Raw genomic sequence first — 143466 nt, 5'->3', positions numbered from 1 at the left:
GGTAACGTCAGCTTACTTAACTTGCTCCAACAGGCTATCAAGCAGCTTAGGGGCCTAAAATTAGGCCAAAGTCGAGTGATGAGGACTACCTTTCAGTGGTGAAGATCTCATTAAATCAACAACAACAAAAGAGCTGGGATAGAAAAGCGGCCAAGACCATTATAGTGTCATGGCCACAAGCTTCCTGTTCTAAAAGTCCTATCAGTATCTGATCAGCCGCTCTGGCCTCCAGCTACTGTTCGGATCTCGTCTCTTTGTTCTCGTCTTGTTCGCACCGATGTGAACTTTATTTGCAAGAGGGCATCCAAGCATCTCAGAAACAATGCGGGCAGTCGTTGCAAAGAAACGTTCACCTCCTTTATCTCAGGAGGTGTGATCATTGCGGTGTGCGTTTGAGAACGATAACACATTCAGAGCGTTTCGAAGAATAAAGTTGACAAGGTTAAAATGCAAAGATGCACTCTAAGCATGAAATGCATGATTAAAGATCAGTAAAATTAACTTTAACAGGCAGAATAGCCATTAGTCCAATGTTACTATGCATCAGGTTCTTAGGTTTGCCATTGTAACATAAGAAGGAAACACTTGTGAAAAGCACATCAGAACAAGAGCACAGTAATTTTTTTAATGAGCTTTCCATGTTTTCTTTGGCAGCAGGACACTTCCAGAGGGATGATCCCTCTCGGACAGCGATTTGGAAGCCCAACAACTGAACCAACAGTTGAAAGGTGGAGCAAGAGGAGGAAGAGGAAGACAATCTGTCCCCTCCTTCGACCAGCAGCACTTCCTCTTCCATTTTAATCCCCAGCCAAAGCTGCAAGCTCGCTGGGCTTTTGTGCCCCAGGTGGCCTGTTGTGAACCCCGGAGTGCAACAACAAGCCACTCCCTGATTAAGACGCGTAGGAACAAGTAAAAATGGCCCTCACTCGAATTGAGCCAGCCAGGCAGGAGGAGTACACGCTGTACGGTGTGTGCCATTACAACCGAGTGCTGACGAACCAGCCCCGCAGATGTGTGCTGGGTCGTGGGCGGAGGGTTGTGTGTTCCTCCAACCTGGCCATTGTGTGGACAGTAAGTCTCAGTGATGATGATGATGATGATTCACTGGTCTTATTCAGAGGCTCTTCACACACAAACGAAAGCCTTAGGGGGGGTGAAAAAAAAAGAAAAATCAGAATTGCCTCTAGGTAGGAACGTCTGACTGTTTAGTCCAGCAGCTGAAGTGTTGAGTGCGCTTTATGAATCACCAATCTCTGAGAGAATTTTATGATGCTGCTAGAAAAAAAAACAAAACAAAAGAAAGCACAGCAGATCTGCAGTCACGCTGAACAGCTCAAGAGTTTCCCCAAAATGAGAGGATGATGATAGGATACAGACTAATCAAAGTTTACACAAGGGGACGATGCTCCGAAGAACAAACCACATAACCATAGTGACCAGAGACCTGTCTTTTTGGTTTTTTACTGTGCAGCTTGACACCAGTTTCAGCTAAATTGAAGAAAACAAGCACGTTTCCTTGGGGAGATTCCATCCCTCAGCATCTTATAACAACATAAACACCACCACAATGACTACTTCTCAGGAAAGAGAAGGGGGAAACCATCTCTCTGGGGGGGGGGGGTGTAAAGCAGAGCAGCGAGAACTGCACTCTGTTAAACGTGTGATAGCACCTAGCAGTCTATCACAAGGCTGCTTGGATCGTGTGAGCACGACCTGCTCTGGCTGTCTCCTGTCGCTCATTCACTTGGGCTCTTCTGTCTGTGCTGCATGACTTATTCAAAGAAGAAAAAGGCATGAAGTCAGGCAGCACTAACAGCAGACCAAAATAAACTGTGGAATTCGCCTGCTCTGTGGTCCAAGGGCAAGGGACTAAGTTCAGCCAAAGATGAGGGGAGTGGGGGAGTGGAGGGTGGGGTGGGAAGGGGAGGTTTCCCTAAAAACAAGTCCACACAAACCGGAGCACAACAGTTTACTGTACAAACAAGAATCTGCCACAGTGACACAGATCCATAAAACCCCAGACGTGATCTTTCTCAGCTCAAATCCGTCCCTCTGTTTGGAGAAGAGAGTCAAGAGGCCGACAGAACAAGGCGCAACACCCACTAAAGTCCTCACAGATGGCCCCCTTAATCTGGGGGAGCTGATTTCATCATCATTATCATCATCATCATCATGTAATGCAAAAGAGGCCCCTGCTGTCTTTGTCACAGTTGTGCCGATAAATAAATGTCAGCCTTAACAAAGCTCTGGATACACGCGTCAGTCCTGGGAAAAAAAACAAACATAAAAGCAGAAACATGCCGCAGTAGTTTCTGAATGAACCGTGACATAACGAGGGGGGGGGCATCACGCGAGTCTGACTTCACACATGATTAAGATCCCCTTCTCCACACACACACACACACACACACACACACACACACACACACACATACACACACTGAACAATAAACTCATCAGGCTCCAGGTCTGGGTTTAAAACGCCTCTTTCAGCGGGCTGTAAGTTTCTGCCTGCGCCCGTCACCGTCGACCAGTTAATTCAGCACACATTCAACAGCTGTCAGTCAGCGCTCATTTCCGCCAAAACCGCTACACTGTGGCATTGTCTTGACACCAATTTGCACAAGTGGACACAAAGTTGTTGGTTTTCTGTTGTTGTTTTTATCCGTCGCCCGCAAAGCCTGCGTGTATCGCGTTACTCACGTCCCAAGGACTTCCTTGAAGTCAAAGATTTTCTTGATGTCATCGACATGCTTTTTCCAAGATCCATCGCTGGACTCGCCGTTTTCTTTCGCCATTTCGCACAGGGGTGGGGGGAGGAGAAGAAGAAGAAGAGAGAGAGAGAAAGAGGCTGCCGGAGGATCACCAGTCGTCTCACCCAACCCAGGAAAAAAAGAAAAGAAAAGCAATGCACTTCTCTATTTCGCCAAGGGCTTCCTGGCTTTCTGTCAGCACAGTCTATCTTGCCTCCTGAGCCCTTGCATGCAGTCAGGCAAACCCAAAGGGGGTGTGGGGGGAGGTATGTCCTACTCCGAGAGGTTATTTCACTAATCTGTTTGACGTAGCGGATCCCAAGCCTGAGCTTCCCCAGTGCTCAGATCACTGTGACGGGGGAAACACAGGCTCTCCCCCTCCTCCTACCCCGGGCGGGATTCAGTCAGTGTTCATGCGGCGATGCTTTGAGCAGAGGACGGGCTACTTGCAGGAGGATGACACTTGGCAGTCGCATCCGAGCTGCTGTGCCATCGAGTCACACCGACCGCCCTGTGGTTGTTATAGCAATAGGAGGAGTGGGAGGTTGCTGCTCCCGCCTATCTATCTGACAGCGCAGGCAGCGATTTAAGTGTTCGCATTGCAGCAAATCACCGGCCCGCTGGAAAGTCCTGGAGTCATCGGTGTCAGCGTCCGTCTGTGCGGCAAAAATAGATTGTCACAGTTAACACAAGTCTGTGTTTCTGCGTCTGGGTGTTGCACATGTGCGTTGGATTTAGAGGCAGGTGCGTAGCTAGGAGCAATAAGGGTTCATGAGCAGCAGGGGATCCTTGTTTCCACCCCCACCCCCATTTCGATTTTCTGCAGTTTTTTTTTTTTTGTCTTAACTTTTTAAAAAACTCTTTTATAATGTCCATTGTTGGTGTCTCTACTGAAAGTAATTTACAACTTTGTTTGTATTCTTAATTGTCGAGGAAAAGTTGAAATAGTCGTCTGCGAGCAGAACTGCACCATGAAAAGATAAATATTTATGCTGTTTCCAAGTACAATAGCAGTCCAATCAGATCGTCTTTTACAAAGCAGGAAATGTCCTTTCTGTGTGGACTTTGAATGTTCTCCCTGTGTTTGTATGGGTATTCCAGCTTCTTCCCAAAGTCCAAAGACATGCATTTAGTGGAGTTATGTTAATTAATGATTCTAAATTACCCATAGCTGTGAATGTGAGTGTGAAAGGCTGTCTCTCTGTGTTGGCCCCGTGACAAGCTGGTGACCTGTCCAAGGTGTACCCTGCCTCTTGTCTTATGGTGACTGGGATAGGCTCCAAACAGCCACAAGACCTTTTTAAACCATTTAACTTTTATCTACGTGTAAATTCTATTACAGTTGTTGCCTCTTTGCCCCCGACATAAGCTTTATAACCTGCAATGCAATGGGCTCAGTGGCTGGATTAGTTGGCTCAGAAGGATAAGAATTAAACTTCAGAGCAAGAGGTCAGGAGTCTGAGAAGTGTCTCCTTCTTTGGGCCAGTATGATTTCTGTTTACAAATCAACAATTTTACAAACACAAAAGTAGTAGTTAACTAGGGCTGAGCTAAGACCAAAATAACAAACACCTCGAAAACAGAGCTAGCCTAGCCGAAAGCCTAACACCCCCCCAAAAAAAAAATATAAACAGTGTTCCAAAGCAAAAAGGCATCTCAGCTCTACTTACTCCTTCAACCATTTACACAATTATAATTGATGTTACAAAAAATACTGGATTTGGAAAGCAAACAAGTGAATGATCCTCTCTACAGAGCGTGGCTATCTTGACTCCTTATGTAAGGTGTGGTCACCGGCCTCGAGCCAATCGTGTTTGAGCTGCACCTCCACATTTCAGCATATTCTACCTCTTCATAGAGGAAAGAACACAGCAGTTGCACACAATGACACAAAAATAACACAGCAGTCATAACAGTTCTAATCAATAAGACCATAATATAGATGAATTCTTGAAATTCAAGAAAGTCCAATAAGGATGGCCGGGCAACAGTGAGGTTACGTCTCTGATATCGGCACAGCTTTAATGTTGGAACTATTGGCACAACTTTTGGAACTATTGAACCAAGACATGAAGAAAAGAAGGTCAGCTGACGGTTAATCAATGTCTAAATGTTCGCCAGGTGGCCTGACATTGGCCTGTTGTTGTACATTTCCTGTTGTCAAGACAACAGTTCTCATTTGGCTCAACATAAAGCACCATCTAACGCCATCCCTCAACTCAGACAAAGAAAAATATTTTTTAAAAATAGCACTGACCTTTTTTTAAGTAAAGTAAAGCTTGGATCTTCAGTCATTAATTAATGATTTAGGAAAAAAATAAATACAAAAATTTTCTGGCTTTTGAAGTAGAGCATGCTCCACATCAGCAATCATTGTGGCCTTTTTTTCATCTTCACTAAACACAGAAACAGAGTTTCAAAATGACAGTTCACAACAACAGTCATCTTTGGACTCTCTACATTGTAGGGTGGGGATCTTAAAGTGTTATAGAGAGAAACTGGAGAATCCTCTGTGAACAAGAAAACAAAAAAAGGGGAAATCTTCCAGCAGAACCAGGCTCATACAGGGTCAGCTTTCTCCCATGACCAGCTGGGGGTGAGAGGAAAAAGAAGAAAGAAAAATGAAGCATAGAGAAAGAAGACAAAAAACAAAACTACAGGAGGAAAAAAGTTAATCACATGCAAAAGTTGCATATAAAGACATCAGAACTGAAAGAGAGGACAGTGGGGGAAACACCTCAGGTCATTGTAGGAAGTCCCCCAGCAGTCTGACCCTATGCTAAGTGATGTTTCATGCTCGACTGATCCTGCCCTAACTATAAGCATGAAATCACAAGCTTAAAAAAACCTTCCTTTAATGATGTCACGCCTTCTATCACATTGCATCATATCCTGTCTATCTGGTAGTGTGTGTTAGTGTGTGCCACCCTTCTGGCCTGGAAGGCCTGTTACCTCTGTGTGACAAAACCATTTAATCTTTCACTTACTGTATGTGATCAAGATTTCTTGTAAAGAAACGTTTCATGATCATCTGAATGTGTATTAATTGTGTTAGATTCTTGCATCCTTTCACCTTGAACACAATAAAAAAAACACCAAATTATGTCATCCTGGTTTATTTAATCCCTTCAGTTAGCTTGTTAGTGCCGTGTTTTTCCTTTGATCAGTATTTATTTTACTTTATTTTTATCTCTCATGTTGAAAAAAATACATCCTGTGATTTTAAGCTGAAAATTAGAGAGGGTGTCTGTGTCCTGAACCCAAAATGAGAGATTGGTGGCCAGGACAGGGTACTGATAATTGAAGGCTCCGCCTCCCATTCTAGTTTTGAAACCCCAAAAGGCCTTTTGTTAGGACGTTGTACTATGAGGTCTTTAAGATCGATGGGGCATTGATGGAGTTTGTGTGTAGAGAGAAGGATTTTGATTCTGGATTTGACAGGAAGCTAATAAGAAGTTGAAGTGGGAGAAATATGATTTTATGGCTCCTATTAATGCTCTTGCTGTTGTATTTTGGATCAAATGAAGGTTTTTCAGGAAGTTATTCGGACAACATGATGACATGGATTTACAATAATCCAGCCTAGAATTTATTTTGGAATAGCCAGAGCTAATAAACTGCCATTATGAGGTTTTTCAGATATGCTGGAGCTTAGTCACTGAGAACTTTGTATGGGAAGAAAAGCACTTTAAATTGTGCCCTGTTTTCAGTTGAACTGTTGAATACTGTAATTTTTTTTGAAGGATTCTTCCTCTGATCGATTGTGTAACTTGTTTGGGAGGACACTGCCGTTTTATTTAACTGAATGAACAATCAAGCAGAATAAACACTACTAATTAAATCAAGGTCATGACTTCAAGCTAATTTTCCTCATTGCTTTACACAGAGGTGTTGTTCCTTCAGTCTGCAGAAAAATCATCCACCCACTTTGTTTTTGGATTTTTGAATCCAGCCTCCAAAAGTATCGATCATCTCATGTCTTTAACTGGAAAACAGCCATTTAAGAGTGCGTCAGCCTTTATTGAAATCTCATGTAAAAAAAATATGAGAAAAATATGAATGCAGGACCCAACAACTCTGGGTCCACTCTAACAATATCCTGTCTTAAGCTGAAGTATGGTTACGCAACTGTAAAAGGGTAAAGGGATCTATTATACTCATTTACAACTGTGCATTTTTACTGTTGCTGAGCATTATCATGCTGAGCCTTGGTGATGCCCCTCAGTTGAACCTCTGTCTGAAAAAATCTGCTTCACTTCTTTTCCCTTTAAGCCAGCTTTCATCTAATTTGCTCTCCTTCACATAATGGTTTGAACCTCTGTGCCCGATATGACCACATAAGTAATATTCACTCTCAATGACATCATACAGAAATAAGAGTAGGGAAAAAAATGGACATTTCTGAAGCCTAAAGTTACTGGCTCACAGTAATTCCCTGTACATATGTTAATTTATTTGAAACTAAGATAAGATAAGATAAGATAAGATAACCTTTATTAGTCCCACACGTGGGAAATTTGTTTTGTCACAGCAGGAAGTGGACAGTGCAAAAGTTATGAAGGACAATTAGAATAAAATAAAATAAGAATAAATACAGTACACAACTGTACAGAATAGAATAAAAATAGAATACTATATACAGTAGAATAAAATAGAATAAAATATACAATAGGATAAAAATAGAATACAAATGCTATATACAACAGAGTGAAAAATACAACGGTGCCAGAAAGTATGCCTGCAGATGAAGTTCATCAGACCAAAGATATGTTTGAGTTATCTGGCTTCACTCACCAGAACATCATCAGTCAGGCTACGTGGTCACAGGAAGGTGGTTATAAACTTGGTAAGTCAATCACGGGATTTCCCCAATCTTATTACAAGCCATTCTCATTAGAGGGGTAACACTGACCAATCACAAACAGCAGTATTTGAATCAAGGAAGGACAGGGTGTTTACACTGTGAGGATTATTTGACATCACCGTCACAGCTCTATCAGTAAGAAACTGGAGAACCACATAGATTACAAGTGTTATCCCTTTAATGTTTAGTTAATGTGCATAAAGACAGTTCATCCTTCCATCCGTTTGCTTGCACTTATCCACTTCAGGGTCGCAGGGGAGCTGTGGTCCCTGCGAGGAAGCGGGATTACCTGGTGAGAACCCATGCAGATTCAGGACTTTGTTGCTGCGAGGTAACAGCGTTAACCAGCATGCCCCCCTACATAAGGACAGTTTTAGTTTTTATTCCTTCCAGCTGCAGTCTTGGTGGTGTTTGCAACCAAGAGGGAAAAATATATCCAGAAATAGGGTTGAATGAAAGAATCTGTATTTCTCACAGATGGTGAGGGAAAAATAAACCCTGTAGACCAGGGGTGAGCAACACCAGGCCTCGAGGGCCGGTGTCCTGCAAGTTTGAGATGTGTCCTTGATCCAACACAGCTGATTCAAATGGCTAAATGACCTCCTCAACATGTCCTGAAGTTCTCTTGGTAAAGAATTCATCATGTGATTCAGGTGTGTTGACCCAGGGTGATATCTAAAACCTGCAGGACACTGGCCCTCGAGGCCTGGAGCTACCCACCCCTGCTGTAGACCCTCCTTCTACCTGTTCACAGAGATCAGCGGTATCTTCCACAAATGTGTGGCTGTAGCTCAGGAGGTGCAGCAGGTCATTGACACGCTAAAGTATCCTTGGGCAAGATATTTACCCCTAGATGCTCACCAGTGCATCCACCAGAGTGCGAATGTTAGACAGAAAGCACCTAAGCATAGAAAGTGCTTGTATGAATGGGTGAATGAGGCAAGTTGTATAAAGCACTTTGAGTAGAAAAGCACTAAGTAAGATTCAGTTCAGTCCAAATGGTGACACCATTTCGCAGAGAACTGATTGGTCAGTAGGTGGTGATTTCATACCCGTTGATCTCTAATCTAAGACTAATCTCACCTGCTGTAATCTGGAGCAGGTTATGTCTGCTGCATAGCCCAGTAACAAGCGAACCTGCCTTTTTAAAAAGAAAAAATTAAAATCCAGGGTTAAACTGGAAGTTAGTGGAATAAGCATGGATCCTGCTTCGTGCTACAAACTTCAAGAGCGACTACTCTTATAGAACGAAGCACGTTATTGGTCAAAAAGAAATAGACACACAAACATGAAAAGAGATTTATTTTAAAATATACTCTTTAATGCCATTATTCTGATTTGAAGCTTCAGTTTGGTAAAATGGTAAAAAAAAAAATTAACTTTAGTTCATATTTGTAAGATAAGAAATGAAACTGGTCTGATAAACATTCAGCAGTTTCAATGGTAACTTCCTCCTGGTGATCACGACAGACTTTCAAATCTTCAAGTGTAATGCTAGTTTAGCACTCACATTCTTACATGTTTCAAGGTTAATGCACAAATATACTCCCACTACTTTATGATGTAAACAGTAACTCATGCAGCCTGTATGCACAAGACAAATAAGCAGTTCCGATTCCTGAAACATGAAATCTGTAGATTTCCCCCTGACAGGCATCCATCACAGTCACCTTGTAAACGCCGTCTGTAAGGCTTCGATTAAAGTGCCTCCATCCTTAAATACAGGCATGCTGAATGACAGAAAGGAGGGAACAGAAGTAGACTTTTCATTAAAAACAAACACTTAAGAACTACAAGAGAACAAATAAAATCATTAACACTATTTGCTTTCACACATTTCTCTGATTTGATCTTCATTACTGAACAATTTGTTTAAAAACAGCCCATCCACGCCACGTAAGGGTCCCGCGTATCTGTAGTGCAGCAGATGCAGCATGTAGTGTTGTACCGATGCCTGCAAACTTGATATGTTTTGGTTTGCAGCCTTGTTTAAGTCTTAGGAGAAAGTAGCAGTGAGGATGGCCTCTTGCTGCTGGTGATGAAGGGTCCCGATGCCGACAGCAGGGGCGGGCAGAGCGGGCCGGCTCACTAACCGGAGCTGACAAGGACAGAGGAGGGAGTCAATTCGAGTAATATAATTCACTGAGGTTCACAGTGTAGACAGAATTATTTCAAACTGTGCTCACCTTGCAGGCCAGCTGCTTCTCAAACCTGGGAGCTACAAAAGACCAGGCCCCCATGTTCTGAGGCTCCTCCTGGCTCCAAATGAACTCTGCGAGAGGATTTTTAAAGTGTGATTATAATCTACAGCAATACAGGACACTGTTCAGTGCTTTTAAAAGGCAAGTTCCCACTAAAGATTTATGTAGGTTAACACTTTGGTTGAAGTTCCTCTCTTGCAGTTTAGTGAAATTTCAGCTCAGTGTGAAACCAGTTTGCTATAGAGTATTTGGCGAGAACAATAGTACAGAAAACTGAAGTGAAACCTGAGCTTTGTTTCTCATCCACACACACAGATGTGAGAAATCCTCATTCTGAATTCACAGTATATTTGTTTAGATAACTGCTGTAAACAAAAATGACCATTCAGAACAACTGCCAATCTAAATTATGTCTCAGTTTTAATAAAAAACCCCAACATAATTCACTGGGTCTTGCTTCCAACTTTAAAAATGCACAAACATACGTGCAAAAAATAAATAAAATAAACATATAGTCATTCGCTAAAGAAAATGTGCCATCTTTCAGTTCTAATAGGATTGAATGAAATGTCATGTGGTCTTTATCGGGTCTTGAAATTATTTAAATACAACTTCGGCTGGGTGGTAGTAATAATTTGATTTCTTTTCTTTTTCAGTCTTTTTTCTTGTAGGTCTGTTGCTCTGCTTGGGATTGTTGTCTTGTTGCTCGACCCAATTTCAGTCAAACTTTAGCTGTCACACAGACGGCCTCACATTTGACTCTAGAATACTTTGGTATACAGAGAAGTTCACGGTTGACTCGATGACCTTAAACTACCCAGCTGCTGTGGCTGCAAAGCAAAGCCAAATCATCACTCCTCCACCACTGTGCTCGACACATGGTATGAGATGTGTGTGCTGATATCTAATTGTGGTGCTGTGCATTAAGGTCACACATCTCATCTGTCTCATCTGTCTAAAGGACACTGTTGCTAAAGTCTGGTGGTTTTCTCAGACGCAGCTTTGCAAACGTGCCATGTTTTTTTTGTTTCTGGTTTTTCGAGAGAAGACACTTTCTCCTGGTCACACTCCAAATAAGCCATAAGTCTTTTTTCTACTGTCATGAACTTTAACATTTAACATACTGAGGCCTGCAGAATCTGATATGTAGCTCTTGGTTTTTTGCAGTTTCTTTGAGCATTGCACAGTCTGACCTCGGGGCGAATTTGTTGGGATGTCCAACCCTAGAAAGACTGGTTACCGTCTTGAATGTCGCTCACTTGTAAATAATAATAGTGAAAAACATTAGATGTAGAATGATAGGCTTCAAATAGTTTGGAAATGGTCTTCTAACGCTTCCTGGATTGATGGGCAGCAGCAATTCTTTCTTTAAGGTCACTGCTGATGTCGTTCTTCCTTGCCGTTGTTTTAACACACACCTGAACCAGCAAACTCACAGAACTCCTGCTTTTATGGACACGATGCCTTTGATTGTCAGCTATCAGCTCCTGGCTACTACTTATACTCACAATTCTTGTAGAAGCAGGAAGGGTATAGTTAGTTTAAGGGCACGGCACACAGACATAATGTGCCATGTGTCATAATTTGAGCAGTTTGGTCAAAAAGCTCCTCGTCATATCCCTCAGTTACCGTCTGAAGACCATTATCTGAATCACCAATTTTTCTTTAAAAAAAACAGAACAAATATTTCTGACTATCCTTTGCTGTATTACTGTTAAATAATAATCAGGATCTTTGTAAGACCAGAACTTATCATTTATACCCCCAAAAATGTGAAGATATTTTCAGCCCTTAGCTGTGTTTGAAGTCTTCTTATCCTCACAAGCTGCATTTAGCACAACAACCTTTAAAACAAAAGCTGTCTGTGCCTAAAAAGTAAAAAGAGGAACCTAAAAAAAGTATGCAAATCACTTACCGCTTTGAAGGTTCAAATGCTGTGGGCACAGGGTAATAACAGAGGCCAGCTCAGAAAAGCAATTCAAGATTTTGATCTACTCTGAGTCCTCAGCTAAACTTTGCCAGTTGAACACACACGCAGTATTTGTACTGCTGTTTAAGAAAATGCGTTTTTGTGAAGCTAAAAGTGTAAGGATGGAGTGAAGAAGCAAAAAAAGACAATGTTGGCAAGGAAATTTTCTCGTGTATGGAAAGCATGTCCATCACGCCTTGAATGACGCTCACGGGGACAGTGAGAGAAACCTGTGAGACAACAGCTGTGCAGTAGGTAAGAGTTTGTCAGAAACTTGATGATCTGGCATTTCAACTAAACGGTCGAATGTCGTTTCTGCTTTCAGCTGGATCACATTTAAATTACTCTGTCTCAGACTTCGGCAGCACGCTTTTGTAACCCTTTGTGTCCGACAAAAAGTCATCCCTCTAAAGTTTTTGACAGATTGCTAAATTGTATCTGTGTTTTCTTGATTTTATGACAGGTGGTCTGTTAAATGTAATAATTAAAAAAAAAAAAAAAAAAAACCCAGTAGTTTGTTAAATAGATTTTATAGACCAACCCTTAAAGGTTAACCCCAACACTAACGTTTATAACTTATACAGAAGACACTTCGTATGAGGTATGACCTCTTCTGGATGTGATGCAAGCCGTCACCTGTCTGGATCGGAATTACTGTCCATTCCTGAATGAGCGCAGCTGACAGCTGGCTATGCAATGGTCACTGGTTGTAGCTGCCTCTGATGAACGCATCCACCCGGGCATGTTCAGCAAGAAACACGTCAGGACTAAAGGAAAAGGCCAAGGAAGTGTCTGAGTACTCTCCTGATCCAGAAGGGCCTGCACTATTCTGGCGGTGTGGGAACCGGCACCATCCTGCTCAAGCAGCCACCACAGGCCTGGCACAATTACTCATCTCTGTTCCATGAGATTTCCACCAAGCTCAATCAGATGAGAGACTTTCTCTGATGGACATGCGAGGCTGCAGTAGCAGCAGCTCAGAACATCGGTCAGCCACATGGTGGCACTGATGAAAAAAATCATTCATACACCATTTTTGTGTATACTGAAACCTCTGGATTGCAAATGTAGTAAATTGAACTTATTCTGAGTTTTTTTTCTGCTCTGTCAACAAATAATCTGACTGAAACCAATCAACTACAACCAATATCTACTCACAGAACACGTTTGGATTTTCTAAAAGATTGATTTAAAATAATTTAGTGAGAAATGGATTTCAAGCAGAGACTGGAAAAAGATTTCACGACAGAAAACTTGTGATTCTTATTCTGACTCATTAATAAAGTACCGTTGTAATTAAGTGGAAAAAAAGACATTTAGATTTGAGAACATAAGTGTTTGTAATGTTTAAATGTATTATTGTACTGCTCTGAAAGGACAAACACCACCCGCACCACCCTAACCTAACACTAAAACTAATAAAACAAAACATTTTTAAACAACACAAACTAAAATGAAACAAACAAATCTACTCTGAAAAATGAAACAAAACTCATAAACTGATCTGATTAAACTTCAACTACGACTCAAAACAAACTGCTAGTGCACCTCCATCTATAAAGCCGGTGTGTTTGCTGAGAGTAAAGATGAAGTAGGCATGTAGGTGGGAAAACAGATTAGTGAGTGGTCACGCTACCTTTGGCTTTGGGGTATTTTTTGAGCTCCTGCTGCAGGGCATCCAGAGGGAACGGACACAGCTCCTCCACACGGATGAGCGCTGTGTTCTGGTTGGCTGCTGATGTCTCCCTCTGTTTCAGCAGAGCATAGTAGTGCTTCCCAGAGCACAGCACCACCTTCTGGACACTGTGTGGAAAGAAAAAACACTGGATTGGGCTCCTTACATATGTGTTTTTATGGTTCTTTCAAAAATCTGAACTCCTGCAGTTTCATTTAAACACACAGAAACAATCACACACCCACACTGCAGATTTAATATAACGTCTTCTCTACCTTTCAGCTGACACAGAAGTATCACCCAGCACTGGCCTAAAAGACGTTCCTGGTGCCATCTCAGTCAGACTGGACACGGCCCCCTGGGAAAACAGAATATGTCCTTCAAGCATCGAGATGGAAGCATCTCTGAGGAGCTGGATGTGTCAAATCTGTCCTAGAGACCGATTGGACTTCCTGGCAACCACTGGTCGCTAGGGAAAAAAAAATTATATTCCTGAACTGGTTGGCAAGTGGTTACTGGAGGCTGCTGGCTGTTGCTAGGTAAAATTTATTGCAAAGAGGGTGCTGCACAAAAACCCTCCTTGCGATTGCTTTGGTTGCTAGCAGACTGGTAGTTTCATGGAAGACTGCGAAGACTTAGCAAGTACTCGCCGAGCAATAGTGAAACTCTGCTGCAGCCAACACCATTCAAAAGGTCCAGCTTTTACTTTGAAAAGTGCACGCAGAGTTTTTGTTTTGTTTTGGGGGGTTTTTGGTGCAGCACCGTATATCTGTTTGTGACCAACTTCATTTTGCATCTTGGTGTGATTGGGCCTTTAATAGTCGATTTCACGGCAACGGCCAGCAACCTTCAAATACCACCCGCAAAACAGTCACAGAAATTGTCGCATTTTTCCCCTAGCGATGGCTGTTTTCGAGGCATTTAAGCCCGATCGAGCGCGGTCTAAAGTACTCACGGAAAATCTCAGCAGAGTCTTGGGTCCCACAACAATGAGAGGTTTGCGGAAGTTTCGAACCATCTGCCTCCGGAGCAGATGGAAGTACTGAGCGGAGGTGGTGGGGTTGACCACTGACATGTTCACAGTGTCGCCGTCCACACCCTCCTCCTTACTGTCGCACATCTGCGAGACAAAAAGAGGAAAAGTTAGCACTCATTTATATTTCAGGTAATGTATAACTAAACATTAGCTTGAGTAGCTTCCACTCTTGTAAAGCTGTGACATGAATATGAATGATTTTTTTTATACCTCACCTGCCAAAGATGACACAAAGTAAGTGTTAAGTATGCAAAATTTCAATTTGGTGTTCAATAAATTGCGTCTATTATCGGGGAAATGATTTTAGAAGCAGCCTCAATCCGATGCAATTTGTCTGCTGATTGCTTGCAGCCCATTAAGAAACATTATCTGTGATGATTTGCCATTGATCAAATCTGTACATAATGTGCTCCTGACTACACAGCCTTCCTCTGCACCATCTGAAACCATCTGTAACTTCACACAACAAGCTTTTCATTTAGATCAAAAGTCCTACGGGCTATAGTAATGTTTAAAATCTCACTTATAGAACCTTTAATTCTCATTATGTGGTTACCATTTTGTCTATTTAAATTATGGTATTATTCGTGGATAAAGCTCTCTGTGTGACACTGCATTTGTTATTACAGTTCAACTGTGAAAGGATAATCTCTTTCCTGGCAGAGGTAAAAGATTAAACCTCCATGGAAACTATTCAGGTGGTTTTTTTTAATGTGTTGTCAAGCAACTGATGAATCTGCAGGATCTGAAATGATAGTAATGTCATGACTGTTTCAGAAACAAAAGAGAAGTGGGATGTCTTTCTCCCATGTCTTTGACTTTAGCAGAGTTTAAGATTTTTTTATTACTGCAAAAGAAGTTGTGTAATGGTTAGAGAATACTATGTGGTGAAATCTTTGCCCTATATCCAACTAACTTTGCTTCTCTCTGCAGCTGTTCGTTTGATTCATTTCAAACTTGGTGGGGTAAGTACAGTGCTGAATTTGAGGTCCTTAGCCTGAGCGGCTGATCTTAATCCTCAAACAGAGCTGACCAGAAAGTTCCTACTTAAAAAAATAAATAGTTATTACTCTGATGAAACTCCCACAAAGATACCTGAACAACTACACACTACACTGAAGCACTTCTACCATTTTGGTGAATGAGTCATTCCACACACACACACACACACACACACACACACACACACACACACACACACACACACACACACACACACACACACACACACACGATATTATTATTGCCCTCGTTTCAAATCATCTTGCTTGCCTGTATACGACACATTTAAGGGATGTTTAAACTGTAGCTTTAACAAAATGGTTTCATAATCTCTGTGAACAGGCTCTGCACTAGTATGATACACTGACAGAGCACTTGTTTATCACAGTATAACACAAAGTCTGTTAAGCTTCAGGGATATCACTGTGTCCTGTTATGAATCATAAACCATTCTGAATCCATTTCAGCTGCTTTGGTGCAAACTGAAGTGATAACACTGTCCTCTCTTCATCCCTCCGGACTGATGCCTACAGGTAAAATGGATTCACGATAGTTAATGCTTGCTGACTTTGTTTTTACTGTTAGGATCAAGGTTTTCTTTGATTTTGTTGGTGCAGTGCATAAGGAATTGGTTGCACATCTGTGTTATTCCTGATAGGAATTGTCAGGAAAAATGGGTTCTGTGTGTAGACAAATGACAGAGTGGTTGGAATAATGTAATGAAGAGCACAGACATTCAGCCTGAATAAAAGGCTTCACCTGGGCCCTCATATGGCTAGTCCATCAAATCTGAGCTTAAGTAGCTTTAAGACTGTTATGTCTTTCTGTAATATTAAGTAGCATGTTAAATAAACAATAGTGAAATTAAGTGATTGACACTGTTATGACGCGATTCCAGATTAGAAATACCGACACAGTCCTGACTCACTGACCTGGAGGAAGCGCTCCATACGGCAGGAGGAGTGCTCAGGTCCAGCGCCATCGTATCCATGAGGCAGCAGGATCACCATCCCACACTGCAGCAGCCACTTGGCTTCACCTGGAAACACGACAGTTTCACCTCTGATGAAATAATCTCTCTCTTTTTTTTTTTTTTGACCAAGTTTATTAGAAAATGTGGCAGAGGGGTGAGAAGCTCACCTCCCGAGATGAAGGTGTCAAAGACAATCTGCGCTCCGTTAAAGAAATCTCCAAACTGAGCCTCCCAGATGGGCAGAAGCTTCGGCTGCGCGATGCTCATGCCGTATTCAAATCCGAGCACGGCCTCTTCAGACAGCGGGCTGTTACACACCTAAACACAAGACACCACAATTTGTTTTGTTTTGTTTTTCATGTTGACACTAATGGTTTTATCTGCTTTGCGAGGGCATTACCTCCAGGAAACTTGTCTGCTCAGGGCTGATGTGATTCAGAGGGATGTACATGTCGTTAGTGTCCTGGCACACAACCATGGCATGCCGCTGACTGAATGTACCTCTTCCAACGTCCTGTCCACTGATACGGATATTAAAACCTGCAGTGAGAATAGCTTGAGTTTAAAGGAAACCCCAGGAATTCCCAAACTGGAAATGAGTCATTTTTACTCACTGCTAAAAACACCAGACAAAACGTGACAGACCTTGGCAGAGGAGAGAGCCGAAAGCGAGGGCCTCTGCTGTCGACCAGTCTAGTTTGGTTCCCTCTTCCAGTTTCTGCAGCCGGGCCTGAGTTTACAAAAGCAAAATAATTTAACTGCTGTGATGTTTGGACAAGGCAACGCGGCAGAAGGGTTAGAAGCAAAAGATCCCGGTACCTGTACGTGGGTTTTTCCCAGGTGGCTGTGCAGCTGGATTTGCTCAGGGATATCCACAGATTTCACTCCCACAAACTGCAGCAGAGGAATGGGGACTCCAGTGTCCCAGGTGGTGACTCTAGCCTGGGGTTCAACAAGATCCCCCCAGCGGCCCTGCAGGTTGGTGGGTGGAGGGCTGTACAGGGTCATGTTGGACAGCTTGTCGTTGAGCATGCTGTAGTATTTGGTTTTGATCTCGTCACGCTCAACTTCTGTCATCAGACCCTCTGAAATCAGCTGGTCTGAGTAGGCGTCTGGGATGCTCTTTCGAGACCTGCAAGGAGCAAACAGGAGATGATCTGATTATTACCCTGTATTCTTTTAAATCAGACGCCCAAGATGGGACTGGGTGCAGACTCGAGCTTTAATTCAAGGGGTTCGACAAAAGCATTGCATTAACTGTTTGGGTATTACAGCCACCTTCAGATGCTCAAAACGAACTGTGCAGTTGACTAAGATGTTTTTTTGTCCAGGTTAGGCCTGTTTATTAGTTCATAACAAAGTAAATAAATAAAAATCTGAAAGTGATTCAAAGTATACAAATTGCATTTGTAATTTTTTCACTTAACTTATGATGTTAAAGGAGGTTCAAGGAGATGCTGATGTAAGTGAATTATTATTATCATTACGGGCTGAAAAATACAAATAAACCAATGAGAGAGATCGCAAAAACCTTTGGAGTGATCAAATCAAAATCCTGGTTTGTTCTTAACAAGGATGGCTATGGCAGCAAGACTAAAAGCTCTGAAGACAACAGAAGACAACTAAAGTGGATGGTGACATAATTTTTTCCTTGGTTAAGAAACAGCCTTCTGCAGCACAGAGCCGAGTCAAGAACACTCACACGGAGGTAGGCGTATAATTGTCAAGGTCTAGCCTTGATAAATGTAATTACAGAGGGTTTACAACAAGGTGAAAAAACACTTGTTACAAACACAACAAGGCCTGATTAGACTTTGCCAGAAAACATCTAAAAGAAAATCGCACAGATGTGGGAAAAAAAACTTTTTTTGGACCTTTAAAACCAAGGTCAACTTGTACCAGAGTGATGGGAAGAGGAAAGTATGAAGGAGGAGGGACAGATACAGAGATGATGTAATGGTATGGGCATGTATGATCGCCAGCGAACAGGACTGTTTTTGTGTATTAAGTAGCAGGATGAATTATGTACTGTACACAGCTGTACTGTCTGCTTTAACCACATGCTGCAAAACTAATGAGACAGAACGCTACAGTGCAAATAGATAATAACACAAAGAATACTGCAAAGGAAAGCAAGAGCTTCTCAAGACAAAAAAATGGGATATTCTTAAAAAGCCAAGTCGGTCACCTGATCTCAGCACAAACAGCATGTTTTCCAGTTACTGAAGACAAATCTGAAGGCAGAGACCCACAAACAACAGAGCATCTCAGTGACGGAAACACATCACCTCATGCCCAAGGATTTTAATCCCAGTAGTTCAATATGATGTTTATTTGTCCAATTAACTGTGAGCTTCTCAAAATTGGGACTTGTCTAATATAATGCAATTCCTAAACTGTTAAACCCCTTGAATTAAATCACATATCGACCGATTTAAAATCTATTGAGGTGGTGTACAGAGGTGGTGGCAGTTAATGATTTGTCCTCTTTGTTGTTCTTCATCCATCTTCTCTTCCCCCTCATCCTCCTAACCAGTCACAGTGTATTGCTTCCCACTCCCTGGTCATGCTGGAGGTCGCTTCCTATTAAGAGAGTTCTTTCTCGCCACGGTCGCCAATTGCTTGCTTTTAGAGGCTCGGCTAATTGTTGCAGTTCTCTCTTTAATGTTGCAGGGTCTTTAACATCCAAAGCAACATACTAAAATGACTGTTGTTGTGAAGCAACTGCATATTCTCTACTGTCCTGAAATTCAGAGTTTTTATATTTTCAAAGCACTGTAGTGGTTTAATAACTGAAACACTACAATTCAAGTTATGCTTGCCTTTCACACAGAAATAAAAATTCCACAATTACCCAAATACACCATTAAACATCAACCATTCCTACACAAGTAGACCCACCATGTAAATGCATCAGTGCACCTACAAGAATAATTCAAATCAAACTGCTAAGTAAAAGCGATAGCTTTAACTAACCGGATGATCTTGTACATTGCCGGATTGGTGAAAAAAGGCTCGTCCAGCTCATTGTGGCCCCACTGACGGTAACAGATCAGGTCCAGGATGACATCTTTCCTGAAGTGCCGCTGGTAGTCGACAGCCAGCCGAGCGGCTCGCAGCACCTCCTCGGCATCATCTCCGTTTACATGGATCACAGCACAGTTCACCATCTTACCTGTGGAAGAAATGTCGCCCATTACAACATGATGAAGGTACCACTTTACAAAGTAAAACTGCACTAACACTGGCTAATTTAAAAGACCTCTCAGATATCCTATTTCACCGTGTATCATATTAGACGCATACAGGAAATAATCCATATTCAAAACCCTTATGAAACTGTTTGACTTAGGCTTCAGGCTGCATGCTACACTCATTTTTAGCCCCATTACTTTGGATTTTTGCATAGAAACAAATGAAGCATCGTGTAATGTGAAGTGTTTTTTTAAACATTACTTTTTGGGCATTTTTGCCTTTATTGGATAGTGGAGCAGTGAAGATAGGCAGGTAGTTGCAAAGAGAGCAGAGGGCAGCAAAAGGCCACAGGTCACGCTCAAATACGGGCTGCTGAACTCTGTGGCCATACGGCATGTGGTCACCCACTCGCCCACTGAGCTAAAGCAACACCCCACTGATTCTTTTTCCTACTCACCACTCATCTTATATGAAAACGTCAGGAGAAAAAAGGCTTTACTGGAAAGATTGCCTGACTAAAGCCTGCTATTTGATTAAGTTGAAACACAGTAGACACAATGTCAGGTCACAGGACATTTTGACATTCGCTGTACCTCTAATTGACACTGATCTTGGAAACACTGGGTTTAAATACTTTAGAATGAGCTCCAAAAACTTTGAAGCTGTGACATTTTAAAAGTTTATATTTAGTTAATCTGCAACTCTCCTCACACTCTTTCTATTTCGTGTCTGCCTATTCTCAAAGTCTTTTTTATACACACAAAGCGCTTTCAAATAAATGACTTACTAATAACGTATTCTCTCTGTACACAGGAATACTGATGAGAAGCTTTCACTGACCAACATCACTGCAGTACAAAGACGATCGTCCTCTTTCCGACGGGGTGGTGTAGCCCACTTGGTTATTCACGATGAGGTGGATGCTCCCACCCACTCTGTAGTGAGGAAGATTTGAAAGGGTCAGAGTTTCAGGAACGATGCCTTGACCAGTGAACGAGCCATCGCCGTGAATCTGTGGAGAAGGAAGAAAGAAGAAGTTATCTCATCGTACAAACAAACATCATCTAACAAATCCTGCTTTTTTGACCTCATTAGCTATGATTCTTTCAAGTGTGGTGTGTGTAGTCAACATGCAGAAAGTACAATTATAAAGATTTAAAATATGTCATATTTGACCTCTGACCTCTCCTTCAAGGTCAACAGAATGATCTGAAGGTCAAATTGATAGCAATGCTATACAGAGCTATTTAAAACTATTATTCTTACCACCGGTGTTTGTATTGACAACATATAGGCATTTATGGAAAGGGAATATGGGGATTCTAAATATTGCATTATAGTTATAGCAACCAAATATCATGTCACATTTGACCTCTGACCTCACTTTTACATTTCACATCTGTCTTTCTTTCAAGTTGACCCCAAAAAGCATTTTACCTTTAAAGAAAATGTTTTGAAGAGGAAGAGAATGAGCTTCCTGGTTGGTTAGTTAGTGTAATATTATATAATAAGCACAAGTTATTAAAGTTGTGATGTCTGTAAGTCACCATATTAACATGAGGTAGAGCAAATAAATGTAAAATTGTCAAATTAAAAGTAATAATTGTTCTTCATTAATTCATTAAAGCATACAGTGATTTCTTAAGCATTTTGGAAGGGAGAGGGAATCTTTTTCAGCACACAGAAGTAAAACACTTTTTTATTTGTTCCAATAGAGCTATTTGTGTTAGTTTATGAGATTCCACACTAACAGACTCATCACTTTTTCTAGCAAGTTTTAAAATATGTCCTCACACGTGTGCGCAGCTGTGTTACCTGCAGACAGATGACTTGGTCCCCAGGTTGGGCGTCGTCTTCAGGCGAGTAGTCCCCTTCTTTCCGGAGCTGCTGCCTGGCTCTGGTTTTGCCCTGAGCCACGGGGTTGATGGCCTCAAGGTGAGATGGGTTGGGCAGCATGGTGACATGAAGGGGGTGTTTGGCTCCGAAATCTAACTCCACCGAAGAGGTGAGGTGGGAGAGGACGTCACCGATGGCCGGCGAGGTGTCAGGGAACTCGCTGAGGCCGCGCATCTTACGGAACATAAGCTGGAGAGAAAAATGAGGGAAGCACAGCGTTATCCGAGACCGTCTCGCTTTTGTTTGTCGTGCGGCAAAGGCGAACAAAAGCTGTTCAGTGATGTTAAAGAAAATAAAAGATAATCTTGAAGATCGTGACTAAAATGCAGTATACGGGTCAGATTAAATATCCAAACCTCAGGTGGGAACTTGAGCAGGCCTGTCAGGAGGTTGAGTCGGCCTCGGTGAGGCATGCCGATCACAATGTCAGTGACTCCACTGTGGGCAGACTGGTGGAAGAGCTCAAAGAAAAACCCCATCATGCTCTCTGCTCCCTCTCCTCCATAACGCTTCACAGTAGCAAACTTGGTGGCCAGAAAGTGGTCGAACTCCTGCAGGTTGAAAGAGGAATATTAAGAAGTGGATGTCATTGAGATCACGTGCTACAATTCTTTTTTATTACTCTTCTGAAACCTGCCTGAGACTCTAGCATGATCTTGGCCAGCTGCCTTCTCTCCTCTGGAGAGAAATTCTCTCTCTTAAGCTCCTCGAAGCGGTCAGCGAACCACTCCCTCTCATCCAGACTGCTCAGCTGGCCGGGCTCCACTGACAGGTGGCCACAGTAGGCTTCTTCCAGGTAGGCCTGAACCTCTTCCACAGAAGCCTGCGCTTTCCCAAAGTGCCGCAAACCTGCAGAATCACATGTAACGAGTAAAGCAAGCAACACCTACCTGTGAATTATAAGGGTGGGGGAGGGTCACAGAACAAAAACAGCCCTAATATGTACTTTTTAGTGTTCTGTATTCACAGATGAATAAACACTGTATATTTCACAAATGATATGAAGCTAGAAAACATGCTAGAAAGTAATGAGAACAAACTACATTTTAATAATAAAACTTGCATACTTTAAAATTTTACAGGGTTTTTTCCAGGACTTTAACCTGCAATCATTTTACTCTGACTTTACACTTTTAAACCAAGAATCGAAATTCTCAAATATTGCATAAAATGTAAATATAACAGAATGCAACTGTTTACAAATCGGATCCTAAGACTTAACGAGGTAACGACGAGCTGCTGTTACCGTGAAATACTGCGACTGGTCTGATCCATTGACACGCATCACTAGCACATAAGAACATGGGTGAAATAAATGAAAACACAGCATCTTAACAGGCATTTTTCTGCATGATTGAGTGCAGTGGGTCACATGGTCACGTTCCAGTCCTGTAAGCCTGTGATCAGATGGGGTCTATCCAGTCCAGAGCTTGTTGTTGTAACCAGTTCAGATCTAGACCTTTCAGCGTGTGGCTCTAATAATATGGTTATCCTGGATGAAGAGGACGGTCCTTCAAGTAAGCAACACAAGACAGATTAGGACGCTGAATGTGTAAGTAAAAGTGGAACTATGTCTGCTGTAACGGTTTCCTTTAGGGACTTGATTTTTTAACGGTTATATACACTCACACGCCGCTTTAACAGGTACAGCTGCTTGTTAATGAAAATATTAACAGGCCAGTGACATCACAGCAAGACGGCCAGCTGAAGTTCAGAAACTGCTGAGCTAAGGGAACAGTCAGAAAAGGATGAGGACTGAAGAGCATCTCTGAACGCACGACATCTGCAAATTTGAAGCACGTGGGCTACAGCAGCAGAAGATCTCACCGGGCACCACTCCTGGCACATAAGAACAGGAAACCGAGGCTTCAGTTCACACAGCTCAGGTGTAAACAGCCTGGAATAAAGAGCCATCCTGCCTTGCCCGAGTATTAGTGCTGACCATGTCCTTTTATGACCGCCGTGTAGTCGTCTTCTGATGGCTCGTTGTGACTGGACAGCACACCATGTCACAAAGTAAAAAAAAAAAAAAGCACAATTTTTTGTGTGAAATGGATCAAATTTTGCTGCTTTACATAAGCCTGTAGAGAACTTTTCATTTTTTAACCTCATAATTAGGCGTAATAATGGTGCAGTAACAGATGCAACCACTCAAAAACAACTTTATGTGCGTCTACCTTAAAGAGTTCATGCTTTAGCATTAAGTCATGGATAAAATGGTGTGTGTCGTTTTGTTTTCTCCCCTACAGCCATTTTTGGAAGAGAACTCACTTTCAGAGACAACTGATGATCAACCAAGTGTTGCGCAAGAATGGCACATGCTAACAAGTAAGTACAAGTTCTGTCGAACACAGAGTCCTCAGTTAAACATCAACACTGGAGTGCAGCAAATACTGGGATGGGCAGGATTTCATAATGAAAGACAAACGCCATATAAGTTTAACACTTTTTAAAGAGCAAAAAGTAGAGAGTTGGACATGATTAACACTTAAAAACTCCGAGTGAAATAACATTGTGGGTGTTATTTTTTCCCTCATAGTTTAAAAAAAAGAAAAAAGATTAACACTTCTCAGTGTAAAATATCAACTCTTGATTTAAGTTTGCTCCTGTCTTCTTCTTCATTCAGCTGCTTCCTTTATCTCAACCCATCCCTAGCTTCCTCCTGTCTCTATGCTGTTAGGTGCATATGTAAACCGCTTATTGTGGAGTCACTAAAAACCCTGCTTCTTCATATCAAGCAAAAAAAATCCCTGAGCAGGTATGTTTGGTTTTCAAGAGCTTCTTTAGTTAGCATTACATAAATATCAGACTCAGGTTGAAGACCACTTATATTCTTGGTCCCGCTGAACTATAAGAGGAATATAATTTTATTTCCTTTAGGTGGTTTGTGATCAGTTTGAACCCCTTACAAATATTATTATCTAACTATCAATCAGGGCGTTTTATGTATACTAATATAGCAAATTTGATTTTAATTCATTGCTTCTTGTAAAGTTACAATAAGATTTGGATGACTCACGTGACCACATTTGAGGCCCGACCAGCTAAAAGCAGCTGCATTTGTAAGATTAAGGTTAAAAAGGTAAACAAGTGTGAGTATGCTAACTTCAGGTGCATGCTTTCTGCAGGATTCCTTTACCTGAGGTGTTGAGTTGTCCACTCATGGTGCCAGTCAGCATGCTAATCTCCGGGACACTGTCAACAACAGGCTTTTGGGGTAGCAAAGGGTTAATTTTAGCAGCCTTGTGTCCGTGTGCTCTGTATGCCTCCACCAGTCTAGCGAGAGCATGATCTGAACACAAGAGAAGAGAGCAACGCGTGACAGCGAGCGCACATTAAATAAATGACGCGTTCACTGCACAGCAGTTAACAGCTACAACAGCTTCCAGAGTCAACAATAGGCCACCTAAACAGAATATCATTTAAACTCGTTAATTGGCAACTGTTAATGCAACTGTCTTTGCCGAGCCTCTATGTTAAACGACGGTAACTTAAGGGGACCGTACTGTAGTTTAACTCCATACTGACCTTGATTTAGTGCAGCCACCCGCTCGCTCTGCCACTTCTGGTCCCGCTCGGTCCTCTTGGGTCGGTACCCGTAAACACCTCTCTCGGTGTGATAACTGCAGCCGACAACCTGCCGAGCGACGCTCTGCGGCAGTCTGCTCAGCGAGCTTTTCAGCAAAATCAAGGCCGACATGTTTCCAGGTCTTTAGTCTCGCATGAGATAGCGGCACACATCGGAGCACAGGCTACAGGACGGCGGCCATACTGCCCGGAGGAGGGACACGTTAATGGGAGGAGATGTCGCATCGGTAGGCGATTGGCTGAAGCTTATCTGGTCGATATTTAAGTCGAGTAAATGGTATTTAATTTTACTTAAACACAAGGTTTGAATCTGTAGGACACGAGGTTACATTTTTACATTTCGGGCCAGCGCTATGTTGTCTTTCAGATGGCTAAAAATCTCAGAAGCAAGTGAAGTAGCGTAACAGGTGTCCAAGCGACGACGTATGTGCTGAGTTCAGGGACTCCTTAAAACATCGTAATTACCACTGGAGAGCAAGATTATTATAATTAACTGAAACTGAACTTAAAATTAAAAGCATGCATTTAAGGAATGAAAAACACTTTGAAATAACTAAAAAGAAAGAAAGAAAGAAAGAAAGAAAGAAAGAAAATAGGTGTGGGAAAAAAATTAACAAACATTTCAGTTAAAATTACGTTTTATTTTTTAAATTTATTTATTATTTTATTATTGATTTTATTTTATCTTTATCTTTTGCGGGAAAAAATACTTACAAAACGACTTAAAACAAAATATAGAAGACTTGCTGGGTTTTTTCAGTCGAATTTGTCACCACACCACGTGAAAAAAAAAAGTTATTGTTTCATATATTTACAGACTGGAAGGTCTATAATGTTCTAAGTCAGAAAAACTAAAAAGTACATTTTGAAATCGCTGTTCTAACCTTCTTAAATAGCCCATGACATATTTAACCATAAAATTATTTAAAAAAAAACCAACACTAAAACTAAAAATATTAACTAGTAAAATCAAACTGTTGCTACATTTTATTTATTTTATTTTTTTTAAATATGCTGAGGCTGTTCTGAGGTCAAATCAATGAAAATGGTGGTTTTGGGGAATTTTGAAACGGTGAGACAGTATGCCATGTCTGTGTGTATTTTTAAGGGCCAGTGGTGACAGAGATCAAGGTGAGCCTTGACACTGTAACAATAGATGCCTGTGCTCCCACCACATTTGCCCAGACTCCCACACCTGCTGGATCATGTAGGAATCTCCAAACAGTGAAACAGCACCCGAGCTCCCATTTCAGTGAGTGCATGAAACACATGCACAAGTCCCACACACAGGTTTCCTGCACCGAGTAGTTTGTAATAGGCAACTTTTGATGTTTTGTGTTAATTAATGTTAAATTAATAATGGCTAATAAGGACTAATCAACCATTCATTAGTCCAGGACACAAACTTCAGGATCTTCCACATAAACTGTGATCAGATTTAAAGATCCCAGAGCTCTGGAGTTTAATAACAGTCCATTTTATACACAGCCTAATTTTTTTCGCCAGCGGTATCAGATTATTCGAACAGCTCATAGACACTTTCTACAGAACAGTAAAGGCCTGGTTTACTTTACGACAGAAGAACCAACATTTTCTGATAGCTGAAGAGCAACCAAAGCATGATTGAAAATGTAAAGTTTAATTGCAAAGTGTTAAGCTTATTATATTTTCCCTTATGTTTTGTATTAATCCAAAATGCCAAAGCATCTTTATGTATCGTCTCACTGCCTGCCATTTTCTGCAGAAGGATCTCCACCACTGGGTGGCGTTATTGTACTACATTAAATTCCATTTTTAAAATCCTCAGAAGTTCATGGTTAAATAGAAAAGACCTTTGCTACACTGTACAGAAAGTGCTTTCCTAAGTCACATTACATCTCAGCACTGTGACGTGTTACATCCTACTTCCTTACATCCTGTGTGTTTGATGACTGAGAACATGGAAACGCCTGCACATGGGAAAATATGCCAGTTTCTCCTCTCACACCATTTTCGCAACACTGCAGAACAAGTTGGATCTTGAGGTTCTTTGTCCCTCTTCTCTTTGTATGCCTTTAGACTGCTAATGTAATGCTGCTAAATCCACTCCCTAACACTCTGGGAAATAAACGTGTCCTGTTACTGAAGGAGGATTTAAGATGTGAACTTTTACTGATTTGGGGGAAATCTTAGAGATGATGAGACTTTTTAAGAAACAATAGCCTTTGTCTGTGGTCAGTTGTTTTTTTTTTGTTTACATTTACTAAAAGGAGATACATTCTAGAAAAAAGTCAGTATGTTTGAACTTAGCCTCAAGTATTTGTCTTCTCAGCTACCAGAACATACCAGGAAACAGGAAAATTCCATGGTTTCATCTTCAAATTGGATATTTTGTCCAATAGAACACCAAATCACATACTATTGTTGGTCACTTTATTAGGTACACCTTGCCACTACCAGGCTGGACCCTCATTTGATTTCGGAGCAGTCTCAGTACAACAATAGACTTGACTTAAGTTGCTGAAACATTCCTCAGAGATTTTGGTCCATGTTAGCACCACATTGTGTAGCTGCTGAATCTGCAGTAACTTTCATGATGCCAAGCACCTGTTCCATGACATCAAAAAGGAGTCGTACCAGAATGAGATCTGGAATCTGTAGAGGCTATTTAAGCACAGTGAACATCAGCTCATCAGCAAAAAATAAATAAAAAGGTCTAAAGTGTGCCAAGAAAATATTCCCTACATAATTACACCAACAGCAGCCTGAATTGTTCATAAGAGGAGGGGAAGAAGACATCTATGCTTTTAAATGTTGTTTATGTTAAGCTCCGACCCTACCATCTGAATGTTGCAGCAGAAATTAAGACTCATCATACCAGGCAACATTTTTTCCCCAGTCTTTTATTGTCCAATTCTGGACAATCAGCTTCCTGTTCTTAGCTAACAGGAGTGGGCCTTGGTAGGGTCTTCTGTAGAAACCCCATCTGCTTTAAGGTTTGACGTGTTGTGCATTCAGAGATGCTCTTCTGCATACCTTTGTTCTAACAGGCGGGTGAACTACAGTTGCCTTCCCTTCATTGCAGTCTGGAAATTCTCCAATGCAGTTTCACCCAGGGAACTGCCTCTCAATGAATAGTCTATTTTGTGGACCACTCTTGGTAAACACTGGACATGTTTGTGTGGAGAGAAAGTATATTCATTTCAAATCAATGTAAAGCAGAGCAGCAAATAACCCTCTTTTGAGAAGCTGAAAAAGAGGGGACAAAACTAGATTTGCATTTATCTCAGGCAAACTGCTTCAGATCTTTGCTCTTAAGAACTGAGCTCATTGATGTACTGCAATTGTGCATTTTTAAAAATAATAATAAAATAATCAGTTTAACGGGACTTGCTCATTCTTTATACCACAACATCTGAGTTTGAACTGATGTTTCGTGCAAATGCAACTAAAGTGCCTGCATTTCTTTGGCTCTTGGGTGCAGGTTCACAGATGAGTAGTACTTTTACCGATAAAACCCAACACAATAAGATATGGCTCGTCCTGCCCACCCCACCTGTTACAGCTCAGGTAAAAGCAGAAAGAAGCACAACAAAGAGAACAAGTTAGCGAGACATGACACACTGGGGAAGGGGGGGGTGGAGGTTTGTACAATGCCTTTACAACACTGGACAAGCACAACACACAAAGACACACAGTCCATATTAGGGGAAATGGTTTAATTCGGAGACAGAGGCAAAGAAACACACCACACAAACAAACATCGACCCAAAAAAAGGAAAAAACAAAAACAAAAAACAGTCTTTCAGCTACGCACTCCACTATGGGAAAGAACAAAACTACACACAGGTAAAAAGCAAGGCTCAAACTAAACAGTTACCTTTTCAACTAAGACAATTATCCACACAAGTTGTCAAAAATCCTGATGACCATTAAAGTATGTGGACAGCACAAATATACTAACATGAAACTTACCACAATTTAGAGGATCCTAACCCCACCCCCTCCCCTGAAACTGATTCATGAAGTGAGGAACACAGAGATCCAAGGGGGATAAAGAAGATCAAAAATCAGGCATCATTTAGTGGCAAAAGCAAGAGGAAAAAAAAAATTGCTTGACACCAGCAAGAGGCCAGACTCAAGACCTGGTCAAGGCAAGGCCACATTGATAGGCCAGACAATTTTTTTTTCCCCCCAATATAGATTTTTTTTTCCTTTAATTTCCAATATAAAAAGCTTCACGGGTACAAAATACATATGAACCACCAGTTGTAGAAATTGGACAGCCTGTGTATGTCTTTTTTTGTCTTTTGTCTTTTTCAAATCCCACCCAGTTTCAAAAATTTGTAATTGAACAGAACGAAAAATATATATTTATATATAACTGTACTGTGTGTATAATACAGATTACATCAAGATGCACTCACTTTGGCTTTCATCAAGACAAGACAAAAAACATCTATTAAATTATTGGTGGAACATGAACAGAGTCCTACCGATTATCAGACAAGAAAAATAACACAGAAAAAGTTTTTTTTCTCTACTTTTTTTCTTATAGATCAAGACAATATCTATAGAGATGCAAAGCTACCACACTGTCAAAAAGAAAAAAGAAAAAAAGCACTTCAGAATATGAAAACCAACAGAAGAAACCGTGATTGTTAGAGCTTAATCAGGATTTGTGATGGAAGCCCCTGAAGTGAGTCGAGTTCCTGTTGGGACTGCTGTGGACTATACATTGTGCTTTATTCCCCCCTTTTTTAAGTTTTTTTTAAACTATATTCACTCACAGTAACACTTCACCATGCACTGCATCACCACAGACCTGCAGTCATTTCAGTGGCCGACACATGGCACCCACACTGACTCTTCTGCACTGTACCTGTTTTATTAAATTCAAAAATATTCCACCACCACCAAAACACGCGTGATCCCCCACGGTTTGTATCGCCAAGTGTCACACGTGCTCGCACTCACTAAGAAAGACGTTTAACCTTCAAATGTATAGGGAAGTTTATTGTTTATCTACAACGTTTTAAACCAACTGTTCAAATTGAGTACATCACAATACACATTTACCAATAACTCAACACAGTAAAGGCGAAGGAGAAGGGGAGACATTAGCAGGTGACAAGAGCTTTCATGACACTGGCATAAATAGACCCCCCCCAAAAAAAACCAAACCCAAAACAAAATAGAAAGGCGAACTGCAGCAATCTCTAAACCAAGGCCTAATAATGTGTAGGCAGTTTCTAGACGTATATATGGCACTTTGAATATTGTATTGCATTTGGATAGAAAAAACAAAACAAAACAAAAATACTGTAAAAAGCACATGCCCATATTAAAAGAGAAATCAGTGGTACCTTGGAAAAATTTGGGATCGTAACCACACATACACACACGACATTCTGCAAAAGTGATTAGCTCCCACAATTGTGCTTAACATTTCCTTACAAAACTAACACTCCCCCCCCCTCCAGCACCGGTTCAAATTTGGTACCTTCCTTTTTGTTTATTTATTTTTGTGTAGGAATATTTAAGTTTAGAGAAAAAAGGGGAAAAATCCCAACTGAAAAGAAAGTCAAATGGTGGTTAACGGTGCATTTTGTGTGGTAATCCTACGTCAGTGTCTAGTTTCCCACCCACACGCACAAAAAAAAAAAAAAAAAAAAAAAAAAAAAAAGAGCCCTGAGCTGACAACTCTTTAGCGCCATCAGGTACGCAGTTTTAGGGAACCCTTTCTTTGGGGGAAGGGGAGGGTGAAGTGGTTGTTTTATCAGGGTCGTCACACAAAAATGCCACCCTGATAAAAAAGTGTAAACTTTCGTGCTGAGAAAAATGGAATGTTATTTGTAAACCAACACTACTGTGGTGGATTAAGTCGATTTAATGTGCTGTGTGACTTCTTGAGCATCACACGAGTGCGTGTTTTTAAAAGAAAGAGGAAAGAAAAACAAAACGTGCAGAGACCCACAGGTTGCGTGTTGTGTCCGAGTAATCTCCTCTTCAGGGGCTCCCACATTTGCAACCACGAAAGAGTGTTTGTGTGTTTGCGTGTGTGTGCGTGTGTGTTTGCGTGTGTGTGTGTGTGCGTGTGTGTTTGCGTGTGTGTGTGTGTGCAGACAAACTAGGTAATATTACAGCAAACAAAGTGGTGAGTTTTTAAAAAAAGAGAGAAAGAAATATTTGACACATGGGCACTTCAACAACAAAATACAACAGAACAACATTGTCTGGCATCTGTATGATTAACAGACATTGTAAATCATCTCTCAACGAGGCATCCAAACAAAACCAAAGTGAAAAATTCATTAATTAAATTAGCAAAGAGAAATTCACAGAAAGTTGACAAGATGTACGTACCATGGAAGTTTAGCAGGGATATAAAAAAGAAAAAAAAAAAAAGAAAAAAAAATGGGGGGGGGGGAGAAGGCTCAAAATATGACCCTTAAAAGAAAAAAAAGAATTTAAACCAGAAAACGAAATTACAATTAAAGCAGAGGAATTTTGAACTTTTTAATTTACTAGAAATGACCCTCAAATGGTCATGCTGATCAAACAGATTTTTAGTCCTCTTTAAAAATGTAGTACACTGAAGACCCTCCCGCCCCTGCCCCCCCTCCCTGCCCAAACACAGATGACATTACAACGTAATCTACAAAAAACCCAACGTTTTTGCCTGGGTTCTGTTAGTTAAACTTCTATAGATTCAATGGTATAAAATATAGTTAATCTAAGTGTGCATTTAAACCACAGATTGTCTATTTGTGAATCAGTTCTAAAAAAGTTGACTCATGTAGGTAGTCATTTCTCTCAACAGAGCAATGTACCTTTTATTGTGCCATCAATAGTTCAAAAACAAAAAACCCAAAAAGAAATCAAAGAAAAAGAAAAACACTGGATATTTTTATAAATGAAATTTTTTTTTTTTTTTTTTAAATAGCCTTGGTGTAAATCGTCACACTGCCTGCAAAATGTAGAGATCATTACAGAGCACTGAGAGGGATTTTAATGGTCAGACTTTCAAAAGTGTTGGAAAGTGGTCTGTAGCATTTTTTTAAGAAGCCAACATATTGCTAATGGCACCAAATAGCACAGCTGTGTGCCAATCCCTGTATTCAACTTTCAAGTGAGCTTTACTGAGAGAGGTAAAAAGAAAAAAGGAAAAAAAAAAAACATTAAAAAAAAAAAAGTCCCACAAAGCTAAATTAAAAGTAAGAAATCCCACAGGTTTTTTTAAAACATTCGCAAAAACAAAAACAAAAAAAAAACAGGTCACTCAAATGAACTTAACCTAGGTAAAGTTTTCACATTGATTTGCTTGACCTCTCTCCCACCCGTCACATTTCTATACAGAAAAAGCAAACGAAAACAAAAATGAATATACATGCAGAAAAATCAGGTTGAGCTAAGGTCAAGGTCAGTGGGTGGCCAGGTATTGGTCAGGCGAGCTTAGAGAGACATCACAGACAATGGTGGGATGATGTGGGCCAGGAGTTTGGCTTGGCTTTCAACATCATGAAGACATGCTAGGCTAATGATGAGCAAACAGGCATGGAGATTTGTTCTAAAAAGGAACAAAAACACAAAAGGAAGAGAGGAGAGAGAGAGAAAGAGGACAAAAGAGGAGAGAAGAGAAAGTTAGGGGCACAGCACAAGAATCATTTAGCCATGAGGCACAAAAAACAAAAATAATGCCAGTCACCACATATAACAGTAAGGACAACAGGGGGGGGGGGCAAACACACACCCCCTCTCCCAACGCACAAAAAAACAAAAACAAAAAAAACAATACACAGATTTAAGGAAGTGACACCACCAGGACATATGGCAGAGACGCCAACATGCACAAACTGTATACTTGGCACCCAAAGAGATCCATCTAGAGCCAGTCCCTTGTGGGAGACTTGGAGGATGGATGGAATGACTGGAAGAGGTTGTTAATAAAGACGCAGAGAGGTAGCCTAGCTCAACATGGCTTAGATAATGAAAGATGACAGAGAGAGAAACAGAGGGGAGGGGGTAGAAGAGAGGTGTGGTGAAGACTGGAAAATCTAGCGTAGAAAAGAGTTTCACATTGACAATGATACGGATGAGACAAACTGCACGTAAACAGCCAAACACAGGCTGAAGCTCTGGGCTCGGGGGTCCTTGTGACCTAGCTTCAGAAACAACAACTGATCCTTAGTCAACCTGTCTAGCTTGACCTGAAGGCAATGAAATGGCATGGAAACATCTGATGCTCTCCACTAAATACAGTGACACAAAATACCTCCAGCGAACACCGACTCCAGTGATAGTCATAAATAATCATATACATTAAAATACTAAATCAGACTCAAATTACATGACAAAACCGCAGGAATGAAATACAGCAAAAATGTGGAAAGATCATTGCAAACTTTTTTTTTTCTTTTTTAAGGAATAGGCCGAGTCTCCCTCCTGTGATGGGCTTCTGTCCCCTTGCCCCACTGAGTCTCTGCTGTGGTGACCTTGGCTGGAGGGTGAACTTACCCTAGCAGTGCTAGCTTTAGAGCTGGGGAGGGGGAAGGCCCCGGGGCTAGGATCAGTAGGGTTTGCTGTCGTTCTTGGAGCGTTTCAGCTGAACCTTCAGCCTCTTCATGCCAATCTGGAAACCATTCATGGCCTGGATGGCAGCTTGTGCAGACACAGGATTGTCATAGCTGACGAACCCTGAGAAAAAAGAAAAACTAAACTGAATACATTACAAAACAGCAACTTAATGCCAACATTTCATTTCCATATCACCAGGCTGTCCATCACCCCCTCTCCTTGGCGTCTCCCTTCCTGTGGCCAGACAGACTCCATCTTTACCATCATGGATTGCACATGGTGAATGTAGCTCTTTTTCTGCTCTAGAAATCCACTAAAAGTTTAAGAGCTACCAACCAGAACCTCCAGCAGGTGGAGTACTGGTTCACGTGCCTCTATGTCAAACTGAGACAGCAGAGCAAAACAAGGACTGCAGTCACTACCTGCAGTTCACAACAGGAAAGCTGGAGTCCATCCACAGGATGAGGAAGTGACTGGAGAGGTTGCAATTAACCCTTTAAAAGCACAAACCATGAAGTAACTACCAATAAATTCTAATTTTAGGTAAATTGAGTGTTTAGTGAACCTTCTGACAAAATGTACAAAATAATTTCCATATCAGAGTTTAAATTTGTATCATATTTGCTGCATTGGGCGTTTTTGTAATTTATACCTTAAAAGTGTATTGTATAATTTATTTTGGTTTTAAGGGGAAATCAAACAAGATAACATCATTAGTTTTACACACATTTGGACACCATGTGGCTGGACAGGCTGCAGAGGAAAGCTGGCTCTTATTTTTCTCTCTGCCAGTTAATGTCAGAGAGAAGGGTCACAACTAAAAATACTGCCTTGTGAATCTGAGATGTAGAGGGCAGGAAGAGGAGCATGTCCAACAGACTGCTGTCTCAAACCTGCTCTGACAGAGAGACTGACGATCTTCTGTCCCCAAGGCCATAAAACTATTCAGCTCCCCTCAACTAGAGGGAGAGTTACCTTTGTTCTACCACTTGGCTAGTGAACTGCGACTTAGCCATGTTAACGTAATGCACAAAAGCATGTGCATTATTACATACTCATCTTCAATTTTTGCACCATTTTCACTCACTGCTTTAAATTTGCATTTGAGGTGGTGTTACATCACAATACTGGTGTACTGCTGATAGCCTCTATCCATCAACTTGCACTCAGTAAAACACTAATGCAAATGATATTTAATACCACCTCCGGTCATACATACATGCATCTAATCCATTTACATAGAAAATACAAGTATCAACATGTTTATCTTTAAATGGAGTCCAAGTGCTCTGTAAACTTTAAATCTGCAGTGAAACATTAAAGCAATTAAGGTCGTGCAAATGGAGGGAAAAAAATTAACCAAAAAAAAAAAAAAACTTAACATCTTAACTGATGTAACCAGGGAAACGCCAGCAGTGTCACCACACTTACCAAAGCACTTGCTCAGATTGGTCTGTTTGTCAATGAAAACTTTGGCAGAGACCACATTTCCAAAAGGCATGAACATCTGCAGAAGATCCTGGTCCCCACACTCCTGGGGCAGGTGATAGATGAACAGGTTGGCGCCCTCTGGCCCTACTCCATTTGGTAAGAAATTCAGATACTCTAGTTAGACGTGAATTCAAATGCACACAAAACATTTACTGTAAACGTAAAAGTTCATTGCATTTAGGAAGAAACTTCTGAAAAATCTTATTCAGTGATGTGTGCCAGGGATCTTCTCACCTTCCTTCTGACTGCCAGCCACGCTCTGCTGAAGGAGAGACTGGCTGTAGAGGGCGGGCAGGGCAGACGCTGTGTACTGCTGCATCCCTGAGTAGGCCTGGGTTAGGGCATCCATAGAGCTGGCTGCTGACCCGTTGGCCATGGAGGCTCCCAGACCCCCGTTCATGGCCCCCATACCTGTAAGAGGCAGAAGTTTAATAGTACCCATTGAGCGTGGGGACCCAACATCAATATGCATCATCCTTTTTTTGGCTTGTATCCAGTTTTTAAATAAGAAGATTCTCACCACTGACGCTGCTGGTGAGAGCGTTAAGGTTGTTGAGGCCCACAGAGGTCCCAGTGAGACCCTGCAGAGTCCCCAGAGATGCCAAGGGGTTCACAGCAGCGCCAGCACTGGACCCTGCTGTTGACCCAGCTGTTGACAAATGACAAAAAAGGAAGCAGAAGAAGAAGCAGAAGAAGAAGCAGAAGAAGAAGCAGAAGAAGAAGCAGAAGAAGAAGCAGAAGAAGAAGCAGAAGAAGAAGCAGAAGAAGAAGCAGAAGAAGAAGCAGAAGAAGAAGCAGAAGAAGAAGCAGAAGAAGAAGCAGAAGAAGAAGCAGAAGAAGAAGCAGAAGAAGAAGCAGAAGAAGAAGCAGAAGAAGAAGCAGAAGAAGAAGCAGAAGAAGAAGCAGAAGAAGAAGCAGAAGAAGAAGCAGAAGAAGAAGCAGAAGATCTTAAAATCTTACATCTGCCTCACATTGTTATGGTTATAGAGGAGGACATGGCAGAGATGAGGCAGTTAAAAATCTGTCTCATAAAGAGGAGCGGTCATTACCAAAGCAGCCATATGTTAAACTTAGACAGATGGAGCCAATGTATATTTACACAGATTAAAGGGAAATGGGGGCTCTCATAAAATATTTATATGTGGGTGATTAGCTCCCATAAAGTAAATGAGGAATGGCTGAGGGCTGTTAGGCAAATAGTAGATGAGGGAGATTTGCAGAGGAGAAGCGGCCCGACTGTGGACATGCACTGTACATCTCAATCAGCGAGAGAGTGAATCTTTATACTTTAGTTAATATATTATACATGAATTAGTACACAAAGAGCAGAGGTGGCGACTCAAGCAATTACAGCCATGCCATGCCAAAACACACCCCTAACAAAAGGAAACTAGTCATGATGCTGCCATAGGGCTCGACTCACAGAACTGTTGTATGTATTGAACAGGCAGCATTCAAAATTCAGCTCATGTTTGTGTTTAATTACCTGGACTGGCAAGAGCTCCCAGGGCACCGCTGCTTGTAGACAGAGCGCTGGTGGAAGTTGGGCTGGCAGAACTCTGAGCTGCAGCCGCAGCGGCAGCTAATGTGGCCAGGTTCTGCAGCTGAAGTGGATTCACACCCGCTGAGAGTACAAAGACACACGAATTATCAAAGACTTTGAATTTTTCTGCATACAGCATAAATTTGAAAGTAGTCATGGAAGAAATACAGATTTTAAAATCAAAAGAGCAAACAATGAATTTTTAAAGTTTAAAATAGGATGTGCTGCCATTCATTTAAAAGCTTTCCTCTATATTAAACTGCTTGGATACTGGGAAATTTACCATCACCAAATCACATTCTCAGATCTCAGTGATTCTCTTTATCCATGTTTTCCCTTCTGTATGCAAGATGGACATGGCTGTAAAACCTGATATTTTTCTTCCATTTACCATTTTGGAGATTTAAAACCAGGAAGGCTCTGACTTAGTGACAAATGTCATCCTCATACACTAGCTACTTTTCAATTACATTTAAAAAACAAACAAACAAAAAAAACAAAACACCTTGCTTTTTGAATGCTGGCACAATAAAATGACAAGAGAAGTCGCCCCCCGCTGGTCACGAGGGAGAGTGCAAATTCAAGCCACTTAAACCTGGATCAGGAAGCTATTTTAACATTTTAAATACAGTATATTACTTTAGCATGACCAACAAAAGAAGCAGACTTGATCTATCAAATCCATCTAATATGAATTCCAACTTGAAGATTTATCATTAGTTTTAGCACCCCATCTGTAGTTTTCAAGCTCTTCACATTGGCTTTTAATATGACCAAGGCAGAGGGATGAGCAGTTTGTCTCCAAGCAGCCGGAATAGGCCGAGAATAGCATTATTGGTAATTAGCATGCCACTGATCTGAAAAGAGTAATGTAATTTAAGGTACTTAAAAGCATGTGGGCGAAGGGCAGCAAGACAGAGGGCTGGTGACATGAGAAGCACAGCTTGTTCATTTGCATTCCTACGACTCGTAAACAGCAGACTGATCTTCTGAAACTCACCTCCTAGCCTTTGAATACCATTGAGACTGCCTTGGTTACTGAGAGAAGTGGCCTGCTGGAGCAGCTGTCAAGATATGAAAGAAAACAAAAGTCAAATCTAGAAAACAAAATTAGATCAGACATGATAATTAATATTATTTTTTTCCTAACATTATTAAATCCTCTTTAAATTGGGGACTAAAACTAAACTATTCACTGTTTGTCTAATCTGTGGAAAATTATCTGATGCACAGGAACAACTCGGGACCAAGATTTATACTCCATGTCATTATTTTGACAATGTTAGCAAGAGGCAACACATTTTGACCAGAAGGCAAAAGTTATGTGAGGTTTAAATTAAATAAACGGCACGACAGCTTTTACAGCTTCATGCAACAGGCTCAATGTCTCATTTTCTTCCCAGAAACATAAAACGCCTCAGCTGTTGCCATCTAAGTCACATGTTCTTTGGCTCTGAATTAGAGAAGGCATATGCAAGTCACATGTCAGTGTCCTTTAGCCAGAAAACAGTTCGAGGAGGAAGATTATTCTACTCTGAGCCAAGTTTCAGTTTGTACTTTTGGTCAAAGTATTGTGCAATATTCAGCTTACACAATGACCTTATACATTTTCAGCTTGCAACAGATTATTTTATTACTTAGAACAATATGGTTGGATACATCATACACAAAATGGCAGCTGTGTTTCCAGCTAGAACAGTCATTACCAAAACTTAAAACAAAAAAGGATCACCTGACCTCAATATCCTGACACAGGAACACATTCATAAAGCTTAGTGATAAAATTCCTACATGCGTGCTCACGCGCACACACCCACCCACGAGATAGATTGATAATTATCAGGTGGTTCAGTGCTCTCTACCAAGTGTATTCTGTACACTCAATATATTTAAATAGATAAACTATAAAGGTTTTAGTACATTAAGGCTAATCTGTGTTCTTTAATAAAACTCACAGCCAGGTACTGCGGTGAAAGAGTCCCCAGCCCAGCCAGGTTTCCCCAGGTGGAGGCGCTGTTGAGCTGCTGAATCTGCTGTACTAGCTGCTGCTGCAGGCGCCGCTGCTCCTTATCTCTCTGTGTGTCGGCAAACTTCACCACCAGAGGTGAGGAACAGCCCTGGAGCGGTGAAGAGTTAAGAGACGTTAGACCGGTTCAAAAGCACACCAAGTTTATTTACCCATGCAAGGACAGTCACTGCATAGGGATTTTTTGAATTTGTTTTCTTTGTTTGTTTTAAAGGGGGGAGTGGGGTGGGTTTGGTTCCTCTATGCCTCAAGATAGTTGTATGCCTGTTGCATTCATATCAAAGCAAAAAGAGAGGACATGTGCCATGCATAGCTGAGCCAGGCCACATTCCAAATAAATAAAAGCACAGGACAATGGTGCAGACGGTGAATCATTTAAGCACGTTAAAGAGTTTAATCGAGTCCACAAATAGGCAGACAACAGATGGACAACATTAACAATAAATAACATTCAAACAGGGATGTGTCAGACATTAAGAAAAATGCATTACAATACGCAGATTCTCGCAAACAGACAGTCACATGTTCAGACAGACGCATGGACAAGGCATGCGGTGCAAAAGTATTTTAAGAGTTGAGAGCCAGATGGGGACCAGGCTGGTTAGGGAAAATGGCTTCTGCACCAGCAGCACCTCCCACAGCAGCTGAGAATCGGGGAGTACGTGATTGTGGGGGCAAAATAGGTGGCGCCGCTACTGGGGCCCCCGAGTTTAATCTGGTAGGAGGAGTGTTATGTTTGGTTGGACTCCTAATTAGACTTGGTCTGATGCTTCACTGGGGAGCCTCTGACCTGCTAGCTGTCAAATTACCGCTGCTCTACTTCCACAAAGACTCCATTGGCTATATGAGTACACAGACCCACTTTTTGAAGAAGTCTAATAGGGGAGCTGTTTCAGTCTAATTTTTTTTCCTGATAACCTATATTTGATAGTGTGGATTCTTTTCCCCTGTAGTCCAAAATACAGACTAATATAATGGCACACTAATGGGTAGGCTCTGTTATCAGAATCAATAAGTGAAATGCATTTAGTTCAGCCCAAAATAAAAGATGACAGCACTTTTTGTGTCCTGTTAGTTCTGAACTCAGCAGCTATGTAAAAGGCAATGTTTCGAGTTTTATTCAATTATTTTGCAGATGACAATGTAATTTTGTAATTAGCAAGAGTGGTTTTGGAAATGACTCATGCTTTGTGATGAATGGATGCCATCTGCTTGGACAGGTTCCTCATCTTTCAACACAAGGGGGCAGCAAAATGTATGGGGAAGGGGGGGGAGAGGGAAATGAGAAATAGGTGCTAAGGGGTACAGTACCTCCATAGTTTGAGAGTGATGCATGGTTTTGATTGCATTCTGTGCCATTGCCCTGGTAGCAAATGTGACAAACGCACAGCCTGTAGGGGGGAAACAATAGGAGAGGGGGAGGGGGGGAGGGGAGGGACAAGAAGAAACAAAAACAAGACAAAAGGTTTGGACAACTCGTTATGAACCCCAAAAAAAGACATTACAGTACAGAGAATGGCAACTCCCAAGCACACAGAACCACCCTCACTGGTTAGCACATGAAGAAAGAACACAACAAGGAGAACAGTAACACGTGTCACATGAGCGGTGATCGACGGATTAAATTGCCACCCAGAGAGGCTCGACTACGTGATGTCATGGTGAGACAGTCAACGTGATTATATACACAGAAAATGCACACATAAATACACACTGAAAGGCTTTGATTTACTAAAATATGCAAGGCCTGCAAACATCAAAGGCTAATAGGGCCCGTTTCAAATTGTAGGAACACTGCATACGTATACTAGAAAAAGAGCAGAAATTCATGGCTAGCCGTGTCTTCTGTGGGACTTAATCGTATATAAGCATCGACACTAGAGCCTCGTGCTGCCTGCTATCTGAGGCTTTATTCAGCAGAGTGCTATGTAGGAGATGCGATGACAGGCTAATTCCAGCCTTTGTAGAGTGTGATGAAGGAGGCGGTAAAGGAGGAGCTGAGCTGAGCCGCCTGCCAGCTGAGCCTACGAACACCGGCAGCCAGCGGTTGCCTAGGCGACGGGCCATTGTGGCGGACAGCAAGTGCAGTGGCCCTTCACTGCGAGTTGTGGAGGCAGAGTGTCACAGTAATGGGAGGATACACTATGTGGATAGAAAAAGTGCCACTGGAGGTGAATAGCACTTGATCTGAGGGTGCAGGGGTTGCAATGAAGAATCAGGGAGGGGCCCTGTATAAATACTTGATGAGAATATGTACTCTGGTGTGCTGAACATGGCGGATGCGCGGTGCTGAACATCATGTCCACACCGAAGGCACGCTTACCTCTGCTCTGACCATCCGGTCCCCGAAGTATTCGGCACTCTTCGATCTGTCCGAAAGACGAGAACATCATTCTGACCTCGTTCTCACCGTATTTCTTTGAAACCATGCCGACAAAGAGTTTTCTGTCTTCTACCGCTGCAGGAAGACGAAAATAGGAAGGCTATTTAGTGAAACCCAAACAATTATGGCGCTGTGAAAGCAGCAGTTACATCAGGTGCGAAAATCTTGCACCTCTCTTTTTCTTGTTCAAGCAAGCGCTCTCTCTTTGTCATGCTGCCACATTTTCTGCCTCTCACTCAGAGTGCCAGCCTTTTGCACAAATCTCTGCAACTTGCCGCTTTGTTTTCCTTCTATGTCTACTTCTCTAGACACAGAAGTATATCATCCTGTACCAGCTCTGCTCTTAAACCACTGCACTATATAGATGCTGTGTACTGCTGTCAATTTTACCCTTTTCAAATCTCACACCCCATTTGCCTTTACCTAATCTTTCTCCTTAAAGGTTTTCCTCAACATCTCCATCTCATGGCTTACGTCATCCTGCATGAATCCACTTACCACTTGTTTTCTCACTGTCAGCGGGTTTCATCTGGATAGGATGATGCATCTAGGGGGGAAAAAAAAAAAAGAAAAGAAAGAAAATGTAGGGAAACCATTCACATCTGTCACCATTATAAACTCTGTTATCTCTCATCATAAAGGCCTCATGTCTTCACTCATCCTTCCATCTTCGAGCATTTCTCCCCATCTCTTGTTTTGTTCTTTTGCTCTAAGAGCATCATCCTTCACCGCCGCCAGATTCAGGAGGAAGTGTCTAAGAGTTGCTGGTAAGGGATCAAATTCTCCGGTATCCAATTTCACTTCTCGCTGTAATGTAGACTCGCGATTGAACTTATCGATTGCTACTGACAACATCCCTCATCTTCTATAGAAGAACTCTGTACATTTCGAAAGCAATACCAAAGAAGCTTGCTTGTCAACCAGTGAGCTTCAGGTTTGGTTTCTTTTTTCCTTCCTCCAGATACAAGTCTGTCAACACCCAATACACAATTGGATCACATACAAATAGAACAAGGTGTGGCAAATCTGAGCTGTGAAAAATCTCATTTCAGTCAGCATAACATCTCTGAACATGACGCTTGTTCTCAAGCTTGTTATGTGAGAAAGTGGAGGCAGAGCAAATGCTGTGGGATCTGTCATTTCATGCCGCTTAATGAACAATTTTCTCCATGAAGACTGAACTTCAAGTGACTACATCTATAGCACACTCCATGCCATGTGACGTGAAAGAAGAAATAAATCTAGCCATGAGATGTCTGAGCAGGTTGTACTTATGAAAAGTGGTGGGTTTGTTTTTGACAAGCACTAAGGAGAAGCAGACAGATGGCCTGCTCAGTATGGGGACTGGCTAGCGTCACTGACCAAGTAGAGAGAGGCACAGAAGGGAGAGAAAACAGAAACAGGGAAACAAGCTTTTCCTCTATCACGCAAATCAAAAATCAGTCAACTCCAGTCAGTGCCAGTAACAGTAGGACCCAGGAATGGGATTTGAGAGCTGAGCCGTTAGACCACACTTTGTTTGAAATGTCTGCCTGATTGATAGTCTTCCAGAGAAGAGAGCTAGGACATTATTCTCAGCCTGCTAGACTCATTTATCAGCTCGGTTCAATATTTACCTGCAAGCTCACTGACAGTAGCTCTTTTTACTGAAAGACTGGACTATTGGTTTAATCGACAGCTGGGGTTGTTGGGTATAGATTAAATTGATTGGAAAGCTGGCAATACAGAATGATGTATAGACAAGACAGTTTTGTGGATGTTTAACAAGCCACTGCACTTATTCCAGTTGGCTGGACTTTAATCTCACTAGAAGATTGGGTTAAGTATTAGGGGACCACACTCTGTCTCACCGGGCTGCATTGTTAAAAGGGGGGGAGACAAAAAAAAAAAAAAAAAAAAAAAAAAGGACGAAAAGAAAGACTTCAACTTGCCTTCAGCTCCTTTCCTGCTTCTAATTTTGGGGAATAAAAATGTAGATGTGCATCAATAATTCATGAATACAAGCATTAATAATTTGTTCCACTTTGTGGCGATCGGGTCCTGTGTCTCAGTGAATAACCTGCAGCCAGGTCAAGCAGGCTTTACCCGATACCTGCACGCTTAGCAATTCAGTGTGCCGAGGTTCAGGCCGGTCCTAAGTGTCACGTAAGTGATAGTGGGGGTTGAGACATTTCTCAGGCTAGACAGGCGTTCAGTGAACCGAGAGCTCATTATCGGCCAGCGTACAGCTCACAGCCTGCATCGGGGATGTAGAGGGGCTCAAGCAGCTAAAAGCAGCCCATGCTGTGCCTACTCACCCCACTTAAGGTCTTTATGTTGTGCAGTGCATTCTGGGCCTCCAGTGCAGCTTTTCTTGTATAAAAAGTTACAAAACAGCATCCTGCAGAGTGAAAAGAAAAAAGAAAAAAAAAATAGGGACAAACAATGGGTGGAGGGAGGGAGGAGACAAAACTGCATTAAAAACACAGCACAGACATTAAATGTAATACCATGACTGCTGCAGAACAGGAAAGATGCTAAATGGATGAAAGTACTTTCACCACATATCATATTTTAGAAGCACGTGACAGGATATTCTTAGCGCCAACTGTTAGATGGTGCACATACACCATGTAGGAGCTGGCAGCGAGGACAAAGGAGTAATGAGACAGCTGAAGGCTGTGACACAGCCAGAGAGAGTACCACAGGGTTAGACGGCTGTCAAGAGGCACTGATGTGCAGTCGGCAGGTCAACTCAGCCCAGGCCAACACATTACATTGAGTATTGCTGCATTACATAAGAATCCAGTCCCATACATGTGTGCATACATATAAACATGAGGCATGAAAACAGCACAAAGAAACAAGAGGGAGTGGGAGAGAGCAAGGAAGAGAAACCATGGGAGGAGAGAGGTTGTGGGGGAGGGGAATGAAGAAAAGAGCGTTAGGAGGGGAGGAGAGGAGGGGAAAAAAAAAAAAAAAAAAAAAAAAAAAAAAAAAAAAAAAAAAAAAAAGCCTCTCATCCTTCCGTCCCAGTAGACCGCCAGTGGCGTTCCAGCCTGTCAGTTTCACTGGGCTGGGGAAGTGGAGCACTGCAGCGTCTCTGACCTACATAGTGTGTATTATGCTGTTACTGGAGCTCCCAGGCCGCGGGGAGGGCTGTTGAACTCTAATATGCATCAAGCTGCACTCTCCTATCCCTCTCTCTATCTCTCTCTCTCTCTCTCACAACCAGCTGAGCTCTCCCTTTCTCTACTGCTAAGCCCGTTCTCTGATATACTGGAGCTAAATAAACCATCCGGAGAGGCGTGATAGTCATCAGATGATTTTTTTATGACCTGCAGTAGACATGACCTAAAAAAAATAAATAAAAAAATAAAAAATAAAAAAAAAAGAGAAAAAAAAAAAACTAGTGCAAATCTGGTGGCTTGTCAATTGATCTGCACAAAAGTAAACAAGCAAAAATGGAAGTGGGATTACAGCACTTTCAACAAATAAATCAAACAAAAGCAACATGATTATATAAGAGTTGGTTGGAGAGTGGCATTGTGTGGCATGCAAATAAACAACAGCCAGACTATCAGTAGGTCATTGATGAAACTGCAGTAGAAAACAAAACTACTGTGAAAGGAGGCCTACAGTGAAACTGAGTGTAGAGGTGTTGCTGCAAAACACATTCAACTTCACTTGGCTGGGTGAAAAACCTCCTGTGATCAGGCCTGATTATCTAATAGAATACATTAACATGTCCATAGGCCATCACAGCTGACACTGCATAGAGCAGGGGAGGGGTGTTGCTTAAACAATAAGGAGCTTTGAACTCTTCAGCCTCCCAAATGAACTGCACAGCGTTGTGTATATTTATACACACACACACAGCATTATAAGAACCCTGGGGACTTTCTGGTACACCTGTAAACACTCGTAGGATTATTTAGTGGTGTTACATGTGTGTACATCTGTTCCAAGGCCCTTATCATGGGAATTCAAATGCTCTCCTGGTGGCATGCTGTCCAGCAGTTTTGGCCTTGACACAATAAAGTCAGGGTTTGAAACTCGCTTTAGTCAATGGGCCATGTATAGCCCAATTTGATCTCAAGTGAGCCAGACCAATATAACCACCCTTTCTGCTCATTTAAATAGTATTTATATTTTAAGGTAAGACATCTATTCAAAAAAAAAAAAAAAAAAAAAATTAACACAAATAGATAAAGTGATAAGTGCAATTTCTAACATGTAGAAAGTTACACATTTCACTGCAGTTGTTGCCAGTCAAAAGATATCCAGTATGTCTTTAGGTCACATGTTTGATACTCAAGGCTCTTTCAGAACAAATAGTGAAATTGTGATATGTCTGAATTTAGTGCAGATCTAATAAATGCCATGCCAATGCCAAGTTTATTTTCATCTATTTAGCATCTTTCCTGCTCTGCAAGCTTATTTTGTTGCTATATTGCTCTAAACCCCCCCCCCCCCCCCCCCCCCAAAAAAAAAAAAAAAAAAAACCACGACAGGATAAGTTACACTCATTAATTAAAAAACCCACTTCTGCAACGAATTGAGACAGAATGTCTGCACATTACAAGATAATATAACCTTTTTCTTTTTAAATTACAATTGTGCAGCCGATGTTTACAAGAATACTAGAAAAGGAGATCCCAGAAAGACATTTATCTCTCCAGACGGTGCAACTGTTGTCAACCTGTCTTTGGCTTGTTAACAGCAACACACACACACGATCAGCCAGGTAGTGTCAGTGATTCATAACAGCCAAACACCTCACAACAACTACATCTGGCCTGGATTGCCAGGGCGGTGTCTGGTAGCACAAATATGGTTCCTTTTAGACTCAAGCTCAGCATCAAGTATAGTCCCACCACATTAAAAGCCAAGACTGGTTTAGCGCCTTTAGCTACAGTGAATCATCCAACCATCAAGGGAACTGAGATTTGGGTGACCCAGGACAGTTACATCAGGGAAACTGTCGTTACTTTATTCACCTGCAGTTAGTTACGGGAGACCGAGCACTTCCAGTGGCACTTTGCAGCTCTCTGCAGACAGCAGGCTTCCACTTCACCGTCTCCTCTAATTGCAGCCTAAACTGAATCGCTCAACTCGAGCACCATTTCTAAGGTGAGCGCATCGATGGATGTCTTAATGGAAAATTGCAGTCAAGTAACACTCCCTTTGTACAATGCTGCTTCTAAAGCTGCATTGTACAAAGAAGAGGAAATTTAGAATATATGAATATTAAAAAAAAGAAAGAAAAAAAAAGAAAGATATTATTTAACCCTGAAACAAAAGACTGCTTGCATATGAGGTGATCTAACACAAACACAGCTGCAGACAGGCAGTGCATTGCCTAAGTGCTAAAATCTGAAAGCAGATGAGGAGAGAAGGGGGTTTGCACCAACTACGAGACCAAGTTGTTTTTATCTATGAGCAATGAAGGTTTTCCAGCAAGTTTCACACCTAATTAGTGTCCATCTCTTATTATTTGGCCATAGAGAAAGTATATAGAGTGAAAGTGAACAATAGAGAAACTGAAAGTATCATCTGAGCTTTTCAGTTGTGTCACTTCATTTAAACAGATTGCAATGCACGCCTCAAATACCTGCAGACTGCTGTTAGCATGCTACATGCTATACTAGTTTTCCCCACTAGCAACTGCTGCACTCCTCCTCACATATGGCAAAACAAACAAAACAGGTTTTTAAGCTAATCTGGATGGATACATAATCCAATGTTTTCAATAAAAATATTATATGCCAGATCGTTTATATTGATATCTAAATCACTAAGGAGAAATTTTGCCTGCAAGGTAGTAGAACAAATTATTCCTGAAAGTGAACTTTCACCCAGACTGTACCTTTGCTCTGAGGAGGATTCTGAGTGCGATCACGAAGAATGTTTATCTGGTGCACGGCTCCAAAGGGCTCAAATAGCTCTTTAAGTTCTGTTTCTGACCAGGAGCGGGGGATCTGTCCAACAAACATCTTGATGGAGTCGGGGTCTGGCTGGTCCAAGTGCTCCAGCGACCCGTTCATCTTGCTGCTGCTGCCGTTGCTAAGAAAAAAAAAAAAGAAAAAGAAAAAAAAAAGAAAAACAATTTTTGTAATGTGTATGCCAGAGGTTAAACAAATTTAATATCATAATTCAAGTCATTGCAGGCAACCCATACTGCTTCAGTAAGTCACGAAAAGTAAAGGAACAATTACCATTATCTGGTTTAGAACCACTTGCACTCACATCTAAGGACTGTCCTGTTTGGCAGCTAACAATTTCATTTAATTTTCATGCTTAGCTTAGAGGAATGCATCACATAATGATAAATGGGGATGGGAATTGAGAACAGGTTCTTGCAGAAAACCGGTTCCTAGTAGTCCCATTTCTTGGAATTGTTTGTTCTACCCCATGGATCCCCCTTATCTGCTCTCACACTCACTACAACCAGCTGATTTCAGTTCGCAAGCGGGAAAATAGTGACACTGTCTAGAGCAGAGGTTCCCAAAGTGCGGGGCCCACCCCCTAGAGGGGGGGGGCAGAGCCATTGCAAGGGGGGAAAAAGAAAAAAAAAAACAAAAACAAAAAAGAACCCTTGGACACTGCTAGCGTCATTGACAGGTTTTTGACGGGGCTCCCACACAAACGCAAAGCTGGAGATGAAGCATCGCCAAATATGTTTCCAAACCAACTTCCTTCCAAGCCAAATGCTAGAAAATACGATGAAGCATGTCTTCCCTTTGGCTTCACCTGCACAAGTGCCGAGGTAGGTCTCTGCGACAGAATTAGTTTCTCTTGCGTCGGGAGCACTTGCTGGGCTCTTCAACACGAACATTCAATGGGGCACGAACATTTTTCTTGTAAAACAAAGGGGGGCCCAGCAAAAAAAGTTTGGGAACCACTGGTCTAGAGGATGGATATGCACTTTTTTTTTTTTTTTAAATAAATTGGACAAAAGGACAAGATAAATGGCGGAAAAATGTATGCAGGACAGAAATAACTGCATAATACTGCTAACACAACTTTGGTTCTTTGCAAGCATCTGCCAAAACAGCATGCTATTGCTAAGCTAGCCAAGAACCCAGAGTGAAAGCCAAGTGAATACCGACCCCAGCAGCCAGACCCTTAGCTTCAACAGGCAACAAGCACATGAGCAGCCTCCCTTTCTACCCGTTCACGTTTCTAAAGCAGAATCACTTTGTAGTCTATTAAGAGAAAAATCTTAGAGATGTGCCCTCATTACAGATTTGTATTGGTGTGTGGGGTTGTAGCCTCAGGTTTGTATTGTTAAATGGTGATTATGAGAGTGCGTTTCAGCTATTTTACTGAGTAACATGAAAGTAATGTAATCAGTAGTATAACAAATTACTCTTTCCCGGGAGTAATTAAGTAACGTACTGCATTACTTTTAAGAAAAGTGTTCTGTGTAATATGTGTAACAATGACATTTTTGAGTAAAGACTCAAACACTGATTACAACAAAGAGGAAATACCTCTTTGAACATTTGACCCACATCATGTAATTAAGTTGCATGAATGCAATTTCTTTATTGCTGCTTAAGCAACGGTTTTCACTCTCAAAACTGAGCCAAAGAGAACCTGATGACAATCGATAAGGAATCGAATTAATAAGCGATATCGATAGTGGAATTGCTAAATTCTTATTAATTCCCATCCCTACAATAAATATCTAATGCAAATTTTAGAGTGGCACAGAAAGGGCCTGGGCAAATGATCAGCTTCAATGAGTTATTCTTCCAGCAAAAAGGCAATGTCACAATAGTGCCAGTAGTTCAGGCAGCCATAATGCTGCTTTCTTCTAGAGGCTGAAATTTAGAATGTCACTAAGGTCATTCAATTTAGAAGCACGTGACAGAATATTCTTGGCGCCAACTGTTAGATGGCGCACATACACCATGTATGTATATCTGTTTATATTTAAAAAAAAAAAAAAAAAAAAAAAAAAAAAAAAAAAAAAAAAAGTGACACCACCTTTGTTTTTAAAAAAAAAAAAAAAAAAAAAAAAAAAAAAAAAAAAAAATTCACCTAAACATACTGAGACAAAACCAAGATTTAATAAAGAGGTTATACTGTGTTTTTAGTATTATAAAAAAAAGTGTGTATTGCATTTTCAGAATTCCTACCAACAAGTCAAATGATTTTGCAGTGTGACTGTTTAACACGCGTTTACTCAAGTGCAAGCTGAAACAATATATCATTTACAAGTTATTGCCAGCTTCCTCTGGGGAAAGCCTTAGGGACAGAGAATCAATACCCACCAGTGTACCTGTGACTACAGCATCTTTGTCTCACTCTCACACAGAATCAAAACACACAAACCGTTCCTGACAGGGGTAGAGGCGCTGAAAATTATGAATGAGGGTGAAGTAACAGCCCTTCACAGGAAAAGAAATAACTTGCAACAGGTTAAGACTTCCAACGCACACTACAGATATGTAATATTTCAAACAAAGGTCAAAATATAACTTTAAAAAAAAAGAAGAAAAAAAAAAGACAACACTGTGGCACTAGTCTCACACACAAAAAATAAAGTATACCAATGTTTGCACATTTAAAATAACTATTTTACACACAAACCTCTGAACACGAGTCATCCATCTCTTGCAAAATGAGCCCAGCCGTTCTGCAGAAACACCAAACTCCTTGAGGGACTTAAATGACATGCTAACAAATCACACTTCTGCTCTTGTTCCTCCCAAAATCCAACTCCACACCTCCAAATTAGCCCTTGCCCCTTCCCTCTGAAGGCTTTCAATACATTTGAAAGATGACAAACAAAATTTTCCCAAAAGGGAACTACTGTGAAACAAAAACCTCTCTTCTCCAAAAGAGGGGATTGTGGCCCCTCCCACTAGCATGTAACAGCTACTCAAAAACAGCACCGCAGAGCTCTAAACTTCCAGGCATCGGTGGTTAGCAGGCCGAGATTTTGCAGTGCATCTCCTCCTCAGGCGCTTTGGCGATGGTACAGAGAGTAACCTACAGCTTCTTTGCCACAGCAGGGGAACAATCACATATTGTTCCCCCATGCTGGAGAACACTATTCACCGTTCCTCTGCGGCACAATGGACCAAGTCATACAGACACACTGGAACACGTCGAAGGCTACGTCTGCTAAGGCCACAGTACTGGTGTGTGACACCATTTGTCCATTTCTGCCAGTGGCATTCCGACGCCATTTTGCCATAGGCACTTTGCTCAGATCTCACAGCACATAACAAGAAAACCTCACTTGAAAATACTGGATTTGTGTCAGAATTCAAAAACATGAAGGCTGCATATGACACCGTCTCCTTTACATTCATTAAACTCTCAAAGCCACTGCAGCTGTGCATAGCTCTTCTGCTATGCGACTGTGAGAATACATTCTTCGGGCATGATTCTGCTGCATTTTTAGTTACAGGAAAAAAAAAAAAAAAGAAAGAAAAAAAAAGTATACACATTAGGACATTATTCAAGGAAGTAAAATTCAAGTAAACAAAATCTATTATGAAACTGTCTGCTTCAAGATGATGTTGCATCATACAGCATAACTGAGCTGACAACTGTACAGACACCTTTGAATATTACAAAGGTGACTGCTGCAAACTAAGTATTTACATTTGCACGTATAAACCAGTTTAAAGTGATGTCATATGCTGCAGTGCTGTTTTGCAAAACAAAAACCTGTTGGCATAAACCCCAAATAAACATGTAGCTGAAATCCATTCACCGCGGGTCCAATAAGGTCAGAAGAACTGGGGCATTAAGTAAAGACATACCACTATTGGCTTTTTTTTTTTTTTTTTTTTTTAAAACAAATACATATTCAAATGCAATTTCATCAACTTTACTGGAGCAACACCAGAAATATCAAGACATTCAGACAGACTTGGTAACTTTAATTACTGCTATCGGTATGACAGGCACAGCAACATTGTTTATACCGTGCTAATTAAGGTTGCTCGATTATGGCAAAAATTAAAATCATGATTATTTAACACAATTATGCTATCAGAAAAAAAAAGTAGCATATTTTTTTCCATTTTAATAGTCATTCAGACAATTTGGGCCCTGGGAGCAGCAAAAAGTGGGGCACTTGAAGACCAAACAAGACCATCCTTGTTAAACCGAATGTGACAATAGGCATTTTATCCCAATTACCTTGTTTTAATACTGACTGAAAGCCAAACAAAACAGTAACTGGAGTTAAAATTTGATTCATTGGACAGCTACAGCGTCAAAAATAAAAACCCTTTTAAATGTAGATTTTACAAGGACGTGCCATTTTACAACTTACAAATGGTAAATAGCTCTGAATTTGTCAGAGCACCCAGAAGTAGATCATCTATCTTAAGCTGCTCTTTAACCATGTTGTGGACAGAGACAGGTGCAGACACAGATGAGTGGTTATTCCTGTTATTCTCCTTTGAAGTCCACAAGAAATATGGATGAAGGGTAAACGCAAAGTTGATGCAATGCCACGTACAAGGAGCAAGAGCCACGTGCTCACCTTATGATGACAAAATCTACAGCAAACACCATTATCTACAGCATAGCTACATAAGCAGCTATGTTTTCCCACTCACTGATCACATCGTCACATCATCCAGCCTGCTTTAGATTACAAAGTGTCAACCTGAACACTGACCACCCCAAGATCAAAAGTTTCTCAGGCTCATTGTACATTTTGATTTGTGTGAAGCGCCAAAACTCAAGTTTTTTCAAAGCTACTGCAATTTGGGTGGTGCAGCTGTCAGCCTGCTGCAAAGTTTACAAGAAATCTGACAGTTTTGAAGATCTTGGCAAATTAAACAACTTGTTTAACATGCACTGTTGCCACACAATTTTAAAACAAGTTGGTTGTTGATGGGAGAAGAAGAAAAACATTTTTTCCCACTTCTGATCGTGTTGCACAGGTTTAGATTGTGAAAACGGGAAACCATCTTTGTTTGCCGTCTCAAGGCTGCAGCTCAAGTGTAAATTGCACCTATGACGCCATCATCTTCGCTGTTATCTGTGTGTTTGTTGAGACAAGCAGAGGCTCTGAGCTGAATTTCACTAAAATTTATCAAGTTCAAAACATGCAATATAAGACAACGCTGTGGGTGTTGTTGACTGTCATGTAGTGATCCCAAGCCTCAGCAGGCGGACCACCTCAGGTATGTTGTGCGGACAAATTTAATCAAACTGGGACAAGACTAAAACCAAAGCGCTTTACTGTATATATTCATTTTATTTAATTTACCAAGTTTTATTTTTCTTCTCAGAGTCAAGTTTCTATTTTGATGCCTTTTCAGACATGGTTTCGGTTTTTGGCTGTAACTATAATAAGCTAGTTATGTCAGGCCCTTAAACATTGTATAAAACTATTAGACCTACACAAAATGTCGATACTTTACTCCAAGTGTACCGGTTAAAATAAATACTGCAATTGATTCTGTCAGTACCGCCCAGCTCCGCTCCCAGCACCACCTGCCAGAGTATTCCCAGACAGCAGTGATGAAGTCTTTTGCTGAGCTTCCACAAACAGCCCTGCGTTGTGGCAGCTCGTCGCGCTCCAAGACGCCCTGCAGCAGCTGACGAGCCATCCAGAGCCACGGCAGTTGCATGCCCACTGCTGCGCCACCCATAAAAACAGGTGATTTATCTGGACCATGTGTCTGTCCTGTTGGTGAGCTCTGACCGTGCAAGTATGCCAGCGACACCTTTTCCTGTGCCCATAATAGAAGGCCAGCCAATTTGCCTGGTTATACTCGTGATTGTGAAAGCTCAGCGTTGTGTATTTGGACATTACTCATTCCGAAACCCTCAGGGGGTCACAGCAACACCACATGTCACATGATGATGTAGAGTTTTTTTTTTTTCCCACCATTGCTGATGGAAACCAATCTCACTGCCTGCTATTATCAATCATTAAAAATAAATACCAGCTAACATTTTATCATTACTAGAAAATCACTAACGTGGTACATTCAATGTCAAACCATCACAATGTTGCTTTAATAAAAATATTGATCAAGTCTTACTAAAGACATGTTACAAATTGCCATGAGTCTCTTCCCGTTTGAGTGACAGACCAAACTCATTCCATCACCTGGTAATCAGCAGCATGCCACTTTATTTTATCCCCAATAAAGTATTAAAGTCAAGGTTCACACAGAGAACATGCTGCTTCAAAGAAAAGAGAGAAATCAGTCGACTGAAACAGCTGTTTGCTAGTAATACCCTTAAAGAAAAAAATAAATAAATCGTGAGCCGTTTTTTCCTTTTAGGAAACCAGTGGCCTTATAAGCTGATTCAATGAGACACAGAATGCCTCAGTAATATCTCTGACAGCTGTCAAGTACCTCTCTCTCTCATTTATTTTCCCTAAGACTACAAAAAAACAAAAAACAAACAAAAAAAAAGGCAGAATATTCTTTGACAGCTTCAATAAAGTTTAATGAGCCTGGGGAAAAAAAATAAAAACTCCTGACGGCTTGAAGATGCAACTTAAAAGACTGGCCACAGACGACAGGATTTACAGAATAACTGTTGTTATCAAAAATCAATACAACTCCTTGTTTTTTGTCCAAAACAAACAAAAAAATTGTTTTACAACTTCAAGGCAGAAACAGGAGGACTGTGTGTCATTTGATGTCCATACCAAGTGGCTGACCTAATCAGAACACTGTGGTTCTGATGAGAAAATTATTGAAATATTTTTTTCTCCTGGCATTAACTCCAATTCAGCTCAAAATGGCCTAATTTCATTGTTGCATTTGCCCTGATGAAGACGGACGTGTTCAATCAGCCTCTGAGTGGGCTGCGTGTTAACAGACGGCCAGCATCTGATGACAAGGCCCGCCCCATTAGCTACATAATCACACCAAGAGTCCCCAGCGGTTATAGATGGCGATGCTAAAGTAAAGCTTGCATGAACAGTCAAAACGTGCAACTACAAACTCTCCTCAGTTAGTGTCAGACGGAGCGTCAACAATTAGTCTCAAGTGAAGAGACCAACAGCCAACTAAATGCAGCAATCAAGCTCAATTTGCCTGAATGTGGTGACTTACTCTGACATTCATTACACTAACCTGTAACAGAAAACAGAACAGCTTTGATTAAGATAAAACTCGTTTTAATTATCTAACCATTATTATTATTATCATTATTATCATCATCATCATCATCATCAAAATAGAGCATAGAAGGTCGAACACAAATGCACTGCTACTACTGATGTTCCTGCTTATGTGGGATGGGGAAGTGCACAAGGTTAACTATTACCCGTTCAGGGTTCTTCCTTGTTCAAAATGGGCCTCTGAGGAGGAGCGTGTAAGCTCAACTGTTCCACATATAGATAAAGCATTGTTACCTTAGCTGGGACAAGACTATCTTCCTATTATTTCTAGCTATCTGATAAACTTCAGTTACCAAAAGCCCATTTTAAAATAATGGTTATTACATTATTTTAGACACAGACACCCACCCACCCCCCAGTTAAAAATGCAGGGAAACCCCCTGGTTACATGAATTTGCATGCATACCCAAGATATCTCAAGTCATTAATTCTGTTGTGTGATGGTGAAATGGTGCTCGACGTATAACTGAAATGTGTGTACATCAAAAGCACACGTCAGATTAGTTACAGAATGTAGTCACATCAATTTCAGTGGTTAGATCAGGTCACTGACAGTCCGAGTACAACTGCTCATTTTTTTAATTAAAATACTGCAGAAGCTTGGGAGAAAGGTGCCAGCGTCTGTCAGGGCTGTCCCGAGAGATGTCGGAACATGTTTGAACCAACAGATATTTGCCTTTGTACATAAATAAGCTAAAGCTGAGTTAAGCAGACTAGCATTTCTGGTACTAACTAGCCAGACGTCTTTTTGTACCACACTTTAACAAGTCCTCCTTTTGGTTTTAAGAAATTATTTAGTCAGTGTGATAATTTTCCACCAAAAATAGTGCTACACTAAAAGCTGATCAGATAAATCCATTATTTTTCAATGCTTTACTTTTTTTTTTTTTTTTTTTTTTTTTTTTTTTTTTTTAAACTGCAACAATAACTGGAGCAACTACTGTACCATTGTGGCCCATACCTTGGTTTGGGGATGGATGAATACGGCTTTTTTTGTGTGTTCTCATGAAAAAAGAAAAAAAAAAAAGCCGTAAAAAAACAAAACAAAAACAAAAACAAAAAAAAAAACCACACACACACACACACACACACACACACACACACACACACACACACACACACGCGCCATTAATGTAACATTTCCACTTCAGTAATTGTGGAAATGATCTTGAAACATCACAGCTTTCACTAGTATGGTTTAACTAATATTAATAGCACTACATGGCTATCATTGTACAATATTGCAGACGCATTTCAGTTTCAGTCTTAGTTTCACCCCTACAGGCTCCAATGGAGAGTTTTCAGAAAATACTGCACACTGAAGAAACAATACTTTAAAACAAGGCTTCCAATTATGCACAAAATTCAAACTTGCACTGTGATCACTGATAAATTATAAGCTAATGATTGATTTATCTAAAACACAGATACTCAATGCTATGCAAAAGATGAGGGTTGCACCAAATGAGGGTTGTAATTCTCAAATGCCTTTAATCTAATCCATTACTCTAACTAATCCCATAGTTTTCTGCTTAAACAGACCTCTTACCTCTTTGTTAATCACTTCAGAGCCAACTACTGATAGAGTCATGGACATAGTGGGTGACTGTGGTCTTATGCAACTCACTCTGTGCCTCAACGTCTTTTGTTTGCAAAGCTTGCAGAAGAATTTGCTCAACCTTCGATCACACCACCCCACAGTGGAGATAGAGGATCTCACTGAGTGTTTTGTGGCTCCAGGACAGACAGGCTTGCAGTTACTGTCATGCTAAGGCAAGCAGCAACAGCAGCAGCAAAAAAAGAAAAAAGTAACAATCCAGATCAGAGTGGTCCTCCTTTTGGCCTTTAACATCTGGCTACAAGGGCACTCATCCACCAGCACCCTGACAGCAAGGAGAGTGAACAATTGGCCCGAGCAGCCATCCAACTCAGCGCCAAGATCCGAGACTTCACACAGATCAACAACTCCCTGACCGCAACAAAAAGGGATCACTGTGACACTTAGCTAACTGACATAGCACTATGGCAGCGTCGGCTGCCAAAGGATCATGCTTAAGCCCCGAAAGCCATTCTCGCTGTCAACAATTAGACAAAAATCAATCAACTCAGTCAAGATGCAGTCAACATAGTCACAAAAGACAAAAAAAAAAAAAAAAAAAAAAAAAAAAAAAAAGGCTGAACTGGTTATTTCTTATATCCCTGGCCATTTTCCTTTGGCGTAAGCCCAGAATGGATGGAGGGAAATTTATTTAGAGGGGGAAAACCCCTTACAATATTCACACATTATTTTACACAAGAAAACAGGATATCAAAAAGGTGGAACTACAACGACCACTGTCACGTAAATGGCCATTGATCCTCAGTATATCAGTTTAGTTTATATAACACACAAAGCCACAAATGTAAATATTTGCAGTTTACTGGCACGTTTAAAAAGTTTCTAAAAGCTTAAAAGGCCACTTAATATGAAGCGTTTTACAACCCAATCAGTAAATCATTTAAAAATAGTGCAACATTTTAGACTAGAAGCAAAAATATTTTCTTGTTCAATCTTTTTAATTTATAGTTTACTCTAAAGCAAAAAACACAACAAGCAAAGGATAACGTGATTAAAACATTTAAAGAATCCTTGTTCTGCTGTTGAGTTTCCTCATTTGTGAGACCATGCAATAACAGCCATTTTGTTGCAAACTACAGAGAGCATTGCTGGAATTGCAAACATTTAAATGTTAAACAGTGTCGTAAAGCAGGCAGTGGTTTTGGAAATGTTTTTGTCAAACAGGATTAGCTGACTTTGTGTCGATACTTTCGGGGTGGGGAGTTATATATGGACCTCTGTACTTTATAAATACCATTCCTCCCACTTGTTTACATGCCCTGTCACAAGATTTCCATTAATGGCTCAATAATGTAGCAAACCACGTGTTTTCTATCGTTAAGTCAGCACTCTATAACCAACATGGACGGGAGGAGGGGGGTACAGATGCATGTGAGCTGCAGCTAACCATGTTAGCAGGCTCGGCTGCTAGCAAGAGACACAGGGAGGGACCGGGAGTAAGTGTGCCGTATCCTGCCTGCAAACAAGGCTCACGCACGCTGCTGGACTTTAGAAACTGAAGTCACATTAGTAACGGCTTGGCAACGACATATAGTGTTAAGGAACTTTAAAGCAACTTCTCACACTTCGTCTGCTAAAAGCGCTTGTTTTCAAAGCCCGACAATTGATCGTCTAAACATCCACCGTTTGTTTCGATCGACCGCACTTCAAATGAGAACTTGATCAGCTGTAACGAAGTAACCCGAAGCCAGAGCAAAAACAAACAACCAAAAAAAGATGTCTGTGCAATTAATGCAACGTAAAGGGCACAAAATGGGCATCATGTTTATTTATTTGCATATTTTTTTAAAGCTACGTTGTTTCTTTTTCTGGACTGATACTGAACGTGTGATCTCCGGAAGCACATGTCACTTGACTATTGTAGCGCGCCCAAGCGTCGGGTACCGCTGTTAGCAAACTGCGTTTCCACTCAAAGTGACGAGATAAGAGGTTAGCAGCAGGGCCACACTTTACTTAACTGCAATTTATTGTGGTCACATGCCTGTATTACCCAAGTTAGGCTAGCAACTTAAACTCCAGGTGAGCGTGTCCTCACCGCTTGCGTGATTAGCAACGTTAGCATCCCAGTTTGCTCGTTTAGCTAGCGTTAGCTAACTCTCAACTAGCCCTCAACTGTTTTGTTCGCCTCGCCTGCTTAAAAAAATAAAAATGCCAGTCGGTGTTTACGATGTGGAAGAGGCGAGGCGGGAACTCGGCACATGTCTTTAGCTGATTTACTTACATTGTGTCGCTCGAAGTCATTAACCGACTTTCGGTGAGAGGGAGGAAATCCAGGTTGTACGCCGAAGTCATGCTCCAAAAAAAAAAGAAAAACACACACAGCGTCTAAACAACGAAAAGCGACGTCCACTCAACTCCTGCGAGACGGCGAGAAGACGAAGCGGAGCAGGTGCTGGGAGGGGGCGTCTTCTTTAAAACTGCAGAGAGGGAGGGAGGGAGATATATAGAGAGAGCGCGAGGGCACCGGTATCCGCCTTATTCCTTCCTTCTTGTTTCTCTCTCTCTTTCTCTCTCTCTCTCGCGCTGTCTCCGAGCGAAATAAATTCAGGCGAGCCGCCGTCAACACTGCACACCGAGCTGCAGCAAAGCAGAGGCGTGGCCTCGTCAACAAAAGTCCGAAAGACACGCTGCGTGTTGCTCAACAATCTAAATGCCCCTATCTAAATGACTGCAATGTCCCTTTAGAGACCATACGTGGTGCCCTATGGAGAGTTTACTAACCTGTTTTCTAGTTTACGATCTTTTATCTGCTCCAGCATCGCCATTGCATTCCAATAATGACCCACATTCTGCAACCCTTTTACAAAAAAACGTATTAATCAGATCATGTCGAGCCTTATTGTGAAATGAGTCTATCTGAGAATGAATCAGTGATCTAATAATCACAATTGGTGAGCGATTTAAAATGTTTAAATATAGTATCCAGGCCATTACTATCAATCACACTAATGCCACTCCTGTTTCCATATCTTCCCAGCACTCTAAATTAGGCAACCGGGCCTTTTGTTTTTATTGGATTACTTAAATAAATAAGATTATTTCCAGGTTGTTTATTGCCTTGCACTGCAGATCGGTCCATAAATCAATTCCCAGTCAAAAAGTTAGATGGGCAAAAATGTAGCTGTTCTTGTCTGCCTTCATCCATTCTTCCCTTCAGGGTCATAGGTCATATTCCCCCTTTGTGCTGGACTGTTATCTCCTAGAAGGTGGGGGAGAGGGGGGAGGGGGAGCCTATCTTCCTTTGTTGTGCCGGACTTACAAGGTGAGGCCTCTACACGTGGAGGGAAAGGTAAACGGGCGAGGGGGGGCGAGAGGGAGTGGGGGTGGGTGGACTGTTGTCAAGTGCTGTTTGAGAGACGAGTTGGGGGGGCTAGCCTAATTATCAAACCACTCATTACTGCTTCAGCAGCTGCACAGTCCTAAAATATTATTCATAGTGAGCATTAAGAAACATCCTATTTATGAAATCCTACTTAATCCCTGTATCCATAGCAATTTCAAGGCAACCTGGCACCAGTGTCGGGTCTGCTCTATTAAACAGTGCCTGGAAGAGGCTTGTGTGCATAATGTGATAATGCAAACTCTTTTTCCATAAGTGCGGACGAGCCCACTGTGCAACATGCATCACCTTTAGCTTAAGGGGCTGCTATAAAAAGGTACGCTAAACCTCTCTGAAGATTCGGGTTTCATTAAGACAGAGGCATCTGCAGCATATCCATACATTTCAGCTGTGTTGGTATGTACTATTCGTTTTTTCTAATAAGATGTTTAATAGATTGGATTTTACATGCCTAGTGTCATGTCTAGTTGCTGGCACCTTCTAATACTAGACTGTCTTTCTTAATCTCAGATGATTACTACTCTAATCCTATCATAATCCTCCACATGTGCCATCCTTTTGTTGTTTACATCAAATGTTTTCTCCCTCATGCAGTGGGAGCTGAAGAGCCCACTCACCCAGCATTTAAATGTGCACCTTTTCGTGATAAAAAAAAGTGCAAGGTGTAAAAATAGGCCAGCTTCAACTAAAAACAAAAAGAGGCCACATCGTGTGTTTTTAAGCAGGATGCCTTTAACTTGAAAGTGCACTTATTCTTAGCTCTGCCTTTCATGAAATCATTTGTCGAATGGCCGACCAGCTGAAGTGCTCTCAAAATGGAGAGAGTGAACTTCATCTTATCTTTCCTTTGCTGAGGAAATCAACTGTTTCAAGATGTACTAAATAAATATAGCGCTGCCTTATCAGTGTAAAGTTCCACTGAATGTATGCAAATGCACATGTAAATGTTTCCTCTTCTTGCATTTAAAGATAATTGATATCTTCAGTTGTGTTTGACTCAGCACAGTGAGGCCTGGGCAGCTTTCAGCAGACATCCAGTCACTCGTACTGCTCTTCTTCAGTGGGCTGTGCAGTTCGAAGACAAACACCTACATCACTGACACCTCCACCTTTTTTTTAAACATTTATATTTCATGCAAATCTACAATTCCTTGAGGAAGTTTGAAAAAATAAAGAAGGGAGGTACATTTTTATTCCATTTTAGTGATACATCTTTCTTGGGAACTTGAGGAGACATAAAATATAAAATGTGTTCAATTTAAACATGGCTTCTAGATTCCTGTTTAAAAAGAAAACCATATAGGCGCACCAGAGGAACACTACCCTGCCCACAGGCACACTCTCACAGCATGGGAGACCGACTCAGCTGGAAACAATACATCCTATGACAATATCCAGCCCAGACAAAGAGGCAGTCCAAATACGGGCTGCTTCACAAAAGCTAGCCCAAATTTGAATGAGGGGCCAACCCAACGTACCTCATAGGCAGGTCCTCATTCCTGACTGAGATCCCGGTCGCAGAGGGGGGACAGCGCATGCTGTTGGCATACAGACTCTGCACCAGGGCCAGCTCAGAAGAGTGTTCCAACATCGGTGCTCTGGAAAAATCCACCCGGTGTAACGGACACTTTCTTCTCTTTCCCTCTTTCCTCGGTGTGTCTCTCTCCCTTTCTGTGTCTCCCGCCCACTCTTTCTCCTTGGTTTAGTGCAGCAGAGCGGCGCCCACCCCCTTCGCTGGCTGTGGTGGCTGAAATAATCCTCTCTGACAGCTCATCGTGCGCTAATGCATTGTGCTGCCTGCGGCAGCGCAGTTTGCAGGCTGTAAAGCTGTGTCCACAGCACTCTTCTACTAATTGACACCCATATTAGGGAAACTTCAGAAAATTGGACATGGATGATTTATTCCCATTGTCACACTAGAGGAAATTAGATGAAACATCAACACAGTTGCCACAGAATTTCATTCTGTTCCAGTCCTGATTTTGTAGCATGTTTTTTTCCCTTCTTTTTTTGGATGTTGCCATGTAGTTCAGTCAGTGAACTGCTCTAAATAAAAGCCAAAACAAGGCCAACTGGTTGATCAAGCCTAGCATCCTACACCTGTGCCCACCACAACTCATTTTATCAATAAATGCTCTGTCTGAGCACCTGCAGATACTATAGATAAACAGTATAACCACTCTCCAGGCAGTGAGAGCATGTGCATATCACACTATGCATGAGTTGGCTGGTTACCGACCTGTTTGTGACAGCGAGAGAGCTTTCTATGACAGCCTGGCATCATTACTATAATTGAGTAGATAGAGCTAAAGATAGGCTGCCAGAATATAAGCAAACACTTAAGTAAGTGTGGGTACTTGTGAAATAAGGACAGATAACATTACTCCCCTTATTGTCCACTCCAGGTACTGGAGTGTACCTCCAGTACCTGGAGTGTTCACTGAGCAGCCCGAAACTGTGGTCCTACTGTGTTCTAGATTATAACACAAACACCGATGCACAAATGACATGTGCCGGTATGTAATTCTACAAAACAAAGGTTCTCCACAGTCGATTTAAAAACCAGAAACCCCAACCATGAGAATTAAGAGCATGTCGAAAAGACCCAGCAGCTTTTTATCAAAAGTGTGTAGTTTTATCATTTGCATGGCACAAAGTTCACTCCACTCTGCTGGGAGCCATCTAGATAGGAAAATGAAGAAGTTGAGGCAGCTTTTTTTTAACCTCCTGCACACATTCTCTCATTCTCGTACTCTCGCAGCCAATGTTTGTGCTGCCATGGACCAATCAGGTGAAATATCTGAAACTAATTTACTGCAATATTCTTTTCACCAAAACCCAGGAGGAACTCAATCTAGGTCTTCCCCTCCCGTAGGTGTTGTGTCCCGCTTGGGTAATATGACATTAAGTAGGAAAGTCATCTGAAACAGGGTCATGCCAGTGTGTGCTGATATCACAGTCGAGTACAGCAGCATGAACGGGCTCTCTGCTTCTTCTGATCGTGGCACGAAATCCTCTTCATCTCAGCCCCGCTCCTTCTGCTGAATATTTTAAACACTTGTGTTGAAATCCAGGCCTTTATGATGCCATGCTGCTTAGCGTGACTAGTCAGAGCCGCCGAGCACGAGGATAACTGAAAGATTTTCTTGCTGCTCTGCTATGAACACCTACAGTAAGCGTACAGTACGATAGTGTCTGCGTGCTAATCGCTGACGACTGAAAAGAGGTGACAGACGTGTAGTAATATGGCATGGGAATGATATATGAAACAAGGAGTATTGCTGTGAAAGGGAGCGTTATTGGGTTTCAGTGTATTTTGCGGCTGAAAAACAAAACGCATTCATGCCTGACATGTACTAAGTTGAATAACAGCACATGGTGAAAGCACTGCAGGTGGCCTGAACAGTGAAAGCAACATCAACTTTCATTTTTTTCTTCTTCTTCTTTTGCCACTTTTGGCCTCCCTCGGGACCATTTGCACAGACAAATCCTGTCTGTGTTTTTGCAGGTTAAAACCGAAACTGTCACAGCTCGGTGAACACTGCTCGAGTGCAAACACCACACGCTGGCAGCATGACTTTAGTCACACTTGACACTCAAATTTTCAAACGGTTATAAGCGGGCACATCTTGTACCCCCCCCCCCCCCCCCCCCCACACACACACACACACACACACGGCATCATAACCTGTTTATGTTGCCTATGCACCTGGACACGGTGAAAAAATTAATATCTAATAATAAGAAATAGATATTTAGGCCTTTTTTTAATAGCAAAGTTCTGTGTTTGCAGGCACTGGGCAATAAAATTTATGATCCAACAGATGCTAGCAACAGGCACTGACAGCAAGAGACCTGACACCATCTCGATGAGGGAAAGAGACACCCAAAACCTGAGTGGAGTTGACGTTTTAGCACCAACAGGCTGAAGGCAGACACTGTTAATGAAATTCCTATTCATATACAGTCTGATCTTTTTATTTTTCCATCTCAACAATCACTTTTTATTTGTTTTTAGTTTGACTGCTTTGATTTTACAGATTTAGCACACATCAGTTCTCCTCCCACGACGACCTGCATGAGTGGACGCGCCTGGTGTGATTAAAAACGCTACACCACATTGAAATGTCAGCTTATTTTGCATGGACAGAAGTAATTTTACTTCCCTTTTCGTTTGTCACGCATCATTTTTTTCACTTCCTCTTTCATTCCATGTTATCGGAAGATGTTGAGTAGATTTCCAAATTTGGGAGTAAACAAGAAAGAGAAAGGAGTGGATAAGTAGGAGGAAATATCCGCACGTTTAAAGGTGAATGAGTCAGGTGTGCTTTCTATGTCCACAAAACATCAAGGATCTAGATCTAATTTAAAGATTTATACTCCACCACATCCTAATGGGGTTTGATTGGACTGAAATCTGGTGACTGTTTAGGCCATTTGAGCACAGTGTACAAAGCTTCATTTGCAGGAATGAGCAATCTGCAGATGGGTACATTTTGGTCATAAAGGGATGGATATGGTCAGCAACAGTTGTCAGGTAAGCATTTAAACTGGCATTTAAACAATGTTCAGTGGGAACTAAGGAGTGATGGGTGTACTACAAAAAACATTCCCCTCTCTATTACACCACCATCAGCCTCAACCATTGATACAAGGTGGGATGGATCCATAGTTTCATGTTTGCAGCAGAAGTTGAGAGTCATCAGACTAGATGACCAATGCTCATGGTCTGTGTGAATTGTAGCCTCAGTTTCCTGTTTTTAGCTGACAGGAGTGGGACCCAATGTGGTCTTGTGCTGCTGTAGATCATGTGCAAGTTTTTACTTGTCGTGTGTTCAGAGATGCTCTTCTAATGTGTGTAGCGCTTTCTTCTTCACTTAAATAAGGACTGAACTGAAATATTCAGTCTATGAATCAATCGCAGATGCTAAACAGAAACGCTGGGGTATCCACCTCAAAAACACAGCCTTCATTAGCCAATTGCCAGCACAAAGCTCAACAAAATTTTTAAAAAAACTCACTGAACTCAGACCTCAGAATTTCTCTACGCCCTTTCAATGGTTTTCATATACTATTACTTTTCTGTAAAATATGACCTGTGCCCCAAAACACCAAAGACAGCACTGGTATTGCTTGTTCCCGGAAATATCTGATGCAGAAGCACATTACAGCAGATACGTATGAAGATGTTTCACATCTCAGTATATAAAGTCATTGATGACTGGTAATCAGCTTCTGCTACATATGATTCCTCCTCCTTCAGAGGCTTCATTGCAACGTTTCATTTCAAAGAATGGAAAAAGTGACACAAGACAAGCAGAGCCCACATTCTAAAATTACCATCCAATGATAATTCTCCAAAGGATGTTTTACTACCTCCACCCCGCCCCCCCCCCCCCTTCCCAACAGAAACCCACCTTAATAGCTTCTGAATGGCTGTAAATTTTACTGTCATTTATAGGGTGTCTTACAAGGGACAGTGCTTTTAGAGACGATTTCCTTTCAAGGCATGTTTGAGAAGATCCCAAATGCATGACCTAAGAGAGCAGTTATAGCTTTTTTACATTTATGATGTGGTGAAACACGGTTTGCACGAGGCTGTCTCGTCGTCCACACCTTATGAGCAGAGCGCCGGTTTCTGTGCATGAAGATTGACACCATGTGGTCATTCGAGGAAAGGCAGCAAGTCTACAAATATCCCCATTTGTAGCAGACAAACTGAGAAGTCAGTTCCTCACAATCTACACAAAACTGCTCAGGTGACCTTCAGTGTTCAGCATTCAGAGTAACGGTAGCGGTAACAGTAACACAGCTGCAAGGCAGGATCCTGGATTAGTGAATTAACACGGACAAAATTCAACATACGAAACTGGGTTTGATAAAATATTTCCAATCTATTTTTTATAAAGCCAATGCAAAAAAACCCAAAACAATTGAAAGCGTGCACTTGTCGAACAAAAATATTTTTTTAAAAAATCAAGGATGCATGGATGGGTTGGACAGGTGAGTTGGGTAAAGTTTTGATGGTAATGAGATTGGCATGTTAAAGTCTGTGAGTACACAGACCATTCATCTTTAATATTCAAATCTCAGTGAAATTAATTACATTACAAGCACAGCTACAGTATAACTCCAGGACTACTCCATATGAAGGGAAAAAGGGGGAAAAAAATAAAATAAAAATACAAACTTTAAATTTAAAAAAAATGTACAGAAATTACAGAAAAATCAGTAGATTTAAAAAGCAATATCTGAAAATGGATTTTTGAGTCAATAATCCTAAGAACAAAATGCACTTGGCTTGGAAGTTGGTATTTACACATTTATACATGCCTGATGCAATCATTTATATACATGACATTTCAGTGATACTGCAGAAAATTGGGAGAAAGGCTTGACACAAAAGTTATGCCCTTTCTTGGCAACATGAAGGAAAACAGAAAAAAAGACGACAGTTGTTCTTCTTTCTTCCACTTTGTTGAGAAAATTTAACTCTGATTTGACAGAAACTGCCATGGTCTCCTTACACAGACAAGATCTCCAAGACTGGGCAACCAAAAGCAACAAATACACAATTTATAGGCAAAAAAAGGGGGGACCACATGAGAACTAAGGCTGATTATGTGCTGGTTAAATCCTTTTTTTAATCCTCTTATCAACTCACAATGAATCGTAGCTGACATCTTTAAAAAAATCCTCAGAAGTTTGCATCAGCCATAATTTTAGCTTTCTTTATCTTTTTTTTTTTATTTTACAGCAGTGCCATGAGTGTTCATTGATGGCTTTAGTCCAAAACAGTCCAAAATGTGCTTTTGCATAGTCTCAATGCGGTTTGTGTTTCCTTTTCTTGTGTTTTTTATCTTTCTTCTTGCTGGAACATTTAATGCAGAACCACTGCTGGTCCTCAGGGGGCGCTGTGACGACCCCGACACAAGGCCTGAGCACATAACAGAAGAAGAGAGTTGAGGTTAGTGAGGAAATGGTGAGAATGCAGTCATATTCCTATGAGGCTTTTAAAATTGATCTCGAATTATCAGGTGACATGAAAGATACAGTGCTTCTGTTATTTTGTATGATTACAAATGTACTGTTAGCATTTAGCACAATTTCCTGGATTTTCACAAATCAAAAATAGATGATACAAAAACAGAAACAACTTTTCCCCCCTACTGTAATGTGGACCTAGGCCCATTAATTACATACTCATTGGCCACTTTGTTAAGTACACCTATTCAACTACTCATTAACACAAATTTCTAATCGGCCAATTAGGTAGCTGCGACTCATTGCATTTAGGCATGTAGACATTGTTAAGATGACCTGCTGAAGTTCAAATGGAGCATCAGAATGCTGATTTTAGTGGCTGATGGGCAGGTCTGAGTATTTCAGAAAATGTAGATCTAGAGGGATTTTCCTAAACAAGCATCTCTAGGGTTTACAGAGAGTGGTCCAAAAAAAAGAAAAGAAAATATGAGTGGGAGTTCTCTGGTGCTAGAGATCTGAGGAGAATGGCCAGACGGCTTTTAGCTTCCAGCAGGATAACGTGCCATGTCACAAAGCTCAGATCATCTCAAACTGGTTTCTTGAACATGACAGTGAGTTCACTGTACTCAAATGACCTCCACAGTCACCAGATCTAAATCCAATAGAGCACCGTTGGGATGTGGTGGGGAGATAAATCTGTTGGGAGACAAATCTGAGGCAACTGTGTGATGCTATCGTGTCAACATGGATCATAACCTCTGAGGAATTTTAGCAGCAGGACAAAATGATTCAACAGCAGCAACAAATTTTTCTTTGGTTTTTACGATCCCAAACACACTAACTATGTCTCAGTCATACAGATACCTTTAATCAGCTGCTGTAAATCATACACAGTATTTGACAGATTTTTAATGGGGGTGTGCTGATATTTTTGATTAAAAGGTCCCATTACAGATGCCCAGAAACCACATTTCCCCAGATTAACCAAAGTGACAAGAGTGAATTACATATAAATGCATAAAAAAATGCAAATAAGAACCCAGAAGTGGAAGAGCAGATTAAGAATTAGTACAAGCACCCATCTTTGTCATGTAAAGCTGAAAAATACAGGGTTGTAAAGCTCTTACCAGTGATACCAGTCGTCACAGCCATCACACCCTATCATGGGACTGCCATCATCAGGTTTGTTACATCCAGGGCAAATCCAGATCTGGTTTCCCCATTCATCTCGAATCTTGATTGTTACACACAGGAGAAAACTTTAGTGACATGTCAAAGGCAATCAAATGAAAAAAAAAATAGCTATGACACAAACAGATAATGAAAAAAATCCCTTTTTGCATTTTGCAGCCTGATATTCAGGTATGTAATTTCAGACTGTTCTCGTTAATGTGCATTTCATGGACACTAAACAAAGACTGGTGAAGCTAAAGCTTTTAAATGCACAAATATTTTTATCCTGGGCACTTACCACGTAAGTACTGACGGTCTCAGTTACCACGCTGCGGACCGGTGTTTTGACGGAGGCGGCAGGAGGGAGTATAGAGGGCGGGGAAATTAAAGACGATGATGGGGGTGGAGCAGGTGGAAGGGGCGAAGGAGCTGGCGGCAGCGTGGGTATGACCGGCGGCAGCATTGGTGGTGGCGGCGGTGTCCGAGGGCGATTGCCAGGTCCTGACTTGGTAGCAGGGGTCTTGGGTGCTGGCGTGCTGGGCTCTGAATTTGGAACCACTTTGCTGATGACACTGTTGATAGAGAGTTACAAGTTAGAGATGTCTTCTGTTCATACTGTCTCTTTTTGTAAGAGTCTTCTTTAAGGTAGACCTAACTTAATTAACTTCATGTGATCATCAAAGGTAAACAGCTGCAGCTGCGCGCACAGCAGCCCACCCACCCAGCTGATAAAACTTCATCAAAGCAGAATTTATATAATCAAAAATAAGACAATGGACAATAAACATGAATAGATCTTTAACAGATACCTTTCAGACAGTACCAAAAAGCACTGAGGCCAGAAAAAGTAAGATTTCATAGGTCAAGAAGTACAGTCAACACACGCCTATCCGCGGTTCAGTTTGCACAGATTGTTTTGTGGAAAGTAACTCCCAAATATTCCCAGAGAATTTACCTATTCGTGGATTTTTTCCGTAGAGCATATCAAAAATATTTTTCATTTATTATTATTATTCAATTATTTTCATTTATTTTCGTGACTAAATACATTTTTTATGAATGAAAAAAAAGAGTATATTTCTCTGCATGGGGAAATCTGCATCGCCAGACATGGAAGCGGCTGCTAAATACCTGAGACCTTCATAAAAGACTTGTTGTAAGATGACTTTGAAATGATCTTAAAGTGTTTTAGGATGATAGTTTAAGGTATACTTGGTGTTTTAACTATTAAAATTGGCAGTTATAAGCGTTTTTAGAAAGGATTTCAAGTATTCATGGATTTCAGCTATTCACGGGCAGTTGTGGACCCTAACCCCCGTGAATACCGGGGGTCAACTGTAAAGACTCTTTGTGTAACATAAAAACACATTATCAGAAGTATCACTAGAAAGCTTTAATCAGTACTTACATTTTGTCTTGACCTGCTCCCACCCTGAGCGTCAGTCTGGGAATGACCGGAGACGGTAAAGGTGCTGGAGTGTCTATTTTGACCTAAAGAGACACAATGGATAATATAAATATTTGTGGCGCCAACATACAGAAAAAACAAACAAACCAATAAACAAAAGGTATGCTAGACGTAAATAAAAACTGACCTTTTCCAGTCGAATTCTCTCCTTTTCTTTCTCTTTTTCCTTTTCTCGTTTCTCCTTTTCCCTCTCCCTTTCCTTCCTCTTATCCTCTTTCTCCCTTTCTTTTTCTTTGGCCTTTTCCCGCTCCTTGTCTTTCTCCTTGTCCTTCTTTTTCTTCTTCTCTTTCTTGTCTTTCTTCTTGTCCTTCTCCTTGGTTTTTATTTCCTTCTCCTGGAGGATTGGGGCCAAAGGAGGCAGCATTGAGGGCACGCGCAGACAGGTAAGGGGGCTAAACAGTGGCGGGACATCACCCAGACCAAAGGGGGATAATGTAGATTGTTTCTGCTTGTCGTCCTTGCTCTTATCTTTCCCCTTGTCCTTCTTATCCTTGTCCTTTTTACTTTTTTCCTTATCCTTCTTTTTGTCTTTATGTTTCTCCTTCTCCTTTTTAGAGCCGTCACCATCTCTTGACTTCATCTTGATTGAGCCCTCAGCCAGGGGGAAGTCTCGTGGAACAAAAAGTTCCTCGTCCTTTACCCCAAACTCCTTCCAGGGCATCTTCCCATCTTTAGAAAACTCCTTGTTTTTATCCCTGTTCTTGTCCTTATTCTTCTCTTTTAGCTTACTCTTATCTTTTTCCCTGTCTTTATCTTTCGGCTTGTCTTTCTCCTTCTTCTTCATCTTAGTTTTCAGCTCCTTCTTTAGCTTCTTCTTGACATCTACTGATGACACAATCTTATTTTTCTCCTCAAACACCTTGAGGAGTGGTTCAGGGGTAGGTGGTGAAGCTGATCCGGATGACACGTAATCTGCTGCCGGTTGGGGTGCAGCGGGGGCAGATGGCCCCCCCTGGTTGGCCTTTCGGATCACCTCATTGATTGAATCATCCATCGTCCAATTCCCCAGGCCTATGTGTGGCGGAGGGTGAAGTGGTGTTGACGTGTCTTTTAACAAGATGCCGGCACCAATTGGGCCTTTAGGTGTAGACGGCTCCATAATAGTCAGTCTTCTGGGACTGGAGAATCCATTGCTATCCGACTCAGAGCCCGAGGAGAACGCGAATGGATCGGGTTTCCGTTCAGCACATGCTCTAGCTATCACAGCGTCAATAGAATCATCAATTGCTCTATTATCTGGCTCTAATTTCTTGAAAGGGCCTGCAATTAGCTCCCTTTCTTCTATGTTCTGACGCAAATGAATATTGTCTTTGCCCATGCTCTCACTCGGTGTGGACAACGGTAACTTTTGCATGACATCTGGTTTGCTCTGAGGTTGGGGGGCTTTAGCTGGGGCCATTTTAGGGCTCTTGGGGCTTTTAGGACTCTTTGTCTTGCCTGGAGACTTTTTCTTTTCCTTAGATGGTTTTGGTGAATTTATGGGACTGCCAACCACCGGAACAGGAATAACCCCTTTAGGGGACTTAGTCCTTTGTCTGCCAGGGGAAGAGACCTTAGGCTTTCTTGCTGGAGCAGTGAGGGCCTTCTGATCAGAGTGTTTTGGTATTACGGGCTGAGGTCTAAAGGAAGGCAGGGTACCAGATGGCATTTCAGGTGACAGGGGGTCCAGGCTGTCATGAGAAGGTAGAATGCCTGGACTAACACGTTGAGGGTTGAGAGATGTAAGAGGCTCCCTGGGCTCAAGACCCCACTCTGGGCTGAGGCCAGGGTACATCCGAGGTCTCTTGGAGGTAGGCATCATGCCCATAGCTGCATCAGGACTATCCAGGTGCCTCTTTAGTGGATGATTTTCATCGTTGACCGTTTCATCTTCATCTATTTCCTCCTCATCCTCTTCCAGTGCCACCTGCATAGCTTCAGCTGAAGTACCCATATCAGGGGGGACCTCTTCCTCCTCTTCTTCTAGAGTAAAGGAGATAAAAAACAGAACTAAGAACTTTGACAATCACAACATGACATTTACAACATAAACATATGATTTTAGTTTGAACTTTTGACTTTGAATATATTTGGGTATTAAAAAAAGTATTTCACTTTGTGTGAATTGATGCATTTACACTTATTTTTAGCAACTTAGAATAAAATTTACAACACAATAAAATGTCTACAAAGTAAAAAGATGATTCGTAAAAGATTATTTTACGAATCTGCTGTGTTACATCACAGTCTAATGTAACAACCCTGCAATAAACTTAATTATAATGCTATATTTTTTGCATAGGATTTAGAGAGGACTTGATTCCACTTTGTTTTCAACTTTCAGCCTGTGCACACTAAAAAGTAATGGTCATATAGCTAATACTATACAAGTTATTATACTGACCTTCTTGTAAGGAGACCAGAGGTGGCATATACTCTGGAATGTAATCCTTCCTTTCCTCTGCATCTCGAACTCCAGGTTGGGGAAACTGCAGGACATTGTTTTTGCTAACAGGGTAGAGCGGTGTTTGGTGGCTGAAGGGCACAGGCTCTAGGTTGTTGACATAGTCCTCCAGTTCACTCAGACTCACTCCTAGCAGTCTGAAAGCCTGGCTGACATCGTCCAGAACTGGATCTGTTCTTCCATCTGAAATGGATCAAAAATGTTGTCATTAAACCACAGCACTCACTCTGCACACACTCTCCCTGCAGCAAGAAGTGATGCTCAACAGGTTTACAGTCGGCACGCGACGTTATTTCATAGATTATACAGCAATTAAGTAACCCATACTCGTGAGATCGGCTACTTTTAGCACTGAAAACAGATGCAAAGCAGCATAGCCCCAATAATAACAATACAGGGGAAGTCGCTTTGCTGTTTTCCTACTGTACTTTCTGACATATTAACTGCTTGCTAGGGGGCGCCAGCTGCAGAGTCAGTTAACAACAACGTGATCGACTACTTTGAGTTTACAGGCTAAAAAAGTAATAAGAGAACCAAACAAACCACTTACACAACTCAGAGTATCGATGACAGACCCGAGCCAACTGCTGGATGTACCGATGCAGCACATCGGAGAGCAGATCACACGCAGTGAGCTGAACCGCATCCCAGCCCAGAGCCTGGCAGATCTGCGCCACCGAGACACGCAGCAGCGAGCGGGCATAGCTCTCGCACATCTCGCTGACTTTGTTACGATATTAATCCCGGTCAATTCCTCTTGGAAAACATGCTCCCGCTCTTCATGTTTCGCGGAATGCCCCGAAGGGCTTGGGAAAACCCACTACCACGGTTAAATACGGACATCTACTTCAGTAAATATATTGGCGCTTTTGCCAGAGTCGCCATCTTGTTTCCATCGATAGACCCATCCCCGGAATCTAGTCCGCGCATGCGCGCCAGTGAGCCTCCGCCTACACGGCTCTGCGGAGTTCGAGCGGATCGTTGACTGTCTGCACAGGCGCAGGAGCTCTATCTGTGGGTTATACAGGAAGCTAGCTTTTACTCATGCTGGGGCTGGTCACTAGTTGGGCTAGTGAACGTAAAATGGTTACCGTAGATGAAACGTGGCTTTAAATTAGAGCCATGACTCAACTAAACTAAGCTATGCGCGTTTTTTGACGCTGCAGGAACATTCACAACTTTCAGGGCACGCCAGCAGTCAGTTTCGGTTTTAGCTTCTCACCGCCGAGTGACGCCGAAGTAACTGTTTCTCACTTCCGGCCCAAGTAAAAAGTAGAATATTTCAAGAAAAATATACCCAGTGTCTGAGAAAAAATCCAAATTGGCAGGGTGGCTTTTTAAAATTCGTTTTATCAGACTAAAGCTAATTCTAGGTGACTCTTAAATTTGGAAAGCTAACGTAAACTTTACCACATAGAGTTTGTGTGAGAAATAGAGCGTGGTTTGCCTGCAGGTTTAATTCCCCACACTGGGTGGTGCTGGATTATTAAAAATGATCACCGCCTTGCAGCTGTAGACCTTTATTAACCAGTCGAATTTCAGTTTATCTCCATATATTTCCAGACTTGTATAACAAACTGACAGTCACATCAAAGGAAAGCCAGTGTCAATGTGTCTGGTCACCATGTGCCCACCAGAAAAGCTTCAGTGCACCTCTACAATGATTCTCCTAAGTTATTGGATCCCTTAAGGACCATTCTTGAAAAAAAAAAAAACTTTATTGGTTCTGTGACAATGGTGCTGTAGATGGCTGTTTAATCCGAAGTCCCAAATTCTGTCATGGGTCTCAAAACTGGTTGTAGATTTGGTGATGGTGAAGCTTATTAGCTGTGGCGAATGCTGGAAATGTCAAATGTGTCTGTGGAGGTTCTCAGTCAATCCAGAAGTCTTGAATGCTGGAAAATAAGTCAACTGGACTTCTCTAGCTTCTCAAAGACGTTTCGCCATTTTATTCAAGAAGCTTCTTCTTAACCGTCGGAGAGTCTTCGGTATTTAGCCCTAGACTGGCCTGTCCTGAGAGTCACTTACCTACCTTTGTGAGTGGTTATTTGATTGGATTCCAGAAAGTTGATTCTTTTCACCTCGACTTTGTGTTTTCAGAGGGAGAAACGCTTTGTCACTCCTCCAAGGAACGTCTTAAGTCTCAGCTGACTGCAGATTTCCCAAACCTTTTAACACTACATTTGCATAATGACTGAAACTAGCCCCAGTGATTAATGATGGTTGTGAGGTCAGTTTCATGATCATTAATATGCAAATGGTTATCACCACTGATCAATGGCCTTGAGTACCATTCACAGAGAGTCGGAGAAAGGCTGTAAGATGGTGAAAAATTGTACCTCTGATCTGTTCCTGTAGTCACTCCCTTTTTACATGAATGGCCTGCTTGTCCCCCCACTCAAAACCAGTGTTGCCAGTGTACATCTCAGCCTAGAAAGAGTGGCCACTGGTCTATAGGTGTAAAAAGTCCTGGTCTGTTGAGGTAGCTGGTTTATGTTGCGCCATCTGGTTGTTTGGTTTTCCTGATGTATAACTCACTTCACTATGTACACTATATTACTTTGTCTGTTCTGGAGGATCTGATCCTTGGGGTGAAGCAATTTTTTTTGCCGTAGTAAGTTTTGGGGTTTGAAAGGCACAGAGACACCGTGTTTAAAGAAAATGTTTCTCATCTGTTCGGATGCTCCTGACATATGGGATCACTAAAGGTTTTCATATAGGCAGCAGTTGTCCTTCACTCCTGGATTGCCTGGAGCAAACGACTTCCTTACTTGGGATTTTCTTACCTAGATAGTTGAGCATGCATCTAGACATTGTTTGCTTCACTTCATTGGATAGCTTAAGCTGGGCATACACTGTGTGATTTTTTTCAGCCGCATTATTCAGCTCCTGCTCAAACTGTATGATTGAATCGCAGGGGTTAGAAGTTTGTAGGTCACGATGCATGGTCTCACACTATACAGCCCAATGCTCTGATGTGACCTGAGTGCTCACACTATGCGTCCTTTAAGTGAAGTGATAACATGAAGCTTATAACACAAAATCTGTCTCTTGATCTCCCTCTCTCTCCCTCTCTGTCTTTCACTCACACAGACACACACACACCACCATCAACTTTGCTAAATTGCTAATGAAAAACATTGACCAGGCACCTGCAATTGAGCAGCAATGTCCATCCAAGTGTTTTCACAGTTGTTGCGGTTGTTTTAATTTTGTGAGGCCACATCGAAAAGGCTCAGATGAGCTTGCCAAAGTTCTGCAAGTTTGGCCTCCATCGCTTGTGTCCAGATAACACACTGCACTGCCATGCTACTCCGTCTTTTTCACTTCCATTTCTGTGTTTGTGCTCAGTGTGAGAGGTTGTATTGACACCCTCACGAGGGGCGATCAGGATTTAAAACAGGTTTGATTTTCTTGCGACCATACGATTGCTGATCGGGAGTTGGTTGTGAGGTGTTAATCGCTTCTCGTTACCCCATATATACCATACACGACGCACGATTAAGGCAAAACTCAGGCCGATCCCCAAAATGGTCACACGACTGAAAAATCGTCTCAAAATGAGCCAAAAAATTGTCCAGTGTGTGCCCAGCTTTACACTATGGTATGGAGTTCTGGTGGAAATGCAGAGTTTTGGGGCAGAGTAACTAAAGGCTCTAAGTCCCATGGTAGTCAGGCAAGTAGATGGAACAGACAAAAGAGAAGCTGAAGATGAGCTGAGTGTATTGGGGGGTGAGCAAGTATGGAGAACATCAGACAAATATGGTCAAGATCAAGGTTATAAAAGACTGAAAGTGTGAAAGAGGATCTTGTAGTTTATGCACAGGTGAACTGGACACCACTGGAGCAGTACCAGTGACAGATTAGATAACACTGTTGCACACTGTATTGCATCAAAGAAGCAGTGTATTACCAAGACAGTATTTCCAGACAGAGTAGAGGTTAAAACCCTGAGACTCTCTACTTTTGTTTATAGAACTGAATAACCTCTTGTATGAGAGGTGAAATATCTTCAAAAACCTCCCTTTTTCAACCTCCCAAGACTACATTTACGTAACTTCTGGTTCTGAAAAGTGAAGCAAATGCAGTAGTGCCTTAAACCCAGCTCAATTTTTTAAATAACCAGCAGAGGGCCTTCTCTGTTTGCAAAAGAAAAAATAAAGGGAAAAAATACTTCTGGGGATAAAGAAGGCTACAGGAAACCAGCTCTGGGACTTGTCACTGTGAACACCTTCCTGTTGTGTTTATGGCCTGGTTAATCGCTTGTCAATCCCAAATGTTCTGTACCAATAGAAATCATTTGAAAACTGGCTAAAAGTTCTGCAAGATTTAATAATGTTAATTGTTGACAGGCCACTGTTCTCCTTAATTATGCTTTAGGGAGCTTGGCTTCCCATAATGACATTAAAGCACAAAATTCAACTGCTCAATAACTGAGCTAAGAGCATGCAATCTGGTTACAACATAACTTTGAAAAATAATATTCTCTCATTGAGTAGCAGCAGTTAAAAAAAATAATCTCTTACACACTGTGTAAAGTTATCTTTTGAAAAGTTTTTGGTCTAAGACACTATGAGGGATATAAAGGGAGACCAACTTTCCAGAACTTTAATATATTCTGTTTCACATCTATAATTGTGAGTCCTTTCACTGCATATGATCATGCTGTTATCATTATATAATTATATTTACTCTTGCGCATTGTTTTCCTACAAAAAAGTGATCCATACAGCTCAGGCTTCCCAGTTTCCACCCTGCTGGGAGACCTGTTGAACAGTAGTGAATTGGGGAGGGTCTGCCATGCCAATACCATGCACCTGGTTTCATCATAGGACAAAGCACCATTTGCCTTTTAACAGCTGGGAAAGGCTGGAGAGAACAGAGAAAATGGGTGGATTGTTTTGATATATTTCAGGCTGGAACAGGCTCCAGTGCCTGTGGAACTCCACCTGGATATGCAGCCAAGCAAATGAATCACATTTCAAAAAATTTGATGTTGTTGCTTCACCAAATGTGCAGTCTTTGATTGATCTGTTCAACATGTTTAATATCCGCTTAATTCAGCAATTTGTAACCTGAGGTTGCCGTCACTGCTGTCTGTTTTAAGACCCTTCCCTTAGGTTTGGCCCTCTCTCAGTTTAACAGTCGTACCTCCATCCATGTACTCTTAGATTCCCAAATCAAGAACATATTAATAAACCCTTCCAGTTTTCTCTCATGTCAGTTTTAATTTTTGGGAACAAGGCTGAACAGAAAACAAGGCAGTAGAAAATCCACAATAGAAGAAATTGCACTATGTATGTAACAGTTTGAAATGATAAGGTGGAGATGGGAAACCAACATTTTAAAGCACTTTGTTCAATGGTTGATTTTCATTAGAAAACTAAATATTTTTTATTCATGTTTAGTACAGACAGTGCATTTGCTCATTTGAGATGACTCTGTTTACAGGAAAATAGAGGCCAAACTCTTCCTCAACATGAGCACAGTGCCGAGGGTCTTATTGCTGTGGGAAACACATTAATGTAGTGTAGGTACTCAGGACCATCAACCATGTTAGTTGTTTAAAGCAAATTTGTGGATGAAATCTCTTTATTTTCAGTCAGTTTGCTGTACAGAATAAAACCAAAACTAAAGATAATTTACTTAGCATTAACTAATAACATTAAACTGCTGTACATGTGTATACTATAAATATGTAACATAGCACTTGAAAACAGCCTAATTTAGCTTCGTCTGAAGCCCCAGAGCATAACAACAGCTGGTCAACTTTTTTGCCTGAAGCCATCAACAAACTGATATACTCCCAACAAACAAACACTATGCTGATTGTGCTGCAAATGTATAAGGCCAGAAGTGTGAGGAAAAAGATAAAATATTCACAATGTAAAACTCACTTGTTAACCAGGTTTACAATACACTTTACAATAAAAATATGATACAAAATCAACACACAGCACAGCTGCTGGTATACTGGCATTACTGCCACCTCTATCCATAAATTGAATGAGAACTAGGTTTACATTTGAACAATGTGGGAAAAAAATAATCAATAATTATTGTTGCATACAAAAAAAAGACAAAAAAAACTGGTGGGACTGAAGAATAACACAATGTAGTACACGTTAAATAGCAATTACTGGTGTATTACTGGGTTCTCCTCACATTTAGTGAGTTTATGAGTACATCCTTTAATGAGCAAAACATCAGTTCCTCCAGCTAACTTTTTTTTAGGTCACACTGTAAACATTTCACTTAAAGGCTTTGTTAAGAAAGACTCCGTAGTCATTGCCAAGATCCCATTACTCTCAAAGGCGCCGTCTGTTGCTGTATCTGTAAAAAGAGAACACTACGTTATTCCTTTACAAATGGACTTCTGTCCATGTAACCTGGACATTTATTGAGGCCATTTTAACGTTTTAATGAATACTATATTTATAAAATCCTCCGGAGTGCAACTTCAAAACAAGCATATAATGCAACAGCACTCAGTGAACGTCACAGTGAACATAGGTATTAGTATATTCATGTCTCACCAGTTATAAAAACAAGGAAGCGAGATGATATTTTCTGGACCTGCAGGCGGACCAAACATGTGAGATAATCAGGCTGATCTTTTGACATCTGGTCACAGTCATGGTAAGGCAAAACCTCCAGGATTCCAGCCTCCTGGCCCCAGTACAGAAAGTGTTTCTTTTCCTTTGCCTCTGCACTCAACCTGGATTTGAGAGGAAGAAATTTGATGTTCAGAAAGTTAAGACTCCAAATTAAAACAGATGTTGCAAATGGTTGAGGGAAAAAAAAAATACAAATTAGCAAATTCTGTCTGATGAAATATGGTCTCCGTTTCCTTGTATTTCAAATAAATAAATAAATAAATTGAAAAGCACAGTTTCATTCTGCATCCCAACCAAATATGTTGTTGGCCCTTTGCATGCCATCAAAACAACTGGCATGGCTCACAACTGTAGCGCTCTGTGGAATATAGTAAGCTCAGTAACTCATAAACTTGAACTGTTATTGGCTGTGGCAAACTAGTGCATCTAAGTCCGCCAAGGACGGTCCCAAGCCTGGGTGCAAAAAAAGGAGGGTAGTCGCCCTGCCGAAGCGACCACAACCAGGCGACTGGAGAAATGAGGCATGAAACCATGATCCAAACCGATCAATGTCACACGTTGAAGCTACTGCATCCAGGGGAGCCGATGCACCAGCATTGGGGACCCAGGATGCTGGTGAGAAATGGACTACTGGCCAAGGTAACATTAGAATTTCACAGATCAAGTGACGATCAACACCAGCGTATTGAACATCTAGATGAGACATCACATTGGCCAGACAGAGATCATCGTGCAAGAGATCCAACGCTGCAATATCCAAATTGCCACTTTGTCCGAACTTCATCTAACAGGATCAGGTACCACCAACGTCAAGCCCTCTTCCACCAAAAAACTGATGACATTCTATTATTCTGGGCAAGACAAGCGAGAAGCACACGTTGGCATCATGGTCGACCGCAGAATCTCAACCAGCGTCTTCACCTTTCAACCCATCTCAGAACGCCTTGCCATCCTCACCATTGATGGAACGATCACGACGCACATAGTCTCTGCCTACGTGCCAACAGAGACTGGCTTGGATGCAGCCAAGGATAAATTTTACAACTGCCTTCAGCTTGTCTTGGACACAACTCCAAAGAGTGACCTCATCATTATTGCCGGTGATCTGAACTCCCACACTGGATCCGAATGACTCGGGATAGGAGGCCACCCTGGGGTGTTTAGGCCATGGAGAGATCAACGACAATGGACTTCGTCTTCTGTCCTTTGCTGCAACCAACAATAAGGTCATCAGGAATACCATCTTCCAGCACCCCACCAAACACCAGCTCACCTGAAGAAATCCTAGTGGAAAGGACTTGGCGATGCTGGATTATGTACTAATAAACCCCAGATTCCCATCATCTCTTCAAGATGTCCATTAAATGAGGGGCCCAGACTGTGGCTCTGATCACTACCCTCGTTCGCACTTGACTACAATTGAAACTCCAGCATGCCAAGCGGATGTCACCCAAGTCGCTCCGGCTGGACTAGAAGCTGCTCACAGATGATGGATGTCGCCAAGAATTTCAATTCGCCTTGTTGAATCATTTTGCCCTGCTGGATGATCCAGACGATATGGATGAAGAAGTATGCAGGATGATAAAGAGGGACCACGAAGCTTACTGGGACCAAGTGGCTGAAGATCCTGAACAAGCATTGTCAAGACATGAATGCTGCACACTCTACTGCACATTGCGTTGTCTAAGTGGCAAAAGTCCACCAATGACAACATCAAGACAACCCCCCCTGCTTACCACCATCTAGGCACAAAAAAATAAAGAAAATCCACCTCCTCTACATGAATGACATCAACTTGCATGCCAAAAGTAAGCGAGACATCGATTCATTGATCCATACCACTGGGATCTACAGTAACATCATTGGAATGTCATTCAGACTGAAGAAGTATAGTTGGATGGTAACAAAGACAGGGAAGGAAGTCAGAACTGAGGGGAATGTACTTCCAGGAAGCAACATTGCAGACATCAAGGACAGCTACAAGTACCTGGGAATCCCACAGGCTAATGGGAACCACAAAGAGGCCGCTAGGAAAGCTGAAACCACCAAATACTGCAGAGAGTAAGGCAAGTCCTGAGGAGTCAGCTGAATGGGACGAACAAGAGCCAGGCAATTAACACCTATGCCCTGCCGGTGATCAAATACCCTGCTGGGATAATAAGCTGGCAAAAGGAGGCGATAGTAGTCACTGGAATCAATACAAGAAAGCTCCTTACCATGCATTGAGAGTTGCACACTGAGACTGTACACTAAGTGAAAGGAAGGAGGCCAAGGACTAGAGAGTGTCAGAACCACTGTCCAGGATGAGACGACAAACATCCATGAGTACATCAGGAAGATAGCCACAAGTAATCGTGTGCTTGTTGAATACCTCAGGCAGCACAAACCTGAGAAAGAAGAGGAGCCAGGAGAAGAACCATAATGGAAGGACAGGCCCCTGCATGAATGTATTAACAGCAGATAGAAGTAATAGCTGACATCCAGAAATCCTACTGGTGGCTGGAAAAAGCTGGACCGAAAGACAGCACAGAGTAACTAATCATGGCAGCACAGGAACAAGCTCATAGAGATCCATAGAGGCTGGTGTCTACCACACCAGGTAAAACCCCATGTGCAGGCTGTATAAAGACTCCCCTGAGAAAATCCAGCACATAACAGCAAGGTGCAAGATGCTGGCAGGTAGGGCATACATGGGATCAAGTGGTCGGCATAGTATACAGGAATATCTGTGCTAGTATCAAAAAGGTCAAAGTGGAACATGCCCCCTAGGGTGGTCGAGATTGACCTAGTTAAGAGCCTGTTTGACTTCCAGTCTTTTTTAAGTTGCATTGTGTTGAGTTTGTGAAACATATTTACTGCACAGTTTAAAGCAGTTCTTAATTTTCCTGAATATTGAGGGGTTTTTTGGTGGTTACACCTTAATGTTGTCACAAAAAGTTGATTCTGTTTATCTGGACGTAGTGTTTTTAATTTATCGAAGTGACTTCTTCTGTCTCAGCTGACTGCAGGTTTTCCCAACCTTATAAACAGTACTTCTGCATAATGACTGAAACTAGCCCACTGACTGAAAAATGGGCTGTGAGGTCAGTTTATTGATCATTAATATGCAAACTCTCATGGCCATTGATCAACAACCAAATTGAATCATTTTGCCCTGCTGGATGATCAAAGCCCATTGGTCAATGCCCATGATGCAATCACAGAATTGTAAAATGTTGAAAGATGTACCATTAGGCCTGCTCCTCAATTCAGAGATAGTCTTTCCTTTTTCACCTATTAATTCAGAAGTCACTTGGATGAGTAATGAAATGTTTCTCCCACTGAAAACGCTACAGTCAGATGAGAAAAGGTGTCTTGATGCATGCTCAATGTTGGTTTATGTGAAATAGATATGATAAAGATTATTGCATAATTTCATTGTTAAATAGTTCTTTGTTTAATACTTTGTTTAGTACTTGAACTGGATTGCACCTTTCTGTTCAGAAGATGTTTTAATGAGCATGAATAATTGGGCAGTAGTTACAAGACAAAAATCTATATTGTTAATTAAATGATAAATAAAAATAAAAGAAAATATTTTTGTTGGTTCATTTAAAATGTTCAGACCCCACATTGATTGGATGATGGCGGTAGTAGACCTCCTGCTATTTTAGTTGCAGACCCCTGATGTCAAAGGTGAACACAACAGTGGTCCCAGTAGTAATTCGAGAACTCAGTGAATTGACCCCCAAGCTGGGGAAGTTGCTTCAGCAGATTCCAGGAACAACACCCAGGATCTCTGTCCAGGAGAGTACAGTCCTAGGAACAGCAAAGATACTGTGCAGAACCCTCAAACACCCAGGTCTCTGGTAGAGTCCGTAATTCTATTAGTTCACTGGTTTGTGTTATATTACTAGTACTACTTCTATGTGCCCATGTTTGTTTGTTCTCATGTTCCTTCATTAATTTCCTGTTTTTATCTTTTTTAGAAGGACTATATAAAATAATATCATAAATTTCAAACAAAGAGTGAAAAAGAAAGACATTCATCTTGTGCAGCTGAGATATACCAAATTGGAAAGTTTTATTGTAGTTATTCTTTGTGGGTTGGTCCTTACCTTGCATTTTCCTTTAGTCGACGGCTGTCTCTGTAATGCAACATCCATTTCCATTTTCCCATTTTGCTTAGCTCTAGCAAGATTTCAGACACTTTTTTCATGTTACCTACAAATTCATTCAAGGTTCAAGCAATTAGTTAATGTTCATGAAAATACTCCAAACACAGAAAACTAGTGCCCAATAAAAGTGCACATACAAAGGCTGAGAACATCCAGCGCTGTTCTGTCAAACATTATAAAACCACCCTGCATGAAGAGTTCCTGATGTGTGAGATTCAAAACATCATCTGGTTCATCAATTCCAGCAAACTGCACATGCCGTGACTTCTTCAGCTCAAGCAAGTGTGGGACCTGAAAAGCAGAAAGTTGAGTCTTTAATAACTTTTATTTAAGTTTTGTTGCGATCTTTTACACCAATAGAACCATTACCTCACAAATATGCTCAGCAATGTCTTCATTCTTGAGGATGATGATCAAAGATGAAGAACAATCATCACCAGGGAAGAATTCAGATGGCTGTACAGAAGTGTGGCCCTCTGCCTCTAAGTGTGCCTATTGAAATAAAATTAAATCAGTGAGAAGTTATAAAATATATGGCAAGTTTATATTTTATATGTACAAGGGTTATGAAAAAAGCTGATATCCTTTACTGTCACACCTCAATAATGGGTACGATAAGCACAAGCTTGTGAGAAATAAACAACAATTCATTTTAAGTTGTATAGATATTTTGTTACTGTGGCGCGGGTGTGGTCTCTGGCCTGCTGCAGAGGAGGGGTGGCACGGTGCGGCGCGGAGGCGGGGCTGAACAGGTGTTTGGGACGAGTGACTGATTGTGACTTTTCTTATGTTTCAGTGACAGTCGAGGAAGTGGCAGAGTGACTACTGCGTCGGGAGTGTCTGTGTCCCGTGCGTTAAGCGGAAACCACAGTTATAATAAAGAAGTGTGTGTTGCCATAACCACAGTGTGTGTGTGCGTGTGTTGGGGTCCGACGTCACCTGCCTGCCGTGCCCCCCCCCCACTGGCGGTTATGTTACAGCGGATGGTGGAGGGGGAGGACCCGCTGGTCTTTATTGAGGCTTTCCAGGCCACGGCGTTGGCCTGCCACTGGCCGGAGGATGAGTGGGCCGCCTGCCTGCTACCCCTTCTGTCAGGCGAGGCTCAGACAGCGGTCGCCAGCTGGAGGATGCAGCAGCGAGGTGGCTGCAGCCAGGGCCTTCGCAGGAGGAGGCTCAACTGCTCAATCTAGTTGTCCTCGAGTAGTTCGTGGAGGGGCTGCCGGAGGCTACGGCTCGCTGGGTCCGCTGCCACCGCCCGGCGACTCTGATGGCAGCGGTTACACTGGCGGAGGACCACCTGGCAGCAAGCCCGACTCCCGCACCGGAGGAGCCGCGGCGGAACAGGCGGGGTAGTCGCAGCGGCTGCTGGCGGAGGCAGGTCAGAGGGGAGATGGCGGCCCCAGTGGAACGGCACGCGCGGCTGGGTGGAGCCCAAGGAACCCGTTCCTGCCGCTGCTTTCAGCCGGGACTCCAGCAGCAGCTGGTGCTGCCCTGGAGCCACGGGGAGCCGCGCAGAAGCCGGGGCCGGAGTGCTGGAAGTGCGGGCGGCCGGGGCACCTGCGTCGGGAGTGTCCGCTAATGGAGGTTGGGCAGGTGTTCCGGGTCGCTGGGGCTCCAGCACCCGCCCCTGGTTCAGGAGGGACATACCGCATACCGGTAAGGTGTCAAGGGGGTATAAGCCATGCTTTGGTGGACACGGGCTGTACGCAGACCGTGGTGCACCAGAGCCTGGTTCACCCTGGGGCATTGTTGGAGGCAGAGTGGGTGGAGGTGCAATTTGTGCACGGGGATATTTACAAGTATCTGGTAGTGTCGCTGCTGCTAAAATTCAGGGGCAAAATGCATAGGGTAAAGGCGGCGGTTAGCCCGCGCCTGTCGCTTCCCCTGATTCTGGGCACCAATTGGCAGGGTTTCCACCGCTTACTAGGGCAGTACGCGGGGATGCGATCGCGGCCAGTAGATTTGTGTGATGTTTGTGCGGCTCTCAGCGCCGACACGGGGTCGACCGACACTGACTCTTGGGGGGAGGAAGCGGCGGGAACCTCTACGGAGGCCCCACTGCCTCCTGTTATGCACCCCACGGAAGATTGTCCACTAGAGCATAGGGACGACACCCTATGCTCAGTCGCGCCCTGAAGCCGCGCAGACTTACCCCCATTTCCAGTTACGGAACGATCGGCTTTATCGAGTGAGTCGCGACACTCACACGGGTGAGATCCACACCCAGTTGTTGGTGCCGCAAAGCCGGTGGGAAACGATTTTCCAGGCGGCTCATTCGAACCCCATGGCAGGGCATTTGGGATGCAAGAAAACTCTGGAGCGCATAATGGCCCGATTCTATTGGCCGGGCATTTGGGCCAATTTTCATCGGGAGATAAAGTGCTTGTATTACTCCCTTCTTCCAGCTCTAAACTGCTCGCCAAGTGGCAAGGGCCCTTCGTGGTCACACGGCGGGTGGGGGATGTTGACTATGAGGTCGTCTGGTTGGACAGGGGAGGAGCGCCGCAGGTTTACCACCTTAACCTCCTTAAAGCCTGGAGGGAGGCGGAGACTGCTTCTCTGGTGAGCCTGGTAAGGCAGAAAGATGAGTTGGGGCTGGAGGCGCCAAAATCTAACATCCCCGCCTCCCTCCATTGTGACAACCATCTCACACAGGCCCAGAGAGCGGATGTTGCTGAATTGCAACAGCGGTTTGCTGACGTGTTCTCCCCCCTGCCCGGCCGTACTTTGCTCATAGAGCACCATTTTGAGACACAGCCTGGCATGACGGTGCGTTCACGGCCCTACAGGCTCCCTGAGCATAAAAGGCAAATTGTTCAGAGGGAATTGAATGAAATGCTGAAGCTGGGAGTACTAGAAGAGTCGCACAGCGCGTGGTGTAGCCCCATAGTGCTTGTCGTGAAGAAGGATGGGTCTATACGGTTCTGTGTCGACTATCGCAGGGTGAATGAGGTGTCACGTTTTGCCCCGGGTCGACGAGCTCCTGGACCGGTTGGGCACTGCTCGCTTTTTCACGACACTGGATTTGACCAACGCTACTAGCAGATTCCCTTATCTGCAGAGTCTAAGGAAAAAATGGCCTTCTCCACTCCGTACGGGTTGTACCAATTCATCACGCTCCCGTTCGGCTTGTTCGGAGCCCCGGCCACCTTCCAGTGTCTCATGGACTGGGTGCTGCGGCTGCACGCCGCGTATGCTGCCGCCTATCTAGATGATGTTATCATCTACAGCATCACCTGGGCGAAGCATGTGGGGCAGGCGGCCGCGGTACTGGAGTCCCTGAGGCAGGCGGGGCTCATGGCCAACCCGAAGAAGTGTGCGGTTGGATGGAGGGAGGTACAGTATCTGGGGTACCACTTGGGGGGCGGGCAGGTGCGTCCATAGGTGGAGAAGACGGTGGCCATTGCATCCTGCCCGCGCCCCAAGACCAAAAAGGAGGTGAGACGGTTTCTGGGGTTGGCAGGCTACTACCGCCGGTTCGTTGCGGGGTTTGCGGACCTGACCAGCCCCTTGACCGATCTCACCCGGAAAGGTGCTCCGGATCTGGTCCAGTGGACGGAGTAGTGCCAGGCGGCATTTGTGCAGGTGAAATGGGTAGGTTCGGCCGGATGGGCCCCGGTCTCAGTCGGGCGGTGGGGGTGTGTGGCGCAGGTGTGGTCTCTGGCCCGCTGCAGAGGAGGGGTGGCACGTGCGCTCCCGGGGCGGCGCGGAGGCGGGGCTGAACAGGTGTTTGGGACGAGTGATTGATTGTGACTTTTCTTATGTTTCAGTGACAGTCGAGGAAGTGGCAGAGCGACTACTGCGTCGGGAGTGTCTGTGTCCCGAGCGTTAAGCCGAAACCACAGTTATAATAAAGAAGTGTGTGTTACCATAACCAAGGTGTGTGTGCGTGTGTTGGGGTCCGACGTCACAGTTACATTTGAATCTGACCCTTACCTTATGCACTAGAACCACCAGAGGGTTCATTTTGAACCATTTGGCATTTTAAAATCATGTAACTCTGTTACAAACCCCACAATCTCTTATTTCATTACTTTTTCTAAATTGACTTATTCCTCATGTAATAAATTTGGGGATTTAAAGAAAAAAAATTACCACCATTCATACCTGGAACCATCAATAGTTATTTACCCAAACAACACAATGTTGATGTTCAAAGAAAACAAAGTAATATGCTGCAGTCAACAATCACTGTATGGAGGGTAAACACTTTTTGATATGAAGGCATGTGTTTCATGAACCAGAGACAGCTACATGAGATGACTAGATGAGTATATAGAGGACTATAGTTAGATTAAAGACAAGGTAGGGTAAAACAGTGATGAGATATTAGGCAGAGTGGAGCAGAGTGCATAATGAATATTTGAGAGCCTGGCAGTTTGATGTTGGTGCATGGCAATGGGAAAACCTTAGCTGAACTGAGTCCAGAGTGTATGAAAACAAATCCTAGCAAATAAAGAGCAAAATCCAAATTGCATGGGTTTCAGTCCAGAATAGGTAAGGGGCTGTATACTGGGGTGGATCAGTGTAGATGCTGGATGAGAGAGAGGAAGATACAGTGAAGAGAAGATATCTGCCTCTGGTCAACCTGATAGGTTGGTGAGTGGTTACAGCTGTTGCTAGGCTAAATTTCTTCCAAAAGACATACAGTGCTACACCAGAAACTCTCAAACTCTTGTGATTGATTTGGCTGTTAGCAGAATGCCAAAGTTGCCTGAAGTCTTCACGGAAGATGCTGACTTGTCAGCAAACATTTGCTAACTAACCACTGAGAAGTAGTGAAACTTGAAAAAGTGTGACACAAACAGAAAACCTTAATGCTAAAACCCAAGACATTTCAAAAGGCCCAACTTTTACTTTGAAGGCAACCTGTTTCTGTTGTCTGCTTGCTTTACACTTCACAGTTTCACAACCATTTATCAAGTTCCACACATACCACAGGCAACCTGCTACACCAGAAGCAATCGCAAGTGGTTTTGATTCAGATGTCTTGATGCATGCCCAATCATCCAGGTAAGTAAATCCCACTGGGGCTTAGCAATCAATTTCAGAGCAACAGCCAGCAACCACTTAAAACCAGTCAGGGAATAGTCATCCCCCCCCCCCCGTGACAGGGGTTTGTAAGTCAGCCCCCAACTGGTCTGTAGGCCTGTGTAACTGAGGCCTTAATGGGTTCTAAAATATGTTTGACCATTATAATCTGTAATGAATTATACTAATAAAATATATTTATAAAAAAAGTTCTGTAAGAGAGGATTTCTTTGCCATTGCTGCTACTGTTCCAAGCCAGGTTCAAAACAATCCTTTTGGTGGTTCTAGATAGTTTTGAATGGGTTAGGGTGGTAATCAGCCATAGTCTGAAGGAAATATGTGAAAAACACTGAACATACTAATGGAAATCATATAAACTGATTATACTGAGGGAGTAGGCCCAGTACTTTACATCAACATCTGTCTTGACTATTGTATTCAATATCTATTTCTGAACAATGAGTAACTTTTTTCTTGTATCTTTCATATACAAGTATCTTGTGTAATTTAATTTGATCAGACATGTCTGAGATATAGCTTATAAACACTATATGGCTGAGAACACTATTTAAAAAAGTGTTTTACCTTGGTTTGTTCAAAGAAGACATCTTCTGACGTTGCTAGTATGTAGAACCTATACTTTGTTCTACAGGACTTCTTCACAACTGAATTTAGATTAGTCCGGAACATTTTATCCATTTCTTTCTTCATTTGTTCACAGAAGTCAAAATGGTTACTTGGTTCAGTCTTAGTGCAACTCCTTCGGAAGCGTTTGGTTCTAGCTGAGACTTTTTTGAAAGCGCAAACATTTTGCATTTTTGCTTCATACAGTCTGGCACATTCCACAGTCACATCAGAAACCCAGTCATGTTCCACAGTGTTATCTTTGCCTTCAGAAAGTTCTCCAGGACAAATCATCTTTTCTTCATTTTTGTCAGTTGGATCCTTCCTGATGGACAGGTCTACCTTAATTTTTTGTCCAATAAGAGAGGTGCCCAAGTGATCCAGTGAATCCTCTTGCTCGTCTAGATTAGAGAAGTTGATAGTCAAAGGACTAGTGCAAGACAGCCTTATTTTGTCACGACTGTCTTCTTGATGGGTGGGTCTCCTCTCACTCTTTTTCAAAACCTGTTTCATTTGTTCTGAGAAAATGAGGGATTCTTGTTCAACTGACGCCTGAGTGAGATCATCTTGTATGCACCTCCGAGAAACTTGTTCCAGAAACGAATAAGATCTCTTCCGATTATTGTTATAGACTGTGCATACAAGTGAGCTTCGAGGCCCCAAGACCAGACTTTTATCTATGTTGTCACTATTTCTTTGATCTATAAATGAAGCTGCTGCACTGGAGGGGTCTTTGAGATCCATCTCAATATTTTTTTTAACAGTTTGCTCAACTTTCTCAGCTAAACCATTTGTTAAGAAACCTTGAATTTCATCAACACGTTTTGAGGAACTTTTTGCAGATTCAAAAGACTCCATAGGTGGTGGCGATGACGGATTCATGTCGAATTTTGAAATATCCTTTCTCTGGTACTGATATGAGGGAAATGAATTTGATCTACTATTACCAACAACTGGAAGCCAAGTAGTTTTTAAGGAAAGTTGACTGGCCTCCTGGTTATCATTTAGTCTTTCAGAACATCCTTTAGATTTTGCATTTGTCCTCTTTTCTGAGAGCACAGATGTTGGCTTGCTGTATTCCAGTCTAGGGGTTTTAGGTGGGTTGTTTTTGAGAGACTTTTCAATTTGTGTATCTACTAAGAAGTAATCTGCTTGACTTTCATCATTCTTCGATGGTTTGACAGCCAAGACAGGACGATGATTATATGCACGGGATTCCTGATTTACATTCGACTGCAGTGTTGGTTTAGGTCTCTCTTGGTCTAAACTTGGTTTAATGACTTGGAACAACTCCGATGAACAATTTCTGGGGAACTGGCCATCCTGCCCAATCAAGGTTTCTTGTATACTGACTCTTTCAAAATATTCATGAGGAACCGAGTCAGTTTTCTTTATATTCAACTTGACACCAAGCACTTCTTCCAATTTACTTTTAAAAGGTGATACAAGTAGGTTATCTGATGATTCTATGTGCAGATCCTGTGAGGTAGAAGATGACATAAGAGCTGACTTTTCATTGCCTATTTTCTTATCCTTAAATTCAACTGTAGGTTGGTCAAAGGCTAAAGAACTTGGGGTACATTTGCTACTAGGTTCAGGGGATTGAGCAACAGACTCTTTCATTTTAGGTGTTTCGATCTGACAGGACTTGTCAATGTGGTTTGATTTGGACAGGAACTTGTCTATACTTTGTAGAACTCTTAGAGTCCTTACTTCAAGATCAGGATGGAGAATCTGGTGAAGGCTGGAATCAGTCTTCACAATGGAACTGTGACAAAGTTTTTTCTCACAAGGCAGGTCACCATTTACAGGTGCTGAGCTTGTGTTGAGGCATTTACGATTCAAGTTTTTGCCAGTTATACTACTACTTAATGCAGAATTGCTTTTGCCTGGGCTAGAACAAGATGGGTACCCATATGGTTTTTCATCTATAGTTGGAGTAGGGCATCTGTCATCTGACTCAATACCCAAGTCTACTGGCCCGTAGCTTTCATTTATATCGAGAAGTAACATTTTGCAAGGTTCTTCTTTTTGACTACATGCTTGAGATGTACTACATATCTCACTGGTCAGTGCAGCTTTAGAGTAGCTAGAGTCACTGATGAATGGAATTTCTTCCTGGCCTTGTACCACTTCTCCAGACTTGCCTTGGGGGTGTGAGCCATGTAGATGTACACTAGCCTCTTCTGAGGAATCTATTCCAATAAGAGGAATTTCAACACCAGTGCAATTTTTATCCAACCCCTCATTTGTTTTGCACTCTGCTCTGAGATCCATTTCTTTAGTGAACGTAACTTGTGGCTCAAATATTTTTGGAACTTCAGACAGAAGTGACTGAGGCTGGCATTGAAATTGTTCTTTGCCAGTTGCATTATCAACTTTCGCCAGTACTGCATCCTTTCCTGAGGCATCCATTCCAATAAAAGGAATTTCATCCTCAGTGCAACGTTTGTTCTGTCTCTCATTTTTTTTGTCTCTTCCAACATCTGTTTTTTCTGCAAATGCCATGTTTGCCTCACACATTTTTGGAATCTTCCACCGGAGTTGGCGTTGAAATGTTGCTGTGTTATCCTTTACCTGTACTATAAGTTCTTCTGATCTATCTAGTCCAATAAAAGGAATTTCAACCCCAGTGCAACTTTTGGTCAATCCCTCATTTGTTCTGAGGTCTGTTTCCTTAGTAAATGCCACTTGTGTCTCACATATTTTTCGAACCTCACAAGGAGGTGAATGAACCTTGTGTTGAAATTGTTGTTTGAGATCCTTAACCTCCTCTGTTGACACAGTTTCCTGATCTTCATGATCATTGTTACTTTGACCAAATGTGTTTTTGTGAATTGCACTGTCATCCTTTACTTGTACTGTTACCCTTTCTGAAGGGTCTCTTCCAGTAAAGGGAATATCAATAGCAATGGAACTTTTGTCTAGTTCATTTGTTTCATTAGTCCTAAAATCTGCTTCTTCAGTAAATGCCACTTGTGCCTCACATAATTTTGGAGACTCACATTTGGGTAAATGAGGCTGGTGCTGAAACTGCTCTTTGTCATTCTTTACTACGTCCTCTGTTGACATCGTTTCCTGGTCTTCACAATCCCTGTTACTTTGACCAAATGTTATTTTGCTTGTTGCACTGTCATCATTAACCTGTACGCCAACCTTTTCTGACGCGTGTATTCCAATAAAATATTTTTTAATTCCAGTGCAACTTTTACCCAATCCCTCATTTGTTTTGTTTGTTATGAATTCTTCTTCTCTGAGGCTTTCTTCCTTAGTAAATGCCACTTCTGTCTCACATAGTTTTGGAAACTTACACTGGGGTGAATGAGGCTGGGGTTCAAATGTTTTTTGTAAGTTGTCATCCACTGGCCCTACCTTTTCTAAAGGATCTATTTCAGTAAAAGGACTTTCATCTGAGATGCAACTTTTGTTCCATCCCTCATTTGTTTCATCTGTCCTGAAATCTGTTTCTTCAGTAAATGCCACTTTTACCTCACTTGTGTTTGGAACCTCACACAGAGGTGAATGAACCTGGTGTTGAAATTGCTCTTCCTCATCCTTTACCTCTTCCTCTGTTGACTTAGTTTTCTGATCTTCATGATCATTGTTACTTTGACCAAATGTGTTTTTGTGACTTGCACTGTCATCCTTTACCAGTACTATAACCTTTTCTGAAGTGTTCATTCCAGTAAAAGGACTTTCAAATGCAATGCAACCTTTGTTCAGACCCTCATTTGTTTTATTAGTCCTGAAATCTGCTTCTTCAGTAAATGCCACTTGTCCATCAGATGTTTTTGGAGCCTCACACAGCGGTGAATGAACCTGGCGCTGAAATTGCTCTTTGTCATCCTTTACCTCTTCCTCTGTTGACTTAATTTTCTGATCTTCTTGATCATTATTACTTTGAACATTGTTGCAGTCCGTTATTTCTTTGTTTTGGCTCTCCATTTCAACATTGTCTTTTACCTGAGGTATAGATGAGCTTCCATCAGATACAAGTAATAATGCTGATTTAAATGTCTCATCTCTCAAATAATTTTTTTTGGGGGGAATTTTCTTAGTTGCAGGCTCTCTATATATGGATTTAATTCCCAATGGAGTGTGAGAATTATTTTCTGAAATGAAATAGCCATCTGCCAGTGCAATACCATCTGCACAAAGCATCTCAGGTAAGCCATGGCAGACATTGTTGGTGTTGCTCACTACTGGTGGTTGCTCGTTCATTTCTGCTTGATGATTACTGCGTGTAATGTAGTTGTCGTTTACCAAGTCTGGACCATTACACATTACAGGTAATGGCTGAGCAGTCAAATCTTTTCCAGCTTTTCCAGCAGACATACAGTTTTCTTTCTCATATAGTCCATCTTCTTTAGAGTGACCATATTCTTTCATCACTTTAGCCTTATGCTTTAGGTCACAGGCCAGAAACCCTTTAAAATGTCCGCGATGTTCTTGTGAGACTCCTTTATGCTCCTCCTTTGATAACAGCTTCTCACTTTCTACACAATTTCCATTGCAGACGATAATATCTGATTTGTTTCCAGAATCATCACCTGCATGACTAACATTTTGAGATGGCTCTGTATTACCTTCTTGGCTTGGGTGTTCCTTCCTTTCACATATTGCCAGTTTTTTCAATTTGTTTTTTTCATGCTCATCTGTCTGAACCACGCCTTCTACTTCCATATTGAGGTCTCCTTTTTCAGGTTTCACAAATGAAAAGGAATCCATTGCACCTTGTTTCACTATGTCCATCTCTTTAGCTCCTAGATTTTTAGTGCTCTCTTGCATATTTTTCCCCTCTTCACTGCATCCAAGTAACACTTGACCAATTCCAAATGCTGCCACAGCAGTGGTGACCTTGACAGATGCACTTTGTGCCACTTTTTGAAGAGGAATGGCTATTCCATCACCTCTAAAAGATGGAACATCAATCTTCTCCAGGCAGATAGTTTTACTGTGAGGACTGGTCTGCTTAGCTTCACGAGGCTTTATGAAATTTTTCACGTCAGTGACAATCATTTTGGAAGGAACCATGTTTTCAGAAGGCTGAAAAAGAAAGAGTTAACAGAAAATATAAACAACTCACACTAAAATATCAATTTAATTCATGCAATATGTTAATTGAACATTTCAGACTGAGTGGTTTGCATTTAATGTCAAAACATTTTATACAAAACAGCAGATACTGTTAGCCTTTTTCTTTGTTGCTCCAAGGTAAGAGCTGAAATGTCCTTGTTTCGCATCATCCAGGTATTTGAGCTTTATGAGTGTAAAGATATGTGGAAGCTTCCCAAGAGAATGAACACAAATACCACTTCATGATCTATATATTTGGTTGTATTTTGAATTCAGTAACATAGGCGGAAAAATTTAGACTAAATGATTAGTCTTTCCCAGGCCATCCAAAAGATGTACCAGGGGCCTGCTCCCAGTAGGATATACCTGGCCAAAAACCTTGCCCAAGCGGCGACAGCCCTAGCCGTCTACTTTTGACATGGAGGAATAGCAGCTCTACTCTGAACCTCTCCTGAATGACCCAATTCCTCACACTATCGCTAAGGAAGCGCCCATTTACCTTTTGGAGAAAGCTAATTTTTTTGTGTCTGTGATCTCATTCTCATAGTCTTAGCAAACAGATCAGGCTAACAGATTTATGGCTTTTTATGGCTTTTCTCAACAACAATGCGCCATCTGATGACAGATAGCCTCATAACATTTAGGACACAATTTACTGGCATTGGGCATTAATTAAAATTCTAACAATTAGACTAAATGACTAGTAAGTCTAATACTGATTAGTGACAACAGTGACAATTAATCAGCGAGTCGACTAGTCACACAGATCCCTAATCCAAACATCCTAGCTGTCTAGACCTAAAATTTCTGAGGTGTAGCTGAAACTGGAAAACCATTTAATTTTAAAAGAAATTAATTCATATATTATTCATATTGTATGTTTGAAGTAATATTAATGTTAGAACCAAACCTGAAATGTACTTGCCTCACGAAGCTCTCCCAGTGGCTTTAAAGAATTCAGTGTTTCACTGGGTTCTTTCTGTTCACTGGAATCAAGCGACCCCTTTTTGTGGACTTGTGGATGTGAAGTGACTGACTGTAGACAGGCGCTGGAATTTTTCAGTGACAAATCCAAAACCACAGAATCTTGATCCAATATGGTGTCATCCTTTTTGCTGAGGTCCAAAGCATTTGACAACAAAGGGTCTGAAGTGTCTGGTACACTTGGGCAAGAAGCAGCAGTGTCTTTATGCTCAAATATAGTTAAGCCAGATACAACTGCACTCGTCATTTCCAATGAATCATTCTCTTCTGAGCAGGAGTACGCAAAATTTGACTCAACGTGAAAAAAGCGTGGTGTTGACCGACTGTAAAACAAGCCTATCCACATGTGGACAATTAGCCGCACCTCTTCATTAGTGTCTTGAATGGAGAAATCCCATGGCCTGTTGAAGATATCAAATTGTACAAAGGTTAGCTACATAACGACATCTGAAGTAAATGTCAGCGCTATCAAAATAAACAAGAATAACTCTAAATTTTGTCAACATGTTTAACTTTATGCTGACATATTACTGGATAAATAACTCTGTGTACATACCCATGCAAAGCTCGAACAATAGTTTTGTCTTTTGGATCGCTTGTAAACTTGCTGTCCAGATTAAAGTCATAGTTTTCTTGCCAGTGTCTTGTGACCTTTATACATCCTTCCGTGTTAACAAAAGTACGGGAGTATCTGAACTTTTGTCTGCAAGCCATGCGCTTTTTCAGATATTCTGGTGTCCTGTCGTATTCACTTCTGTCTTCTTGACCAACAGAGGGCTGTAGTGTTTGAAATCCATACATTGTCTGGTCATGGTGCAGCAGTCTAGAAGAATCACTTACAAGGGATGTACCTGGCAAACCCAATAGTAGAGAGGAAGATGGGGGCAATGAGTAAGCATGTTCTTTAGATACCAAACCAACGAGTTCACTGTTTACTACAAGGTGGCTTGGTGCAGGAGACTCATGTGGCTGAGTGGATCTATCAGCAGGTTGTCTAAGCAGAGCATGAAGAACTGACTCTTGTTCAGCACTGGTAAGGTCTTTTTTAAGGTCAGACTTCTTCAAACTTGTCTCAGGTTTTCTCTCAAATGATGGGTTTGGTTGTGGAGGGGCCTGGTCATTATTGGCACTGAGTGCCAAGTCAGCAAGTAAGTTCAAAGCATCTGCAGGTGAGTAAGCACTGTTCATTTTTTCAGTCTTCCTGACAGAATTATCGCTAGTACAGTCTTTGTTTTTGAGTTTTTCACTGGCAAAACAAGCTGGAGTTTGAAAGTGCAACCACCCTGTGAAGACAAAACAGAGAAGAAACAAGAGAAACAGCATGAAAATAAAACGTAGCACATTGAAAGCACTTGAAATATACCAGTCTATTATCATTACGAATTTGTCACCAACATATTAAGTATGCCATTGTTTAGAACAAAGGTGTTGGTTTATTTAGCCAATAATGTCAACCCTCTGGAGATTGATAGGACTAGCAAAAATGCAGCACAAGCAAAAAGGAGCAAAAGCAAACTAGCTGTTTTCACACAATTCCTCTATTAAACGAAGCACAAAGGAGGAAACATTCGCATCAGCTGCATTCTCACTACTGTGGTTTATACACTGAGGTGCCCAAGTACAATGTACAAGAGATAAAACACAGGGTGACCACTTGCTAGCTTTAAATTCCCTGTATTATTATATACAGATATCGCATGAGGCACCTGGCAGGTTAAAGATTGTTTCATGTTTCGTTACATTAAGCATTTGTGTTCTCACATGCATTTCAACTAGATAATTGTGACAAAAGTTCAAGGTTGCTGTGCATGTGTGAAAACAGCTCACAAGTTAGCAAAGGCTTTGCAAAGTGCAGAAGTAGCATGCAGAGGACAGTTATGGGAATGACAGAGTCAGGAAAGGGGTTAGTTTGTCCTGCACATGACAGAAGAGATTGCACATATCAGACAAAAAACAAGCATTCCAAACTTTATAATTACAAAACATAACTTACATTTCTTTTTAATACATTCTGCAGAGATGCTTTGGTGCTTTTTGAGTGTTTTTATCCTGCCCCGTCTTGTAAAAATTGATGGAGCCCTATGCATGATTTGAGGTTGCTTGTCTTGAATCATTTGTTCCTGTGTCTTTGCTGTGTCCGTCTTTTGCTTTGAGTCCTGATCCTCTGTTTTTTTCAAGTTCTCCGGTATCACTTTAGGGGTCAGGCCAAGGGCAAACGCAAACAAAGGGTCAACTGGCTGCACCTTTTGAACTTCCGTGACCGCAGCATTGGTGCTTGGGTTATTTTTATTATTACATTTTAGCGCCTCAGACTCAGTGTCCGCTTCTTTGCTCTTCTTGAGACAAGGCTCAGTGTCCCGAGGAGTATTTGGAGCTGTGTCCTCTGTCACAAGATCTGTTTTCCTCTTTCCTCTTAAAAGTACTGATTTTAGTTTCCTCAACAGAAATTCACTCTTAGTTGGGCACTTTTCAGGGGAGAAGTTCTCAGAGTGTTTTGCCTGAACTGCTTGTGACGAAACACTGTCTGTGGGTTCATTATTTGAGGAATTACTTTCTGGATTCAAAGGCAATGAACTATTACCATAATTTGACTCCCTTGAAATTTTCTGCTCAGGATTAACATCACTAACAGTGACGTTCTGAAGATCGTTCCCACCCTCCACTATGTTAGCAGCCTGTATGTCTTCCACTGCTGTCTCTGGAGCAGTGCAAGACTCTGGATCCGATCTGACCACGTCATCAGCATTCACTGGGGCATCAAGCAACATTTTTTCAGAGCACTCTTCATTTTTGTTAGACTGGAGCTTATCCTTCAAAGATTTAATTTGATCAGCAAAGTCTGTAGAGCCGTGAGGCACCAAAATCTTTCCACATTCACTGATGATTGGTTTAAGGTCCCAGCGCTCGGTTTTCCTTCTTAAAGGGCAATGCTCAGGATCTGTTTTTTTCTCTTCTGCTATGGGTAAAGCAACCATAGCTGATCTTAGTTTTCTATTTTTTGCAGACAGTTTTCCACATTTGCGCTTACGCCGTTGTAATTTCCTCCAATTTGAAGGATTACTCAGCTGTGGGTGATCTGGTATTTCCTTGGTGTGTTCATCCTTCAGACTGTTTACATTGTCATTCTCCACTGGTGTTTTGACCGTCTGTAAAGTAGACGGCACAACAGAAGCTTTAGATGCTTTTTTGGATCCCCCGGAACGTCCTGTGTGTAGTTTAAGTTTTGTTTCTGTGAAACTAGTGACCTGAGGTATATTCAAAAGCTTTTGAGTATAGCCAGTCTCATCACAGAGAGAGTTTACTTCTGCTGCTTGTAATTTTGCTCTTAGATTTAGAGTCTCATTGCTAACACTTTGTTCTGCAGAAGTGATGCTGACAATCAGCTCTGCGGGAAGGTCATCTGATGTAGGAGGAGTGAGATTATTTGCCACCACATCATCAGTTTTGTTCAGTTCACTGATGTCACTGGATTTTTCATTGTCTTTGGAAGAAGCTCCCAGTTGCAAATCACTTGGTACCACATTATGAGACACAAATGCTAAATCATCTTGTGCTCCGGTACTTGTTGTAACATTGTCTACAGATGTCTCAACATTTTCAGAAGATTTCAGGTCTGATAATGTGTCTTCCAACACTGTATTAACAGGGTCTGTCAACTCCTGAGGTGCCTCCTCAGGAGATGATATACAGATATAGACATCATCATCAAGATCTTCTCTCCTCCGCTCCTCTTGTCCAGCTGCAAGAATTTCTGAAGCTCTAGATACTGGCAGTTGGAAGGAGGTTGGTCTGCTCAGATATGACCTGAAGCTCTGCATTGCCCCATCAGTCCATTCAGGGGACGAGTACAGGTGGGTATCTGGCACATCATACTGAAATGGAAACATGCTGACTTCCCGAGAAGGACTTGACGCCAGCCCAGGATTTATCAGTGCAGTGTAACTCTGCATATGCTGAGCCAAGACTTCACACAGCTCTTCACTTGGGTCGATGGGCATTTTCTCAGCTTCACCCTCAGCATAGCTTAGTACAGGCAGAATCCGGAGGATTTCTGATGTCATAGAAGGGTTCTTCTGTCCAAATTTGGTATCTGTGAGAAATCAAGCCAGCATATTTGTTTAGTATCTGCTCTTGTAATTAAACTGCCTTAATGGCAAATTAAGCTCTAATAAATGCTAGTTACAAAATTTAGAATGATTTAATACATTTATATTCAGTGTTTAATAAATGTTACAATGACCTCTCATTACAACTCGAGAATCTGGAAACACAAACAAGCCCTGCAGGACTTCACTTGCACAGGACCAAGCATCTAGGGAAGAAAAGAAATTTGTGGATGATATGTAGCTTTCTAAACAAAGACAAAATTTTGTTATGCAACTGACAAAACAGTATACTGAAACCATTTTAAGTCTTACCATCATATGAGAGAAAATGGGACGAGTGCAGCAGGATAAAAAATCCACCATCTCGCAGCAAAACAACGAGAGCCTATGTGTAAATGAGTAATGGTTTTTGGGTGTTAGGTAAGTCACACTACACCACATACTGTCAGCTGCATATAAGAGAGCCCAATATTTTATTGCACTGGAGATTTCCACCGATGAAATCATTCACAGTTTAGTCTATCAACAATAAAATAGTTTGTGACCAGTTTAGCGCTCAATTAATTGCTTTAGTTGTTTCATAAAGAGTTTGCTTGGTCCTCTGTGTTTCATATTAGATTGATAGTAAACAAAAACTCACAAGATCTTTCTCTTTGATGTCCCACAGAAGCTGAACAAGTGAGTTGGTTTCTTCTGCCTCAGTAGAAACCAACTCATACAGACTGCAGTATAAGCCATCCAGAAAGACTGAAAGACAGCAAAATGCCACATTTATTAATATGTTTACTTCCCCAAGATTTTACCTTTAAAAATAAAAAAATAACAACAGCACACCTTCACCAGTGAAGCAGGTTTCAAAAACAGCCCTTGGCAACAGCTGTCGTAGATCTAACATGGAAATCACCCAGTCAACTTTCACCACTGGTGGTCTTCAACAGAAAAAAAAGGGAAAGCACATAAAATAGCTTAATGAAATCTAAATGTTCAAAGCCAAATAAGAATTAAATCTCCCTTTTCTATGTGCACATTGAACTTACAGCTTGGCAGGTAGCAAGGCCCCTGCTTTAGACCTCAGCCCAACATTGTATAACTGCCTGCCGATCTGAAGCTCACCTCTCCAAGACAAGTAATGAAAAACTGAAATGATTTAATACAACAGCAAAAATGTTATGCATGAAAAAAATGCATATTTTCAGTAATGATAACAAAACAAAACAACAAAAACATGTTCACTTGAAAATTGCAATAAATATCTGTTATGTATTTAGTCGTATGAAAAAAATATAAAAAACCAAAAAAGATACACCCTCTGTCAATTATAAGGTTTTCATAATAGAAATATTATCTAGGTTAAGTAATTAGGTTGAGGTGTTTTTCCGCCATTCTGTTATAGATTTACTGTTGTGCTTGTAGTCATTGTCCTGTTGATTGACCTAACTGTGGTCAAGCTTTAGCTGTCAGAGAATTGGCCTCACAGCTGACTCAAAAATTATAATCCTGCCACCACCATCCCTGATAATTGCTAATGAGGTATTTGTACTGAGACGCTGTGTTTGTTTTTCCATTTTATTATGGCTAAACATCTCCATTTTTATCTATGTCCCAAGGACAATGTTGCAGAAGTCTTGTAGTTTGTTCAAATGCAACTTTGCAAACCTAAGCTATGCTACCACGTTCTTTTGAAAGAGAAGAGGTTATACTGGTAACTCTTCCAAACAAGCCTCTACTTGTTTTTTTCTAATTACACTGTCACAACCTTAATAACATTTAACTTGCTATCTGAGGCCTGTAGGGTCTGCGATGTAGACTCTTGCGTTGTTTTGCAGTCTCTCTGACCATTGCATTGTCTGACCTTGATGTGAATTTGCTGGAAAGATTCCACCACTGGAATGACTGCTCATTGTCTTGAATGCTTCCCAGTTTTGAATAATCTTTCTTAATGTACAATTGGAAATCACCTTAAATCCCTTCCCAGAAAGATGGGAAGCAAATAATCATCATTGCTGATATCTTCTCTGCATTATGTTAAGACAGATTTAAATGTTTTTTAATGTGTTAACACCTTTGGTCCCTTTAACATCAAAAGGTCTAAAGACAAGTACCCTTTCTTGTCCTAATGTCAAGACTTTTGATGCGATCGCATTTAAGCTACGTCCAGATGAACAGAATCAACTTTTGGAGATTGCATTTATGTTCTAATTTATGGTCTTTTGTGAGTGTGTCTGTACACACTGGATCTTACAGTTTTTTAATGTTCTTATTCTATGATCCTCCTATTTTATGTACAGCACTTTGGTCAACTCTGTTGTTTTTAATGTGCTCTTAAATAAGGTTGGTTTTCATAGGTGATTTATATGGGGATATAAATGAGGTAGGTGAACTACATAAATGTAACATATATGTAACAAAACATATTCTACAAAAACTAAACAGAACCTTCATAAAAGTGACCCTCCAGCTCTTAAGAATCTAAATTACGTGTAATCATAATCCCAGCCTTTACTTACATAATTTTTTCTCCTCGCTGAAAAGAAGAAAAAGAAAAAAGTCAGTATGACTTTAATAATCTCACATTGCATGGAATGGTATCAGACTAGAACATAAAGATTTAAAAAACAAACGAGTATATGTGATAATAAAATACCATTTCTCCTGAGGTGATGCTATTGTTGCTTTGGTATCCGTATATGAAAACGATACAATAGCAAACGGACAAGCAGCACTGGGAGACTGTGCTGTAGCATTGCTTCCGCCATCTAGCAGCTCATACATGTAACACTGCAAGACAGAACAAAAAAGGTACTTGAAAAGCCTGGTATGCTTTCATTTTTCTTTTAGAACATGCACTGATTCATAAAAGGAAGTAACTAAGCAAGATTAAAAAGAAAAAAGAAAACAAAAAAACAACAACAACAAAAAAACCCACCCCACCACCAGTACCACCGGAATGCTAGAATACTAATAATAGAGGACTTGTTAAGTTGACATTTATCAATGATATACCTCAGGCAAATCAATTAGCAAATTAAACATTTTTTGAATGTGCTCCATAAAAACCCCCAAAAACAAACAAACATTAAATGAATATCTATATAGATATGGATTGGGTAATGTGTAAGGAACAAAGGGATGCCACATCCTTTGATGGAAATGAAAATTATCAACCAACAGACTGCTAAATTCAAAGACACCCCAAAAAGTGAAAAACTGATGCAACACACTGGTCTATTGTGCTAAAATTTCATTGCAGCACAATCAGATGGTACTCTATACATTGTATGACCCCCATGCGCTTGCATCCCTGACAATGTTGGGGCATGATACTAATGAGAAGATGGGTGGTATCTTGGAGGATGTCCTCCCAGGTATGGACCAAGGCATCACTGAGCTCTTTGACGGTCTGAGGTGCAACCTGGCAGCTTTGGATCGACTGAAACAAAATGCTCCAAAGTTGTTCTATTGGACTTAGGTCAGGCAACTTAGGTCAATTCCTTCATCTTCCAAAAACTGCCCACATACTTTTGGCACATGAGGCCAGGCATTGTCCTGCACTATGGAAAATGCCAATTGGTGAGCCCAATTGGCAAAGAATACCAACACTGTGAGCACAAGGCCCACTAGAGAAAATTTGGGCCTTCTTGGGATTGTGCTGGAGGAAAAAGCAAATGGTAATGGCATGTATTGATGTGCCATCCTGAAAGAGCTGGACTACTTGTGCAACTGCTGTGGGATCCAAGTATCACCTCATGCTGCCAGTAGTGCCACTGACCTATCCTAACCCAAAAAAAACAGTCAGAAAAGATGAGGAGGGAAAAACGTCAGTGGCCTCCATATGTAAAACCATTCCTCTTTGCGGATTGTCTCGTAGTTGTCCCTCTAGTGCACCTGTGGTTGATTTCATTAACGCCAAAGCAGCTGAAACTGATTAACAACCCAGATCAATAGCCAGATCAACAGTTTAATTGACTTGATGCTATATTCTGATTAAAATATAATATATATCCTTCAGTGTGTGTATATATATATATATATATATATATATATATATACACACACACACACACACACACACACACACACACACATACAAACTTGTTTACCTGGGTTCGCTCAAATGCAAGGAAGGAGCTGGTTTGTGCAGATACTGAAGGGAACTGTTCGGACACATGGCAGTCCAACCCCACAGTGGGTGCTGTGAAATTCTGGGTATAGTTTTCTGAAACCCTTTTAACTTTACCCTGTTAATAACAGAAGAACAACATTTTTGTGTTTATAACAGCAGGAACAATCCTTCTAGAAACATCCATTTCTTTTTTCAGTACCTTTGTCAGCCTGATAATGGCGATGTAACCAGATTTCCCATGATACCAACGATTCAGATCCAAACAATCAGAGTACATCGATATGTAAACACCTTTAAATACACAGAAAATTGAAACTTAATATGTTTTCAGTCAAAAATTAACACAGTGAAGTTATTTGTAATAGGACTTCATAGACAACTATCATGTTGAAGTCATAACTCTGAAGTCGCTGTCTGCCACTCCCAGAGTAATACAACCACACCTAGGAAAATGAATGTCTCACACTTCCAAGAACACACCTCACATTGAGCAACAGTCTGACTGAATTACCTTAGGTACTGCAGTAAACACTAAATTTCAACAGACCATAACGGTGACATTTATCAGTTTAGAATAAAATAAAATCTAGTTATATAGTTAAAATGCAATGAACATTCAATAACATGTGTTTTCCTGGTTATGGTACAAGTAACTGAGTCAGTTTTGAAAAAGAAAAGAAGAAAACTTCATAGAAAATGCTTGAAAAATAGTGACATACTCAAGAGCAAGTTCTAAGGTGAGGTAGACAGCCACAAACTAGTCTAAGAAGTCTGTTGCGTCTTGTACTTTTTAGACTTTTTGTTTTTTTAATTAGGAATGTCAAGTAACAAACATTATGTGAAGAATTACAACATTTATGAGAGAAAGGTCATGAAAAAAACCTATTGCACAACTGCAAGTCTGCACAGGATGTGCAGCAAAAAAAAACAAACAAAAAAAAACACTGGCCGAGTCGATAACATGTGACACAGTGAAGCTGTTGTTTTAAAGTGTCAAGCCGGTGCCATTTTCTCCTACAGTTCACTGCAAAACAGCTCCATAAAAACTGACTTTGACCAAAGTTTGCTCTTGATAACTACTACTCTTTATCACAGTCCGTACTGGGCCCCGTGGGCAGCATTTTAAACTGGGAGTTTTAAGGCTAAACAGAGCTAGCAAGAATACAACTCACAGTGCAAAACAGAAAGAAATGCCACAGTCTTCCTTAAACACCAATATCCCGAAAACCTCATGTAACATATAGTTTCTGTTTCACACATTCTTTCACTTTCATTTATATACATTCAGGGCTTTAATTTGCTTTCACTTTCAAAGACAAGGCAGCACCGGACAAACAACATGGACTATTCTTTAGCTTGATCTGCAAACATGAAGGACAACTTATATCTGGCCTTTAAGGTAAAATCCTGCTTTAAAATAAGTATTTTTATAGGTTTACAGCTAAGGAATTTATTAGAATAAGATTTTAACGTTGAGTTTTTACACATAGATATCATATGATATCAGGCTCAGACTGAGAGAGGGAAGGACAGGGCAGAGGATAAAAAAAAAATAATATATATATATATATATATATATATACCTTTAGAAGGATCTCCCAGAGTTGTACAGGTGCTATTTCCAGTGAGCACACCAGTTTCTCGGAGTGCGTTAGCCTTTAAAACAAAAAAAAGGAGCACAGTATGAGGATTCGGTTGATTGTGTGTGTTTTCTCAGCTGTGTCCGTGACCTCCAGTCTGTACCTTGTTGACATCGTCAAAGAGCAAAAAGCCATAGGACTCCTCTAGATCCTCGTCTGAATACCCAGCGTCTCTCCTTTTTGCTCTGAAGGCATTGTACTGATACAAAACAAATTTAAAAAAAGAAATAAGGAAATCAGAATAAAGGCTGTGCTTCATGTAAGAGCAGTTCCTGTTTCAGGCATGAGAAATTTTACCCTTGTGGGATTTCTTATGAGCTGAAAAGAAGGGAAATCTTCAATATTATATGTATAAAAGAAAAACAAAACCCACTGCATATGTATAAGATACCATCTGGTGGGGTTTAACTACCGCATGTTATTTAAATGTGGTTATACTGGGGCTATATAAAAACCTACTTAAATGCTGGGGCAAGACTTAGACTAACCTTTTCTTCCAAAGTTGGATTCTTTACCAAAACAGCAGACTTGTATCTGAAAAACTGCTTCGACTCATCATACAAGTATGCATGTTGAAGTGGAGCCAAGATACTGTTTTTAAAGATGTCAGAAGAGTCTAGCACAGGTATCAAGACACCTAAAGAAAGTGGACAGAATGCAAACATGAGCGCAAAATCCACGAGACACTGGAAAATTACAGGCAACTGCGGGTTGGATTTCAACCAAGGGGAAAAACTCTCCGAGCTGTTTCTCAATCCTGGAACAGCCTGTCCCCATTGGATACCCTTATCTACGCATTTATTTTCAGTTTTAACACATAACATTAGCAGGTGTCGAGTAAAGCAGGAGAAAAATCTCCCACCACACGACTTTTTTTTTTTTTTAAATCTTGAAGTGAAAGTCTAAGTATAAGTGGTGCTGGTGGGGAAAAGGGGCTCATCACCTTTACTCGAGGCACCACCATTCCCACTTTCCATTGCTTATGAAATCTGTCGGCCTCCCTTTTCCTTTCGCTGAAAACTGCTCTCCCCGGATTCAAACATCACAACTCGGTAATTAAATCCCATGTATCCCACGTCAGATAAACCTTTCAAAGTCACCCGAGCTCCTGTCGCCGCAGTTTCAATAGACATATTAACATGAAAACCAGGAAGTTAGAAAATAGCTGTTTGTCCACAGCACGTAGAAGCAAAAATATCCACGTAGGTTCACGTTTATCGTTTCAGAAACAACGCGTCTGTTTACTCATGAAAGCCCCTCAGTCCTCCATATGCCTCCTCGCGTGGGGACTCGGTGTTACTGTCGTCGGTTTCGAAAAGGAAACAGAAACCTATCGAGGCGAAGCATCCATCTTGAAAGTCTACACCGAACTGTGTTGGCGAGGCAGCTGCTGAAGCTATGCTGAAGCTAGTTTGCGCCTGCGGCTCACTTCTCCTGTGTGTGTGCGTGTCCGTTTTTTTGTCCCTTTTCCTCCTCCTCGCGAAGAAATACTGATTTATAACAACAAACAAGCTAACACTGTGGTGTTATATTTGAACGCTAACTCGTTACCAACCGGTTTGATGGGTTATATGGCTGATTGAACATCGTAGCACAGTTTAGATAAACTACAGGAGGTGCGGGGGGAGTTATGGAGATTCGTGCTAACACGTCTTTAGCACGTTCCCATGAAATTTAGTTTCCCGGAAAATCCTATTTACCAAATGCACAGGCAAACTCACGGTAACTTAACTAATCGCTATAACAACTACACGTACTGTTCCGTAAACTAGTGGAAATGTGTAGCTGCCTGTTTAGTAAAAAAAAAAAAAAGGGGGGGGGGGGTCGTGGTCTGCATGACTCTATTTAAAAGGTTTTCTCTGTATATCTAGACTGCTATGTAATGGTGGGCAGCTTTGCCTATATCACTATCAAAGGTTACAGCACCTGACTAGTAACCTGGTTTGAGTACCTACTTCATTGTGATTGTTTTGTTTTTTTACATGGAGTGGGACATTGCTCTAAGTCCATAGTTCACCCTTTGAGACACATGACAGCCTAGTTCCTCTGTCCATCTGTTTGTTCCTCTCATTATGCTAAGAGCATGTGCAGTGCAAGATCACGCTGTGAGCTGAACAAAAACAAATATTTGATATCTGCCTTTATCTCGAAATAGCCTTTCTGCATACTGGATAAAGACACAGCTACCTAGTTTGAAGAGTGAAGCCAGTGCAGAAGTGCTTCGAACCTGCATTCTTTTTAATGGCCACCTGGGGTGATAGCTGTGGTTCCAAAAAGACTTATGCTGCATTCAAAATAACTTGGATCTTAGATGTCGGAACTCGGGAATGGCGTCACTCCTGAGTTAGCGTATTCCAGAAAAAGCTAGAAAAAACAGTATCTGTTCAAATTTTGATTGGGAACTCAGAAATTCTGACTTCCCACATCTGACCATTGCAACATCTCCCTCTGTGTAATCTGTAAATCTCTGAGCTTCTGTTCTGATATAGAATTAAAAAACAGCGATAAACACTGATACGATTTTACAGCTGTGTCTTCAGCCAACCTTTGGTTGCAGCAACACAACATGCCAGGTTGCAAAAATTGAGATATGCAGCACTGGCAGAAGTTGTGGCTTGTGACAGTGGATGCGACGTCAATCAAGTAAATATGCACACAGGCCTAGAGGCCTATCTGTGACTTTCTGGCAGCATCCACTCATGAGGGAAGAATGAGTATTTCCCAACTGGCTGGAAGAAATCCTCCTTGTTAGCATATTGCTGTTGTCCCAGTTTGCATGGGAGTAACAGACGTGTCTACGGACACGTTGCAAACCAGTTGTGCCTTTTGAAACAAACTGGTGGCAGCACTGAGGCACAGCTTTTACTCTGAAGGTGAACCTTTTAAATTTCTGGTTTGGTTAAACTTTTTCAGGTTTTGATATCACTGGACTAGTAGTTTTTCAGTAGTTTTCGTTTTTTTTTTTTTTGTTTGTTTTTTACAAATATTTGTAGTACATGAAAAACTAATGGCAACCACGGTTATGTTACTCACTCATTTTGGGTTGTTCTGTATAAAACATTAATAATTTTGCCATTTGAAGTGCTAGAAAGTATACTGTCCAGAATATTGTCATGAGCTAATGATTTGTGATTGACAAGTCATTGCCAATGCAATTTCAGTCTGATCTGCCCCTCTTCATAACATAGGGTTTCAAAACACCAAAATGGCAAAAATGCTCATCACAAGGCTTCAAAACAAGACTTCACTAACCAGTTGGCAACTGCAGGAGTAGCTATGTCTTTTATACTGTCTATGATCAACATATAAGCAAAGACTGATACGAGCTGCTAGCCGATATAATAACCAGACTATAAAATAAGTGTGTAAATGGGTTTTTACACAGAAAGCAATTTGGTTGCCATGCATCACTTTGTCACAGAGGCTTCATTGCTAGTGGGCATTCAAGACTTTGGTTGCCTAGCCCTCTATTTTATTTACCACCGTGTCATATGACAACTTATATAGTATTACATTAGACCCTAGAAGTAGGCAGATGTTGCAAAAGCTTCATTGTTAGATATTGAATATAAAAAGCAGAGAAGCTGTATTAACCAGATGGAAACTTCCAAGGCTAAAATATGAAGCTAACGTTAAAATGGCCAAAGCTACAGTTCTTTTTGACCACTAGCTTGCTAGCTTCTCATACTTACAGAATCTCTACTGTAGTGCTGACATTACTACAGAAATACCTCTTTACAGCCTGATACAAGCACAGTTTTGGTCTCTGTACCTCGTTTTCCCACATTGAAAATGTGAATTTTTGGTGATTCTTGATCTTGGGCTTAGAGTTTCAAGTCAAGCTACTGTTGACTGCAAATGTTTAAATGTTTAAAAAGAAGGTCTTTAAGAATCATCTTCCCCCACCTTGCAACATTTGATTCAAGGGTTCTACAGGAAATAAAGAGTCATACTGACTTCCTCTCTTGTGTTGATTTATTTTTTGTGTTCTGCTTGTCTTCTTAGACATGATAAATGGCTTGAAAGCGGCCAGCAAATGCAGAGCTATGGCTAGTGATGTGCAGAAAAGCATGTATGCACGTTTTTCCAGGTAACCATGACGGAATCTACATGGCTACAAGGAACAAACAGAAGTTTCATGATGAACCCAACCTGTGAGTGGATGGGAGAATGACACAATTGGAGAGGCTATGCCTTTGTTATGACTGTCACCTGTACCTTGTTCAGCTAAGCTAATTGTGGAATGGCAAATAAAGAAATGCTTGAAACACAGTATAAAAGCTGACCTCCAAGACCAAGATGCACTGGTGTCTGATTACAGCACTCTGTAAAGGTAAGTGGCTTCTATAGAAGAAGCCTCGGAAACCCTAACTTTGGAAAAACAGACGCTAACAAAGTCAAAAGATATTAAATATATATTGACAAATAACAATGCTTCTAGAAGAAAATCTTTTGGATAGATGGAAAAAAAAAAGAGAATCTTTTGATAAGTGAAATTATGTTTTTGTTCACAGAAAATAATAAAGTAAAAATAAATGCACAGCATGGAGATGAAGAAAAAAAGAAGAAGAGTCATATCAGAAGTTCATCAGCTCGTTCTGAAGAAAGACATGCAGTGTCATAATCACAGGACATGGCTGCACACACAGGATAATGACATGCATCTAAAAACAGACATGAAATAAGCAGAATCTCACAGGCATTTGGCAAATGTGATCCATTAAGCCTGAGAGGAGGTGACAAGTGTTCTGAAGAAGAGTCACACGATGGTGAGAAGTGTACATGACTGATAAACGGCTTCAAAACACACTGCTGTGTGGTTGCTGATTGATGCTTATGGTTTGCTTGTTTAAGGAACAACAAGCGCTGACAAACATACACTGCTACAATGTGTGTGTGTGCTCACGGTCTTAAAGAAGACAAGAACTGGAGGCCCTGTCACTGCAAGCTGATATAACGTTGCTTCTCCGTCACATCATCATTCATGATGGTTGGTGAGTGATTGCGGTGGTGTGGCATTGTCTGGCAATGGTAAACACAAACACTGATAGCTAATTTGTAATTTCCATTTATATTACAATAGAAGCTCTGCCGTTAGATATAAAGTGCAAGTATGAAAAGCTAGCAAGCGTGCTCACTTCAGCAAAAATCTTTCCAACACAGTTCACCTGGAGTCAGATCTTTCATTTCTTCACATTTTGTTGATAATTTTTGTTTAACCTTGAATGCTTAAGGCCAAAAATCTTACATGTTGCACCTTGACTACAACCCCCTGTGTAAAAGATTTACTATAGTGCAGTGCTTAGTTGTTAATGCTCAACCCAGCAGTCAAATATGGAGTTTCTAGGCATGACAAAAAGAGGAAGACTACAGCAAACGAGGACACGCAGAAGGTTGGTGTGACAGAAGACGATGCTGGGGATACGATAGGATCGAGAGAGATGAAAGCTGAAAGAGGAAGTTTAATTTTTAATGCTTCAAGAGGGTGTCTCCAGAAAAACAAGCAAACAAAAAAAAAAAACAACTAAAATCTAAAGACATTGGTTAAATGACTTTTCCCTTTCCATTGAGGGGAAGTGGTAATTGGGTGGCTAATGGTCAGTCCTGTGGCCATACAAATAGCTACCAGAATGAACCCACCAATAACCACTGTTACCATGAATCATGAAATATAGGGTGGAATCCATCCCACAGTTAACCTGTTTACTTAACCTTATCTAACCTAGGAGTCGCAATTGAAATATAAAATAGCACTTAAGTGACATCATGAGTTAATGCGTCATGCTAGCTAAAGCTCGCCAAGCTAGCTCTAAACAGGCACATGCCATAAACAAATGAATAAAAAACAGTTCTTTACATGCCACATTATGGACAGCGATGTAAACCTTTTTTATTCGCTGGTTAAAGTCATTAGATAAAGTAGAGAAACTGAAAAGGGAAGCTAACATGGAAGTGTGAAAAACTGCGGTTGACTCCAGAAGTGATGCAATTCACACTATGTTAATACACCAATTTTTAAAGGATTACAAAACATGTTTACACTTTAGCACAAAAAACAATTTACACATTTTTATAAGCCATCCAACAGGATAATGGATTAACAGGTGTCATGTTATGATGTAAACAGATATTAGTCTCATGTTTGTAAACTGTTTCTTACTTTTAAGAAACCCCTGATTAGACACAGTGTCAGCCAAAGGTTTCCTGGATGAGGAAGCGAGGCAGAACAGTACACTGTTTATTAACAATTTGTGCATTAGACACAGTTCAATAAATTGCATTTTTTGGGATATTGTGTGTGGAGAGATATTTGCAGACAGTGACACTAAGATGACAAACATCTGAAATATGGGAAAGTCTGGCTGTTCCTGATTGCATTATTGCTTTTGTGCTCAGCCGGTGTTGTGCCAAAAAGTGATTTCCAATGTTTCAGTGTTTTGTTTTGTTTTAAATCTTTGCTTATCGGCTGTAGTCAACAGAAGTTGTGAAGGGGTTGTATAAAAAAAGAAGGTAAAGGAATTACATGTTTTTTGTTCTCTGTGTTCTACATTATAGTCAGTCAAAAGCTACAATCAAAAAACTGATTGCAGCTTCTACAATGTGTTCAGGAATGTTCTTTCTGGCTCAAAATGACTCCTAAGTATCTCATAAGATACGTTTGACAGAATATAGACCAACATTTTAAATATTTACAGGTTCTTTGTTTTTGTTTTTGCAAAAAACAGAATACACTTTCTATCACCACACTGGGATTTGGTCTACGTCTTTGGTGGACTTTTTCCATGTTGCATCACAAATAGCAACTTCTGCTTCCAAAAATGAAAAACACCAAGGCTTCAAAATAGGTCCAAAACCCATTGCTCTGTCCATCTTTTATATACAGTCTATGCTTAGAATCCAGAAAATGGATTTTAAAAATCTGCTACACAAATAAATAAATATGTCCTATTATTCTGCATTACTAAAGAACCACAACATCTACAAATGTATATAAATATATAAATGTGTGTGTGTCCTTTATTATTTTTATCTATCAGTAATAATCATAACCCTTCGCCTACATATCCCAGAATTCCCCGGCGTTGTTTATTTAGGTTAAACCTCAGCTGCTCAGACTCTGCACAGGGTTGCACCGTGTGTGCGGTAGTACTCGTAGTAATGCAGTCCTTTCGATTTTTCTTGCTTTGCTTCAAAATGAAAACCATGCTCGGCTAAATCTGCGTTGCTGACAGAGACAAAAACAGGAACATGAAATGGAGATCACACGGGCCAGACCGTCCTTGTATGGAGAAATCGGTAAGTAGCTTAGAGTTGGTGACTAACAGTAACCAAGACAGCCGTTTCAATAAGGAGTCTGCCGGTTATTATCCCGATGATGCCAGCAGATCCTACATTTATTAGCTTTTCATTTCGTGGAGACCGTCTTTCAGCTTTCTTTGACGATGCTGACTAAGGCTAGCCTGAAGCCAGCATGGTATCTTAAACTGGTTGACGTTCATCTGAGAGCATGACGTCGCGCTTTAAGCTCGTTGCTGAAACCAGCAGGCATTGAACTGCCTGTTGTGCAACTGGTTCAGCAGTGGATCCATTATAACGCACACCTCACACCATGTAAGACAAATACATGTGCTATTCAGATGGGTTGGGCCCTGCTGCACACGTGCAGAGCACTAGTATTATCTGTGTCATTTGTATTTAGGTTGTGAGAAACCACTTTCTCCCACTTTGCCATGTTCCCAAACCTCTTCTCCTTTCCTGTGCATTTGTCATCACTTTATGTTATTTAATGGGTAACTCTATACAAAGTTGTCTCGACTTGGGATTAAGAGCTGCATGTTTTATGAGGAGAAGAAACACTCTGGCTTTTCTTTTAGAAAGAAGTAGTATTAATGCTCATACCCCCCCCCCCCAACCCCCTTCCCTTGACTGTGAATAGACGCTCTTAGGTTTTGTTTGGTTTCACATCTTTGCAGCACACGGCCTTGGATTCTGGACAGACCGGTCAGCAGTGCACGAGGCTGCTGCACAAGGCAGGGCCTTCCAGTTGCAGCAGCTGATCGAAGGAGGTGCCGCAGTTAACATAGTGGCTGTGGACTCCATCACCCCCCTGCACGAGGCCTGTATACAGGGACAGGCCCAGTGTGTCAGACTGCTGCTGGATGCTGGCGCACAGGTGAGGAGGTTTTGTGGTGCTACCTGACTAAGGCACGTCACTAGAGAATCAAGCACAGTTGGTGGCTTAGGTGGTAGCTCAACATGGTGCATGTGTGCTGTCATTACGGCCCTGTCCTTCAGGTGGACGCTCGTAACATCGATGGTAGCACGCCGCTGTGTGATGCTTGTGCAGCTGGCAGTCTGGATTGCGTCAAGCTGCTGCTGGAGTATGGAGCAACTGTAAATCCTCCACTGTTCACCTTCTCACCTCTTCATGAAGCCTGCATGGGAGGTGTGTGTTGTACAACACAACATTGTGCATAATCATATTTTAAGCCATGTCAGTTGATTAAAATACACTATACTGCCAAAAGTATTCAGTCACCCTTCCAAATCATTGAATTCAGGTGTTCCAATCACTTTCATGGTCACAGGTGTATAAAATCAAGAAGCTAGGCATGCAGACTGCTTCTATAAACATTTGTGAAAGAATGGGTCACTCTCAGGAGCTCAGTGAATTGGAGTGTGCTACCCTGATAGGATGCCACCTGTGCAACAAGTCCAGTCGTGAAATATCCTCGCTACTAAACATTCAGCAGTCAACTGTAGTAGTATAATAAAAAAGTGGAAGCAGCTCAGCCACAAAGTGGTAGGGCCTGTAAAAATCACAGAGCAGGGTCAGCGGATGCTGAAGCGCATAGTGGTCTGCAACTTTCTGCAGAGTCAATCGCTACAGACCTCCAAATTTCATGTGTCCTTCAGATTAGCTCAAGAACATGGTGTAGAGAGCTTCATGCAATGGTTTTCGACCCCAGTTGGGGGTCGGCCCTACCCGTTGCGACATGACTGCGCACCAGTGTGCAAAGCAAGGTCCATAAATAATGGATTGCATTCATATAGCGCTTTACAATTCCACTATTCATTTACTCTCACATTCACACACTGGTGGAGGCAAGCTACAGTTGTAGCCACAGCTGCCCTGGGGCAGACTGACAGAAGCGAGGCTGCCATATCGCGCCATCGGCCCCTCTGGCCATCACCAGTAGGCAGTAGGTGAAGTGTCTTGCCCAAGGACACAACGACCGAGACTGTCCGAGCTGCGGCTCGAACCGGCAACCTTCCGATTACAAGACGAACTACCAACTCATAAAGACATGAATGAGCCAGTTTGGCGTGGAAGAACTTGACTGGCCTGTACAGAGTCCTGACCTCAACATGATAAAAGGCATTTGGGAAGAATTCGAGTGGAGACTGTGAGCCAGGCTTTATGTGTCTCTCACAAATGCACTTCTGGAAGAATGGTCACCTAAACCTTATGGAAAGCCTTCCAAGAAGACTTGAACCGTTATAGCTGCAAAGGGTGGGCTGACATTATATTAAACCCTATGGATTAGGAACAGGATATAACTCGAATTCAAATTGGGTGTGAAGGCAGACAAGCAAACACTTTTGGCAAGATGGTCTCTCTAGTGGAGAAACGGTGCAGCTGTATTGTAACAGAGGCCTTTATGGCTCCGGTGGTGAATACAATGGGAATCAGTGTACTTAAAACTGTAGCTCCACCTGCACAAATCCTCTCCATTGTATTTAAAAAAACAAACAAAAAAAAAACCAAACTAGACAAGCAGGTTCACCGACTCTCGCTGACCAGTGTTAAGACAGACGGTGATTGTGGGCGCAGCTTTGCAATGATGTAAATGTCAACGTGACTGAAACTGCATCCAGGGCCTGGGGCTTGGTGCTTGGTTTGTGACATACTCATTTTACAATAATGACTACAAAAGTGACACAGAGATGTTTGTTTATTTTTATTTTTTTGTTCTTGTGGAATTTACTATGTTCCCAGTCCATCTGTCATAGAATCACCAAAGCTTCAGATAGCACACCACACAGCCCAAGTCAAAAAGATAACCATATGCATGCACAGCTTCACCTGTTAAAGGTATACAGTTTATATGGATCAGAACGACTGGAACGTGTAGGACAAAATTATTTGGAAAGCAGTCCTGGGAAAAAAGTCTTTGTGTCAACCTTCAGGTTCTCTGTAGAAAGATGGAAGGATGCAGAACAAACCGCTTACAGACTGTGTCACCTTGAGTTTCACAACTATTTTCAGCTTAATATTTCTAAAGGATTTTCAAGCTAGAGGATAAGTACTTAAAGTCCAGCTGTAACTCTCTTAATGGCGTCACACATGGTTACAAATGCATTGAGAGGGACACCGAAAAGGACTATTTCTTCTGATACTAATAATTATTGCTGCTAAAATCCCAAATGTACCTACCTGCATCGCCAAAATTTGCTCAACTGCAGAACTTTTTAGGTTTATACAACTGGAATTAGTTATTTTCTGTGTTTCTTTTTTTGTAAATATCAGGGAATTCAGATTGTGTTCAGCTCATGATCGATCAAGGAGCTCACATGGAGGCCCATGACTGCCACTATGGGACACCGCTCCATGTAGCCTGTGCCAGGCAACATTATGACTGCGCCAAAGTTCTCCTCAACGCAGGTGAGTCCAGAGGCCTGTACCACAAAGCAGGATTTGGGCTTATCAGGGTAACTTCAGGGTGGTTCACTTATTACCAGGTTATATTGCCATGCTTACTTAACCTGTGAACCTGAATTCTCTGAGAATAGCATCAGATTAGTGGAAGATTCATCAATCAGACCTGTGTGCTCATGTAGTAGGAGGGTCTAAATTTTGTAATTTCTTTTTTAATTTTATGGTATATCATTTTTGTTTCCCTGATGAACATAATAAATTGCATTCACAAAATCTATAATGACTATAGATGATTGAATCCAACTTTATTTCTTGACATTTTTCCAGTTATTTTTAAGGTTCTGTAGCTTTAGCAGTAATCTGCGGTTCTAAAACAGAAAACCTCTTTGTACTTATGGATTCTATTTGTATATTTATTCTTTACTCTCAGACTGTTAAACACCACTGGGACTGCAACTCTCTCTTACACATTAGTTTAATGAAATACGTTAATGTGACTAAGTCTTGGGCTACTCCTTATTTCACACTAAACACAGGAAGTTGACTTCTCTTCGTTGTTATGTGTAGCACTTTAGACTTTGAGCGTGGACCTCGTCTTTCAGTGTCCTCTACTAATAATTGTATTAGTGGATCCATCCACAGTTTCACTGTTCCAACGTCTGTCAGTAGTAGCAGCTACAAGCATACCCCACTGGATCTGAAGCTTCCTCTCTTATCTGTACAGAGAGCTAGCTCAGTCTGTTTTTATGATTTCAGTTTAAAGGAAGGAAGGTTAAAACAATTTTACAGCAAATGCTAGCTTCTGATGTGTTTTTTGTAATACATTTAGGCTAAAAAGACCAGCAAACAACATTGATAGTAATGGACTTACTGAAAAGGACCTGCAGCCATTACCAGGATATATATATATATATATATATATATATATATATATATATATATATATATATATATATATAATAAAAATAAAACACCCAGCACGCCCCTGCGGGCGGTTTATCCTTCAAGCTCGGGTCCTCTACCAGAGGCCTGGGAGCTTGAGGGTCCTGCGCAGTATCTTAGCTGTTCCCAGGACTGCGCTCTTCTGGACAGAGATCTCCGATGTTGTTCCCGGGATCTGCTGGAGCCACTCGCCTAGCTTGGGAGTCACCGCACCTAGTGCTCCGATTACCACGGGGACCACCGTTACCCTCACCCTCCACATCCTCTCGAGCTCTTCTCTGAGCCCTTGGTATTTCTCTAGCTTCTCGTGTTCCTTCTTCCTGATATTGCTGTCATTCGGAACCGCTACATCGATCACTACGGCCGTCTTCTTCTGTTTGTCTACCACCACTATGTCCGGTTGGTTAGCCACCACCATTTTGTCCGTCTGTATCTGGAAGTCCCACAGGATCTTAGCTCGGTAATTCTCCACCATCCTTGGGGGCATCTCCCATTTTGACCTCAGGACTTCCAGGTTATACTCGGCACAGATGTTCCTGTACACTATGCCGGCCACTTGGTTATGGCGTTCCATGTATGCCTTGCCTGCTAGCATCTTGCACCCTGTTGTTATGTGCTGGATTGTCTCTGGGGCATCTTTACACAGCCTGCACCTGGGGTCTTGCCTGGTGTGATATATATATATATAATTTTTTCTTTTCTGTTTTACTGTAATATTTGATGTCAAATGTATTTCTTGCTTTATAAAGTGATTGTGATGTTGATAATTTCTATAAAAAACACAACCTTGGGCATCAGCAGCACTTTCCTCACTCTTAGAAGTTTGTTTTCCTGTTTGATAGGGGCAAACGTGAACGCTGCCAAGCTCCATGAGACAGCTCTTCATCACGCAGCCAAGGCAAAAAACACAGATTTGATTGAGTTGCTTGTGGAGTTTGGGGGGAATGTGTACGCCAGGGATAACCTGAACAAGAAACCTATCCACTACACCACTCTGGGATCCCCATCGTATCTCTGCCTTGAGTTCTTTGAGAGTGAGTATCCACCTAGAGTACATCCTGTTTATTTTAGTCCATTAAGAACACTAGTGACGCATAACTTGAGATGGCTTTTTCTGTCTTAGATAACCCCCTGAGTTTACAGCAGATCAGCAGGGTGGCAGTGAGGAGGATTCTCGGCACAAGCGCACATAAAGTTGTTTCTAGGCTGGACTTGCCTAATCGTATCATAAGCTTCCTCTCTTACATTCCGGCTCCAGTCATTGAAATTTAATCGCTGGTTGCATCGGCTGTTCCTGTGGCCCTTTCTTCTGAAAATCATGTGACAGGATGTTGGAGCTGACAGTGATACCACACAGATGTCTTAACATTTCCCAAACTAGATGGGTGTATAGATTTTTATTTTATTTTATTTCAGTTAAATACGATGACTTTTTGTCTAAGCAAACTGAAAATCCCATTTTCAGTTTGTCAAAAACAAATTATTTTGACAAATGGAAAGAAAACCCTGCAGTATTTAGCCTTGATGTTCGACGTAGTTGGCAAACTGCAGCCTCTGCATCAAATGAATGTTAGGTCCAATGTTTTTGTTTTTTTAATGCCCTTTTCCTCTATTTTGCTCCACCTAGTACCGAGAAAAATCTCCGCACCTTCTAGTGCCTCAGGTCTTTGGTCCTAGGCAGGTTGTGCACAATTTAGGCGAGCGATTTGCTGCTCTATGCGAAGACCGAAAGATTAATTTTTGCCTTTTAAGGCCATGCACAGCAAGTGTCAACCTCACACAGGGGGTTTCCATATTTCAGATCTCCTTTCAGAAATGTGGGGGTGTGTGCCGACTTGTCTGGCACACTCCCGGTGTGTATTTGTTGCAACAGGCCAAGTTCCACCTTTAATAGCCATTATTAGTAGTTTTGATTTCATGTACTCCCCCCCCCCCCCCCCCCCCCCCCAATATGGGGTCCACTTAAGCAGAAGTCCTGAATTGGTATCAGTATCGGAGCGCACCTGTGTGTATTCAGAGGCTTTGGCAGCACCACTCATGATTTCACATTTCTTGGAATAATTTGTGTCGCTGTTGCTATAACACCGTTTTCTTTGTGGAGTTTGAGATAGTAAGAAAATACTTGTCTTGTTCTTGACTCACACATACTTGACCAAGTATGTGTGAATGTAAGTTTGAAAACAAAAAAAAACTAAAACCCTGCAATACCCCGTAATACTACATTAACTGTTTTGGGAACATGTGGTTTGATTACTAGGACTGCATATGAATATGAATTTGTATATATTCTGTAAGTATTTATTTTTAATGTAAATTTGTACATAATACAGATGGTTCTACCTCTATCAAATCTGTGTAAATAAATACCAGATGACTACCACATGAATTTTAAAAATAACTTGGCGTTGTTTTAATTGGACTTCAAGCGTCTTTTTTTTTTTTTTTTTTTTTTTTTTTTTTTTTTTTAAAACACCCTCCTCAAAACTGTTTTAGATTTACAAGGTACTTCATTTCCTTTGGAATTGACAGGCTGCGTGAAAATGAATGGAAAGTTCCACTGGAAAAAACAACAACTTAAAAAACATCCACTTAAAAACAACAACAACAACAAAAAAAACCCCTATAGTTCCCTAATGGGTTTGGGAACCAAGCTTCACCAGTTGGCAATGCTTAGCTGGAAATGATCTGAAATTGCATTTTCAGGAACTAATATTGTGAAAGGGTATATATAGATTGCATCTTTCAGTCACAAAGCAGGCTCAAGTACATCATTGGTATCTTAACATGAAAACTTTTTGAAAGACAGGTATTGTCTTAATGGCAGTTTATTGGTTTCTGTGCAAAACTGTTTAAAATGGGCTCAACCAAAACACATTGTCCTTTCAAAATGGCACAACTGCAAATAAACAACGTGTAGGCGGTTGGACAGCAATCGTTCGAATAGCACCCTATCCCTTTAAGTCAGTCAGACTCTAGGGTGGGACAAAAAGTCAATGATTAAATGTGACCATAAAGCACAAAGGAAAAGTCCTCTCTGCAGCCCTTCTGAAGGGTCGCTCTGATAACATGGTTTTCATTCTGGTGAAGACTAGAAAAGCAGCTAATGCCTGAAATGAACCTGAAACCTACACCTACACTCAGACAATAAAAGCATTCATTATGCCTGACTTGCACCAAAGCATGACTGAACATGAGCCTGTGTTACAGAGCAGCATGGGTAACAAGTACAAACCGGCTAATATTCACTGTAAAATCCTTTTTTTTTTCTTTTTTTTCTTTTTAAACCAACTGTTTTTACAGCAAAGATTAGTACAAATACAAAGTATGTTGTCTGTGGACTGAGCCAAAAGCTCAGCTGGTGTATTCACAACTTGCTTGGTGGAAAGTTTGGTTGTCAGTGATAAACAAATTTATATTGCTAACAACAAAGTTGACATGCGAACGTTCATCTGGAGGATGTAAAAACCAGAATGTGGAAAAACTAGAACAATTGCCCTGAGATGGGGAGATGTTAGCAACCAAACATGCAAACAGTGAGCAGGAAGTGAAAAGAAAAACCAAAACGTTAAATGTAACCTCAGTGCACCTGGAGACAGCTCAGTTAGGGCCAAAGTGTCAATGCGAATTAATGTCATTACCCACAGTTTGAGTATTTTAAGCTCGTCATGACACCACAGCTTCTTCTTGGCTGGACCCGCCTTGTTTTTGTAAATTAACTCTCTAACTTAAGAGAGTACAGTAACCTGCAAAACATATTTCTTTCTACTCAACAATACCAGCATGTTCTTCACTCTGGAGAACGTCAACCCACGCCAACAACTGCATGATGGTGATGACATTTAGTGAGCTGTCACTGTCTTCTGAATACAGAACTGATAGTTACAAAGTTAAGCGACAGGATTAGAAGAAACGTGTTTGTGAACCCTTTAGAATCAGCTGCATTTCTTCTCTGATTATTAATAAATGTGGTCTGATCTTCATCCAAGACACATTAATAGATATGTTTGGGGTGGTTTTTTTTGTTTTTTTTTAACCACACTGAATAATTACTCAGAGTCTGGGTTTGAAAATGCATATGATGAATCCTCTAAGAGCTTGTTACAATTAAGGAGATTTAATTGGAAGTGTTGCTTATTATTGACTCTTGGTGATTTTCTCACCAAAACATGAATTGGTTGGAACCTTGCCTCAAGCACAACTTTCACAGGACCTCAGAAGAACCGTTTTAGAGGTTCATAAAGCTGAGAAAAGTCTACAAAAGCAATTCTAGAGACCAGTCCAGGATGTCCATCAGTCTGCATTAAGACACAATGTCTCATTCAGAAGGTGTTACTGCTCTCCCTGGGAACTGACATCTTGCAAAGATTACACCAACAGAAAGACATCTAGTCCTGAAAAAGGTGATGAAGCAGCCAAAGTGACAGGAGAACATTGCAATAACAAAAAATACCAAATAATAATGGTGGTAATAGAATGAAAACACAAACCAAAACAGTGCCGCTTAAGATCGTCAAAGGCTAAGTGGATGATCTGCAAAACATCAGGTATTCTTTGAACATATGTACGTTATACTTACTGGGAAGCACGGCAGAAGAACCATCAGGGTTTGAGCTTCTTTGCTTTCCTGATGCATGAATGCACTGAAACTGGGGGAACAATGAATGGTGACTATAAGGGCAGCAATACCTGACATAAAACCGGCGGAGCACACAAATGAATGGACAGCAGAACGGTTGCAAAAGAAGGAATTCATGTTTTGGAACGAACAAACCTGACCTCAACCCAATTTGTAATGTAGCGCGATCAGAAGAGGGCTTGTGAATCAGGTCATAAACTGAAACTGATGCATTTTTTTTTTTTTTAGGAGGAAATGTGCAAGTTATAAACGGTTGCAGGAAACATCCCGTTCTCGCTGTACATTTTTTTCCAACCTGGGCTGTTAATGTTCAATCTGTGTGCTTAATAAAGATTTGAACAAACATTTGAATGTTAGTTCAGTCAGACCGTGTTTTCTTAAGTGCGACTTAATAAAGATTAAAGCAACGACCTGCTCTACCTCCTAAAGCTGTGGATATCCTTTTGCCTTCAGCAGACAGTTAACAGTGAGTCATTATTTAATGAAAGGTTTAGTCCTGAGAATTCAAAACTTTTTCCACTTCCCCAAGCTGGCGATTTTATCCTACCCTAAACCTCAGCAGCTGTGTTCTAGGGGAAGCAGGTGTTCGCCGTGTAGGCTTGTGTTATCAGGGCAACGGTCAAGTCAAATAAAAGGAGGCGTGGCAGCTTACCCTTAAGCTTTACGCCGACTACTGCTTTCATAATTCTCCCAGAAAGAATACAAGACGCTCAACGTTGGCAGTTGTAAGCATCTTTGAGGAAGAGGGTTTCGGTTAGGCTGTGGTGAAGCATCTCACGCTGGTGACACATCATCAGCTAGAAATACTACTGATCAAAAGCTGTATAAGAGGCCCCCCGAGGGTTTTAGTGGAAGTAAAATGTGTGCTGCTAAAGCTGCTGTGTGGCCGTCTAATCGAATCGATGACCGATTTAAGCAAATCATCCATCAACTGAAATTCTAATGATCCTTCAAGCATATAAAAATGAAAAGGAACTTTAGAAAGGCTTTCAGTTTCCTGTTTTTAAATAGTGAGTGAAGAATCAGTGTTTAACGAGATAGAGGAAGTTGGCAATGCGATGAGCTGTTCTCTGACTCTTTGTGACAATACATTTGAAATACGCTTTGTACTGACGCTTGTTTCCCTAAATGCTTTGAGTACATCTTTAAGTTTTGCAGTGACGCTCTTTTCGATGACTGTTTAATACCGAATATTGACGTATCTGTTGACGTACACCTTATCTAGAGTCACACTGTGTCAGTTGTATGTTTTACAGTGAAAACAAACAAACGCAACAACAGATATTGAGGTAAAATTTTCATACATGTAAATCAGGCTTTGCAGGTGTGTAAACACGTCATTTTCAATGCATATCATTTTGGATTTAGCCTGAAGAGCTACTATGGGCATTTCACAGCAATTAAAATAAAACAAAAGTCAAACTTGCGTCTGAACTCAAAAGGATTTATCAATAACCTGTCTTTTTTTACATTTCGCCTTTTCCAGTTTGACATTTTTGAACTAAAACACATGAACAAACGTGCTAAGAGAATCGTTTTTTGAACACTAAGTGGAAAGAAAGCAGTGTCTAGTTTTTTTTCAGCTTCTGTTTGCTTTAAAAGTGTTGCGACACTGTTGATCTACCCCGTTAACAGTAAAAGGAAGTGACTGAGAACTCAAAATACAATCAAGAGGATCTTAGTAACCTGCAATAAAAAGTCTCAAACTCAGTTTTATTAAATGTTTTATTTTTTTCCTTTTTGATTAGCAAATTTCCTCTGAATATTTGATGAATTCTTGATGTGACCCCTTCCCCCCTAAAAAAAATCTTAATACATCTGTGGTCAGTGCTCTCACTCGTGTTCTGCTCCCTATCTTGACACTGATCTGAAACACTTTGAGCCTTGTTTCCTTGGTAGACAGTTTCTTGGTCCCTTATCTTGGCACAGATAACACTTAAAAAGGACAGCTTCACACTTGCTGCTCGTTCTATAGACACACAGTCACATCCTGATCATAACACAAGACAGAGACGGTTAAAAAAAAGCCTCAACCAAAAACCAAAGCTGAAAAAGTTTTCAAAGCAACAAGACAGAAAATCCTACATCAACATGTAGCTGCTGTAAACACATATGCAAATAGCACGCTTTTTTTTTTTTGTAAACTAATTACACATTTTTAAGGGCTACAGTTGGATTAACATTTGGACGGTGATGATTGGGGAAGCCTTTTCAGTGCAGATGGATAAAAAAAAAAAAAAAGCAGACAAATGTGACTAAACAGGACACACGTCAAATACATGTAAGAGGAACCCTCTAAATATCTACACTCCAGTTTCCTTCCTCTTCAGTGATCCCTGTAACTTCTGGTCCAGTCTGGTTTTGGAGAGTGTCTGGGGCCTCAGTTTGGGGCCAGAGACAGGAGGAGGACAGTTCTCATTTTCCTCTTCGTCACAGACTGTGGCTGAGGACACAGAGGAGTGGCTTTTTGCTGGGATGTTTTGCCCCCGCTGAACTCTAGCTGGAGCCCCCTGCTGTTGGGACATGGCGGTGCGCAGGCAGTTGAGCCACTGCTGCTTGTGGTAGACGTCACTCACATGCAGTGTGTGGGTCTGGCCGTGAGAAGGATCCAGAGAGCTCACGCGGAAAACATTCTTAGCTAGAGAGGAAGGGAATAAAAGTGGCAGTCAGAAAAATAATACTGATGCTTTGAAACTACAGGATTCTGGAAAATCCTTTTTAATGACACTAAAAAAGAAAAAAAGAAAGAATTCTTCGCCAGATCATTCAGCATTATAAACACCAGTCCTATAAGAATCCATAATCTCCCACTCCACCCAACCTCCTCTGCATGTTTCTTCTAAAGAGTGAGTCAACACAATGGTACAGACAACTTGTGAGCAAATACAAAAACGGCCGCCAGTCGTGGCAAGCCAAGTGTGAATTATAACATGACTCAGCAGGTTCACTCTGGTGTGCAGTGTGCTTTAACCCCGTATTAAATATCACCAGAGAATTCTAGTGTTTATTGAACCTACAGACCAGTTAATTTATTTATTTTTAAATAAATATTAATTAACATTACTAATAATTATGAAAAAGAATATCAATTAAAAATAAGGAACACCCATCAATGGATGTTTTTGGAGTATGTTGTGTGGTTTAACATATCAGTCCAAAATTTCCCATCAAAAACTGGTAAAGTGGGTAAAAACGTGACGTAAGGATGAACATGTGTAATTAGGTCATATCAGGTTAGTGTGACTGTGTATTGCTGCTCTCGGCTTCACCATTTTAGTGAAAAGAATACTTTGGAAGTGGACCACCACTAAGTCCCCCCTCCTTCTAGCAGGAAAATATGACTGAGGTTTCTGAATGCAAGTTGGCGAGAGAAGAAGCAAGGCCCAGCTACTTACTGGATTCATACATCCATGCATACTGAATATTTGTGGAGTTACAACTAAGACATTTTCAGTTATAAAGGTATTATTTTTACTATAAAAGATGCATTTCTAATAATTTAGTGTACAAAAATTAAGCACAGAGAAAGAAAGAGCCCAAAGTGACATCTTATAATTGTTTTGTCTGACTGATGGTCTAAAACCCCAAAACTCCTCAAGTTTACACTGATATGAACTCTCGTCTATTATTGAAGCCATCAGAAGTCAACCCACCTTTCTCTCCATTGGTGAAAGCCCCTCTGAAGGACCCGCCCATGCGGATCTCTCCATCCTGCAGGTCCTCCAGGGCCAAGTCTCGAACAGGAATGGGCTGTCGATACACCTGGAAGCAGCTCCTCTCGTTGCGCGTGACCGGCCGAGTCAGAACGAGCAGCTCAGAGAAGAGGAACACGTGCAGCCTCTGAGGCGGCACAGTAACAGAGCGTGAAACTTCAAAACGACACAAACGGCGTGCAGATACTGTAACAATGAGAAGAAGCATCCATTCTTACCGAGCCGCTCTTGTTCCTCAGCTCGCCGTGACACAGAAGTGTCTTACACTTATCTATGAGGGGGTCCCGCTGCTTATCGTCCAGAAACTCCAGTTTGTCAATGTAATATTGGCACTCAGACTCCCCCTTTCTCACGTTGATATCGGACAGGATCTCCTGGATTATAGTGATCTGGATAATAAAAAGTTATCATAAAATGAAGGTGTATTTTATTTGCAACAAACATGCAAATTGCCAGGTTATGTGGCACGCAGGTAACGTACTGCTGTCTCCAGACTGGTCACGTCTGGGTGATCGGGAGGAGTGTGTCTGAGGATCTCTCGCAGCAGCAGCGGGTATTTCACCAGACGTGAACGAGGGATGTCAAGGAAGCTCCAGAGGTCCAACTTCCTGCTGAAGGGTGACTCCAAACAGCGCTGCAGGAAATCCTGCACCCGCCTGTCCTGCTTTTTCTGGTCCAGCAGGGCTTTGGCGGCAAGCTGGTTGCTGCAGTAGTTTTTGTAGGCGTTCAGACGAGGCAGCTGAGAGAAAAACAGTCGGAGGCAAAACATTTACTTTTCATGTCTTTAAAAAAAAAAAAAGAAAAGAAAGAAAATATCCAAAGGCTGCTTGTCGGATTAGTTTCAGGTTTTTTAAAAGGATTTTCAGTTTCCTCAAAAGCATCTTAAATATGAATATTAGCTGATGGCCGGCCGGCCAACTATTAAAAAATGATATAATAAGTACCAATTCTAGCAAATAATATTTTAACTTTAGTGAGTTTAGCAAGAATTTTTATAATATACTATTTTTATTAAAATGTCCTAACTTGGCAAAGCCTTATAGGATAAACATCCACTAAATACACTCACTGCTAAATTAATGAGGTACAAATTATGGGATCTTTTGTAGCACAGATTTAATAAGGTGCTGGAAACACTTATGATAACAATCATACAGTTGCTGCATATTTGTTGGCTACACATCCACAACAATAATCTCCTGTTCAAACACATCCAATCTGAGCTGATCTGAGCTTTGTGGTGTGACTTGACATGTTATCCTGCTGGATGGGCATATGGTCATAAAAGGATAGCCATGGTCAGCAACAATACTCAAGTAGGCTGTGGTGTTTAAACAATGTTCAATTGATACTAAGGCAACCAAAGTGTGCCACAAAAATATTCCAACACCATTATACCACCACCACCAGCCTAAACCAGTGATACAAGGCAGGATGGATCCATGCTTTTATTTTGAAATTGACTCGTCAGACCGGTCAACATTTTTCCAATCTTCTGTTGTCTAATTTTGGTAAGCCATGTGAACTGTGGGATCAGTTGTCTGCTCTTAGCTGACAGGATTGGCACCTAGTGTGGTCTTCTGCTGTTGTAGACCATCTGCTTCAAGATTTTACTGTAGCTGTAATAAATGGCTATGTTACTTTTGGCTTCCTATGAGCTCAAAGCAGTCTGGCGCTCTCCTCTGACCTCCAAACTTCTCCGGAGTGGTCACATCTGGGTGATCAAGGCAGTGTTTCTGAAAATCGTCTTGACCATGTCTACTTGGCTAAATGCACTGATTTGATACCAAGTGAGTGGCCGATTAGATATCTGTGTTGTCAAGCAGCTGAATAGATGTACCTGACACTGTAACAGGTGAGTGTATATTCTCAGGGTAATGTTACTGTATTCATACCCAGTCTATCACTATCTGCCCGATCTGTGCTACTGTTCCATCAGGGCCAGTTCCCTCCGTCAGCTTCACCAATAACTCTGCAGAATATTAAAAAAAGAGAGAGACACATTTGTTAGCGAAAAACAAACAGCTTCCAGTTTTATATCCAAGTTAGCGAGAGCTCACCTTCGTGTAGAGGGATGTATGCATCCAAGTCGCCAAAGATGTGAGCCAGCTCCTCCTCCGTCATGATGGAAAGCTTTAGCATCGGATCGTGGTACGCCTAAACACAAAAGCAGCAGTTTGAGTAAAAAAGGAAGTTGAAATTAAGCAAGGATAAATGTTGGATTCTTCTGTTTTTACTCGAATATTCTACTAACCTTTCGGGCAAGTTGAAGATCTTCGATGAGGTCCTGCTCTCCCCTGTACAGTTCATAAATTGCCTGAGAATAAAACAAAAGCCGGAGGGGTTACTGTCTCAGCTCTCAGCACATTTAAGATCCTGCTCCTGACTTAAGGCTGAGCTGCACAACCTCTTGTCTCTTGATCTCTTTTGTTGAGAACGTGCTCTTCTGATGGACGTCCAGCGTCTCCGACCACAGCGTGCTGTTTCTCCGTTTCGTGGGGGTCGGACCTGAAGCTTTGCTGCCAGCTTTGAGGGACATCCCTGGTGACTTGGTATCACGTGATGACATTGACTACGAAACACAAAGGCTGTTGTTATTGAAGTTTGTACAGTGTAAGTGTTGTTTTTAAGTGTCACAGCACAGCGCTCACCTGGATGGTCTGACCAAAGCGCCGCACTGCTCCATTCTTCGAAGGAGATATCAAGTTGACGAGGGATGAAACTTTGGCAAGTGATCTGACACGCTTGTTACTGGGTTCCTAAAAAAAAAAAAAAATACAATTATAATAAACTAAAACTGTAGGATTCATTTATAATTGAAGCTACTGGCATTTTTAAATAGCCTCACACACATTTTACTCACATTCCTTTCATCTATTTTCTTAAATGCTTAGTCTATTTAGCAACAGCAGTAAAACACCTGGATGAAATGAAACTGATCTCTGCTCTCTTAACAGTTTGAGTTTAGTCTCAGGACTGTTTACTGTGCAGATGTATTTATGTTGCATTTAGATCTACAGTCTGACTATGTGATCTCCAGTGAGACACACACTGCGAAGTTATATCCATGAACAAAGTGTCTGCTTGGTTAGATCTCTTCCTGTACTTCATACGGTTCTTCTACACATTTGAGGGAGAATTTCAGCTTTCTCAGCTCTTCCTTTCAAATATCCGAGTAGAGGAACTTTGCTCCTGCTTCTACAGCACAGAAACATTCGCTGCTGTATTGTGAACGTGATGATGATAATATGGAGCACATGTGTTTTTTATTAACCACTTGGTGGTTTGATCTATATTTTCTCTTAGCTTCTGGGACAGCTCTGTATCACGTTTGTTACGTGTCTAAAACAAGACGGAGAAGATTTATATCTCAAGAAAACTCTAGCTAGACTGCATTTTGAAACATTTCAATAACCTTACATACTAGTATTAAAAACAACAATAAAAGCATGGCTAACAATAGTAATACAGGTTTTAAAAATAACAACACGATTGCTTACCAAGAATGGGCATGACTGATTGACTGTATCATTGCTTAATTATATCACAAAATTCAAACAAGTGTCTCATAAAACCTACCTAAAGGGGCTGATTGTTCTTTAACACACGTACTTTTTAATGTTATCTGATCAAATGTAATATTAGTTGCTGATTTTGTAAAGAGTGTAAATGCTACTCTGATGTGCTGAACTGAACCCTGAATTTATGACAATCACAGCACCAAGAGACGCACTGCTTGTATACTCTTTCACAGTTATTTCCTCAGCCGGTCTAAAGCATAGCAGGATTATCCTCAGCCTGCATGACTCAGGCTGTCTGTGATGACAACCTGAGTCATGCAGAAGGATTAAAGTTTATGTTAGGGATGCATTCAGGTGCAGAAAGGAGGCTTTCCAACTCTCACCTTGAGGTCGAAGCTGGACAGACTGACGGTATCATCCTCCTTCTCTTTGCGCTTTCTTTTCTGCAGCAACAAAACACAAGATAGCGGTTACTTTTAAAAGCCCGATGAGTGTTTAAACAACAGATCAGAAGCAGCATCTCTTATATGAACATAACAACAACAACAGTCCAAAATGTTATCCTGCTACCCATGACCAGATGCAATACGTATACGGGGGTTTCCTGTCTCAGATTGGGACTTTGAGGGGAAACTACCCATGGCAGTGTTCTCTGTCGACACACAATGAGTCCATGTTGTGTTATTATTTGGCTGAAAAGTAGGCATTTCCCCATTATTTGTGACAGGTGTAAAAATAAGCCGCAGCACAACTTTACTAAAAATTGAACTAGCCTTTTACAGGCTCAAACCTTATGGAGAACTACTAGAACTGATTTCACATTCTTGAATGTTAAAAACACCTTTTATCTCCTAGAGAATTTACTTCCGAGCATTCAAACCACGGACAGTACAAAAGTTCAACCTTTCAGAATCAAAAGACTGCAGGGTGGTTGGCTGATCTGGTGTCTGTGTAAAATGTGCAGGTGCGGACAAAGCCAGGGGGGCTGACGCACACTGTGTGCTTGATTTTTTTCCTTCTTAAATGTTATTACTGTGATGCTCGTGATTTTTAATGCTGGATAAAATCACCAAAAACCTCTCTGGGAAAGTTTTTGTAAAACCATAATATACAAGCCATATAAGACATGGATCAAGATAGTTGTTCAGTTTACAAAGAGATAATTGTGTGAGGGCCTGATCGCTGTAATAAAACATGATGCTGTTGCATATTAAACATGAACTCACTAGGCTGAAATCCCACGGAGTCCCAGGAGTGAGGAAGGTGAAGGAGCTGCCTCTCTGCAGTGGTGGTCTGTGGGATATTAAACAAATCATGTTTGGCCTTGCACAATGAAAACACATTTATAGCATGGTCGTTACACAATGGCAGCTTTTCATTTTCTGGTATCTTATCAACATGGTCAGCAACAACATGTGAGGCTTACAGTATTACATGGAAGCATTTTTGTGACCCTTTACGTTGCAGTCATGTTTCAAATATGTGCCATGGGATGACTGAGGCACACTGAAGCCATTTAAGGAGCTGTGCGGTTCTGTTGTGCTACTTGTCAATTATGGCGACAAAACAATGAAACTACACAGTTTCTGTCAGGGTCGAGGCCAAGGGGCAGCTGCACCCACTACTGCAAAACCCCACTAACAGTGCTCATGACTCTGAGGCATGAGTACAACCAGTACTGTAAAAGTTGTATTTTGTTGAGTCATGAGATCTGATTTACTGATGTCACGTTAACCATTGTTAACAGTTACCACTTGCTGGGAAAAAACAGTTGGAGCCAATCACATTTTTTGTCATCCATATCTGATATTATACTGTTTGCATTTTTTGAAAGTCTGCAAGTACAAATACAGGTGCAGTGCATGGCCATCAAATTAAATCCACAGTACACTAATCAAAACAAAGCATTATAAAGCAGAGTGATCAAATAACAACAGTGTTTTATAACATAAACATTTATATAGTGTTTATAATGCACATATAATATTAGCCTTAAATGATTTGGGGAATGTTTTTTAAGTTAAGCCCAGTTTAATATTTAGAATGTAATGTTATGACCAAAAGATGTAACCTCATGAACTCATGTGGGCTAACCTTAACCCACATGTATGTTGTTGGTGGGTGTATATGCAGTTGTTTTGGGTCACTTCTGATTGGTGAGAATGACTCTCACGTAAGGAAAGAGGTCAAGAATTTGGAGATTCACAGAAAGTGCATATTGCAGCCTCAATGAGATGTGCTGTATAAAGCATAGACTAATTGCAGCTTTTGCAGTCTACCAATTGCACATGTTGCAATTTCAACTTGAAAACATTATTCAACTCTAAATGATATAACAAATAATGTTCTTTTTGCAAACTTTTGCACAGGTCTGATTACAATGTCTCTCCACCTTTTGTATTTTGACAGTAATTCATTTGCAATAAAAGAAACGAACACCCAGTAAACAAAGTTCTTTTTCCCTCCCCACAACAAATAAAGATGTATTTTACAGAGGATGACATTATTGTAGCCCTAATATGAAGATGATGTCTACTGCACAGGAAACTGTACAAATCCTAAATCACACACACATATGCATGTAAAAATTCTATTAATTATCTCTTTATTAAAACAAGATAAGCAGACATATGGGTATTTTCAGTCGATTGGCTGGCTTCCGAGGTGCACTTGAAAGCACCTTTTGCCAGTTACAATACCAGCCCTGCCCGTCACAGTTGGCCGACCGGGTAATGGATAAAATGTTTGCTATAGTCGGACAAAAAAAAAGGGTTGTCGAATAAATAATTATGCTATCACCTTTTCGCAGCTACGTGCTTCTTGGAGCTGTTTCTTCGTAAGGTTTGAGGCGAGGGCTCCGCAGCGCTGATCATACTGGTCGTAGACGTCCTCGATGACACTCTGCGAAGTTTGTGTCTTTTGTTTTCCGTCGCGCTTCCGCTAAATTCTTCGTTTTCTTCCATTTCTCGTGGCTATACGTTGTGAGATGAGTTATACCCGAAATTGTTTATGACTAAGCGAAGAAGATAGAAAAACCAAACGTATGAAAACTGGCCCTATACGTACAAAGAAAACAGAAGATCGATGACAACAGAAGACACAGCACGGCGGAAGTTTGAATATGGCGGATTCTTGGAAATGGACCAATCAGGATACGTCTCGGAGCTCCGCTGGTGGGAGGGGCCAGTCTGAGCTCGTCCGAATACGTTTCATAATGAAAGATAATGAAAACCAGCCTATCAGAGTTAGCGGGGTGCACAAAACCTGCAGTATGAATTGACTGGGGACAAGACAATACTGATCCATTCTGATCCATCAATACTGATTTATGCTGATTCAGTTTGTTTGACTGTCCACTCTGTGCAAGGCAGAAAACCTACTCACACAGTCCAAAGACATACTAATTAGATTAGCTGGTTATCCTAAATTGGCCAAAGGTGAATGCTTGTCTGACTCTGTGTTAGCTCTGTGATGGACTGGCAAAGTGTCTGCGGTGTGGTCAGCTCAGATAACTTCCAGTGACCCTACACCTTGTATGGATTCATTTTTGACTAACTTCAGAAATGACACTTAGGGAAAATTGAAAACTTGCCACAGAAAACATTACCAACATTAAGTATTCTCAGAACAGTTTCAGAATGAAAGCAGGGATGTAGATTTTTATCGTCTTTAGGCAGAACAAATTTGACTGTTAAGTAGAGTTAATCATATTAACCTATATTATTACATAGGACTCTCTTTTCCTAATCCACGTTTATGGTGTCAGGACGTCTGTGTGCAAATAAAATCAGTAGAATTGACTGAATTTTCAACCACTTTTGAAAATAAATTGAGTTTTGGACACCTGGAAATGGCCCTCGACCCCCGAGTGTATCTCTAGTACAGTGAAAAACAGGAACTTTTCTGTCCTTTCAGTTTTTATCTATTACTTAACTACTTTAGTGTAGTATGAAAGGCAATGTGTTTTTTTCTTTTAAGTCACGGGTCTTTTGGACTTGTAGATTTGGAATCTAAAACTGGGTACTTGGAAACACTGAAAACATATGCAATTTGTTCCTTTGTTGATAATGCTCATAATGTGTGAAGTAAAGAAAATTCTTATTTGGTTTGCTGACTTTAATTTACTTTTCAAAAGATGAGCGACGACATTCACTTTGATTCAGATTAGCGTTTTGACTCAAACTGGCACATACTCATGAATCAGGTGACCATTGTTCTGAGCATACTGACACAAGTGATGTGACTCAGCCACATGACTAGAAAAAGAGCATCTCAACCGAAGGATGATCTCTGTTCTTTTTATAGTTCAAGATAAAAACAAAAAATCTAATTTCTGCACTGTTACTAACATAAAGGCAGCAACTAAAGTTATTTTCATTATTCATTGACCTAGCAGGTATGCTTCAGATATGATCTTCTCACAAAATAAAGTCCCACAAAAATAGATTTTATTTGCACAGATATATTTTATTTGGATCCAAATACATTTACAAAAGACTCATTTTTGTTTCATTTTACATTTAAAAAAAAGTTTTTAAACTTGAAATACTATTCAGTGATGCTGGTCTCACCTACAAGACAATCCTCTGATGCTATTACTGTAATACTATCAACAGCAGAAAAGTTGGTACATCATGATAGATGATGAATTGGATTTAAACTATGAAAACTCATCTAGCAGCATAAAAAACTTTTTTATTCAGAATAGTCCAATTGAGGAGTCACTGATTTTGAAGAAGTCACTTAGGTGAGTGACAAAATGCAGAGTGACAAAATGCAGTACAGAATGTCCAAAAGGTGAAAAGGCAACTCCAAAACTCTTCTTCCCACACCGTGACTCCAATCCCATGAGAAAACGTGCTCTGCTTTCAACTCCTGGCAAGACACAAACAGATACACACAATGAAAGGGCAATCCACTGAAGCGAGGCCTTTCATGCACATTAGTCTACGGTAAAATAGTGCTCACCAAATGCGGCCCTCAGCTGCAGCTAGTGATGGCTGGTGTGGCAGCTTCCAGTGCGGGAACACTTAGGGACTCACGATCCCTCCGGCAACCCAAAACTTCCATGAGCTCACATAACCACAGGCAGGGAGATGGAAGAAAAGGGAGAGAACACAACCAACATTATATACAGAAGACAATACAATCAAGAGTCTTGGGCCAGAGGACCTGTGAGGATCGTCAGCGCGAGAAAAACAAAAAATACACACACAAGCCCTGAGTCACCAGACCCAGATTGTGAAAAAATAGTAAATGTAGCAACATCTGTGTCTGAAACACAACATTTCTAATATGATTAGATCAAATTTGCTCTGTCCTGAAAAGAGAGTGACACATCCAGCTGTATAAAACCTTTTTCTTTAGACATTAGCACACACTCCAACAGGTTTTTATCCACTTGAGCCATTTGAACCCAAAAAGTCATTGCTCAGGACCCCAAACTTTCTAAATGTAATGCTTCCTTTGATGAGAACAATGTTTTAGAACAATGTTTTTCAGTTTCTTAAATGCAGTTGCAGAAAACGTGAGCTCTGCTATTTTCATCTGGAATGGCTTATTCTTTGTAGAAAGGTTTTTCTACTCATATATTATCCATCTGACCTGATAAACTTGGATAAAGAATCACAATCTAAGATTACAATATACAGGAGTGATTGTTAGTAAAGTGGGTTTCTGCATACCTGTGTAGATATTTCCTTAAACATCAGAAGTCATTTACAATGAATGATTTGATCAAAACTATCTGTGAAAAAATGTTACTGATAAACTTCAACAATAAAAGTAAATTTGACATTAAAATCAAGAACTTTTCAGACTGACCCCAAACTTTTGAGCAGTAGTATGTATTGTATGCATGTATGTAACTGTGTCTGATCAGGATTTTGTCACCAGTTTATAACAAAGACTGAATTTTTAAAGCGTATTTGTTAGCAAATATTGGGTTGAGCTATTCCAATGCTAAAGGTAAACTCTCCCTAACAAGTCCACTTTATTGTGTGTTGATGAATTTTCTCTTATTAGTGGCTCATGGTTGCTTAAAGCCTATGTCTGCACTTGACCACAGAGGCAGAGCATCATTCATCCTGCCAGCTGCCTATCCTGGTAGCATTTCAAGGACGACCCACTCCACTTTCTCTGCAGCAAGACAGCTCATAACTTTTTAACAGTCTCTCCCTGTCCTGATACTCTGATACCATCTGCTGTCATCAAAAACCATACAGCTCAAAAGTTTGAGGAGAATCAGAAACGTCTTGTTTTCTAAATACAGTCAAATTTGCTTTGATGTTTAGTCGCTCCTAATTATGTCAAGAAATGTAAATGTTTAACAGTAACATTGATCATAAATCATGAATGAGTTTTAAGGGAATATCTACACAGGTGCACAGAGGCCCATTTTCAGCAGTAATACCTCCTGTGTTACAGCGGTACATTATCTTATCTAATGTCAGATTTTCATGTGTACAGCCCAACTTCTTAGTCAAAAAACCTTTTTACAAAGATATTAGCACAGATCAAAATGCCTATAGTGATGAAAGAAAGAATCAGTTTTGCATCAATAGTGTCTGAATCATCAGATTTTCTCTTCCTAATCTAACTGGACCCATCTGGATGTAGCGTTTCCAATGGGAGAAACGTTTCGTCACTCATCCAAGTGACTTCTTCAGTCACTCAGGCCGAAGAAGTCACTTGGATGACACTGAAAACGCTACGTCCAGATAAACTCCGTGTATATAGCGTATTATCTTACTTATTTTATATTTGTTTGTATTTTATTTGTATTTTTTGTATTTTTATTCTGCTATCTGTACCTGAGCTGAGGTAACGCAAAACCTTACCCACCGTGGGATCAATAAAGTCTTATCTTATCTTATCTTATCTTATCTTATCTTATCTTATCTTATCTTATCTAACAGAATCAACCTTTTGGCATTTAGTTACCTGGATGATTGAGCATGCACCAATACATAACTGGACCCAGTTTGCACTTTTGTTCAAAGGGAGTTACACACCACAGTGTAAGAAATCTTCAGTTTGTGTTCCAAGTTTCATACATAAAAACCCTTATCCTTCTACAAAATATTATACTTGTTCCAAAAATAGTAAATGTAGCAACATCTATGTCTGAACCACAACATTTCTAATATGATTAGATCAAATTTGCTCTGTCTTGAAAAGAGAGTGACACATCCAGCTGTATAAAACCTTTTTCTTTAGACATTAGCACACACTCCAACAGGTTTTTATCCACTTGAGCCATTTGAACCCAAAAAGTCATTGCTCAGGACCCCAAACTTTCTAAATGTAATGCTTCCTTTAATGAGAACAATGTTTTTCAGTTTCTGAAATGCAGTTGCAGAAAACGTGAACTCTGCTATTTTCATCTGGAATGGCTTATTCTTTGTAGAAAGGTTTTTCTACTCATATATTATCCATCTGACCTGATAAACTTGGATAAAGAATCACAATCTAAGATTACAATATACAGGAGTGATTGTTAGTAAAGTGGGTTTCTGCATACCTGTGTAGATATTTCCTTAAACATCAGAAGTCATTTACAATGAATGATTTGATCAAAACTATCTGTGAAAAAATGTTACTGATAAACTTCAACAATAAAAGTAAATTTGACATTAAAATCAAGAACTTTTCAGACTGACCCCAAACTTTTGAGCAGTAGTGTGTATTGTATGCATGTATGTAACTGTGTCTGATCAGGATTTTGTCACCAGTTTATAACAAAGACTGAATTTTTAAAGCGTATTTGTTAGCAAATATTGGGTTGAGCTATTCCAATGCTAAAGGTAAACTCTCCCTAACAAGTCCACTTTATTGTGTGTTGATGAATTTTCTCTTATTAGTGGCTCATGGTTGCTTAAAGCCTATGTCTGCACTTGACCACAGAGGCAGAGCATCATTCATCCTGCCAGCTGCCTATCCTGGTAGCATTTCAAGGACGACCCACTCCACTTTCTCTGCAGCAAGACAGCTCATAACTTTTTAACAGTCTCTCCCTGTCCTGATACTCTGATACCATCTGCTGTCATCAAAAACCATACAGCTCAAAAGTTTGAGGAGAATCAGAAACGTCTTGTTTTCTAAATACAGTCAAATTTGCTTTGATGTTTAGTCGCTCCTAATTATGTCAAGAAATGTAAATGTTTAACAGTAACATTGATCATAAATCATGAATGAGTTTTAAGGGAATATCTACACAGGTGCACAGAGGCCCATTTTCAGCAGTAATACCTCCTGTGTTACAGCGGTACATTATCTTATCTAATGTCAGATTTTCATGTGTACAGCCCAACTTCTTAGTCAAAAAACCTTTTTACAAAGATATTAGCACAGATCAAAATGCCTATAGTGATGAAAGAAAGAATCAGTTTTGCATCAATAGTGTCTGAATCATCAGATTTTCTCTTCCTAATCTAACTGGACCCATCTGGATGTAGCGTTTCCAATGGGAGAAACGTTTCGTCACTCATCCAAGTGACTTCTTCAGTCACTCAGGCCGAAGAAGTCACTTGGATGACACTGAAAACGCTACGTCCAGATAAACTCCGTGTATATAGCGTATTATCTTACTTATTTTATATTTGTTTGTATTTTATTTGTATTTTTTGTATTTTTATTCTGCTATCTGTACCTGAGCTGAGGTAACGCAAAACCTTACCCACCGTGGGATCAATAAAGTCTTATCTTATCTTATCTTATCTTATCTTATCTTATCTTATCTTATCTAACAGAATCAACCTTTTGGCATTTAGTTACCTGGATGATTGAGCATGCACCAATACATAACTGGACCCAGTTTGCACTTTTGTTCAAAGGGAGTTACACACCACAGTGTAAGAAATCTTCAGTTTGTGTTCCAAGTTTCATACATAAAAACCCTTATCCTTCTACAAAATATTATACTTGTTCCAAAAATAGTAAATGTAGCAACATCTATGTCTGAACCACAACATTTCTAATATGATTAGATCAAATTTGCTCTGTCTTGAAAAGAGAGTGACACATCCAGCTGTATAAAACCTTTTTCTTTAGACATTAGCACACACTCCAACAGGTTTTTATCCACTTGAGCCATTTGAACCCAAAAAGTCATTGCTCAGGACCCCAAACTTTCTAAATGTAATGCTTCCTTTAATGAGAACAATGTTTTTCAGTTTCTGAAATGCAGTTGCAGAAAACGTGAACTCTGCTATTTTCATCTGGAATGGCTTATTCTTTGTAGAAAGGTTTTTCTACTCATATATTATCCATCTGACCTGATAAACTTGGATAAAGAATCACAATCTAAGATTACAATATACAGGAGTGATTGTTAGTAAAAGTGGGTTTCTGCATACCTGTGTAGATATTTCCTTAAACATCAGAAGTCATTTACAGTGAATGATTTGATCAAAACTATCTGTGAAAAAATGTTACTGATAAACTTCAACAATAAAAGTAAATTTGACATTAAAATCAAGAACTTTTCTGACTGACCCCAAACTTTTGAGCAGTAGTATGTATTGTATGCATGTAAGTAACTGTGTCTGATCAGGATTTTGTCACCAGTTTATAACAAAGACTGAATTTTTAAAGCGTATTTGTTAACAAATATTGAGTTGAGCTATTCCAATGCTAAAGGTAAACTCTCCCTAACAAGTCCACTTTATTGTGTGTTGATGAATTTTCTCTTATTAGTGGCTCATGGTTGCTTAAAGCCTATGTCTGCACTTGACCACAGAGGCAGAGCATCATTCATCCTGCCAGCTGCCTATCCTGGTAGCATTTCAAGGACGACCCACTCCACTTTCTCTGCAGCAAGACAGCTCATAACTTTTTAACAGTCTCTCCCTGTCCTGATACTCTGATACCATCTGCTGTCATCAAAAACCATACAGCTCAAAAGTTTGAGGAGAATCAGAAACGTCTTGTTTTCTAAATACAGTCAAATTTGCTTTGATGTTTAGTCGCTCCTAATTATGTCAAGAAATGTAAATGTTTAACAGTAACATTGATCATAAATCATGAATGAGTTTTAAGGGAATATCTACACAGGTGCACAGAGGCCCATTTTCAGCAGTAATACCTCCTTTGTTACAGTGGTACATTATCTTATCTAATGTCAGATTTTCATGTGTACAGCCCAACTTCTTAGTCAAAAAACCTTTTTACAAAGATATTAGCACAGATCAAAATGACTATAGTGATGAAAGAAAGAATCAGTTTTGCATCAATAGTGTCTGAATCATCAGATTTTCTCTTCCTAATCCAACTGGACCCATCTGGATGTAGCGTTTCCAATGGGAGAAACGTTTCGTCACTCATCCAAGTGACTTCTGCAGTCACTCAGGCAAGAAGTCACTTGGATGACACTGAAAATGCTACGTCCAGATAAACTCCGTGCATATAGCGTATTATCTTACTTATTTTATATTTGTTTGTATTTTATTTGTATTTTTTGTATTTTTATTCTGCTATCTGTACCTGAGCTGAGGTAACGCAAAACCTTACCCACCGTGGGATCAATAAAGTCTTATCTTATCTTATCGTATCTTATCGTATCTTATCTTATCTTATCTTATCTTATCTAACAGAATCAACCTTTTGGCATTTAGTTACCTGGATGATTGAGCATGCACCAATACATAACTGGACCCAGTCTGCACTTTTGTTCAAAGGGAGTTACACACCACAGTGTAAGAAATCTTCAGTTTGTGTTCCAAGTTTCATACATAAAAACCCTTATCCTTCTACAAAATATTATACTTGTTCCAAAAATAGTAAATGTAGCAACATCTATGTCTGAACTACAACATTTCTAATATGATTAGATCAAATTTGCTCTGTCTTGAAAAGAGAGTGACACATCCAGCTGTATAAAACCTTTTTCTTTAGACATTAGCACACACTCCAACAGGTTTTTATCCACTTGAGCCATTTGAACCCAAAAAGTCATTGCTCAGGACCCCAAACTTTCTAAATGTAATGCTTCCTTTAATGAGAACAATGTTTTTCAGTTTCTTAAATGCAATTGCATAAAACCTGAGCTCTGCTATTTTCATCTGGAATGGCTTATTCTTTGTAGAAAGGTTTTTCTACTCATATATTATCCATCTGACCTGATAAACTTGGATAAAGAATCACAATCTAAGATTACAATATACAGGAGTGATTGTTAGTAAAGTGGGTTTCTGCATACCTGTGTAGATATTTCCTTAAACATCAGAAGTCATTTACAGTGAATGATTTGATCAAAACTATCTGTGAAAAAATGTTACTGATAAACTTCAACAATAAAAGTAAATTTGACATTAAAATCAAGAACTTTTCAGACTGACCCCAAACTTTTGAGCAGTAGTGTGTATTGTATGCATGTAAGTAACTGTGTCTGATCAGGATTTTGTCACCAGTTTATAACAAAGACTGAATTTTTAAAGCGTATTTGTTAGCAAATATTGAGTTGAGCTATTCCAACGCTAAAGGTAAACTCTCCCTAACAAGTCCACTTTATTGTGTGTTGATGAATTTTCTCTTATTAGTGGCTCATGGTTGCTTAAAGCCTATGTCTGCACTTGACCACAGAGGCAGAGCATCATTCATCCTGCCAGCTGCCTATCCTGGTAGCATTTCAAGGACGACCCACTCCACTTTCTCTGCAGCAAGACAGCTCATAACTTTTTAACAGTCTCTCCCTGTCCTGATACTCTGATACCATCTGCTGTCATCAAAAACCATACAGCTCAAAAGTTTGAGGAGAATCAGAAACGTCTTGTTTTCTAAATACAGTCAAATTTGCTTTGATGTTTAGTCGCTCCTAATTATGTCAAGAAATGTAAATGTTTAACAGTAACATTGATCATAAATCATGAATGAGTTTTAAGGGAATATCTACACAGGTGCACAGAGGCCCATTTTCAGCAGTAATACCTCCTTTGTTACAGTGGTACATTATCTTATTTAATGTCAGATTTTCATGTGTACAGCCCAACTTCTTAGTCAAAAAACCTTTTTACAAAGATATTAGCACAGATCAAAATGCCTATAGTGATGAAAGAAAGAATCAGTTTTGCATCAATAGTGTCTGAATCATCAGATTTTCTCTTCCTAATCTAACTGGACCCATCTGGATGTAGCGTTTCCAATGGGAGAAACGTTTCGTCACTCATCCAAGTGACTTCTTCAGTCACTCAGGCCGAAGAAGTCACTTGGATGACACTGAAAACGCTACGTCCAGATAAACTCCGTGTATATAGCGTATTATCTTACTTATTTTATATTTGTTTGTATTTTATTTGTATTTTTTGTATTTTTATTCTGCTATCTGTACCTGAGCTGAGGTAACGCAAAACCTTACCCACCGTGGGATCAATAAAGTCTTATCTTATCTTATCTTATCTTATCTTATCTAACAGAATCAACCTTTTGGCATTTAGTTACCTGGATGATTGAGCATGCATCAATACATAACTGGACCCAGTCTGCACTTTTGTTCAAAGGGAGTTACACACCACAGTGTAAGAAATCTTCAGTTTGTGTTCCAAGTTTCATACATAAAAACCCTTATCCTTCTACAAAATATTATACTTGTTCCAAAAATAGTAAATGTAGCAACATCTATGTCTGAACCACAACATTTCTAATATGATTAGATCAAATTTGCTCTGTCTTGAAAAGAGAGTGACACATCCAGCTGTATAAAACCTTTTTCTTTAGACATTAGCACACACTCCAACAGGTTTTTATCCACTTGAGCCATTTGAACCCAAAAAGTCATTGCTCAGGACCCCAAACTTTCTAAATGTAATGATTCCTTTAATGAGAACAATGTTTTTCAGTTTCTTAAATGCAGTTGCAGAAAACGTGAGCTCTGCTATTTTTATCTGGAATGGCTTATTCTTTGTAGAAAGGTTTTTCTACTCATATATTATCCATCTGACCTGATAAACTTGGATAAAGAATCACAATCTAAGATTACAATATACAGGAGTGATTGTTAGTAAAGTGGGTTTCTGCATACCTGTGTAGATATTTCCTTAAACATCAGAAGTCATTTACAGTGAATGATTTGATCAAAACTATCTGTGAAAAAATGTTACTGATAAACTTCAACAATAAAAGTAAATTTGACATTAAAATCAAGAACTTTTCTGACTGACCCCAAACTTTTGAGCAGTAGTATGTATTGTATGCATGTATGTAACTGTGTCTGATCAGGATTTTGTCACCAGTTTATAACAAAGACTGAATTTTTAAAGCGTATTTGTTAGCAAATATTGAGTTGAGCTATTCCAACGCTAAAGGTAAACTCTCCCTAACAAGTCCACTTTATTGTGTGTTGATGAATTTTCTCTTATTAGTGGCTCATGGTTGCTTAAAGCCTATGTCTGCACTTGACCACAGAGGCAGAGCATCATTCATCCTGCCAGCTGCCTATCCTGGTAGCATTTCAAGGACGACCCACTCCACTTTCTCTGCAGCAAGACAGCTCATAACTTTTTAACAGTCTCTCCCTGTCCTGATACTCTGATACCATCTGCTGTCATCAAAAACCATACAGCTCAAAAGTTTGAGGAGAATCAGAAACGTCTTGTTTTCTAAATACAGTCAAATTTGCTTTGATGTTTAGTCGCTCCTAATTATGTCAAGAAATGTAAATGTTTAACAGTAACATTGATCATAAATCATGAATGAGTTTTAAGGGAATATCTACACAGGTGCACAGAGGCCCATTTTCAGCAGTAATACCTCCTGTGTTACAGTGGTACATTATCTTATTTAATGTCAGATTTTCATGTGTACAGCCCAACTTCTTAGTCAAAAAACCTTTTTACAAAGATATTAGCACAGATCAAAATGCCTATAGTGATGAAAGAAAGAATCAGTTTTGCATCAATAGTGTCTGAATCATCAGATTTTCTCTTCCTAATCTAACTGGACCCATCTGGATGTAGCGTTTCCAATGGGAGAAACGTTTCGTCACTCATCCAAGTGACTTCTGCAGTCACTCAGGCCGAAGAAGTCACTTGGATGACACTGAAAACGCTACGTCCAGATAAACTCCGTGTATATAGCGTATTATCTTACTTATTTTATATTTGTTTGTATTTTATTTGTATTTTTTGTATTTTTATTCTGCTATCTGTACCTGAGCTGAGGTAACGCAAAACCTTACCCACCGTGGGATCAATAAAGTCTTATCTTATCTTATCTTATCTTATCTTATCTAACAGAATCAACCTTTTGGCATTTAGTTACCTGGATGATTGAGCATGCACCAATACATAACTGGACCCAGTCTGCACTTTTGTTCAAAGGGAGTTACACACCACAGTGTAAGAAATCTTCAGTTTGTGTTCCAAGTTTCATACATAAAAACCCTTATCCTTCTACAAAATATTATACTTGTTCCAAAAATAGTAAATGTAGCAACATCTATGTCTGAACCACAACATTTCTAATATGATTAAATCAAATTTGCTCTGTCTTGAAAAGAGAGTGACACATCCAGCTGTATAAAACCTTTTTCTTTAGACATTAGCACACACTCCAACAGGTTTTTATCCACTTGAGCCATTTGAACCCAAAAAGTCATTGCTCAGGACCCCAAACTTTCTAAATGTAATGATTCCTTTAATGAGAACAATGTTTTTCAGTTTCTTAAATGCAATTGCATAAAACCTGAGCTCTGCTATTTTCATCTGGAATGGCTTATTCTTTGTAGAAAGGTTTTTCTACTCATATATTATCCATCTGACCTGATAAACTTGGATAAAGAATCACAATCTAAGATTACAATATACAGGAGTGATTGTTAGTAAAGTGGGTTTCTGCATACCTGTGTAGATATTTCCTTAAACATCAGAAGTCATTTACAATGAATGATTTGATCAAAACTATCTGTGAAAAAATGTTACTGATAAACTTCAACATTAAAAGTAAAATTGACATTAAAATCAAGAACTTTTCAGACTGACCCAACTTTTGAGCAGTAGTGTGTATTGTATGCATGTATGTAACTGTGTCTGATCAGGATTTTGTCACCAGTTTATAACAAAGACTGAATTTTTAAAGCGTATTTGTTAACAAATATTGAGTTGAGCTATTCCAACGCTAAAGGTAAACTCTCCCTAACAAGTCCACTTTATTGTGTGTTGATGAATTTTCTCTTATTAGTGGCTCATGGTTGCTTAAAGCCTATGTCTGCACTTGACCACAGAGGCAGAGCATCATTCATCCTGCCAGCTGCCTATCCTGGTAGCATTTCAAGGACGACCCACTCCACTTTCTCTGCAGCAAGACAGCTCATAACTTTTTAACAGTCTCTCCCTGTCCTGATACTCTGATACCATCTGCTGTCATCAAAAACCATACAGCTCAAAAGTTTGAGGAGAATCAGAAACGTCTTGTTTTCTAAATACAGTCAAATTTGCTTTGATGTTTAGTCGCTCCTAATTATGTCAAGAAATGTAAATGTTTAACAGTAACATTGATCATAAATCATGAATGAGTTTTAAGGGAATATCTACACAGGTGCACAGAGGCCCATTTTCAGCAGTAATACCTCCTTTGTTACAGTGGTACATTATCTTATCTAATGTCAGATTTTCATGTGTACAGCCCAACTTCTTAGTCAAAAAACCTTTTTACAAAGATATTAGCACAGATCAAAATGCCTATAGTGATGAAAGAAAGAATCAGTTTTGCATCAATAGTGTCTGAATCATCAGATTTTCTCTTCCTAATCTAACTGGACCCATCTGGATGTAGCGTTTCCAATGGGAGAAACGTTTCGTCACTCATCCAAGTGACTTCTTCAGTCACTCAGGCCGAAGAAGTCACTTGGATGACACTGAAAACGCTACGTCCAGATAAACTCCGTGTATATAGCGTATTATCTTACTTATTTTATATTTGTTTGTATTTTATTTGTATTTTTTGTATTTTTATTCTGCTATCTGTACCTGAGCTGAGGTAACGCAAAACCTTACCCACCGTGGGATCAATAAAGTCTTATCTTATCTTATCTTATCTTATCTTATCTTATCTTATCTAACAGAATCAACCTTTTGGCATTTAGTTACCTGGATGATTGAGCATGCATCAATACATAACTGGACCCAGTCTGCACTTTTGTTCAAAGGGAGTTACACACCACAGTGTAAGAAATCTTCAGTTTGTGTTCCAAGTTTCATACATAAAAACCCTTATCCTTCTACAAAATATTATACTTGTTCCAAAAATAGTAAATGTAGCAACATCTATGTCTGAACCACAACATTTCTAATATGATTAGATCAAATTTGCTCTGTCTTGAAAAGAGAGTGACACATCCAGCTGTATAAAACCTTTTTCT

At 40.8% G+C, this 143466-nt stretch overlaps 7 protein-coding genes across 15 annotated transcripts in view; 1 reads left to right on the top strand and 6 right to left on the bottom strand.

Moving 5' to 3' along the window:
• The window catches only part of camk1db (calcium/calmodulin-dependent protein kinase 1Db), a 27476-nt gene extending 24022 nt beyond the window's left edge, over window positions 1-3454 (bottom strand). The window contains exon 1 of the mRNA XM_063479382.1: window positions 2704-3454. Coding sequence (XP_063335452.1) covers window positions 2704-2798 — 95 coding nt within the window. The 5' untranslated portion in view covers window positions 2799-3454. The remainder of the gene's footprint in view (window positions 1-2703) is intronic.
• A 5481-nt stretch (window positions 3455-8935) lies between these two features.
• dhtkd1 (dehydrogenase E1 and transketolase domain containing 1) lies at window positions 8936-25364 on the bottom strand. Its single transcript, XM_063479381.1, has 17 exons — window positions 25093-25364; window positions 24704-24856; window positions 22202-22413; window positions 21921-22115; window positions 21484-21753; window positions 20509-20680; window positions 19450-19648; window positions 17293-17605; window positions 17119-17203; window positions 16874-17013; window positions 16641-16791; window positions 16433-16539; window positions 14418-14582; window positions 13738-13820; window positions 13424-13590; window positions 9804-9889; window positions 8936-9715 (listed from the first exon to the last, which is right to left on the bottom strand). Exons 1-17 carry the CDS (start codon window positions 25262-25264, stop codon window positions 9614-9616), a joined length of 2772 nt encoding a protein of 923 aa, XP_063335451.1. The 5' UTR covers window positions 25265-25364; the 3' UTR covers window positions 8936-9613.
• A 6402-nt stretch (window positions 25365-31766) lies between these two features.
• Window positions 31767-60879, bottom strand: LOC134631251 (CUGBP Elav-like family member 2). Of its 6 annotated transcripts, none has more exons than XM_063479403.1 (14): window positions 60696-60879; window positions 47000-47196; window positions 43449-43531; window positions 41650-41698; window positions 41092-41226; window positions 40080-40159; window positions 38698-38859; window positions 37743-37806; window positions 36686-36823; window positions 35720-35848; window positions 35434-35610; window positions 35140-35286; window positions 33649-33828; window positions 31767-32701 (listed from the first exon to the last, which is right to left on the bottom strand). In XM_063479403.1, the coding sequence occupies exons 1-13, from the start codon at window positions 60806-60808 to the stop codon at window positions 33701-33703; spliced, it is 1602 nt and encodes a 533-aa protein (XP_063335473.1). In that variant the 5' UTR covers window positions 60809-60879; the 3' UTR covers window positions 31767-32701; window positions 33649-33700. The 6 variants fall into 6 exon arrangements, with proteins under 6 accessions (XP_063335473.1, XP_063335475.1, XP_063335478.1 ...); XM_063479405.1 differs by having other exon boundaries at window positions 35140-35283; XM_063479408.1 differs by lacking the exon at window positions 60696-60879 and adding an exon at window positions 58099-58387.
• Window positions 60880-65252: 4373 nt separating this feature from the next.
• On the bottom strand, window positions 65253-72206 carry taf3 (TAF3 RNA polymerase II, TATA box binding protein (TBP)-associated facto). The gene is made up of 7 exons (XM_063479379.1): window positions 71836-72206; window positions 71226-71468; window positions 68970-70804; window positions 68783-68865; window positions 67673-67946; window positions 67329-67435; window positions 65253-66154 (listed from the first exon to the last, which is right to left on the bottom strand). The coding sequence occupies exons 1-7, from the start codon at window positions 71999-72001 to the stop codon at window positions 66040-66042; spliced, it is 2823 nt and encodes a 940-aa protein (XP_063335449.1). The 5' UTR covers window positions 72002-72206; the 3' UTR covers window positions 65253-66039.
• Window positions 72207-76503: 4297 nt separating this feature from the next.
• Window positions 76504-105374, bottom strand: tasor2 (transcription activation suppressor family member 2). Of its 3 annotated transcripts, none has more exons than XM_063479376.1 (22): window positions 104587-105374; window positions 104132-104280; window positions 103747-103842; window positions 103587-103659; window positions 102203-102294; window positions 101981-102118; window positions 100525-100658; window positions 100388-100404; window positions 98918-99017; window positions 98715-98809; window positions 98521-98627; window positions 98193-98265; window positions 98015-98086; window positions 95768-97864; window positions 94331-95057; window positions 93701-94175; window positions 87676-92760; window positions 82429-82551; window positions 82197-82350; window positions 82000-82105; window positions 77822-78003; window positions 76504-77618 (listed from the first exon to the last, which is right to left on the bottom strand). In XM_063479376.1, exons 1-22 carry the CDS (start codon window positions 104618-104620, stop codon window positions 77521-77523), a joined length of 10227 nt encoding a protein of 3408 aa, XP_063335446.1. In that variant the 5' UTR covers window positions 104621-105374; the 3' UTR covers window positions 76504-77520. The 3 variants fall into 3 exon arrangements, with proteins under 3 accessions (XP_063335446.1, XP_063335447.1, XP_063335448.1); XM_063479377.1 differs by having other exon boundaries at window positions 93716-94175; XM_063479378.1 differs by having other exon boundaries at window positions 94331-94625.
• Window positions 105375-110732: 5358 nt separating this feature from the next.
• On the top strand, window positions 110733-117617 carry LOC134631237 (ankyrin repeat and SOCS box protein 13-like). 2 transcript variants are annotated; one of them, XM_063479375.2, is made up of 6 exons: window positions 110733-111003; window positions 111617-111816; window positions 111939-112089; window positions 114175-114309; window positions 116088-116279; window positions 116369-117617. In XM_063479375.2, the coding sequence occupies exons 1-6, from the start codon at window positions 110892-110894 to the stop codon at window positions 116515-116517; spliced, it is 939 nt and encodes a 312-aa protein (XP_063335445.1). In that variant the 5' UTR covers window positions 110733-110891; the 3' UTR covers window positions 116518-117617. The 2 variants fall into 2 exon arrangements, with proteins under 2 accessions (XP_063335445.1, XP_063335444.1); XM_063479374.1 differs by having other exon boundaries at window positions 110733-110939; window positions 116369-117616.
• A 4003-nt stretch (window positions 117618-121620) lies between these two features.
• Window positions 121621-130212, bottom strand: LOC134632346 (neuroepithelial cell-transforming gene 1 protein-like). The gene is made up of 12 exons (XM_063481024.1): window positions 129915-130212; window positions 128342-128408; window positions 127499-127558; window positions 126246-126353; window positions 126002-126166; window positions 125849-125911; window positions 125655-125751; window positions 125490-125566; window positions 124076-124333; window positions 123813-123983; window positions 123535-123721; window positions 121621-122519 (listed from the first exon to the last, which is right to left on the bottom strand). Exons 1-12 carry the CDS (start codon window positions 130076-130078, stop codon window positions 122185-122187), a joined length of 1752 nt encoding a protein of 583 aa, XP_063337094.1. The 5' UTR covers window positions 130079-130212; the 3' UTR covers window positions 121621-122184.
• Between the last annotated feature and the right edge of the window lie 13254 nt (window positions 130213-143466).

This window comes from Pelmatolapia mariae, linkage group LG7, assembly GCF_036321145.2.
Source record: "Pelmatolapia mariae isolate MD_Pm_ZW linkage group LG7, Pm_UMD_F_2, whole genome shotgun sequence".
Taxonomy (NCBI): domain Eukaryota; kingdom Metazoa; phylum Chordata; class Actinopteri; order Cichliformes; family Cichlidae; genus Pelmatolapia; species Pelmatolapia mariae.
This window is presented reverse-complemented; position numbering and strand designations above follow the sequence as displayed.

Excerpts from the sequence above, each read along its gene's own strand:
- tasor2 (XM_063479376.1), bottom strand. The coding sequence starts at position 104,620 with ATGGAAAGTGGGAATGGTGGTGCCTCGAGTAAAG. Across the intron at positions 98,810-98,917 it reads GCCTTGCTACCTGCCAAGCT|ACCACCAGTGGTGAAAGTTG; the intron begins GTAAGTTCAATG and ends TTTCTGTTGAAG. Across the intron at positions 95,058-95,767 it reads AGAATGTATTAAAAAGAAAT|GGTGGTTGCACTTTCAAACT; the intron begins GTAAGTTATGTT and ends TTGTCTTCACAG.
- taf3 (XM_063479379.1), bottom strand. The coding sequence starts at position 72,001 with ATGTGCGAGAGCTATGCCCGCTCGCTGCTGCGTGTCTCGGTGGCGCAG. Across the intron at positions 70,805-71,225 it reads TCTGGTCTCCTTACAAGAAG|AAGAAGAGGAGGAAGAGGTC; the intron begins GTCAGTATAATA and ends CCTTTACTCTAG. Across the intron at positions 68,866-68,969 it reads AGAGAATTCGACTGGAAAAG|GTCAAAATAGACACTCCAGC; the intron begins GTCAGTTTTTAT and ends GTGTCTCTTTAG.
- LOC134631251 (XM_063479404.1), bottom strand. The coding sequence starts at position 60,808 with ATGTTGGAACACTCTTCTGAGCTGGCCCTGGTGCAGAGTCTGTATGCC. Across the intron at positions 41,699-43,448 it reads ACATAAAGACCTTAAGTGGG|ATGCATCATCCTATCCAGAT; the intron begins GTGAGTAGGCAC and ends TTTCCCCCCTAG. Across the intron at positions 35,611-35,719 it reads TCTCACCAGCAGCGTCAGTG|GTATGGGGGCCATGAACGGG; the intron begins GTGAGAATCTTC and ends TGCCTCTTACAG.
- LOC134631237 (XM_063479375.2), top strand. The coding sequence starts at position 110,892 with ATGAAATGGAGATCACACGGGCCAGACCGTCCTTGTATGGAGAAATCG. Across the intron at positions 111,004-111,616 it reads TTTCAATAAGGAGTCTGCCG|CACACGGCCTTGGATTCTGG; the intron begins GTTATTATCCCG and ends ACATCTTTGCAG. Across the intron at positions 111,817-111,938 it reads TGCTGGATGCTGGCGCACAG|GTGGACGCTCGTAACATCGA; the intron begins GTGAGGAGGTTT and ends CCTGTCCTTCAG.
- dhtkd1 (XM_063479381.1), bottom strand. The coding sequence starts at position 25,264 with ATGTCGGCCTTGATTTTGCTGAAAAGCTCGCTGAGCAGACTGCCGCAG. Across the intron at positions 20,681-21,483 it reads ACCAAGTCATCTGTCTGCAG|ATTCACGGCGATGGCTCGTT; the intron begins GTAACACAGCTG and ends CCTTCTCCACAG. Across the intron at positions 13,591-13,737 it reads ACTTCTGTGTCAGCTGAAAG|TGTCCAGAAGGTGGTGCTGT; the intron begins GTAGAGAAGACG and ends CTTTCCACACAG.
- LOC134632346 (XM_063481024.1), bottom strand. The coding sequence starts at position 130,078 with ATGGAAGAAAACGAAGAATTTAGCGGAAGCGCGACGGAAAACAAAAGA. Across the intron at positions 124,334-125,489 it reads GGCAGATAGTGATAGACTGG|CTGCCTCGTCTGAACGCCTA; the intron begins GTATGAATACAG and ends TTTTTCTCTCAG. Across the intron at positions 122,520-123,534 it reads TTTCACCAATGGAGAGAAAG|CTAAGAATGTTTTCCGCGTG; the intron begins GTGGGTTGACTT and ends CTTCCTCTCTAG.